The sequence below is a fragment of the Pungitius pungitius genome, chromosome 15 (assembly GCF_949316345.1).
Source record: "Pungitius pungitius chromosome 15, fPunPun2.1, whole genome shotgun sequence".
Taxonomy (NCBI): domain Eukaryota; kingdom Metazoa; phylum Chordata; class Actinopteri; order Perciformes; family Gasterosteidae; genus Pungitius; species Pungitius pungitius.
The window spans coordinates 3,621,794-3,724,917 of NC_084914.1; the positions used below are offsets into that span (position 1 = coordinate 3,621,794).

Here is a 103,124-nt window from a genome sequence, read left to right on the forward strand (position 1 = left end):
CGTGAAAGTGCCGGCGGAGAACATCAGTGAGTCACCTGACGGGGCCGCCATCCGGGACGCCGGCGGTTGGTTTTTTTGGTGCCTGGCAGTGAGGCTGTTTTCAAACTCTTTTAGGGCTTATTTTCTAGTAAACATGATTTCAGCAACATGGCTCATTATTTAACTCACATTTGTGCAATGAAGTGCCCCGTTTCCACTCACACCTTCGCTGTTGCCATGGTTATCGTCTCCTACTCACCCTTTTTTGTCTTATACCTCATTGGTTTTTAATCTTTTTCTTGCATAGGAAAGTCACTTCATTGAGTGCGTGCTGCAATATGAACTGTACAGACCTCCGGGCCCCAGGGGGGGCCGGGGGGGGGGGACAGAAACAAAGGACCCGTCTGAATGGCATTGTTCCATTCACGCCGCACTCCATCTCTCCCCTCGGCGCCGGCCCCATTAGGCGGCAGTTAGCTGAGCTGATAAGGAGCGGTCGCTGTGTCTCTACCGCTGATTAATACATTGTGTTGCACAACGTATATTTGGCCCTTAATCACTGCATTCAGGCCTCTTTCATGAGCTCGTCGACATTACAGCAGGAAAAAAAAAAAACCCCAAAAAAAAACATTAACATCAATACGACGAAAAAACAGCCTCCTGCGAAGCAGTTGGACCAAAGATGGCTGCTCCTAATTAGCAGCTTGTCGGTGGCAAAAAGGAAGCCTCCAGGTACGTAGCGAGGGACCAGAGAGACAGAGAGACCGTTACCAGGCGATGGGGGGGGGGGACAATTCCTCATCTCCGGCTGTCCGAAGCCATCTATGTGAGGAAGCCAGGCCGTTTCTGATACGTGTGTCCTCCTGACCCTTCAGTAATTTCACACATCAAAAGGAGCCGGCGTACCGGGGGGGGGGGGGGGGGGGGGAGCTGCTGGATTCCGAGGATTTTTTAGAGATTTGCTCGTCGAGCTCAGAGTTAGCCCACAGGGGATGGAAAAAGTTAAAGTAAAAGCTCAATAATATTCTTGATCTTGTGAATATTTGAGGCTCATGCCGCAGTGGGCTGCATCCCCCCCCCCCCCTCGTTCGCCCCTGTTGATGTTTTTCCTGTTGCTTTGAGGCTTTCGCAATGCCAAGAGCTTAGTGATGTGTGTGTGTTTTTTTTTAAAGTGAATTATACTGTACAGGGTCTTGCAATAAGATTAGATGCTGTTACTGGTACAATGGACCTGGAGTCAGAGCTCCCTCATACACCATGTGATGCTTTTTGCCTCGGTGTAATGCATCTCTCTCTCTCTCTCTCTCTCTCTCTCTCTCTCTCTCTCTCTCTCTCAGTGCTGGATGTGTACGTGTTGAGCACCGACGGTCAGGTGCAGGACTTCAGGTTTCCTCAGACCAGCAGGGGCGGAGCTTCTCTTCAGCTGTCCTCCAACACGGTCAAAGTCAACAGCAAAAATGGTGAGAAAGATGCAGCTGCCTCCGACACACGTGATGGTGTTTAATTTTCATGCTTTTCTTTTTCTTTTATGTTTCTGAAATTGTTTCAGGCGCACATCTGGGGATGTGAAAAAAAGAAAAAAAAGTCCAGTCATTTTCCCACCAAAATTTGCGCAATGATGCAGATTTCTCAAATACAAGCAGACCGGTCTGCCTAGTGACAAAAAACCAGAAGTAACGTGGACACTAAATATATCTGTTACTTATTCTCACCAGAGTTGATGATTGTTGGAACAGTGGAAAGAGCCACGATGGAGTGATTTCCTGAAGCCCAGCAATGAGTCATCATTCAGGCACTTCCCAATTCCCTCGGCCATAAGTCACCGGGTTCTGTGAAAAGGCTTTTTGGATCCCGATGCTGGGCCTGTGGATAACAGAAGGCCAAGAGATTGTTACGTTTTGTGCTACGATATAAAAGCTGTCAGTAAACCCTGCTCTCAGGAAATCCGCAGCTTTTACCCTCTTGCTAACAAGTGGCTTAATGAGACTGCATGTGTGCTCATGAGGCCACGTTAAGATAAATCCAAAACAATAAATCCAAGGCCCGGCTAGCAGAGATGTCTGTTATGATTTATGCATAAAATATAACAGATTATATAACTCAATTGGTCACCGAGAGAAGAAAAAAAGTCAAAACAGGCTTGTTGCCCCCCCCCCCCCCCCAATTCCTCCACTTGTCAGTGTTTCATGGACAGGGAGGCAGCAATGAGACCCTTAAAAATGTGCTCATGCCAAAGTTAAAGAGTAACATCGACCTTTGCATCTCAAGGGAGGGGGTCGGTGTTGCTCCTAAAATGTCAAACTATTCCTTTAAGGTCACACAATGAATGAATAAATCTCTTTTCACCGGAGAGACCATGTGTAATTCTTGTTTTTTTTGTTTCCAGGTGTTGCCAAGCTGGTTTTTGTGCTCTACAAACACCTGGGTCAGTTCCTCAGCACCGAGAACGCCACACTGAGGGGCGACCCGGGCGGACGCAACCTCTCCCTAACCGTCAACTCCCACGTCCTGTCGGCCTCCATCACCAAGGAGTCCAGCCGCGTGTTCGTGACCGACCCCGTCGTCTTCACCCTGGAGCACCTGGACGTAAGCGCCGCCAGTCCGCAACTCAGCGCGTTCTCGCCCGCTCGCCTCTCAGCGCACGGGTTCCAGTCATCCTTCCCCCCTCCCTCCCCCCCTCTCTCTCTCCGTGTTTTGTGGTTACTTTAGAAGGAGCACTACTACAATCCGAACTGTTCCTTCTGGAACTACTCGGAGCGCAGCATGATGGGATACTGGTCCACTCAGGGCTGCAAGCTGCTGGAAACCAACAGGAGCCACACCACGTGCTCCTGCAGTCACCTGACCAACTTCGCCATCCTCATGGCCCACCGGGGAAACGTGGTGAGCGGATGGATTTGACAGATGTTTTTGCAGGAGCGGCGTTTCAGCGGAGATTATTAGATTATTGCGGGAGGCGGTGAAGGGGGGGGGCGGGGAAGGGGGGCTGTCACTGAGATTGCGGATCAGGGTAAGAAGTGCGTTACCATTATCGGAGGTAATTGTGTTTTACCTATGGCCCGTGTCTAATGTTCCTCCATGTGTATGTCCCTGTGAATCATGGGAAACAGCCTGACCCCCCCCCCCCCCCCCCCACCTTTTGAAGTGGTGTGGGATCCGTTTGGCTCGCGAAATGCAATTACAATCCAATTACACGATAAATGGCATGTGTAGCGGGGACCTGTAGCCAGTAATACATGTGCAGGATAAGTTTGTGGTGTGTTTAATAGCACGTCCCGTTTCATGAGCCCTGTCCCTGTCATCTGCCTCCACCTAAACCTCAACCACAGCTGGAAAACCAGAGCCACCCCCCCGCCCACCCCCCCGCCTCCCACCAAACTGCCCGCACGTCGCCTCAACTCCTGCCCATAATGAAATGACTAATATCACGGGAGGAATCGCCCCACTTTCGGGCCATCGTGATATTTTGCGTGGTCAAAGCCCGCTGATTTCACGTTTTTGCCCGGTTCCCTTCCTGAAAGGCCGCCACGTGGTCGACATGGGCCGCTGGGAGGGGGAGGGAGGGGCACGTGTCATCGGGTACGATCAGGTCAAAGGACTGGGTCTCTTTAGGCGGATCTGGGTCACTAATGATTGACTTTTTAGAAAAACATTTACTATTTTTACCACCGTAACAGAACTTTTGGAAGATATCAAAATGTGCTTCCATTGAGAGAACCATCCTTTCCGTGGCGTGAATAAGGGACATTTTGACAACGTGCATAACCCAGTTTGGTCTCCTTTGCAGGGCGAGGGCGGCGTCCACGAGCTCCTTCTCACCATCATCACGCGGATGGGCATCGCGGTTTCCCTCGTCTGCCTCGCCATCAGCCTCTTCACCTTCTGCTTCTTCAGGGGTCTGCAGAGCGACCGCAACACCATCCACAAAAACCTCTGCCTCAACCTCTTCGTCGGCGAGCTCGTCTACCTCGTGGGCATCAACATGACGGAGCCCAAGGTACCCTGGGAACTGTGCGTCAGAGGGTTGTGACGGGGTGCACTAGCTGGTGAATGGGGTCACCTGCCGCCATTGACCTCTTAGACACGGGCCTTTCTCTGTTGATGGCCTACAAAGGGGCTGAAATACTAGAAAAAGAAGGTGGTATTAAAACACTGCGTATATGTATGGCGAGTGATATTAGCGCCTTTATTTTACAGTTAAGCATTGGCGATATGAAGGTCACTCAAAGGCTACGCTGTCCCCTCAAACCGAGCGAAACTAGCGAGGTTGGCTTTGCTTTGTGCTTAATGTCCCCCCCCCCCTGCGCGATTGTGTGTCTTCCCGTCAGCTGGTGTGCTCCATCATCGCCGGCGTCCTCCACTTCTGCCTCCTGGCGGCGTTCGCCTGGATGTGTCTGGAGGGCGTGCAGCTGTACCTCATGCTGGTCGAGGTGTTCGAGAGCGAGTTCTCCCGCAGGAAGTACTACTACGCCTCCGGGTACCTCATCCCGGCCGCGGTGGTGGGCATCTCGGCCGCCATCGACTACCGAAGCTACGGCACGCAGCGGGCGTAAGTGTGACACCCTTCTGTTGACACCCCCCACCCCCCCGCCCCCCCCCACCCGATCGTCGCGCTAATGATGGCGCCGATGACAAAGAGCCGTCCACCTCTGCGCCCCCTTAGTGAAGGCGCACCCTGACACCGCTGTGACAGGGTGCGCCTTCCAGGAGCTCTGCAGCTTTAATGAATCTTTTTACTCTTTGCCTCGTGGATAATTGCCGCCCCTTGTCAGTTAAAGGTTCGCGCTCTCCTCCGAAGGGTCTTCATCCGAGCAGCACGCTTGGTGATTTGTTACACTCCGAACCTCTTGATCTAGGGAGCCTGAGCAAATGCTTCTCTTATTCCTCCGAACCTCACGTTTTCCTGCTGCAGCTCCTCGTGGCACGGCTCCACGGCGCCGATCGATGGGACACGACTTTGTTTTGGCAAAAAAGATGATTTAATGAACTGAACGCCATCTTTTTTTTTCTTCCCCACTGCAGATGCTGGCTGAGGGTAGATAACCATTTCATCTGGAGCTTCATCGGACCTGTGACGTTCATAATTGTGGTAAGTAGCAATGTTGTGCGCACGTTTCCTTTCAAAGAAGATCCTCCGAAAGCAGTTTAAATGGATTTTCCCTTCCTCTCCGTACTGGCAGCCTTTTAACTCTGCTTTTCTCAGATCAATTTGCATGAAAGTAAAGTGGTCCCATTATACCTGACACGAGGACATCGGCGCCCATTCGGCTATGAAATCCTCCGGAATCAGAACCGGGCGCGCAGCAGCAAACTCAAAGCTGTTTGGTCTCTGTACATCTAGGGAACGCTCGCCTCCCGCAATCAGCACGAGGAATCGTTTCAGGCGTGAAGGTCATCCGCTGGGTGGGAAAACAAGGGTAATGCTGGGGGGGGGGTTGAAAATGGAAGTAATGAATGGGTGCGCCAGACAACCATTATTACAGCTCACAGCCCTGCTGAGGATCATGACACGTCCACACACATTTAATCTGTCCATAGGCTCCTATGGTAACACACATTTAATCTGTCCATAGACTCCTATGGTAACACACATTTAATCTGTCCATGGGCTCCTATGGTAAAACACATTTAATCTGTCCATGGGCTCCTATGGTAAAACACATTTAATCTGTCCATAGGCTCCTATGGTAAAACACATTTAATCTGTCCATGGGCTCCTATGGTAACACATATTTAATCTGTCCATAGGCTCCTATGGTAACACATATTTAATCTGTCCATAGGCTCCTATGGTAACACACATGTAATCTGTCCATAGGCTCCTATGGTAACACATATGTAATCTGTCCATAGGCTCCTATGGTAACACACATGTAATCTGTCCATAGGCTCCTATGGTAAAACACATTTAATCTGTCCATAGGCTCCTATGGTAAAACACATTTAATTTGTCCATAGGCTCCTATGGTAACCCACATTTAATCTGTCCATGGGCTCCTATGGTAACACATATTTAATCTGTCCATAGGCTCCTATGGTAACACATATTTAATCTGTCCATAGGCTCCTATGGTAACACACATGTAATCTGTCCATAGGCTCCTATGGTAAAACACATTTAATCTGTCCATAGGCTCCTATGGTAACACACATGTAATCTGTCCATAGGCTCCTATGGTAACACACATGTAATCTGTCCATAGGCTCCTATGGTAAAACACATTTAATCTGTCCATAGGCTCCTATGGTAAAACACATTTAATTTGTCCATAGGCTCCTATGGTAACACATATTTAATCTGTCCATAGGCTCCTATGGTAACACACATGTAATCTGTCCATAGGCTCCTATGGTAAAACACATTTAATCTGTCCATAGGCTCCTATGGTAAAACACATTTAATTTGTCCATAGGCTCCTATGGTAACCCACATTTAATCTGTCCATGGGCTCCTATGGTAACACATATTTAATCTGTCCATAGGCTCCTATGGTAACACATATTTAATCTGTCCATAGGCTCCTATGGTAACACACATGTAATCTGTCCATAGGCTCCTATGGTAAAACACATTTAATCTGTCCATAGGCTCCTATGGTAACACACATGTAATCTGTCCATAGGCTCCTATGGTAAAACACATTTAATCTGTCCATAGGCTCCTATGGTAAAACACATTTAATTTGTCCATAGGCTCCTATGGTAACACATATTTAATCTGTCCATAGGCTCCTATGGTAACACACATGTAATCTGTCCATAGGCTCCTATGGTAAAACACATTTAATCTGTCCATAGGCTCCTATGGTAAAACACATTTAATTTGTCCATAGGCTCCTATGGAAACCCACATTTAATCTGTCCATGGGCTCCTATGGTAAAACACATTTAATTTGTCCATAGGCTCCTATGGTAACCCACATTTAATCTGTCCATGGGCTCCTATGTAAACGCGTATGTAAATTCGTCCATAGGCTGTAGGTCACAGGAGCTGATGCAGCAGTTCTCCAGTTTCTTTTGCCGTTTTTTGGCAGAAGTGAAAGACCTGAATATTGTAGAGGACGGCCCCCTGGGGACTGAGCGCGGGGGGGGAGGGGGGGGGGGGGGGGTTGCATATGTAGTTTGTCTCAGCTTTCTGCAGAGTGCCTCCCCGTCTGTCCGTTGGTCCTCGGATGTGTGTCATGGCCGCCGTGTTAAATGCATCTGCAGCCTCTCACGCGGACACAAGTCGGCCCTCTGTGGCCGAGAGACCAAAGTCGGCATTACTCTCTAAGCTGTGATCTGAAAGCCTCTTTCTGTCTCCTCAGCCCCTCCTTTTCCCCTGATGTTGTTGCTTTCCATCTGCTTTCCACTCAGATGTCGCCCAGTCTCGGAACGCGTTCACACGTTGTGATGCTGCACTTCATTTTCTGCCCATTTTGGAGTGAAAAACTGAAAATGTTTGATAAACAGAAGCCGCGTCGAGATCACAACTTAAAGAGTTCCTCGGACCAAGTCGCTTCTCATTTTCTGGCATTTGATGAGGTTTTGCTCCTTTGGTGTCGACTGTAACGTGGAACTGTGCACGCAGCTTACGGTGAAGGCCCGGGCGGCGTGGAGGAGGAGTCGACCTCTCGGCTTCTTTTCCACTTTGTACTTAAGCTCCACTTGATGTGCAGAGGAAATATTTTAGAGTTTGTACTCCACTGCGAGTTTTTTAAAAGGACAGATGGGGAGCGTGTAGATGATCATTTGTTACTGATTAATAAAGCTTGATTAGGGGAGTTCAGTCGATTAATCAATGCCTGACAAATCAATTGAAAATTGTTACAATAGTAGTGCTTCCTGGTTGATGATCAATTATCATTATAAAAGTTTGAGCGTCTTTTGTTGGAAAAAAAAAAAAGAAACATCTTTGTAATTGGGGATTCTCAGAAGCTTCTGAATTTTTACAAAACAATCGCGATCACCCAATAAATCCATACTGAAAGAGAATTAATAATTCATTCATTCTTCTATTACTTTATGTACATCTTTGTGATTAAATGTAGTATTTTCCTCGGCTCAGAGGATCCGGGTTCTTCCTCCTTAAGGCGCGCGGCATGTTGATCCTGACACGCGTGTGTTTTGACAGGTCAACGTCATCTTCCTGGTGGTCACCATGTGCAAGATGGTGAAGCACTCCACCTCCATGAAACCCGACTCGTCCAGGCTGGGGGGCATCAGGTGAGGGGCGTCAATCTGCTGCGTGTGTGTGTGTGTGTGTGCGTGCATTCACTGCTTCTGCTTCCCCCTGCGTAATTTTCAAAAGCCACATTGGACAAACACACTGATTTGATTCCCTTTCCCCCCCCCTTTGAACCCGACTGAAACGATCGTTTTCTGCTCGTCTCGAGTTCATTTTCGTGACTTCACTGTTTTGCGCCGCGCAGGTTTAAATTGCCTCCTTTTATTCCTCCGTGACTGCGTTTCCGACCCCCCCCCCCCCCCCCCGCTGTCCGCCGGCATAGTTTACGGGCTTCTTTTGGGAGACGTGTTCCACCACATGTCACATACGTTAAAAGATGGTGGGGAAAAAAAATTGTGGGGAGGAAAAAAGGGAAAAAAAGAAGACCCTCCACCGTCTTTTTTCCGCTCAATAAAAAAGGTCCCTGTCCGATTCGGCGCCGGGTTTTTCTCGAGCCACGAAGCGTTTGAGGGGCGGGACGACGTGTGCTGTGTGGGGGCCGGGTGGGATTTACAAAAAAATATGAATGGGGCATTTAAATGAGTTTTTCAGGTTTGCTTTTTTGGAACATTTCTATGTCAAAAGTTTAAAAAAACGTGAAACTATGACAAATGTGTTTTGTTGTTTAAATGAGATGGATGACGTCATCGCCGCTCTTCCTCTCTGTGCCGCAGGTCGTGGGTGTCGGGGGCCTTCGCCCTCCTCTGCCTGTCGGGCCTCACGTGGACCTTCGGCTTGTTCTTCCTAGGCGAGTCGTCCGTGGTGACGGCTTACCTCTTCACCATCTTCAACACCCTGCAGGGCATGTTCATCTTCATCTTCCACTGCCTCCTGCAGAAGAAGGTAGCGCGTCATGTCATGTTTCACAAAAATGACCTTTGGCTCAGGAAAAACTTTTAAACAGCAAATTGATAAATTAAGGAAATCTGTATTCCAGCGTTAAAGAAAATCCCAGCTAATCTTGTTTTTTGCAACACTTGCACATTCCCGCCTGTTATCAGACGTTGTTGTCGTCGTCGTCCCAGTCGGCATTTACCCGTCTGTCGGCCGGGTGGCATTTGACAAAGATCAGAGATCCGCATCCCCCACCCCCGCCCGTAGGAGGGGGTGAGGTAGGGTCCGGGGGGGGGGGGGGGGGGGGGTCGTGTTTCTCTGCCCGGTCCCTCCTGATCTTCTCTTCCTCCGCAGGTCCGCAAAGAGTACAGCAAATGCTTCCGCCAGTCGCAGTGCTGCGGCACCGTGCCGCCCGAGGGGCCGCACGGCGCCGCCAAGACAGCCACGTCCCGGTCCACGGCGCGCTACTCGTCTGCCACGCAGGTACCTTTTTATTTTTGTTCTTTAAATAGTGAGTGAGGCGAGTTTTGAACTGCAGAAGGAATCCCGTTAAAAGAGCAGAACAACCCGTTGTTCATTCTCAGTTGATCCCACACACAAAATGTGATGTAAATACTCACGAGAGCAACAATTAAGTAACAATTTGCATCTGAAAATTGTCCCGGATAAATGTTCCATTTAGTACAGCTAAAGGCTTTTATTGGTATTTAAGGTACGTCCTCGGGAACAAACGGCCTTCAGCCTGAGACTCACAGCTGGAGAAGGTGGACCACACTGTTGATTCTGGGCTGGACAATAGTAAACGTATAATAAATCATCCTCATCCTTTAGTAAGAGATTCGTAATACATAGTTTAAACCTTTCAGTAGAGCGATGTCTATATATTAATATCTATATAGGTATGTAGTCACATTTCAGGCATCATTTTACAGACTGCTACTATTATATGTTATATTGCATTGTACACACTCTCCAGTGGTCTCTGATGTCTTGCATTGAGACCCCATGAGATCTATATGTTTTTTGGGGGAATTCGTAAGCCGACCTTTCAAATTAAAAGCTGTGAGATCCTCGGTGTGTCCATGTTTGGATTCGGATGGATCAACAGCTGATCCATGGCCGCCTTCTTCCTCCTCCTCCTCCTCCTCCTCCTCCTCCTCCTCCCAGAGCCGCATACGGCGGATGTGGAACGACACGGTGAGGAAGCAGTCGGAGTCCTCCTTCATCTCGGGAGACATCAACAGCACCTCCACACTCAACCAGGGTAAGCCTCCTCATCCTCCTCCTCTTCTTCCGCGCTTCAGTGGATGCCGCTCCGGGGGGGGGGGGGGGGGGGCTCTCCTCCTCGTCCTGAGCAGTGAGAAGGTTCCCAGCGTTTCTCCTGCACCCCCCCCGGGCCGGGGCGGGATGGAGGCGGAGGCCCGTGAGGTCACCGGCGGTTTCGGGAGCGACCCCCACCCCCCCCCCCATCATCTTTGACTGCAGACTGAGGCGTTTTTTTTATTTTTTTTTAATGTTTTTTTTATTTAAAAAGACACGCCAGCGCAAAGTTTCTCAGGGATCCATCTAAATGAGCGAGGGCTGTTATTACATTGTTGAGGATTTACACAGGCGGGCCCGGGATGATGGGGGTCCTGTATTATTCATGGCAGGCCACTCAGACATGTTATGTCTCGTGTCCCCGGCTGGATGAGTTTGTTTAGAAGGGTTCGTTTCACGCGTAAACACGGCAGTCGATTGTGTCTTTTGGGTCAACGCGCGTCGCGATAACGCTGTTTTGTCGGCCCCCCGTCAGCTGACTGTTTGGATAAAGTTTTGCGTCCGTAATCGAAGGCAGGCGGTCCGAAGGTCGTGAATATTTTGCGGGGGGTCGGATGCTGCACAGCGAACGTCAGTGTTTGTTTTTCGTGGACGGATGCTCAGACCGAAAAAAAAAAAAGCTCAGTTCCTCCAACGCTGTTTTCCTCAACTGGTTTCTCCTTTTTGTGCCTCTCTCTCTCTCTGTGTGTGTCTCTGTTGTTTCAGGGATGACTGGCAACTACCTCCTGACTAACCCTCTCCTCCGAACCCACGACACTAACCCTTATAACAACCTTCTGGCAGAAACGGTGGTGTGCAACACCCCCTCTCCTCCGGCCTTTCACTCCCCAGGTGCACATCCACCCTCTGCTTCTATTCCTACATTGATTTGTGTGTGTGTGTTTGTTTGTGTGCGTGTGTGTGTGTGTGTGTTGAAAGGCAAAAGTTTGACAGCTTAAAAATACACTCACTGGCTGCCTGGGGGGGGTGAGTAAGAATCGAGAGACGGTCGATGCCACTGGCCCGTAGCCAGTTAGCGTAGCTTAGCTTAGCACTAACACTGGGAACCAGGGGATACGGCGGCGTGTCTAAAGGTCACAAAATCAGTCCAACACCTGCACCTGGTCAACACACGGCCTCTCGTCTGCTCAATGTGCGCCACGTCAAGCGTTTCTTTGGCTGCGGTCAGTTGCTAGGCAACAAATGAAAAGCCGGCCGGAGCCCTTTTCGACCACCTCCAAATAGCAAATGATCACTTTTACCACTGAAAATCATCAATCAAGAGATTGAATGAGTACCGGGGGGGGGGGGGGGGTGTCCCGGCTAGGCGTCCCGGCTAGGCGTCCCTACCTGTTTCCAGTCTTTGTGCTAAGCTAACTGGCGGCGGTTAAAAAAAAAAAAACACAAGTGAGCGTGGCACTAATCACGTGGCTCAAACCACGAGAATCCTGAAGAAATGGGGAATAATCCCTCCACCTTCCCGTAGTTTTTAAGAGCAGAAGGAGACGGGGGGATTCCTCTCTGTTGGATATCCGCTTCTGTGGGGTCCTTTTCTGCATCAACACAACATGAATGCACGTTGTTTACAACAACATGTTTACATTGTTCCCCCGGCTTTACCTTCAATTAGATCCTCATGAATCAAGTCGGTGTTGATGGTGACCTAGTTCCCCAGCAGAAGAAAACCCAGTCAAAGAAGGAAAAAGAACCGAGCTGGTGACGCAATGCGGGCAGAATCACAGCCCTCAGATATTCCCCAGCATTTGATGATAAAAGAGAATATACAAAAAACAGCAGCATGGCAAAAAAAAAAAAATATATATATATATATATGTGAGCGTACGAGCTGCAGCCATCGCAGAGTGTTGTGTTCTCGCAGCACAACGAGAGCGCGTCACACTCGCCGGTAATTAAGCGAGGTCTTGACTCTCTGCTCCTTCTGCAAACATCTCCTCCGATGCAGAAATGTGTGAAACTGAAAGTGTGTGCGACGCGCTAACACATCGGCACAGATACAAAGTGGCGAGGGTTCCATTTTCACCACATTTTGGAAATGTCAGCGTAAATGAAGGCCCCCCCCCGCGCCCCGCCGCCCTGGGACAAACCGCTGCTCAAAATGTGTAGGGGGGGGGGGGGGGGGGTTGCGAAAGACCAAAGACGTGGAAGGTGGTTTAAGGACAAACCTGTGCAGCTGGAGCCGTCGCACTCAGATGAGCGCGTCCTCCCGTTATAAGTGCATTAATGCGAAGTGGCGCTGTGCAGATGTGGAATGGGTGGGGGGGGGGGGGGGGGGCGCGGGGGGGTAGAGAACATCTCGGGTGAATCTGTGCTGGAACGCTTCCCAGAGTGCAGCTGCTGTCCACTCGGATTCTGCTCACATCTCCTCTCGACGCTACCTGCCTGCAACAAGGAACCACTGCATGCGCATAAACACATCCAAATTTGGAAGGCGGGTTTATTTAGAGAGGTGTCTAATAATCTTCCAACCGCCCCCCCCCAACCCCCCCCCTGTTTGCCCTCTGCTCTGTTCACGCTTTTTTTTTAGTTTTTAGAAATGCTTTGATGTTGTTTCAGCGCTTTCTCTCTTCTCTTTCTTCAGAATTCTTCTTTTCTGACACATTCTTTTGAAACCAAAGACTAAAGATTCCCCCCCCCCCAATCCCCCCTCCACCCTCTTACCATCCCGCCCCCCCGCCACACACACACACACCCATTCACTTACAGGCTCACATTGTACCCAATAAAGTAAATCCTCGTATCAAAAAACAAGCCCCACTTCACTGTCGTCCTGCTACTGAAAACGTCAGGCTGCACCAAATACTCCACTGTGTGTGTGTGTGTGTGTGTGTGTGAGTGTGTGCGTGTGTGTCTGTGTGTGTGTGTGTGTGTGTGTGTGTGTGAGTGTGTGTGTGTGTGTGTGTGTGTGTGTGTGCGTGTGAGTGAAATGTTGCACATGTGCACAAAGAGAGGCTGATTGTAAGGCGCTCCCGTGCTTGCTGCTGAACCCTTTTTCGCCTGCCGAGTCCAGGATTCAGTTGTCCTTGATCTGTCCTCCTCTCTAACTGTTGAAACGCACCATTCCGCTGCCCCCCCACTCCCCCCCCCCCCCCCCCTTCCCTATCCGCCAACCACCACGCGTCACATGCGCCAAATTCTAGTCATCAGCAAGGACACGAGAGTCGGGCGGACTGAATCCAGGCTGGATGTTTGAAGCTTTCCACTTTGCTCTTATTTCTGTGATTTGATTGTTTTTTAGTTTGTTTTTTTCTGCTGCAAATTGAAAAGAAGCATCTGTTTTACTTTTTTTTTTTTTTTTTTTTTTGCACATCAGCTGTTCTTAGGCCAGATAGCCTGAGCAGACACACTTGATGTGAGTGTTGGCGAAGTGAGTCGTTGCACCGTGCCTGCCTGTCGTGGTGTGTTGGGGACAGGGGGGGGGGGCTGTGCTCAGAGGTGGCTGGCCATCTGTGTTTGACGTTACTCTGTTGCCTTGCCTTCTTTGTAACAGGTGGAATGCTTTATTGGTTGTTAATGCACCAACGCTTGCTCACCAGCTTGCATCCATTGCTTTATTTTACTCCCATCCTCCGCCGTGTTGTTTGCTGCCTGTAAGCTCGCCGCTGTGTGCCGTGTTCTCGTATTGTTCAGGATGACCCGATTGGCTTTGATGATTTTTAGCCCCGATGGGGGACGGACAGAGAGGTCGGAGAGATGATTGGCTTCTCCTTTTTTTGAATTTTCAACGTTTCTTAACATTTTTGCACTGAATTAAAATCGACCCAGAGATCAAAGCGCACAACAGTGCCGAGTCCTGAGCAGTATCGAGGTGTGTGTGTGTGTGTGTGAGGCTCCTCAAAGCGACAGACGCGCAATCCACCACATCTCACGCGCTCTTTTCGCCTTCTGTTGCAGGACAGCACTCACTGAGCAACAGCAGGGACCTCAGCGCCATGGACACCCTCCCCCTCAACGGCAACTTCAACAACAGCTACTCCCTGCGGGACGACAACTACGAGAGCGCGGCCGTCCGGGCCCCGTCCGACCTGGGGGGCCTCCACCTGGACGACGTCGCCTTTGAGAAGATGATCATATCCGAGATCGTCCACAACAACCTGCGGCCCCGCGGGGCCCCCAGGGGCCGCGACCACCCGAGGGAGCAGGAGAGAGCCCCGCCTCCGCAGACCAGACTGACAGTGGGCCGGGGGGGCGGCGGCGGCGGCTGCGGGGGCGGGAGCGGCAGCGAGGACGACGCCATCGTGGCGGACCACGAGGCCGCGTCCCCCCGGCGAGGAAGCGGACGAGGGGGCCACGCCACCCTGGAGCTGCTCCTGCACCCCCACCACAAGGAGGCGCTGGAGGCCCCCCTGCTGCCCCAGAGGACTCACTCCCTGCTCTACAGCGCCCAGAAGGCCCCCCGGCGCCTGGAGGGCCCGGGCGGCCCCGGCCCCCAGCACGTCACCGCGGCGGAGGACGCGGGCTCCAAGTCGCCCGGCAACAACAACAACAACAGAGACTCCCTTTACACGAGCATGCCCAACCTGAGAGACTCGCCCTCGGCTTCGCCGTACCCCCCCGACGACGAGGACGAGGAAGAGGAGGGGGTGGAGGAGGAGGAGGAAGAGGAGGAGGAGGAGGAGCAGCAGCTCACCTCCTCCTCGCCTCGGAGCGAGAGCAAGGACGCGTACCACAAAAGCATGCCCGAGCTGGGCGACGGGCCGCCGCCGGCGCCGCTCTCCTACTACCACATCAACCGGGGCGCCAGCGCCGGCTGCATCCTGCCGCCCAGCGGCGAGGGCTGCGCGCAGGAAGGGGCGGAGCCCGCCGACGGACAAATGCAGCTCATCACCAGCCTCTGAGCCGCCCGCACACCCCCCCCCCAAAATCTCGGGCGTAGAGCGAGTCCGGCTCCGCACGCACTCCCCCACCCCTCCCGCCCTCTTCCTGTTAGGACAGGAAGTGAAATGTTGTCGGGGGGGGGGGGGGGGGGGCGGGGAAATGAACGAAGACACAACCTTATTTTTTTTTTTTTTTTTGCACACGGATCAAACGCGCAAAAAAACGCACCCATCCGCGGGCGGGACGAAAGTGGACCGCGAGAGCTCTGCAGAGGACAGAGACGCAGAGAGTACGGGACGCAGAGTCCAGGCTTTTCTGTTGCACCGTCGAAAAATAAAAATAAATAAATAAATAAATACTTCAAGCAAAGAACTTTGTAACTCGGGACGTTTTCTCGGGGTCAGAACCAGGGTCTTTTTAGTCAGAGTAGGAGTAGCGCGGCGGCCGCGTCAAGTCGGGACTGTAAAGTTAAGAAACCACTAATTCAGACTCAGGCCTTATATTTTCTCTATTGCACATTTAACTGTTGTCAAAGTAACAGCTAAAGAAAATATATTTTGCTGTACCACTAGTGTAAGAATGAAAAAAACAAACAAAAACAAAAAACGGCAACCATTCAGTAGTTACGCCCCGTCGATGTAATGACGAGGTTCATCAAAATGGAAATGTGCTTTTTTTTCCTCTCACACTTGACTCGTTGTGTTATGTTTGAATATGAAAACAACAACAACAACAAAATAAGGTTTGGAGCGATCCATATGAATTCATGCTCACGTCTCTGCTTGTGAAGTGCTTTTTGCTTTCATGAATGATGAGTTTTTTTGCCAGTCGTATATATTTGTTGGGCCATGCACAGATTTGGAGTAAAACAAAATAAAGTTATTTTGCTTTGAAAGAAAAGGTTTGAGGACTTATGTTCCCGCCGATGCAACATATTTTCATCCTGTGACTTTAATTAATTTATTAAGTGACCTATTCAGAAATCAAAGGAAAAAAGAACATGGTTGGAAAGTGTGAAACGTTGTTGCAGCACTGATTTGGTTTGTTTTATTTCTTTTGTAAGTCCATCATCATCAGCTGATATTTAATTCAACTCCTGTTTGATATCAAATAAATGTGAAATTTTTTTCTTGTTCTCAGAAGTTTCTTCTCTTTATTTGTGTGTTTTTTTTTTTTTTTAAACACTGCCTTATATTTGTTACCGATAAGAAATCCCAAGGGACCAGAACTAATAATACGTGCTGCAGGGAAGAGTCCTGAAGGCTGCAGATAGAGAACCGCTTTTAACGTTTTGTAGTTTGGCCAAATATGCAAGTGACTGATCCGAGTCCCGGGAGTTCAAAAAAGTTCAAACATCCGTTTTATTATTAACCCAAGTTTCCGTACAACTTCACCAACGCGATATTTAAAAGCCGTCAAAGTCGCTCACTCACTCGAGTGACAAGAGAGAGAGAATAAAAAAAAAAAAAGCGGCTTCATCACTGCTGCCAAACTTTAAATGTCGCTTTATCGTCGTTTAAGCCTCGGGGCCGTCGCATTTTAAGAGAACTGTCGATATGACAGACGGTGCTAAAAATAATGTTTGTTTTTGTCTTTTCTTGATGAGACTTTAACCTTTTATAAGAAAGTCAAGTATTCTCCTCTGCTGACGGATGAACTCGTGGCATCAATAAGTTTTCACACCATTTGTTGGCAAGTCAAAAACTCTTAATATAAATTCAGTTTGACCCCCCAACCACAGGGGGGGTGGCGTGTGTTTGCAGATGTAAAAGCCGAGGAGTGACACCTGTAAACCGAGCGTGACGGCTCCCAGTTAAAGAACATTCATCCGTTGTCAATCACCACTATAGTAAATTAATTATGATAAGTTTTCACTTCGAAAAGTCGTGACAGCTGGCTCAAGCACTTTTTCCGGGCGTGGAACCCGCGTCCCGTTGGCCGCCGGGTGGGCGAGAACGCACCCGGGGCCGGAATTACGCCCGTTTTACAGAGATTTGCCGTAATCGCTTCTGATCGATGTCTGAACCGCTGCTCGGGCGCTGCGACGCGCTGGAGTCCCACCGAGGGCTTTAACACACACGCGCGCACACACACACACACACACACACACACACACACACACACACTGCACATTGAGCCGCTGCATTGTCCAGGTGGTGCACTTTATTAGTTGGAGCAAGGTCCCCGGTTGCTGTCAAGAGACTCGACTGGACTCAAGAGCCCCCCCCCCCCCCCCGCCTGTTTGTTTGTTTGAACATCGGCCTCTCGGTTTACACGCCGCCGTCCAAAGGAGACGGAACACCGGCCCCCCACGTAAGACTTGGCCCCCGCTCGGATATGAATCAGGTTCAACGCAAAGTCTGTTGTCAGTGAGAGCTTCACTTCCACGAGAAGAATGAGCCATTTTTATTGCCGCGTATTATATTACACTCGGAGGAAATTGTTCCCCTGCGTCTGAGCCGCCCCACACAGCGTCGTGGGGGGCGGGGGGGGAGGTCGGGGGTCCTGCTCAGGGACGCGTGGAGCAGCCCACAGGTCGGGGTTGTGAGTGAATGTGCCGAGTTCCCCTTGTGAAGCGCGAGGATCGCTTTTTTTTTTTGGTGCATATATATTGGTTCATTACCACTAAGTCACCTGTGCTGTGTGCTAGCGCCCCCCCCCCCCCCCCACCACCACCACCTCCCACCCCCCCCTCTCCATTATCTTAAAGAACATTGGATTCTGGGATTGAACGAAATATAGATGGTCATTTCCTTCATCTTTACGTTTTTTTCTACCTTTGAAAATTAGGTAACGGTACGGAGAGGTGGTGAAATGCAGCAAAAGGCCACGGGACGGATTGGTGGGGGAGGGGGGGGGGGCACTGCAGTGGTTTTGAAGCGTTTCGTGGTCAGCGCCATTTTGTTTCTTTTTGCAACCGGAAGTGAAACGAGAGGGTGGAGCTGTGAAATGTTGCGATCAGGGAGTCTCACACGCGGACGCGATGTGGCCCCGCCCCCAATATGGCCCCGCCCCCCCCAATGTTATCCTCTACGTTCATTTTACTCCGAGTGGAACCATAATTTACTTTGAGGTGATCCGAGAAACTTTCATGCTGTGTTGATTTTGGCAGAATGCGAGTGTGTGTGAGTGTGTGAGTGTGTGTGAGTGTGTGTGAGTGTATGTCGGGGGGGGGGTGTTCATGAGCTCCAGTTCCTGAGCTTTTACTGCTGCAGGCGTCTGACAGTCTGCTGCGTTCTGGTTCTGGTCCTCCTGCGCCTCCCTTCCCTCCGGCCCGGGCCCCCAGCAGCAGGAGAAGCTCTGCTCATGCTAAAGAGGTGGGGTGGGGGGGGGGATCCAGGTAGGCTGTATGTTGGTGATGTAGAGGGTTCGGTTCAAAATCTCCTCACTGGGACTTTAATGAGCATCGTGCTTTACATTTTTATTGAGGTAATAAATAAGAGGAAGGTTTTCATATACAAGTCGACGCACTTTTTCCGAACTGTTCGGTTCCGGGCCCCTCCTCATCCGGGCGGGAGGAGTCAAGGCTGTAGGACCCTCCCCCCACCTTCTGCCGCCTGTGATCACCCGCTGACGTCACCACGCGGCGAGAGACGGAGATGAAAGAGCTTCGTCCACCAACTCGCCTCCAGTCCGTCCGTCCGCCGGCCTCCGCGAGGCGGCGCAGCGAGGTTCAGTCCGAGAAGACATCAGCGTGTTTGCGTTCGGGTCCGTTTGATGTCCCGGCCTCTGGAGATTTGGACATTATTTCATGTCCATCATCAAAAAGACATCAAACAAGATGCTGCTTTCAAAATCAGATCACAGAGTGTGTGTGTGTGTGTGTGTGTGCGCTGACTAAATGTAGCCCGTGTACTCATGTGTGTGTGTGCACTTGAGCTATATACATATTTTCCTATATGAATAATCCTGAACTTGATGAATATTGAGTTTACCCCCCCCCCCCCCCCCCCCCACTCCGAGTCCTGCTTAAACCAAGACATTATCGCCCATAATAAAGCGGCCCTCAGTGCTCGATGGGTGGAGATTTAGTGGTTTTCGGGGGCCCCAAACAAACGCCAAGAAGAAGAAGAAGAAGAAGAAGAAGAAGAAGAAGAAGGAGGAGGAGGCCACTCACTTAAACTATTACCCACAAATAGTAATGAATCATGATGGATCATAACTTAATAATTGTGTTTTTAGAGACAATTCTTTAGTTAATGTAGTACTGTGTATTTTCTTCCCCTCACAGCTTTTCCTATTTGCGAGTGCATAAGCAGCCTTTGGGGTACAATGAGCAGCACCATGTAATACTTCTCATATCTAAACATCGTAATAAATCTACAGTTGTTGGAGGCCCACAGGCTCTGCTTTTTAAACCATAAAGTAGTAAAGTAACCCTGGTGGTTTTTTCCTCTGAGCCAGAGGGCCCTTCACTGAGTTCAGAGTGACGTCACCATCAGGCCCGGCACCATCAGGCCCGTCACCATCAGGCCCGTCACCATCAGGCCCGGCACCATCAGGCCCGTCACCATCAGGCCCGGCACCATCAGGCCCGGCACCATCAGGCTGGTCTCAACGACGTTGGAGTAGAAGCAGACGTTCCTCGCTGTGGCGGGATACGTACGCGCGACCGAAGGAGCGCTCCATTTCTTTTCAGGGCTCCAGAAGATGATGAAGAACCTTCTGAATGGCGCCGAACGGACGTGAACGCGCTTCTCGGAGGGAAAAACCTCGCTGCGCCGCCCGGGAACACGATGGCGCGCTGTTTCGGATTTCTCCGATTGTTTTTTTCTTTCTCTAAATTTGTTGCATAATCTCTTTGTGCCATTAAAGTATTTATTCACGTGTGCTGTAAAATAAAAATAACAACGTTCTCCTTTTGCCGCCTGTAGTTGTTTGAATGCTCGTCGGCTCATCGCCGCCACCGGGGCCCCCGCCGCCGGGCCCCCACCCACCAAGTGTTGGCTTCCTCCTCGCCTCCAACAAAGAAGCCTATTATGAGAGATTAAGACTCCAGGCTTAAAATATGCTCAAGAGTCCTCTTTGAGTCCGGCTGACTGAGGCTTGATATCATTTTTTTTTTTTGCTGCCTGCGTGTGTGTGTGTGTGTGTGTGTGTGTGTGTGTGTGTGTGTGTGTGTGTGTGTGTGTGTGTGTGTGTGTGTGTGTGTGTGTGTGTGAGGAAATGCAGGAAACAGAAGTCGAGTGTTCCAGATGCCGAGGAGGGGAAAGTGGGAGAGACGGGTGGAGGTGGGGGGCCGGGGGGGTCGGGACGTCAGAACCGATTGGGAGCCGCTGCAGCAGTAAAGCTGTCGTAGCTCGTAGGGAACAAGCAGCAGGTGACCTCAGGGCTCCAGGTAGCAGCGTCACACCGCGCGGTTCTGTTGGGTCGTCCCTGTTAAAACAACAGCGACGCATCCCCCCCCCCCCCCCCCGGCCCCCCCACCCCCGAGGAAAACAAACATAACATACGACTGCTATTAAGCCAGAGGAATGTTTCCCTTATTTAAGGCAATTGCTCCCACAGTTCTGAGTCCATTCGAGACACAAAAAAAACAACAAAAAAAAAACCTGTAATGATTCGTAATTTCAAAGATACTCGGACTGCGAAGGGAGGAAAAGAAAAAAGCCGATGTGAGAATAAATCTCAGTCGAGCGTATCCAAGGCGGCTTCAATGAAACACATGTTGAACATAAAGAAGGATGGTTTTTTTTTTTTACTTTACGTCCCTTTTGATACGCAATTCACAAAGAGAGCGTTGTCAGCTCAAATAAATCCTTGGTGAAAAATAGAGATTAATCTCGCTTCCAGGCTGAAAGTTGTATACTTCAGAGTATAAATGTTTTATTCAGTGGTGTTTCAGAGTGATAATTATAACTCATTCCCACAGATGTTTTTCATTCATCTCTGAAACCATACGAGCCGTTATTTACACCAAAAAGAGTCACCATTTTGCAAACACATCTGCACCTATTTTACATTTCCAATTCATCCCATAAAAAAAAATGAAAAAAAAGAGAAAAATGGACCGAACGTGCGAAGGAGGCACCGCCTGCTAATGTGATTACTTTAAAAAAAAAAAAAAAAACGCTCTTTCGAATTTAAAATGCTAAACAGGATGCCGTGGTAGTCCGGTTGCTGAAGTGGGTTTTTCGGGTTTGGCTTTTATTGTGTCGGCAGCGTAAACTGCAGGCCGCCGTCTTTGACTAATGCTTCACTGAATGGGCTTTTATTCACAGCTAATTTACTTACACGTTTATATAATTACCCGCCCTGGATGTACCGAGGCTCGCGTGGGAGTGGGAGGGGGGGGGGGGGGTAACAGAGGTACAATTACAGTAGCGTGTGGAGATAATTCTGAAAGTTGGATAATTAATGTCACGCCAGAAAATAAAGTAATTCAGAAGGCCCCCCCCCCCCCCCCCCCCCGGGCGTCGCTTTCTTTGGGCCACCGTGAGAAATTGAAGCGACGTGTGTTAAGAAAGAGGAGAGTTGAGGGAAACTGTGATGAACTGAGCCCCTACAGCGGCTTCGACCACAGTCGCCATGATGACCTCTGCTACGGATTACGTACACAGAGTCCACATATTTCGTCAAAATATTTGTTTTAGGAGTTTGAGACGGACGCACGTTGCTCCAAAACCACCCACAGACACACAAAGAGACAAAAACTGGAGCAAAATGTAACTAAAATGTTTCATTGTGACATTTGTTTTGGGAAGTTTTTAATGCTATTTAGACAACGTGAAATAAGGTGTAAACAGTGTTTTTCGGACTTTTAACGACACTGAAGATGCTCCAGAAAGAAGCTCCTCAGCTGTTCTTCAAGATAAAAATTCATCTAAAAGCTTCTTGCAACTAATATCGATACTTTCATGTTGGAAAGGTGTTTAAAGACGTCCAACTTAGGCCTGATGTTGACCCTGAACGTTACCTACTGCTGCATTAGCTGACAAAAAGAAAACCGCTCATGGGAGAGTGTGTGTGTGTGTGTGTGTGTGTGTGCGTGCGGTGCCTCGTTATGTGGGGACGCTGCTCGGATGGAGACGCCAGGCTCCATCGCCCGACCCTCTTGATCTTTCAGAAGCTGTTCTGCAGGAGAATGGTAGTGGGGGGGGGGGGGGGTAGACTGTGAGCTGAAGCTCCGTGTTCTCCTGTGCGAGGAGAAGTTTACCCCCACACGTCCTTCGAGCTCACGCAGAGTACGGCGGCTCCATTCCGGGGCCCGAAATCATGGGTTTCTACATTTAAGAGGAAAAAAGCGGCACGTTGACTCCTTCGGTTTTTAAGCCGGTTACACGAAGAAGAAGAAGAAGAAGAAGAAGAAGACGAATCCTCGGTTTTTGGCAGAGGGAAAAGGGTGTTTTTCATTAAATGCATGAAGTGCTGTTTGCTTTCGATCAAGAAAGCGCTTGACTGGAGACTGCTTTAAACCCTTTAAGCTCCAGTCTCTTTTATGGCCTCTGCTCCGAAAAAGGCAGGAGAAAAAGTGTAATGACTCTGAAGTTACTTTGTCTGTTTGAACAATTCCTTTTTTTTGTCTGGATAAAGGGAATTTCCTGTGAGTGCTGTGATGTGAGACAAGCAGTCTATATCTTACTGTTGAAATATCAATATTACACACAAAAAAAGTTAGAATTTCGATATTAGATAAATGTCATAAACCTGCCCTATGAATCCCATTAAGCTTTAAAACGTAGGATAGCGTCACATGTCACTTGAGATTTCTGATTGGGTGAGAAAAACAGACAGCTTGAGCAGCCATGTGGCCTCACTGGCATCCAGTTCCGCCTGCTAACTAAATGCTAACAAGAGCTTTTGCAAAAAACGCAGATTAAATCCATAATTTCTGTGAAAAACAACAAAGGTAAGACACATTTAGGATTTTTTTGCTTCCATGACTTGATGGGTTTTCTACTGGAAGTTCAGCAGGGTTCGTCTGAGCAAAATGATACTTATATCACCGTAATCAGCGTGTTGTATGTGGTAGCCAATCATAATGTAGCATAAAGCATCATAACAATATGGCACCTTTGGTGAGTCGAGTCCAAAATTTCTGGACAAATCTGCACAGAATATGTTCTTGCTCTTACACCACCCACTAAAGTTGTGTTTGAAGTACTTTTAAGTAGTTTTACGGCTAATTGTAGCCAATATGTATGCTAAAAAAGAGGAGAAATAAGAGCCGCATTAACCTCCTCTAACACCTCCAATTCAAAATGAAGAACTTTCTCCCCAATTAAAAAAAAAACATGTAATCCACAAAACTGCCTGATGATGTTTTCTATTCCAACCCACAAGAACAATTAAATGCCTACGTTTTTTAAAATTGTTCAGGAATCTGATCAGGAATCAGTCTGGAATGTCCTTCGAGAACTAAACCTAATCTGTAAGCCTGTATTCTGCATGAAAACAGCCAAGGCCACAAGGCAACCAAAATGAATAAATAAAGGGCTACCCGGAGTCAACGCGAGTGGGAGGAGACGTGCAAACACAGACCTGGGATCCACGTTATCTCAGACGCTCGCACGGCGAAAAGACTCCTCAGTCGGTCAACGTCCTCAATTATTTAAAGGGTATTAGGCTTCTTTTAAAGAAAGAATAAATAAAGGATGAACGGTGTTTTTTGGAGAAAAAGCGGCATTGATTATCACGTTTTTTGTATTGCATTTTTAATTTACAACGCAAAATTAGTTTATTTATATTTGTGTACTAATGTATACAATAAGTATTCAGTTAAAATGTAAGGCACATTTTGCCTTTAGTTGTGGAGAAATACGGTAACAATCATTGGTTTTATGCCTTAAAAGTAGCCCATATCTGAGTGTTCTCTGAAAAAAGAAAATGAATGAAATGGTCCAACAGGGTTGTCCTTGACCCTCTCTTGATTTCCAAAAGGTATTTCTCGTTTTCCCGGTGACCTTTTTTGGGGGGGGGGGGGTAACTGTAGTTTAATGCACCGTTAAAAAGCTGCAGCTGGAAAAGTGAACAGGAATTTTTTTTTTTTTTGTAAATTTTTTTACGGCCTCACAAAGCCTCTAAAGGCGGAGCCCCGATCGGTCTGTGAGCACCTCACGCACAAGAGGAAGCAGATCCTCCAAATGCTCCACGTGATGCAAATCTCACTCCTTTCTTCAAGTCCACCATTGATTTCGAAAGCTTCTCCTGATGAATTAATCAAAAATCACGATGATTCAAACTGGGATTTGAGAGATAGAGTGGAGACGGAAACTCGGGGGGGGGGGGGGGGGGGGCGCCGCGGCTCGGGTTGCTCGCAGCGAGGGGGGGGGGGGGAGCTGGACGTTTTATTTTTTTGTTTCCACGAGGAGCAGCAAATCACGAAAGGAGATGTAACATGCGAGATCCATTCCATCCCAAAAGAGGACATGGATACATGGGGGGGGGAGTCGAGGGGGGGGGAGTCGCACCAGGTCGGGGCCGACCAAGAGAAACGAGGGCCGCTCCTCGGGCCTCGGGTTCGAGAGCGCCTCGAGAACCGCGGAGTCCGAGCCACCAGGAGGGAGACGAGTGGCGCTCCAGCTGCACAACGAGGGGGGGGGGCGGCGTCGACATCACAGCCGGGCCCTCGGGCGCCGTTGCCCCCTTTTGGGACAAATATTTCAGGTTCTCAACACGACGGAGCGGATTCCCGACACTATAAAGCACCGGGAGTCTTCGGGCTACGCCACAAAAAATACACATTTCTCACATGAACGTCGCTTCATACGTTGATATATTTTAACGCTGAAAGTCAGTTCAAACGAAATCCCCTGTTATTTTTATTTTGTAAATTAAGTATATTTTAGTTCTCTCCAATTCTCTAGGTGCATTCTTCCACTATTTTTCGGACAGGTTAAAGGCCTACATGATTGATTGATTGCAATATTCAGGTGATAAGTCATGTTAATAAGTTGCAGCACTGTCACAGACCTAAAATCCATCATTAAACCAACGGTTCCCTCTCGGGCCGCGCTGTCACATGTATGGCTCCGCCTGACCGCTCCACGCACACCTGGAACAGCCACTCAACACTCACTCACTCGCTCACTCACTCACGCACACTCGGGCTCACGTGTCCTGTTTGGACTTTGAAGCCCGGCGACCGTCACGTCCATCTTTTTTCGAAACACCGCCCAGGTGGGGGGGGGGGGGGGGGAGAAACCCGTCAGCCCTCCTCTCCGGACCTGTCCGTCACTGTCAGTCTGGATCATCTTTCCTCTCGCCCGCCTGGACTCCACTCGCTCAGTCTGGGCCCACCTCTCGTCGCTGCCCGGGGGGGGGGGGGTGCGATATTCCAAACAATCTACCCTCTGGCAGCGGGTGGCCCGTCTGGTGAAGGAACGGCTCTGATGGGTCCAGCGATGGATCTTTAACACCCCGCGAGCACGATCACGTGCATGAGCGAGCAGCCCGCCGGACCGGCAACCCCCCCCGACCCCCCCTGACCTTTGACGTGAGGGCGCTCCAATCCCGCGGCCCTGCAGGGGGGCGGGGAAGGTGGAGGCGTCTCCAAAGTGCTCGTACGCAGCCCCGGACGTCGCACCGGTCCTGCGGCTACGCTCCCCACCCCCCTCCCTCTACCCCCCCCCATTTCCCAGCACCACATGTGTGAATTCTATCGAAGCGGCCCGGGGTTTCCAGAGAAAGTCCGGGTCTTTCAAACCAACCGCGACAGGCGGTAGAACCCGGCTTCTCAACCTCCCACAGTGACGGGGGGGACAGTCGGGCGGCGCAGTGAGAGTGGGGATTGGAATTTAATTACAGCCTCAAAGCCCCTCCGAGTCCAATATGAGAGAGAGGGATGAGACATAAATCTACAGGGGGGGGGGGGGGCCTTTGTTTGTACGGCGGCTGCAACAGGAAAATCATTCAAGAGCCACCGCGGAGACGCGAACGTCTGTACGGCAGCGGTTCAAAGTGTGACGGATGAACAACTGGGCTTTTCAAAGTCCGACAGTCTCCTCCTCAACCGGGCTTTCTTTAATTAAAGTGTCCCTTCTGCTTCTATCGTGGAAAAACTGTGCTTTAATAACAGACTGTTAGTAGCGAAGACAAATGTAGAATTGATTACCCCAACGTCCCCTGTTGTACTTGACTGTATATCGGAAATTCTTTTAAAAATTTCTTTTTTTTTATTAAATCGACCTAAACAAGATGAGATTCTAACTGATTTGGAGCCGAAGGCCGCGAGGGATTTCACTCACTAAACTCTCTGCGTCTCGCATTCGTCTCTTTGGGAACCCGAGATTCATTGCAAATATCAATCAGTCTCTTTTTTTTTTTTCCCACATTTCTGACCGTAAACGCAACCCCCTACCCCCCCCCCCCCCCCCCCCCCCCCGCCCCCCCTCCCCCTCCACCCCTACCTAAGTGAAAGAACATGAACTCACTACTACAAAGCAACCTATGGCCTTGTGATTGGATTCAAAGCTGCTTTGGCCCGACACATCAAGGGAACCGTCCGGGCTGCGGATCGGCCGGACCCGAATCTGCAGAGTGAGTTAAGAGTCGCGGGCCTGCTCCCCCCCCAGTCCATTGTGCTTCATCCAGTGTGTGGCACATACAGCATGAAAGAATGGAGGGGGGCGGGGGGGTTCTTTTTCTCCTTTCACTACATTTGCAACAAGGATCCACGGAGGAAGTGTTGTTTTCAGGGCTCTGATAGGTGTGACCGCGGCGTAGCTCGCGGCGTCGCTCGGAGAGAGAGATGCAGAGAGATTGGGCCCGTGGCTACGTGAGAGGCTGGCGTGGGGGGGGATGTGCAGAAATCCAGATGTAGGTCACAGTCAAAAAAATTCCAAAAACCTGATGTTTTGGCCAACGGGGGGAGGCTGCGAGACCTTCTCCATGTAAAAAGAAAAAAAAAATCTCTTCCATAAAGAATCTGGAGACGTTTAAGCCGAGACAGCCATGAGAAGAAAGAGAAAACCTGCACGTCTTCTCCGGTTAGGCTTCGTTAAATCACTCCGGCTCTGCGAAAACAAAATATTGGCGGAGCGGTTTTGACAGGACGCCGTCGGGCGGCGTAGGAAAGTCGTCGTTCCTAAACGTGATTGTTTCTGGCGTCGATATCACGCCGGTGTACCTTTTTTCTCAAATTGACTGCGCTCCCCGTCTACAAATTGCCCGCGAAACGTGGCCGTCATTTTTAATTCTGACGTTTGACGAACGTCCCGACGGGGCCCCCGCGGCCTCGCGGCGTCACTCACTGGAGCTTTTGAAGAGCGGGGGGGGGGAGACCACGCGGAGGTTCCACGCAGCTACCACAGCATGTGGGAGTTATTTACGCTCGGACCAACAACAAAAAAAAAGAAAAGGGGGAATTCTTCAACCCCCCCCCCCCCCCCCCAAAACGATGCGGAGCGGCCTGCAAAGAATTTGCGGCGGGAAAATTGTTCGTCCCGCGGGTCCCACCTGTTTCACGTTTATTTGCGTAGCCGCAGCCGCGCAAGTGTCACCGTGCCGCCGTTTCAGCACCGGGTTCACCCCCCCCCCATAGTTGTATGCATTTTTCTGACATACATGACCTCTCTCTTTCTCTCTCTTTCGCAATCGCAACAAATGCGTCGACTGGCGTTCTTGTTTTCCCCGGGACCTTGTTATCCAGCAGATGTTTAATCCTCGCTTTAGAGGTTTTGGACACGTGGCGTTCTGTCCTGCGTCCGTGGGCGTGGCGCTCGTGAGAAACGCGGCTGGTGTTCCAAAGCGGAGGCGCTGCCACCTCCCAGCTTGACATTTTCCCTCCATAAAATCCAAGCGGAGGGACATCTGGACGTCAAACGTCGCTTCGAAAGAGCGAGGGCAACGCGGTGACGTATTCACCTACAAGTGAAGTAAGAAGTCAAGACAATACATTTTCCACTTCTATTATGAATCACTTGAGGTTTGGTTGATAAAAAGAAAAAGTCAGAAAAAGGGACGGACTTTGCTCCAGAGGGAGTTGAAACACATTTAAAGGATCACTGTGAAGCACTTTGTGTTATATCGAATTTTTTGGTAAAATGGCTAATTGAGAATTTGTAAGTTTTCAGTTGTTTACACTCTCAAAACCCCAAATTTATAGAGTTTTCCGTCATATCCTGTGCGGGAATGATTACTTAGATGATAAATCCATTATAAAAAAATTGTCAGTCAATTGTTTTATATAATTGAAACATTGTTAGAGCTTTGTTTAAAGATAACTAGTTTATAAAATGGAACCGGACTCGCATAATAAATGTTTACCTAAATAAATCAAATCAAATTCATCAATATTTCAAAAGACAAACACATTTGGTTCCACTTTTATTTTAATGTGGTGGCAGCAGAGTCAGAACCTGGGGAAGAAACTTTAAATAAATGAAATTAAAATAAATAATATAAAAAGAAGATAGCAGATGTTGTTTGTTGTGTTTGTTTTTAAGGCCCTTCGCGTATAGATTGATCCACTTTCGTCATCATCGTCATAAATAGTTTTGAGTTGATTCCGGTGCGTCTGCATAACGTTTCCCCTCCATGACGAGCTTCACGGCAGGTGGCGCACACATGACACGTGGCACATGACATGCCCAGTGGAAACGTCAACGTGACGGCTCGCATTTGCGGTTCGCATTTGGTTTGCCGCCGAGGTCGATGAACCTATCTGGAAACCGTTCGGGGGCCTCGCCAGCTTTGTGTCACTTCGGGCGTGTTCGCGATTAACGTCTTCCGCTCCGAGTACAGTCGGCCCGGCTCCCAGCGCCTTTCCGTGGTGTGGAATTATAATGACAGGACAGAGGATGGAACACCGCGGGGCAGAGGCTCAAAAAAAAGGTCTCGCTCACGGGTTCCCCCCGAAGAACTGTGTGTTTTACCAGAGAATGTTGGGATCTGATTTGTTTTAGCATCTTCTATACTATTGTAAAAAATAAACATATCATCAAAGTTTCATTTCTGTTAAAAATGCACCGGTTGTTATGAGCTTTAGCCACAACATACATATTCATGTCAGTTGGAAAGACAGCGATGCCATTGTTATACTTAACAATAAATAATTAAATCGTAGTTTAACAGGTTGGTTAAAATGGGTTTTTTGTAACCAAAAGCATTCTCTTCGTTATTTAATTACAACGTAGACCTAAGAAGACGAAGCCTGAGCACATTTCAACCTTTCTGTGACACTCATTAGCCTTAAAGTCTATGTTATCTATGAACTTCCCTGCGCTTTGTCGGGCAGAGTAGTTCAGAGCACATCTTGTTCTCGCCCATCTCCGGATATTATCAGGTAAAAAGTCTGCATATTAGTTCTCCTTTGTAGGGTGGAATGAGTTATTGTAGCTCCTGTGCTCTCAAAAGCAGAGGAACAGACACATCGAGCTTCTCTTGCCTTCATGCCTTGCCTAATTTGTTTGGAGCATAATCAAATAATGCATGGAGCGCAGTTGTCGTAACGCAAGGTGTCCTGCGGCGCGATGATGTTTCCCCCCGTCTGTTTGTTGTTGCGTAATCCATTCCGGGGACATCGAGGCCTCTGTGTTCTCCACCTGAGAGGCTCACGGCTGCTTCCCATCTCGGGTCAATTGCCACTTCGAGGTGGATCTGCGAGTTCTGCCACACAACAAAACGCATTAACGTGTCCTTTTTTTTCTTCTTCGAGTGCGGACACGGAGGAGCCTGTGAACTAATTAAATGAAGATGAATGCACAGAAAAGGGTCTTTGTGAGGGAAGCTGGCGACACGTGACCTGTCAGAATCTCTCAAAGTGGATTTCTGTAAAGTGGAAAGGCAATTAGACATTGCACATGTGACGTGGGATACGCATGTTTCACCCTGGTGCGAAATGATTAGCGGTCACTATTCAGACCTTTTCATGAGCAACCTCAGCAGCAGCATGCAATAGGCGGCGTGGTGTTAAACGCTGCGGGTAATGCAGGCGCTTTTAAAGGTGGGATTTTATTCAACCTCCTGTACTTAAAGCACTTAAAGTCTGTTTGCTCCAGAAACAGCAGAGGCCACAGCGAGATTACAATCAAGGAAACAGCACATTTCTTCTTGCTTTTTGTGAAACAATTCCCACTGTGTGTGCATGCGTGTGTGTGTGTGTGTGTGTGTGTGTGTGTGTGTGTGTGTGTGTGTGAGATAGAGCCGTGCAGATCATTTCTGGTACACGGGTCGAAATGGATCGTTGCCAACTGGCTCCAAAAAAGAAAAGAAGACTTTTTTTTCTTTGTTCCCGGTGAATGATTGCTGAGTGCGAGGCATTAGTTCTGCTGACTGGAGAGCCATAAATAATATTCCACTGCGGTGGGGATGTGCACGCGTGTGTGTGTGTGTGTGTGTGTGTGTTAGCATGACATCTGGGTTTTAATTCCTGGAGAAGGATCCCGCATCTGCATGATCGGACTAACGCAAGTCATCTGAAGAGAATACAGATGAGAGTCGGCCCCCTTCTCTTCTCCCGCAGCCTCCTCCCTGCACACTGCGGTGACCTTGGCTGATCAAACATCCCTCCTGCGCTTTGTATTGTGGGAAGAAAGCCTCCGGTTTGTGTCCACGCCGTTGGACGTACGCGTCACCCACCGAGGAGCAGGGCGGGCTGGCGAAGTGAAATACTCACATAGTGGTTCCCGCTAATTCTGCTAAAGGGGGGGAATTTATTATTGGATTGATGCGTGTGCACGTATGATTGAGGGGGGGGGTGTGTTTGCAGATCAATGCGCGTGGCCCCGCGGGATTTATTATCATCCACCCCCGTTTTAATGAGGTAGCGAGTTGATGGGACAACAAGATCACTGAGAGTAATGTCCCGCCGGGAGAGAGAGCGCAAAGACGCCACCAGATGGCTCACGCCGGGAACGACCGGAATACTGAGCAGGCCTCGCAGACAGAATGGTTTCCCTTGCATGGTTAGCTGGAGTGATTTCTGCCATGTTTACAGAAATAGACTTGAAACCCCCAATTAGGGAGATTGAGCCTCCCCCCTCTCCCCCAGTAGCACACTCAAGTCCACGCCACATTTTCAGGAAAACGTATCTCTGTTTCTATTCGGCAAGAATGACACAACTGCAATGGTGGACGGATATCTCTACTAGGATATCTCTACTAGGGTATCTCTACAAGGATATCTATACTGGGATATCTCTACAAGGATATCTCTACTAGGGTATCTCTACTAGGGTATCTCTACTAGGATATCTCTACTAGGGTATCTCTACAAGGATATCTCTACTAGGGTATCTCTACAAAGATATCTCTACTAGGGTATCTCTACTAGGATATCTCTACAAGGATATCTCTACGAGGGTATCTCTACTAGGGTATCTCTATGAGGATATCTCTACGAGGGTATCTCTACTAGGGTATCTCTACTAGGATATCTCTACAAGGATATCTCTACTAGGGTATCTCTACAAGGATATCTCTACTAGGGTATCTCTACAAGGATATCTCTACTAGGGTATCTCTACAAGGATATCTCTACTAGGGTATCTCTACTAGGATATCTCTACAAGGATATCTCTACGAGGGTATCTCTACTAGGGTATCTCTATGAGGATATCTCTACGAGGGTATCTCTACTAGGGTATCTCTACTAGGATATCTCTACAAGGATATCTCTACGAGGGTATCTCTACTAGGGTATCTCTATGAGGATATCTCTACGAGGGTATCTCTACTAGGGTATCTCTACTAGGGTATCTCTACGAAAGTATCTCTATGGGGATATCTCTATGAGGGTATCTCTACTAGGGTATCTCTACTGGGATATCTCTACTAGGGTATCTCTACGAGGAGGTACTGCAGGAAGGTTCTCATTTCACACAGATACTTTATATTCGGACCGATCCCTGCTTTAATTTCCTAGCAGATAGTCGACTCTTTGAAACCTTCACTTGCTGTCTGGTGACACTCGAAATGGTCTGTTTAATACCTGTTATACTGTCACTAGTCCTCCAGCTGCCTCAAGGCTTCTGTGAGATTGGAGGGGAACAAAGGGAATATCAATTAAGGCCGTAACTGAGCCGGCCCCTGGCATTCCACTGCTGGATTCGCCTCTGCTTCATGAGCCTTTCATCTGATTTCCGGGTCTGCTAACTCTTGGTTTTAATTACAGCGGCAGGCAGACAGACAGACAGACAGACCTGAGCTGCAACGAGACGCTGAACATAGGAAGCAGAGCAATCAGGAGAGTTTAACAAAAAAAAAAAAAAACGAGATGAGCTGAGAACACTCCCATATTCTGACTGAATGGGGAAGGATCAGAAAGCGCTGCTGGTAGCAGCGTGCCAGAGGCCGGATATTTAACGAGCTCATTCCCTCTCAGAGCCAAGACTCTCTCTCTCTCTTGTACAACCAGGCGCAGTTTAGAGCTATTTAAAAACTGTAATAATTTGAGTGATGTTTAAATCCGGACACTGTCACGTCTTATTAAAGTGGACACGGTGCACGAACTGCACGGCTGTCGTGGCCAAATATTTAGAGCAGAGGCAGCGGCGGTTTCATTGGGTTGGGTCATACAGCTCGCAGGGTGCCGGGCCGAAGCCAAGCTACTGAACAGGGGGGGGAACAGAACCAAAAAAAACAAAAAAGGTTTCACGGAGAGCAGAGGACGAACGGGTGAAGTGACTCGACATCATCGATACGATCCTCTTTCCACTTGGAAACAAACAACTCCACCCGCCGGTCGGCTCTGTCGCTTCGGGGTGCCAAAGGACTTCTGGTGGCACCATGACGACAAGAGGTCAAAAGGTCATTAAAGTCAGCAAAGTATTGCAATGAATCAGCCCCCCCCCCCGAACTGAAAGCTGAAAGTGCTTAGTGCAGGCAAAGGGACGTCTAATGGACGGACGAGACGTTCTAAAAAGTTCTTCTTCAAATTCCCTTTTCAAAGATTTGAACCTCGTTTCATATAGTTCATCTTTTTCTCCTTTGAAATGACTTGTGAAGAATTATTGAGCTGTTGGCGACGCTGTGCGGCGACGCAACTGAAACCGTCGAGGCTTTCGTGCGTACTTTGTGTAGAACTTCTGATTCGAAGCAGTGAGACAAACATTTTGAAAACATAATCACACTCAGTCCCCTGTAATTAAGTTGGTGGCTGGGAGCCGCGGCGACCCGCTGCTGCTAAATAATTATAATAACTCAATTACAGAAGACAAATTGCCCGACGGGGATTGATAAGGCGCAACGTGAGCTCTTCTTTTTGGTTTTTCCTTTGACATAAATGAGGCTCAACGTGTCCTACCAATGCGGCCCTTGAAGCACAGACTGCTAGTTACCTCGCTCGCATTTAGACTTTTTCCAGCTGCGTCGAGATTACTGTGAGGAGAGAACTTACCCTTAAAGTATAAACCTTTACAATATAGGGACTCTCTTAAGAGCTTGTTGATGGCCGGTAAAACCGAACCTAAAAAAATTACAAACGCCTGAATGAAAGAGAATGAAAGAGTTTAAGCTTGGTGTTGTCATGGTAACATATCAGCCAACCCGCGTCTACTCGTGAATGAAATCCACAAAGGTCAAAAGAGTTGCCTTCTAGCCTTTTAGCTTTGTCTTTGTACCCCTAAGCTACATTATTTTGTAGTTCAAGGGATGTGCCATTTAATTGTTTGTTATTTTCCGGTGGCGCGTGGGTTCGTACGGACGGGTCGATGAGAGCTCACAGAACCGGCATCAACTAAAAATGTCCCAGAAGCTGCGAGCCAGTTCATCAGATGCAACATTAACACAAAGCGGTAGCAGGTTCAAAGCAAATTTCACTTCGCTTCTTTAAAATGGAAAACATTTGGTACGCCGACTGCATTACAGCCGTTGACATTCCGGGCTTCCTGTCAGCTTCCACGCAGAAGCCTTCTGAGTGCATCGCCACGGCCGCCATTAACATAAGCCCCGACCACAGACGCGACCAGACGTCCGTTATGATGGATCACCTTTTCTCAGAGCAAGCCTCTGATGTCGATTTTTACATGCCACACGGATATGAACTGAAACCAGTCGCTGTCTGGGAGCAAGTAGAAATGCATTCATCAATCTGAAGAAAAGAAAAAAAAAACATGTGGGCGAGTCAGGGAGGGGTCAAAAGGTCAAAGGCTGAGAAGTCAAGGAGGCCATGACTTGTGCGATGTCGTCGGGGGGGAGAGGGTTTCCACGCGCTGCTTGTTAATCTGTGTGAGAAAGCGGGTTCGGAACTTTGACCTGGTACCAAACTATAGAGGGAAAGGTCTCCGGAGGGGGGGGGGGGGGGGGTGCGACCCTGGACGCGTTCTTTCTGAGATGGATTTTACTAGGTGTGTGTTTTAACCACACAGTCGGCTCCTTCGGCGCGCACCTTGTTTTCTCTTTATCAATCAGCCACTTAATCGATTGCGACGTTACCTTCCTTTCGGCGACAAATACACGTGAACTGCGTGAGAAGCTGTTTTTTTTTCGAGGAGGAGGATTTACTGAGCCCGACTTCAAAGGGCCTTTTGTGCATCCATCCCAAATTAGCTTTCTGCGCTACTGTCTGAGCACTTTGAGGCCGTCGTCTCTGTTGGTAGGAATACATTATCTCGTGCTGGGGAAATTACAGGCATTTATGTTGTAGTGCAGCACTGAGCCTGGCAGCACAAAAAAAAAAAAACAAGAAAGGTGGATTTTCACTGCATGAAGCCAATAAATAGGACCTGGTACAGTGAGTAGAAACAAGCCCCTATGGTTTTCAGATTAACAAACAATCCCAGGCAGACTGTCTGTACATATATACAGATATGTATAAAAAATATCTGATACTCCTCCATGTTCATGTCCATGTCTCATCCCGCTGTAAGTAGAAGTATATAAGATGATGGGTTAAAAAAAAAGGAAAGGTAGGAAGGTGCGTTCTCACAACTCATTTTTCATCTTTTCCGTCTCAAGGCTTCAACGTCTCACTTTTGAAGCCGTTTAGAAAATGTGCGTTGGACACAAAGTCTGACTTCAGCGCTTGGCAACGGGCCACTTGAGCTTGTTGTCCGGGATCCAATGCACACATTCAACAGAAACATAATCACTGGGAGATCTGTCGTGCATGTTGACGTACACTTGGAAGACCTGCAGTTTGTACACGACGTGCGTCGCCCGCATGCCGTCAAACCGCGAGCTGAAAATATCTGATCGGACTGCAGCTGACGACAATACAACTCGGTCCTTGGCGCTTAATTACATAAACACACGCATGATTAAAAGTTGTACCGCGGCTCTACGCCAGCTGTTTGAGGCAGGCTGACACAGCTGTATACATGTGTCTCTGCACACTAAATCAAATGTCCCATTGTGCTCATCTGGAGGGAATTAAGCTGTGGGAGAGAGGGGGCCCTCGAGGCTTTGATATACAGAGGAGGAAATGTCGGGTAATGTCCTGGAACCACATGCAACATCCTTGTATAGGAGCAGGGTGACTGATAAGGAGGAGACAAACCAGCTCATCCTCCCCCCCCCTCCCCCCCCCGCCCGCCTGCACTCCGGCGACCTTTCTTTCTGCAGCTCGCCAAACGTAGCTTTAATAAATCCCATTTAGCGGTGAAAGTCCTCACAGAGGCTGGTGCCCCACCCTGCATGCCGCATCTCCCGAAAAACACACACACACACACACACACACCGGATCACAGGCGTTTAAAATGACAGAAGTCGGGTTGCCATTGTGAGGCCGTCGTCGGTTTCTATCCCAGCAAAAGGAAGCGCATTCAGGGAGTCAGTGACAGCCAGAAGCTGGAGTGCTGCAAATGCCACCCACACCCCCCTCTATAAATTTAGTGGATGCGCTGTGGAGGAAGGCACTCAAAGCTCCAACCGCTGGAGACGAGTTGGTCCGTGGCCAACAGAGAGGAAATCTGAGGTTGCACTGAGCAGCTCCTGTGTGCATGTGAAGCAGGGCGGGTCTGAAATGCGGCCTCTCAGCGCGGCGGACCAATTAAGGACCAGCGTGTCATGCTGAGGTGACGGGGGGAAAAAGAATGGAAAACACATCGGAAAACGCCCTAATTGCGGCTTTTCATTCATTTATTAATTTGAGGGCATGAATCATTCCCTTTGAACGCCGATGTGGAGAGCATCTGCTCAGCCGGGATGAACGTGACAGGTTGTTTGTTTGGGAGGAAAGTAAAAAAAAGGAGAAAAGGAGAAAAAGGAGGACATGAAAGAGCGAAAGCAAATGAACATCACCTTCAATGACGCAAATATCTCTACTGCTTGTATTTTCTGCGAGAAACCACACAAATAACTAATGGATTGAGTGAAAAAGCTCTTGGACAACAACGAATACAAAAAAAAAACGTCAGATAAGGCACGACTCTGACAGCACGTCACGTGTTTGCTACACAGGGGACTGTTTGTGATTCTAAATCTCTTGATTCACACGGCAGGCATCCAGCAGACTTGCATCAGCCGAATCGCACCACAATTAACTCAGACTAATACATCAGATCGAGTCCTTGTGACTGTGGTCAGAGGGAAAACACCAGCGCGCACAGAACCGGCCCGAGCTGCCGTCACAGATTATGTAACAGAGATCTGCTGCCATCTTGTGGACAGATGTTGAACTACAGCTTCCACTTGAAAGCACCGCGTGGCCTTTGGAGACATGTCACTATATTTTAAGTAGTTTGTGGTTGTGTAAAGTAGACCCTTCATCTGTAAAAGCATATCTGTTAGGATCATTGTAGGTAGAATTATCAGTATAGCTGGCAAATAAATGTAGTGGAGTTAATGGATATCACTCACTCTGAGCTATAAATGAGTTTGGAATAAAATATTGATATGGTGGTTGAAGAGAGTACGTCAGTCGATTGGTTTTATGAGGTAGGATTCCAAAGCAAGTATGCTGCAGAAAAGTAGTTTTATTTTTACAGCGCTAAAAAAAACAATCCAGGTTGAAGTTTCTCAAACATGATGATTTCCCGCCGTTTCATACTGATTGTAAATGTATTATTATTGCCTGTAACATATTTCAATGCGATAAATAACTCTCTATGACAGCAGCACTATTACTAAGCCTGAAAAATGAAACCCCAACCATCAGAAACTTTATCAAAACACGACAGCTGGTGGAGTGTGTCGCTGAAGGAGGGACCCTCCCATCACACATGCTGACGATAATTAGACTCATGATATCTGCACAGGGCAGAACTCCACGCAACACGCAGTCACTGAAGCTCGTCATCCCATCTGTGCACGACTGTTGGTCTGGAAGAAATCTGCTTTGAGAGGCTTTACTTGAGTAACGGTGAAAATACAGTGGCACGCTGTAAAAGCACGCAATTAAATGTCCTACATTGAAGAATGTTTAATATTAATTTAGCCTACATTAGAAAGGTTTGATCAAATCATACAAACATTAAATTGCATACATTTTATTACAATAAAACACATCTGGAAGAATTCAGCCAAACAACTTTCTCATTCTGGTAGATTTATTTGTCAGATCACAGGTCAGCGCCGCAGATCAACTGAACTAACATCAAAAAACAACGTTACGTGCTTGTTGTTGGATACAGATGAAAAGATTTCTATTGGCCCTAAACTGGCGCCGAGGAGGATCATGGCCTCCCCGCCGCAACACAAGACCCAGTCACATACTGTAGAAGGTGTGCTCTGCTAACATTAAAGTGAACATAAGGAACAAAGTGTGAGTGCTGTGTGGTGCTTGGTGCGTCTCTAACTCTCATCCTTATCAGACCACTGTTTGCCTGGTTGGCACTTTCTGCTTTGCCCTTTGACCTTTCTGCTTTGCCCTCTGACCTTTCTGCTTTTCCCTATGACCTTGGACCCCTCAACCAGGACAAGACATGTGACTCCCTAAATGAGCACTAACAAAAAACGTTTTTGATTATCAAGTTGAAGGTTTGGTTGCTAGTAGCAACCACCACTGACAAAGCTGCCATGGCGCTACAGCATAACTGGAGTAATTATCTGATTCATCCACTCTCAAAATGCCCTTTTTAGAAAATGAAAACTGTTTTTAAATAACTTGGGACATTAAATGTGATTCCTCTGTGGTCAGACAGCCGCTAACCAAGTTAGCCAAATGCTAACATTAGCTGTCCAATGCTAATGCATTTGTAGCACATTTTATGATTAATAGCCTGTTGTTTAAGTTGCAGTAGAGGTAAAGTTATTTCTGTATTCCTATTTAAAGTGGGCCAAAGGCATTTGAGGTTGTATTTCTTTTGTTGAATTATTTATTGTTGTTTGGGAGTTTTGATGTCAAGATTAATACATTTTGTTATTATTTTTCTTCCGATGTCAAATAAACCATTTGAAGATATGTCATATTGAAAGATAGAACTGGAACGGAAGCCAAATCAGTAAGACTTCAGTCTAACTATTAGTCACATAACACTTGACACTTGATGATGAAGGTACTTCATTATTTATTTAGAAATTGCACACTTTTTGAGCAGTTGTTGGCAGTGAAAATCATCCTCATAGAATGCAAATAAAGATGAATAACAAAGAGCATGTACGTGTGAACTAAATGAAAATCTAAACATAAAAACGTGCAAGTTAACATGATATTGTTTTATTCGATACATGAACATCTGTCTCAAATGTAAAGAACCCTTTCATTAATTACTAAATGCAACATTTTTCTGATTATACCTCTGTGCTTTACTCAAGTAACATTAACACAAGACGTCTAATTGTAATGCAGTGTTTTTAAATGTTGTATTGTCAATTTGAATTGTTTTGTCTTTTGAAGTAAATGTTGGATTTTTTTGTGCTATAATAAAACATTCAGGTTCTCTTCTCTAAAAGTTCTGGCCTATTTTTTCTTTGAATTGTTCTAAATGTTTAAAATACCTTCTATATGAATACATACACCTATAAGGGTGTGATGATCAATGATTCAAAATAATCATATGTGCAGCTAATACAGTGGGAGTTTCTTTTCAAAGTTGTAATACTAAGGTAATCAAAAGGACATCTTACTATAAAGTTATATTATTCATTTAATTTTAGAGTTCTATTAAAACATTGTCTTTGTCGAGTACCTTTTGCTTATCAAATATAAACACATGAGCTGCAATTAATAAAAGTGAAAGAAATAAAGTTTCATAGGAACACTTAAAACGACATGTCAGCCAAATAGTGCACATGTTGGATCATAATGCACGTACGTAAATACAATTTTGAGGGACTTTACTTGAACATTTCCATAATCTGCTACTTTACACTTTTACATTTTAGAGGCAAATATAGTACTTTTTGCTCCATTGCTTTTAAATGAAAGCTTTAGTTACTACTGGCTTTGCAGATTATCAACTAGTGAAAGATGATGTATTATCATAGGTAATCTTCCCGTACATGCAAAAAAATTATCTCCATATTTACAATCTGCAATATTAACATGTAGCACTTATTATGATTCAAAAAGTATATTATATTCTAAAATGGGCCGTTTTGTCTAATTAATACTGGTACTTTTTGTACTTTTCTTTTTAACAATAAATAAAAAATAATTATTGTGAGGGTGCTTCTTTCACCAGTTCATAATTTCATGGGCCTCAGTCATATTATTATGAGTTATACAATATAATACATAACGTTAACATTCTTATATTTATCGTGAAGCTCCAACAGACCCCGCGGAGGCCCGGACGTCCCCGGGCCAGCAGCGACCTCCTCCCCGCACCGTGGGTGCAGCAGAGCGTCGACAGACAGTTGGAGGCGGGGAGCGTTAAGGAGGGAGGGGGGAGCGGGGGGGGGGCAGTGACCGCTAGCTTCACTTCAACCCGCGCAGACTTTACTGAACCAGCGAGAGCGGAAATCTTTACCCGGGGGGGGGGGGCTGTTTGTGTGTGTGTGTGGGAGGGCGACACGGAGGGAGAGTGAGGGGGAGGAGGAGGAGGAGGAGGAGGAGGAGGACGGGGAGGGGGGGGGGTCGCTTCGGGAGAGATACCGGACCTGTATTATTTCCTCACGTTTGAAAAAAAAAAAATCCCGATTGAACATTTAACATCGGTTCGAGTAGTTTTTACTAATTTTTGTAAAGAGCCTTTATTGTTTTTCTTCTTCAAGGAGCTCCGTTGGTAAAAAAAAAAAAAAAAAAAAAAAAGAACAAGAAGAAGAAGAAGAAAAAAAAAAAGAAAAGCACCAGCAGCTGTGGAGGAAGGTTAGCGAGCCTCCGCCATCTCTTCTCCCCTCCGCAGTCGGAGCGCCGAGTCTTCCGCGCCGCCGCCGCCGCCGCCGCCGCCGCCGCCGCCATGGGGAACGCAGCCACCGCCAAGAAGGGCAACGAGCTGGAGAGCGGTGAGTCCCGGGCCGCAGCTCCCGGCCTCCCCCGGTTCCGTCTGCCTCGGTTCTGTGTGTTGTTGTTGTTGTTGTTTTTTTTTTTTTTTTTGTCAGCCGTTGGAGACTCTCTTTAATAATCATTAAAAAAAAGAAGAAGAAGAAGAAAAAGAAACCTCTTCCGAAGTTAGGGGTTAGCTAGCAGCTTATAAACACTTTATAACCACACCGCGGTAACGACAACCCCCCCCCCCTGACCCCCCTCCCGCGCTGCTATCCGGCCACTCGCCGCTCCTAGCTCACGATTAATTATGGACGGGGGTGGGGGGGGGGGGGGGTTGCGGGCTTTTTTGGGGTACATTAAATGTACTAAAGATGCATAGCTAAATTAGCTAGCTGCACGAACCCCCCTCCCAAACCCGTTCGAATTGTCTTTTTCCTCGCCTTTAAAGGCGGGGGGTGAGGGGGGGGGCAGTCTGTTAAATGCTTGCGCAATGCTTTTCGATAACCCCCCCGCCCCCCCTATTGATGAGGCTCGCGCGTTAAAAGGTTGTTTGCATGCCAGCTAGCTTGCTAACTTATGCTATGAGGGGGGGGGGGTTAGCCCCCCATAAGGCCCCTGTCATGTCGTTGCCTCTTGTCCGTGGGGGCTGGCCGGGACCGCGCACACCCTCCTCTTTAGCCGTGGGTCCCTTCATCACCCCCTTCCCTATCATCATCGTCATCGTCATCACTGGCTTCATGTGAATCGGGATGTGGGTCTTGAAGAGAATCCGGCAAAAGACCGCAACCCACTCCCCCCCCCCCCACCCCCCATGAGTGATTGATTATAAAAAGACACATTTTTATTTATTTATCTATTTTAAATGAACGGCAGTGTGGGAGTCTTTTCGGCCTTCGCTGCCACATTTTTTATCCCTGGCTACGTAAACAAAGCGTTCCCTCCGTGCAGCACCCTGACCAAATATGGTGAAGAAATGACAAATGGCCTCTTTCCATTCATAAAAGTGGCCCAACTGCTGTCTTCCCATCGCTCGCACGCTCAGACCTGCTGCGATCGAATTGTGGCACTCGAGCCCCTTTTCTAATCTCGGGCGGGGGGGAGGGAGGGGGGGGGTGAAGGTTCACGTCTCGCTTTCAGCTCGTCACCGACCGGAGCAGCTTGTCACCGGACCTCCGTCAGAGGATAAAGGGGCATTACGGGCTTTGAAAGGTTTGACGTAACTCGGCCTAGGCCCTCGTGTTACTTTGCGCCTCTGTGTGTGTGTGTGTGTGTGTGTGTGTGTGTGTGCAGCGGGTCACGGGTGAGCCTCCCCGTGTGATAAATCACACATGTTTCCCCTCCACCTGGCCGTAAAGATAAGAGCTGCAGGTGCAAGTTTTTTTTTGTTGTTGCACCGCATTTGCGCAGAAACTTGGATGCATCCGCTGTCCTGTGTACGCCGCGGATCCCGTGCATTGACCCGCTGAGACGCGCGGGTCGGAAATCGGCCATGCGGTTCCGACCCCGGCTGGCCTTCCTTCAGCGTGGCCGCGATCCCCAGATACTGCAAACCGATACTGGACCTGTTTAAGCTGGGCCCTGAGCTGCAGATTTGTCTGGAGCGAAGCCACTCTGACCCGATAACCTGGTTACCCACGGCGCTGTATATTTAGACACAGGAGTACCTGTGCTTACTGCATGTAGCGCCCGTTTGCCAACGGGAGGGGGGGGGGGGGGGGGATTAAACAGCTGACACATATTTCCCTCAGAGGATTGGGTTTCACACAACCATCAAAGTAATGCTTGTATGGATTTTAAAAAGACCTCGTGTTTTTTATCTGTGACCGGTTGGCGAATATAAAGTCATTGTGGATTCCACTTTTTGGGGTAACTTTATTATCCTTATTTATTCATCTGCACATTATTTTATTGATTCATTAGATGTGTTTTATCTTGTAGAGTAAAACGCGGAGCTCGATGAAGGTTGAGGGCTTTGCGGAACGAGGAATGTTTGGATTCGACTTGTTCTCTTTGTTATCTGCCCAATCTGAGCCACGGCGTGACGCTCTGCTACACCGGTTCTTCGGTCGCTTCGGCGGTCGTTCCTTCTGTTTTCATTCCTTGTCGCCTTGTTGTCGCTCGCGCCCATGAACTCTACACTCCTCTCTGTCTTCTCCTCCGCGTCGTCCCATCCGTGCGTGGCGGATAGAGACGTTCGGTCCGGCCATCGGCCCCCTCCCGACCAACCCGACTAGATGTGCTTGCTTTTGCTCTGTGCTTTTTATAATAAGTCCTTTTTTTTTTGTTATCCACATTCTCTCAATCTGGATTTTCCATACATTGGTTTGTCTTTAATTACCATTATTTTAATGATGTGTTGAACAACCTTACCCCCCAAACCGTATCAAATGATGCTCAAGATGCTCAGATCAAAGCCCCCTGTAATTGTGAGTGTTGTGTAGTACGCTGCCCCCCCCCTCTGAGTGTCATGCATCACTAGCCTGCCTGTCCCTGACTGTCGTTCATTCATGTTGTTGTGTGTTTTATTATCTTCATGTGTCGCGTCCCCCTCGGTGTTTATCCACATGAGAGTTGCCCACCTTCTTCTCCATTAGTGTGCAGTTTGACTTCCGTTCCCCGCGACCCTTCCTCCCCCCCCCTTTCCAGTACGATGTAGCGTTTGGGCCCAAATGTGTTTGAATGAAAACCATCCAGCGGGGCAGACAGGAGCTGACTGTGTCTGCCTGTGCTCTTGTTTTTCAGTCAAAGAGTTTCTAGCCAAAGCCAAAGAAGATTTCCTGCGGAAGTGGGAATGCCCGCCACAGGTAAGGCACGGCGGAAAGCTCGACCTTTTTTCTCGTGCGGAGGGGGGGGGGTGTCGGCTGACGCGTCGCTTTCCTTTCTCTCGCAGGGCACGACGTGCCTCGACGACTTCGACCGGCTGAAGACGCTCGGCACCGGCTCGTTCGGGAGGGTCATGCTGGTGAAGCACAAAGCGACGGAGCAACACTTTGCCATGAAGATACTGGACAAGCAGAAGGTCAGCGGGCGCACGTGTGCACCCGTGGAAACGTTTCCAATCACTCCCAGCACTTGAAATGCAAACAGCGTCACGAGGCCCCAGGAACTGCGTCACATTAAAACTCTCACTGCACTGGGGGGGGGAGGGGGGGGACAGGAGTTAAATAAATACAAAGCTGAAGGCGACCTTGCCTCTCTGCGCAGCGCTGCCTAACTCGGTCGTTAGTGGGGTTTAGCCGACAAGGTCGTCTTATCTCTCTTTTCATCTTCCAGGTGGTGAAACTCAAGCAAATAGAACACACACTAAACGAGAAGAGGATATTACAGGCCGTGAGCTTCCCCTTTCTCGTCAGACTCGAGTATGCTTTTAAGGTACGGTGTTGCTTTTATTTGTCAGCGACTGAAAGGAATTTGTACACTTCGGAACCACGGGTGTAAAGTGTGCCTTTTTCCTGCGCTTTTTCTCAGGACACCTCCAATTTGTACATGGTGATGGAATATGTTCCAGGAGGAGAGATGTTCTCACACCTGAGACGAATCGGAAGGTTCAGGTGTGTTTTTGATCTGTTGCCGTTTCTCTGGTTTTATCCCCGGCTCCGCTGGTGTCTCTGTGACACTTGACCTCAATCTCCGGCGTGTGAGCGGTATGAATGTTGCTTGCTGGGGGAGGGGGGGGGGGAGGCCTCTTCTGTGTATGAATGCATGTGAACGGCTGAATGGCAGGGAGACTAGATGAGTGCTACGCAAGTACGGCCCACTTGGCCGCTTTTATTCCATCTCTGTGTCACAACATGCTTGGGTTAAATCCTCGAGACGTCTGCCGAGAAGTGACCCCCCCCCCACCCCCTCCTCTCCTCTCCAGTGAACCGCACGCAAGGTTTTACGCCGCCCAGATAGTGCTGACCTTCGAGTACCTGCACTCCCTAGATCTCATATACAGAGATCTGAAACCCGAGAACCTGCTCATTGACCACCAGGGCTACATCCAGGTGAGCTGCATCAACAGCAAATGAGCGCCCCCCCCCCCCCCCCCTCCCCGCGCGAGTCCGACACTTTGCCCCATGTGTGGCGTCTGTGCTCCTTCAAGGTGACGGACTTCGGCTTCGCCAAGCGGGTAAAAGGCCGGACCTGGACGTTGTGCGGGACGCCGGAGTACCTGGCGCCGGAGATCATCCTCAGCAAAGTACGCGGCTTTTCTTTCCAGTGTTTGACCGTCTCGCTGCTCCATGCTGTCTTTGTACTTTAAGTTTGTTCTGAATCCTAAACGATGTGTTCACAAGGATTCTATTCGTCAGTACCAGAAGTAACCGTCTCCGATCTTCTCAGGGCTACAACAAAGCGGTGGACTGGTGGGCGCTCGGGGTCCTCATCTACGAGATGGCCGCTGGTTACCCTCCGTTCTTTGCAGATCAGCCGATTCAGATCTACGAGAAGATCGTTTCGGGGAAGGTAGGCGGGCGTTTTTTCCCCGAAATTGGGGGTCACGTGCACACGACCCAGATTCCAGAGTGCGTTTTCTTCCTCTTTTCAGGTTCGATTCCCGTCGCACTTCAGCTCCGACCTGAAGGACCTGCTGAGGAACCTGCTGCAGGTGGATCTGACCAAACGCTACGGCAACCTGAAGAACGGCGTCAACGACATCAAGGGCCACAAATGGTTCGCCACGACAGACTGGATCGCCATCTACGAGAGAAAGGCGAGGCCTAACGCTGCCCATTACGTATTGATTCGTACACATCGACCAGTTCTAGTTCTTCTAGTTGTTGTTAAATTTCCAGTTCGGATGCTCTAACGGGATTATTTTATGCTATTTTGTTGGAAAGTTGTCTGCTCATCAATCAAAGTGTTTTTTTTTTTTTTTCCCACTTGGCTCCGCTGTTGTCAGCAAGCCATCGGCGCCAGATGCCGTTTTGCAGGATGACGTGATGACAATGATAATGGAGATCTTTGATTAATCAATTTCTCTCGTGCTCGAATGTCATCGACCTGTTTATTCTGTTTAACTTCCTCATTATACAATCGTAACACGCTTTTATGGACTTCGTAGTTGGATTTACCAGAATCAGGAGTCCTCTTTGGTCTTTTGTATTATTATTATTATTTTTGTTATTTTGCATCCTCCTTCAGGGAAAAAGAGTAGATTCTCCTCTTTAATGTTGCGGATTGATGATGTCAGGCTCTGGTCGTTTTATAATTAATTACACAGTATAGTTATTGACTTCCATTTTCATACATATTTCTTTTTTTCTTTACGTTGATCATTTCTATTATTGACAATCACTACTGAAAAAACCTAAACAGAAAAAAAATATTTTTAAATAAATGTTTAAATCTAAAACATTAATATTTTGAATAAAAAAAAAGTCCAAGCCATTTATTTACTGATTGATTGATCAGATCAACTGCACATTTATTGCAGGTTATTGCAGGTTTTTAATTTAAACGTTGCTTTAGGGGCGTTGAAGACGACACAAACTCGTCCCAGCTTTGTCTCCTTCGGTGTCCTTGTGTGTCTTTCCACCTTCGCGTCTGTCCTCTGAGATGTTTAGTAAATACTGCGCTGAGGGAGGCGGCCTGACGTCTTTGCAGAAACAGAACACCTGAGCGTGTTTGTGGCACGTCGCCCTTCAGCCCCACAGAATACCAACAGAAGTCAAAGATTCATCGTTGATAGACTTCAGTCTGAGAAACATACGATGTTTCCATGTCGTATTGTGGCCTCTCGGTGGAAACGGAGTCACAGCTTGTACAAAGTGGGGTCTTTTCGCGCGGTGACACCCGAAGGAGGGAAGGGCCGCCTGTCGAACGGCGATTTGGGGCCCGTGGGGCGAAAGTCACGGCGTGGCGTTGTTGTGTAAACAAGAGAAAGGTGTATTGTAGCATCATCGGTTGCCGGCAGCCATTTGACCTTCGTCACTTTCCCTTTGGCCGGGATGCTCCTGTGATGGTCGGTCACGTGTGAATGAATGTGTGAGCGATGCAAATCGAAACCCCACCTAATAAAGCGCGCTCGCGGTTTGTCGTTCCGCAGGTGGAGGCCCCGTTCATACCAAAGTGCAGAGGACCGGGGGACACCAGCAACTTCGACGACTACGAGGAGGAGGAAATCCGAGTCTCCGTAACGGAAAAATGCGGCAAGGAGTTTGCGGAGTTTTAGGACGCGGGGGGACATGGATACATCAGGGATACTAGGGGATCTTTGCACTCTTCTAAAGACTTGGGAATGGAGCAGAGACCATCGTTTTTTTCAGATCCACTACATAGTCCCGTCATTCCATGAGGCCGACACGAGGTTGCCGTGATCCTTGGTGTGCCGATAACCTCTCACTGTCACGTACACCTGCGCATTAAAGCAGACACAACACTTTCTTCTTTTTTCTTTTGTACCTACCACCCTTCTTCATTTTTTTTTTTTACTTTGAAGCAGTTAGTCTTGGATGTCGTTATGCCCTTTTTAAAATGTGATGGTTTTTCGATTCATGAGGAAAAACTGAGACTGCGTCCACACGTTGTGACCCACTTGTCCCGCGTTGACCCTGCTGTGGCTCGCGGGAGACTCCCCCCGAGGCGATCTGTTACAAGTCCACCTCGTGTCGCCCTTTGTGCGATTCTGGCCGGCTTTCGGCAGGGGGTTGGGCGGGTCGGGGGGGGAGGGGGGGGCAGCATTCGTGCGCGTTTGTCAGGTTTCCCGTTCAAAGGTATTTTGAACACTTTTGGAAGCGTGACAAATTAGAAAACATTTGGTGACTCAAGAAAAGAGGTCCTTTTCTTTTTCAAGTCCACAGAGAAGCATCCATCCACTGTGTTCTTGGTGTTCTGACCCAGGCACAGCAAGCAGACGCAGACAACAATGACAAACCTTGTTATTTGTAAAATGCAAATCCAGTGGTTTTGTTTGATCCTTTTTGGATCGGTCAGTTACATGTAAAGTTTGTCATTTTGTATGCAACTATTCTTTCGTCGCTTTGTCTAACATTAAAGTCATAATGTGCTTCTGCTTTTAAAGACCCCTTGTTATGAGTATGTGGAACAATGTGACCAGTAAATGCAAAAGAGTGAAGTGAAATCCTTTGTAGGATTTTTGTTGAGTGTAATGTTAAGTTGAGGAGGTTGGTGTAAAAGCCGCCACATTGTCAGTAAAGCCTTTTTTAAAGGTACATTATTTGTAATGTTTTAGATCAAAGCTGTTTTCAAATCTTAAGAAACAGGAATTTACTGTATTCTCCCCTTTACCCCAAAACCCTAAAACAGAATTCTTTGTTTCATTCTTAGCAAAGAATGTCGATTTGCAACTTATAGGTATGCATATTTGAAGGCTTGATTTCAAGGTACAATTTTTTCCGCACAATACACTGGCTAAAATAAAGACTGCTCCTTTGTATCACATGTAACCTTGTTATTGTTAAACTCTCATTACATCATACGTATATACATTGTTTCATTTATGTCTTTATTTATACACATTAGAGATGCTAATAAATTTTATTTTTAAAAGTGTTGAAGTTGTATGCATTGTGACTGTTGCGTAATTCTCACCACCCCACCGAATGTAACCACGTAGTGGTCCAGACTAGAGGATTACTGTGGTAAAGACAAAGGTTTTATTCATTCGATGCACAGTTGTTATCACAGTGTCTCATCCAGGGATTTGCATGAGACATTTTGTTCCAACACATCCATTTTTATATATTTCATAAGAAGAGGTTCACAATTCTACACCGGTAGGTGGGACAAACTGTATTTTAATAGCGCATGAATGGGTACATAAGCAATCATTATGAGAAAAACGTCATTCCTACATTATCCCGAACGCGTGCTATTTGCGCCTCCTCTCTTGCCGTAGTCCCTCCACGTGTGACGCACTGATGCAGCAACACGTGGTGTCCTCGCGCGCCGCCGCTCATTAACCGAGCGAAGTGGGGGGGGGGTTTATCTTATTTTCCGGAATCATGGCGGGCGTGGAGCTGCTGTCGGACCAGGGCTACCGCCTGGACGGCAGGAAAGCCACCGAGCTGCGGAAGCTTCAGGCCCGCATGGGTGTGTTCGCTCAGGCGGACGGCTCCGCGTACCTGGAGCAGGGAAACACCAAGGCTCTGGCCGTGGTCTACGGCCCGCACGAAGTGAGTGTCGTTAGCTCAGGAAGCGCCATCAACGGCAACGATTTGTTGTTTATCCCTAATTCATTCAATAAAATCAATGCATACTCTGAATATTTTCACGTAAATAGAAAAATACTTCGCCCCCGAAAGACCTTCGTGAACCGACGTTATCGGTAACACAAACACAGCTTTCTGTGGGAAGGTATGCTTTTATAAATGGGGGTGGGCTAATATAACAACAAAAAGAATTCCGGCTTAATACGTCAATAAAGCAAAGCTAATACTTCTCTGACAGTGTTAATACAATCTGAACATGATTGTCTTGTCATGGTGGATTATGACTCCTAACATACCTGTGTTTTACTGGCTTTATTATGGCAGCTGTTTAAGACTGCATTTCACTTAACAGGTGTTTTCCACAATGTGGAAAGTGAAATCAAAATCCCATCCCTATCCAACATTATAAACTACGGTGCAGTTCATTAAATCATTAATGTGGGCATCAAAGCTTTGGATAAAGTCTTAAGTCAATACGCTGTGATTGACTTAAATCTTAATATTGAAAACACTGACACAACTGGCACCCCCCCCCCCCCCTCCTCCTCCTCTAGGTACGAGGTTCACGCAGCCGGAGTCGCCACGAGCGAGCCCTGATCAACTGCCAGTACAGCATGGCCACCTTCAGCACGGCGGAGAGGAAGAGGAGGCCGCACGGCGACCGCAAGTCCACCGAGATGAGCCTCCACCTCAAGCAGACGTTTGAAGCCGCCGTGATGACGCAGCTCTACCCGCGCTCTCAAATAGACATCTACGTCAAGGTGAGCGGCGGCCAGGTGGACTCGATGATGTGTTGGGGGAGGGGCCCGGGGGCTTACGCTGTGTTGATGATGGTAATAATTCTGTCCAAACAGATTCTGCAGTCGGACGGCGGCAACTACAGCGTGTGCGTGAACGCCGCCACCCTGGCGGTGATCGACGCCGGCATCCCCATGCGGGACTACGTGTGCGCCTGCACCGTGGGGTTTGTGGACGAGACGCCCCTCGCCGACCTCTGCTACGCCGAGGAAGGCGGCGGCGTGAGCTCGCTGGCCTTGGCGCTGCTGCCCCGGGGCGGGCAGATCGCTCTGCTGCAGATGGACGCCAGACTACATCAGGATCACTTGGATCCGCTCATCGAGGCCGCCATGACGGCGTGCAAAGGTGTCAGCAAGTTGCTGGATGAGGTGGTGCGACGACATCTGCAGGAGGTTTCTGTGCTCTCTGGAGAGTGATGCTTGGAGGACCTCCAGACTGGGGTTTGGGTTGCAGAGCGGAGAAGTTATTGGACCGAATGGAAGGATGAGAGAATTCATTTGGAGTGATTTTTCTTTTCTTTTTTTTATATTTTCATGGTTATACCTTTGTACAGTATATGTGTGAAGCTAACAATAAATGTGTCAACCTTGCATAATTTGTGTTGCTTGCTCATTTGTGAGTGTTTGTATTAAGTTCAATCCTCAAACTTAATTAGTACAATCATAGAAAATCTATTATGACTAGTTATGACTAAAAATGATTGTTGGGTGTAAAATATGTTAAGAATACATTTTTGTAAGATCTTGGTAAGAAGTTTATTTTTGTTACTAGAAACCTGTGAAATACATGTTATTAGAAAAAAATAATTTAGGCTTTCATAAACAAAGAAACCAAACGTTTAAAGACTTTTGAATTATTCTGTTTCATTCTATTTCTCAACCGGAAATCAGTCCGCCGTATTAATGTTCCCGCAGGAACAAGGAAACTGAACTGAACAATCCTTCCTCCGCTGGTGGAGCGTCGAACTAGAAAGAGGTAACGTCACGTCTTTGTAATTGTGTGGAATATTGAATCAAAAATCTTCACGGTAACCGTTGATCATAACCACCTTTACAGGGGAGAAGTCGGGCGAAATATTGTACAATCTCTCGAAGCCGGCACAGCTAATTAGGCTAGCATTAGCACAGGTAGCTAACAGCAAGCTAGCTGTCAATAGATGCCTCGTAAATGTCCGTCAGTGAGATATTCCTGACTTACTCGCGTACGAGTATTGGGCTGTGAGATACATGTACGGCAAATGGTAAACGGCTCCTCGTGTAGCATTAGTATTGCAGCGTGTGTGTGTGTGTGTGTGTTGCCTTCAGGGTCCGGTGTGTCCAGGCGTTACGTCACAACACGACAACATGGGACTGCTGTCCGACCCAAACCGGCGGCGGGCTCTGATCGGCCTGCTAACCCGCCTCAATGCCCCCATCTGGTGAGATACGCGTCCCGCCGGGACCTCAAACGCACCAGTTGAATGCCGAACGCAAATGCAGGTGAATGCAACACCCAATGTGCACCTATACGCTTTTAACTGTACGATTTCTCCCTTCTTTTTAAATTTTTTAAATGGCAGTGTGGTGTGCTACATGGCGGGCGTGGCCTGGTTCATGGGGCTGGCGTTCGAGCCCTTCACCCTGCGCACGTACATGTCGGAGAACGCCATGGGCTCCACCATGGTGGAGGAGCGCTTCCCCGCCGGGGAGCGCGCGCTGGCCACCGGCAGAGAGTTTGCGGCCCACAAGAAGAAAACCGGGTGAGACACAAACGTGGATGTAAAAGTCGACCTCATGTCTGGGATTCGCTCAGCGTGACGTGGGAGCGTCTGCTGTCACACACACACACACACACCGTTACATCTGAACACGTGCGAGTCTTTCCACTGTTTGGTTTGACTTTAAAAGTGTCCTCTTTTGTCAAAATGAAGCCGGTGTGCAGGTTTAATGGCATTTTGCCCGTAGCCGTCTGAAGGTACCAGTTGCTTGTCTGCAGGGGGATGCCGGTGGACTGGCTGGTGAAGACCATGCAGTCTCGGGGGCTGGAGGTGTTCACCCAGAGGTTCTCTCGCAGGCTGCCTTTTCCTGACGAAGACAAAGAGAGATACGTGAGTCCGATCGCTTTTCTGCGTTCAACCGGGGTCCGACTTGTTATTCACCTGCATATTCCGTGGTTCCTCCTCTGGTCTCTCCGCCCCCCGCCCAGATGGTGAAAGGGACAAACGTTTACGGGATCCTTCGGGCCCCGAGAGCCCCGCGAACCGAAGCGCTGGTGCTGAGTGCCCCCTGCACCGCGGGCGACCACAACAACCAGGCCGTGGGGCTGCTACTCGGCTTGGCGCAGTATTTCAGGAGTGAGTGCGAAACCCGCCGCGTCCCCCCCCCCCCCCCCCCCCCCTAACCCCTCCACGCCTTTTTGAATGATCCCCGTTTTACTGACCGCGCGGTGTTGCTCAACAGATCAGGTCTACTGGGCCAAAGACATCATCTTCCTGGTGAACGAGCACGATCTGATCGGGATGCAGGCCTGGCTGGAGGGCTACCACCACACCAACACTACGGGTAATCCTCGCCATTCACCCTCCTCCCCACCCCCGCCCCGCTCAGCCCCCCTCTCACACAACACTGTGGCCGTGCATCTAGGTATGGACTGGTCCCCCCTTCAAGGCCGCGGGGGTTCGATCCAGGCGGCTCTGTCCCTGGAGCTCAGCAGTGACGTCGTGACCAGTTTGGACCTGGTCCTGGAGGGCCTCAACGGCCAGCTCCCCAACCTGGACTTGGCCAACCTCTTCTACGCCTTCTGTCAGAAGATCGGAGTCCTCTGCACCACCCAGGGCAAGGTGTGTGTGTGGCGGGGGGGGGGGGCATGATGATCTGCAGATGGTGGAGCGGCACCGTAAGACACCTCGTCGTTTTCTCCACAGCTGCAGAGGAACGACTGGGACAGCGTGTCGGGCTACAGCCACGCGGTCCAGACCATGATGCTGATGGCGATGAAGCAGGCCAGCGGGCGGCCCTGGGGGGATCACGGCCTTTTCCTGCGGTACCACATCGAGGCCGCCACCATCAAGGGCATCAACAGCTTCCGCCAGTACAAGACCGACGCCACCACCGTCGGGAGGTCAGAGCCAGTGTTGTTGTTTGCGGGTAGCGGTTGCCTTCATGGGGCGACACTGAATGTCCCACATGATGTCCCGCAGGCTCCTGGAGGGGATGTATCGCAAGCTGAATAACCTCCTGGAGCGCCTCCACCAGTCCTACTTCTTCTACCTCATGTCGTCCCTCTCGCACTTTGTCTCCATTGGCTACTACATGCCGGCCTTCGGCCTCCTCGGCGTCATCCTGCTGCTTCGTGTATCCTTTCCCGGGTTATTGGACCCGGTTCGATGTTGACGGCTGACGGTCCCGCGCAGCCTCTTTTTCTTTGTAGAACGTGTGGTTCTCGGCCCTTGACTGCGATGCAGGCCTTAGACCTGTGGGTTCAACTCGCGTCTCCACCTCCCAGAACAGAAGACGGAGTCGTCGACGCCGAGCAGGTTGGGGGAAAACGAGTCGAGACAAGCGGCCCCCGCGAATGAAGCCGCCCGCTCACCCCAAACTTTGATCGATGATGAATCTGCTTCCCTCTCAGATATCAAGCCCGGGAGTTCTGTCGGTGCTGACTCCCCTGGTGATCAGCCACCTGACCGGCGTGGCGCTCTACACCCTGCCCGTCCAGTTCCAGGAGATGGCGGTGGAGCACTTTCCGGTGTCCGAGACCGAGGCCGTGGTGCTGACGGCCATCGCCGTCTACACGGCGGGCCTGGCCCTGCCCCACAACACGCACAGGTAGCTCCTCCCACCCGGCGACGCTCGGGGTGGACGGGTCGCGTCTCCGTATGAGCCGCAGTGTTCCGGTTTCACACGTCCGTTGTGTGCCCCCCCCCTCCCCCCTCTGCTTGTCGAAGGCTCCTGACGGGTCAGGGCACGGAGCAGGGCTGGAAGGTGCTGAAGCTGGTCGCCGTGCTCTACCTGGCGGTGCTGCTGGGCTGCACCGCGCTCATCAACTTCTCCCTGGGCTTCATCCTGGCTCTCACCCTGGTGCCCGTGGCTGCCTTCGTCACGCCCGACGTGCCAAAGTAAGGACTCGGATCAGAGAAGGCTCTGTGCGGTCATGTGTTTGGTTAAATAACCTGTGTGTGTGTCTCTCTCTCTCCCCCCCCCACAGGGTTCTATCAGCCTTCATCCTGGTCGTCCTCAGTCCAGCCTGCACGCTGCTCTTTTCTGTCTTCTTCTTCCAAGAGTTGCAGGAAATGCCCGTGAGCTTCCTGGAGGGTTGGATGCTGTACCTGTCAGTCATCTCTCAGGGCATCCTGGACAACGCCCTCTACGGCTCCCTGGTTTACCCGCTCGTAGCCCTGCTCGTCTACCCCTGCTGGCTGCTTTTCTGGAACATCCTCTTCTGGAAGTGAGAGAGAGGACGTTTGGAGGCCTTCACAGGGAACAAAGCCCCCACCCCCCGTGGTTGATACACTGGGGTGAATGACAGTTGAATCCACTGGAGAGAAGATGAATATCTTCAGTTGCAGCGACTCACTTTTTCTGGACGTTTTGTTGGTATTTCGCTCTTAAAACGGGAAAAGAAATCTGGCTTTTTTTTTTTTTTACTGAATAACTCCCTCACAACTAAGTGGAGGAAAGGACGATCTTTTTAAAAACAGCTGTAAATGTCATGGTTTGATTACTTTTGGTAACATAAGTTGTACGACTGTCTTTTGTTTGCTTTATATTTGTTTTTTTCAGGCAGGGTGGTGTTGGATTGAAAATCAGTTTGATTACCCTGGTCTTTTTCTACTTGTTTTGATAACTTTCTGGTAATCTGTTATGTAATATTTATAAAGGCGAACCTGGGTATTGTATGAACAATAACACTGACGTTAGATCATGAGACATTTTATATCTGGGAAATAAACACTGTCGATGAATTAATGCATTTTAATAGACATTGGTTTTTCATTACGTTTATTCGGCTGATGAAAGCTTTTACAGCATTACTGAAAACAGGTCATTCCTTTGCTGTCACAGGAAATTGAATAAAACTAAAGCGACTGTTAATACACTTAACACAATGTTATAAAAAAATAAACGCACTTGACAGCCCTGTAAACGCAACACATTCTCCTTTTAAAACCACCAGGCTTTTGGCGGATGACACAAACACAGCAGGGTATTGCACAATGCTTCACCTTCCCTCCTAATTTCATAGTTGACAGAAGAAAAAAAAAAGTTTCCCTCAACTTAATCTCTTTCACCTAAAATAAATATTAGGCCATCTGGGATTTTTGCACACAAAACACCCTGTAAAATAAAGAGGTCCGGGCAAATTCGTGTGTGTGGGTGTGTGTGTCGTGTCCAAGCTGAAGCCTCCCGGTTCGAAGGACTCTCAGTGCACCCGACAGTCCTTATGGAAGCTTCTTCTTCAACCTCCACACTGTGTGTGTGTGTGTGTGTGAGACATGGCGGCGATGATGGGCAGTCAGCTGCTGCTGCTCGAAGCGGCCTCTCCTCGATCCTCTCGCCTTCCTCTCTCCTTGGGGACGGAATACAAAACATTTTTTTTTTTTTAAGATGTTTTCAGAGAGGAACAGCAGAGCCGTCGGTCGGTAAAGAGGCGACGTCGCTACCTGCTGGATGTGCGGCTCGGGTCTGTCTGTCGCACAGATTTCGCAGCCCGGGCGTGACGGCTTGTTGATGAAAGTGCACGAGGGACACGCCCACTCCGTCTGCTGAGAGGAGGAGAGTCAGCGATGGATGTATTAGCATAGCGTAGCTCGATTACAGTGCACTGCTGGTTTCCTGCAGGCTAACATACCTGTGTTTTACTGGCTTTATTGTTGTGATCATTCAGCTGCAGATTCTCAATATGGAGGACATCTTTTATGTCTCCTACTTTGTCGCTTCCACCACCTGCAGGTTGACAAAAACATTTATGAAATCATTGTTATAAAAATGACAACATTAAAGTCACTGTTCATATTGATAACATTGTAAGAAAGGACTGAATTAAAAAAAAAAACCTCGCAAAACTTTGCGTCTTTAAATCAGTTTTAGTCTGTAGACAATAATATCACATGATCAAATGGATGTGTGCACTTTGACCTCTTTAAATGTGAAGCAGGGTGGGGTGGGGGGGGGGGGGTTGTGTCCAACTCACCCTGGTTGTTGTTGGCGAGCCTCGAGGGCAGGGTGCTGTAGCCCCTCCAGTCCTGGGAGGTGGGGCCGTTGCCCGGCGGGAGCGGCGGGGCCAGCAGGGCGCTCTCCAGGTCCTGCTGGAACAGCTGGCGGGTGACGCGCGCCTGCCGGGCGGAGATCAGGTACAGGTACGCCGTGTCGCCGTCCTTCTGCACGCCGTAGGAGGCCAGCGACCTCGGCTCGGTGCACAGGCACTGGCCGATCACCCAGCGCTGCACGCGGGGATGGAAACCGTACTCGAGGAACACCTGGTGGAGCCGAGGGTAACGTAAAGGGAAGAAAACAAAAAAAAACACACTACTTCACCATGCTGGGCAGCGGGTCGAATGCTCCGAACCTGTTGCTTGAGCGCAGCCACGGTCATGAAGGGAAAGACCTTGACGGTGACGCAACAGGACGACGAAACGTCCTCCACGACCACGGACAAGCTGCAACGCAGACGCGACCCGTTAAAGGGACCAACAAACGCCCATCTGGAAGCGGGGACTCTGCTTCCCGCCCACAAACCTGAGGGCTCCCTCCGCGTAGTTCTTCTCGGACGGCTGGATGGTCAGCGCCGGTCTGTGGCGAGCCAGAGCGCCGGCGTGCTGCGAGGCGGCCCGGGCGTCGCCGGCCTCGATCGCCCTGGCGAGCTCCAAGCACAGCTCCTCTGATAAAAGACGGATTTTTTTTTTTTAAAGGGAAGCGCTCAAGAGGAAGCGGGAGAGCGGGGTATGTACCAACCGGTGAGCGGCAGGGAGGCGGAGCTCCACGGCTCCGGAGGCGCCGGTTCGTCGCGCGCGGCGTCCGGTTCACACGTGTTCATGTTGGCGACTGTCGGGGAAGGGGGGGGGGGGGGGGAAACGAGGCGATGAAAAGAAAACACGCTGAATGGAGACGTCAGGAGTTGATTCAACTGATAAAAGGCGTGATGGAAAGAAACGGTGTCACATTCAAACGTGTAATTCCTTTGTTTATGCAAAAGGCTGCATCTATGGTGCCAACAAGTGTGAAAGCTGGTTGCCTCATAATAAACAACCTCGATTGACTAAAATATTCTAAATTCTAAGTAAAACTTTACTAAATGAGAAATAGAAATGACTTAAATTAAGAGTACAACTATTGAACATGTTTTCCCAAAGACTACAACAAACCAAACACCAAGTAAGACGTGTGAGTAAATAAGTTCTGACCTGTTGAGTAAATGCATTCCATGCAAAAATCGTTACATTCGTACGCGAGCTTGATCGTGATAAAAGTGTATTTGATGCATTCGTCTCTTAACAGCAGACCTCTGTGTGCCTCCCTCAGCGATGACATCACCACCGTGGCCCACTCCTCGGCTTCGCGGTCGCAGCGGAAGTTGAAGCGGATGCAGTCGTGGGGCGGAGCGGCGAGGCGCATCTCGTGGCAGCGAGGGGACTTGACCTCGTACTGCACCGAGCGCAGGTCGAACTCCGCGATGAACTGCGGACGGAGAGCAAGAAAAAACGAATTACTTTGATAGTATTGAGTCAGCTAATCCAAAGATGACAGTTGTAATTGCCAAGGTGACTTTTGAAATACTTTCATCCAAGCGATAGCTAACTCAAAAAGCCATTCAATTTACCAGCAAATCAATACTAATCCCATTCACAAACTGTTCCTTCATTATCAAAATACACAGATTTGTTTCCCGTTTGTGGACTGATCCATGAATCGTCTGATGGTCGTAGCTTTAAAGCATCGAAGCAGCGTTGGACTATTGCAAATAAACCTTTTCTTTAGTATTTATATCCAGCATTAAATTAGTCCGACACTGAAACTACTTAAATCAGTCGAAATAGTAATATGCCATTCATATTTTACAACGATGACATCATTTCCTCCGTCTTTGGAGCACATGACCCTAATGATGTCACAACATTCGAACAGCTCCACGAAAGGCCTGGACGTGGTTCATGGTGTGATTTTAAACTGCACCTTCTCCACTCAGCTGACACCTCGTCACCACAATCACGACCAGCAGTTTGGTAAAGGACCACCTCGTAAAGAGGATGGAGCTGGTCTCCGTTCATCTTCTCTGCCCACGCGAACAACGCAAAGTCACGTGTTGGAGTAAGAATTTACGCCGATCATGTTGTGATTGTAATTAAACGGAATGTGTCGTGGTTATGGGAGGACTGGAAATGAAAGCGAAACTAAAAAGAGGAAAAAGAAAACATCTTCTACAAAACAATCCCTCATCATAGAACAGATCCCCGGGCTTCGTGGAGGAATGTTTTTGATGACGTGTTAATTAAATCAGTGGTGATTTTATCCCCCCAAAATCCGGGGGAACTGCTTGGACTTGCTCTGTAAAATGGCGTGTCCGGGCCTAGGTTATAAAAGGATGATTAAGGAAAGGTTCAGGTGTCAGCGGGTACCGACGGGACCCGCCCGGTACACAACACAGGTGTGTCTGCGCGCCTTCTTCTCACCACGCTGCGGTTCCCGCTCGTGTCTCGCAGCGCCAGTCGGAACTCTCCGGCGCGGCTCGGGTCCATGCCGAGCTGCAGGCGCAGAGCCTCGCCGCCGGCCCCGGGGAGGCACAGGGGCCGGATCCCGGAGTGGCACACCGACACCCGGACCGACATCAGCACGGTGCCGCAGCACGGCGTCGGGGCGCCGCCGCACGCAGCCTGCTGGGACGAGGCAGAGGGGACCGGGGTCGGGGGAGCCCAACCGCCGGAGCTGAGCGCCATGTCGCGGACGCCGAAGGCTCGGGTGAGGGAACGGGTCTGGGATCAAAAAAAAAGCCGCCCCCTCCCCGCCGCCCTGTGACCGCTGCCCCCCTCCCGCTGCTTCGGGTTCGGTTTACACGGTCCGCCGGTGTTGTCCGGACGGCAGGCTGTCGTTGTGTCCTCGCTCGGTGAATTCTTCCATGTCTTCCCCCGAGTCGAGTCGAGCGGAGGGAACGAAAAACAAAACAGGAAGTGTAGCTGTACGTCTGCTAATGGTGTCCGGAGAGAAACGTGGCCGCGAAGCATCCGGACACATTGAAGCACGTAAAATAAAACTCTGGAAAATATGATTTGGACGATTATTTCGATATCATTTATTTTTTATCTTTGAGTACGTTATTTTGATGGATACTTTTGACTACTACTAATGACTAAACTTTACTAATGCCAGCCAGAACCGCAACAGGTATCACAAGCCGAACCTGTTTCCACCTGTTTATTGCTATCGAGACAATGGACAACAAAACAAATAAGAAAAATTACATTTTCAATTCACAAATGTACAATTTAAATATACAATATAAAATAGAAGGCTATAGACTAGGAATATAGAATATTACAAATTAAAAAGTTAAAATTAAAGTGCTCTGCGAACAGATTACCATACTCTACACAATCTAATTCTAAAATGTATGACTAACGAGCTGTAGTTGATTTATAGATATATTGTGATCAGTATATTGTTCCAAATGTAATAAATGGTGGTCACGTATGGTCAGGATCAAGTTTCAACATATATAGAAAAAAATATAACTCAATGGCACGTTGAAACAAAAGGTCAGTGCCACTAAACTGTAAATGAGACACCAAGTGTCGCATATCTTCCATGTGTATCTTTAACTAGACAAAACACCTCCAGGCAAATAATTGAACTTTCAGCAAGTACAAAAAGACTAAGCTCAACCAGACAGTCACCCGTCGGAGAGAAGTGCAGAGTAACAATCGAAGATGTTTGCAATCCACGAGACCAGTCCGAATGTGAGGAACATGAAGCAGCTACAGTACGCCGTCTTAGCCAAACGAGCAAGCCGGATAAAGGAAGAGCTCAGACAGGTAAAGGAAAGAAAAAAAAGAGTTATTGATGTATTCACAATGTGGATTCTTGATCAGGTTGTCCAGCCCGTCTTGTGCTTGTGCTTCACCTGTCAGAGAGTGAGGAAGCCCTTTAAAGACCTGATAGAAGTCTACTGGGGCGACCCGCACAGAGGTGGCGTGAAGCCTCTGACATTTGTCCAACAGGTATTTCACTACAACCTTGTGTGCTGGTTAATGCCTTTTATATTTAGTCTCACTCTGATACCGTCATGTTTTGCAGGTTCTCGCGGCATGTGTTTACCCTCAGCTGGTGGACAGCGACAAGCTGCCAGTGGACGTGAGACAGAGGGCCGAGCTGCTGCTCAAGGGATGTGCAGGAGGGAGCGTGGGTAAGAGCAGTGTGTGTGTGTGTGTGTGTGTGTGTGTGTTTAATGGTATGTCGCCAAGAAGATAGATTTATTGGCACATGTAATATCGGTGATTTGCATTTTGTACAATGAGCCCACTGTCTGTAATTCTTTATTCTTCACTGACTCTTTGATGCTGAAAAATAAACAGATTTTAAAAAAAATCTTTAGCTGCAGCCCGTTAAGACATTGATGTGTAGGCTATACTGATTATTACTATGATTATTGAATAAACAGCTGTATGACACATTTAAACAAATACTGTAGAATCTATTAAAAAAACATAAAATATATGTAACAAAGACAACATACTCATATTTAAATAAATAGCAATACTAGTAACATTATGCTACAGTGTGACTACAGCTGTGCTACTTCCTCAGGTTCTTACACTGCTACACGGGGCATTCCACAGATAGTTCACACAATCTCTGAATTCATAACGAGACGAGACGGCGGCGCTCCGTGTGACCCGGAGAACATTTACATCAGCCCCGGCTCGCAGTGGAGCCTCATGGTAACGGCCCGTCGTCGAGGAGAAGCTCGAAACATTCCCCCCCCAGTGTCCCTCCCCTCCAGTTAACGTGAACCTCCCTTCCCGCGCGCTCGTCAGAACGTCCTCAAGGTCCTGGTGGACGCCGAGGCCTCGCCCAGAGCCGGCGTGCTGACCCCGAGGCCGTGCTACCTCACCTCCATCCAGTCCATGGTCGGGCTGGGCGCCGTCGCCGTGCCCTACGACCTGTGCGAGGAGCGGGGCTGGGAGCTGCGCGTGGAGGAGCTGCGCAGAGCGCTGGACTCCGCCAAAGGGGTCTGCAGGCCGGTGGCCGTGTACGTCATCAACCCCGGGAACCCCGCAGGTAGCGGCGCCGCGTTGGAAGGGAGCGCGTTTGGGTTCGGAGGGTTTCGTGAGTCACGCGGCTGTTTTTTAATGCTTTTTCAGGTCACGTTCAAAGCAGGAAGTCGATGCGGGAGGTGATCCGGTTTGTTTCCGAGAAGAGGCTCTTCCTGCTGGCCGATGAGGTGGGCTTCTCGATCCAGGAAAAAAATAATAATTAAAATGCATCAACGCAAAACAACACGTGGAAGTAAAGGCGTGTCGTTCCCGCGCAGGTCTATCAGGACTGCGTTTATGGAGAACACAGCGAGTTTGTCTCCTACAAGAGGGTCCTGACGGAGATGGGACCTCCTCTCTCCGACACAGTGGAGCTGGCGTCCTTCCACTCAGCATCCAAAGGCTTCATGGGAGAGTACGTTCATCCCGATGAGGAGCTGGGGGGGTCCTCACAAAACACAATTTATGACAAAGGCCGAGTTTTAATTTGCAAAAGTGATTTCTACTAGACAAGTCCTTAAAAGGACACATGTCCCTCATCATAGCAACACATCTTATTCTGGGTTGAGTTTTTACAAATGTGTTTTTGGTGCTTTGAGCATCACAGGCCGACATCTTCGTGACCAGCCACAGGAAAAAAGCACTACGGCATTTTTTTAGATCTCTTCAAAGTGGAAACTTGAACATCTGCATTCAGCTGGTGCACATGGAGATGTCACCATGATCTCCAGAACTACCGCTAGCAGCCGGACTTGTCTCTCTGGCACCAGGTGTGGTCTGCGTGGAGGATACGTGGAGCTGGTGAACCTGGACCCCGCTGTCATGAAACACATCTACAAACTGTTCTCAGCAGACAGCTGTGCCCCCGTGTTGGGTCAGTTTGCTCTGGATCTGTTGGCGAAGCCTCCACAACCAGGAGACCCCTCGTACCCGCTTTACAAAGAGGTGAGAGGGTAGGTACCCTTTGGACGCGAGACGATACTCCAGCACTTCTATTTACTGGCCTTTTCCTTCCCGCAGGAGACGCAGCGCATCAGGAGCACGCTGGTCCGCAACGCGAAGCAAGTCTTCGAGGTCGTCAACGGTCTGCCGGGTTTGTGCTGCCAGCCGGTGGAAGGAGGAGCATTCGCCTTCCCCAGGCTGCACCTCCCACCTAAAGCCATCCAGAGGGCCGAGGTGTCCGAGCGCTCTCACACAGAACCACGCGCCCCGTGCAAAAACTAAAAAAAAACGACCCATGTAGACATTTTATTTGACACTCTCGTTTATTATAGGAAATGGGCATGCAGCCCGATGTGTTCTACTGTACCCGACTACTGGAGGAGGCCGGTGTGCTCGTCAGACCTGGTTGTGAATATGAACCGAAGGAAGGCACCTACCACTTCAGGTGCCTCATATGAACCAAGCATTGTTAATTCTGGAGGATTCCCTGCTGTGCAAAACCTTTAAACCTACTTTCCTTCAACAGATGTTGCATTATGGTCCCGGAGGACGTTATGGAAGAACTACTGAGGCGCCTGACCAGCTTCCACACACAGTTTATGACAGAATTCTCTTAAAAAAGGTTAATGAGCAACGACGTCCTAAAATGCAATGTGTAATCCCTCTCAACCATCTATTTACTTTTGTTGCTAAGCATCATGGGAGAACATTTGGCCGACGTTGGGGTTGTAAGCAGTTATTTTAATCCCTTTAAACAATAAAAGAGATCTGATAACTTTCTCATTGTGTCGCAAATATTTATTGCAATAAATATGACAATTTATTTCAATGAGCATTAGTCAATGATTTGAGTGTTTCAAGCAAAATTAAACTTTGCTTTTCAGAAAGCATATATATATAGTTAACCACAGTCCAAAATACAAACCAATGGATTTCCTTCCCCTCAATACGAGTTCATCATTTACCTCGATGTTTCTAGTGATCGAGTCAAGCATTGACCGAGTAGACAAACGATCTCTGACGACATCCAATCAACACCCGGCGCCCTCAGTCCACCTCGCTGTCGCTGCCGTGGCTCTGAGCCAGCGGGTTCGAGTCCGTGTTGTTGAGCAGCTCCACCAGTAAGGAGATGAGCTTTCCGTCCTGAGAGGAGTTGGCGATGGCGTTGCCGGGGTTGCTGAGGTTGCGATACAGCATGGTCTGGATGGAGGTGCGCAGCTCCCACACCAGCTCCCAGGTGTCAACGGACAACTCGCAGCGCATCAGAGAGCGCCCGGGAAAGGACACCTCCACTCGGTCGCCCCTCACTGGGACAAGGGGGGAGAGAGTGAGAGAGAGAGAGAGAGAGAGAGAGAGAGAAGGATTCATGAGAGGAGCATTCACTGCAAATCTAAGCGGGTGATCATATTAATAAAGGGTTTAGTGTGCATCTATTAGCAGTAATACAGAAATAATAAGCATGTTTTCTTCAGTGTTGAATCAACTGCAGAACAAATCTGTGCTTTTGGGACTTTTGGGGGGGTAAAAAAAACAGGATATTTTAAATGGACAAACATCATGCAGAGTAATGAGCGTCTTGCGTCCACGTCCTACCCGTCTCTGTGATGTCACAGTCGGTGAGCAGCAGCAGAGCGAGGGGATGCACGGTCGACGAGTCTCTGACAAAAACGTTTCCGTTGGACTGGATGGCGCTGAAAAAGGTCAACCAGCGACTCGGCAGCTCTTCTTTCCCCCTGCGAAGCAGGAAGGACGCCGATGAGCTCACATCCGCAAGGACACAACGTTACAATTAAAGATGGCGGCTGAATTCTGGAGCCTTTTCAGACCTGTTCACTGAGGCGCGGTGGAGCATCACCGGCCCATTGACTGTGCGGAATCCAATGCTGTTGGGCCGGAAGCGTCCCCCTTTGGACACAATGCCTTTCTTCACCTGAGGCAAAGAAATAAGAAAGAGAAAGTCGTTTTTTTATTCCACGTGATGACGAAACCTCTAATGTAGGTTTAAAAGAGACGCAGCAAATAGTGGATCTAACTTGTTTTTAAACTATGTTTGCAATTTAGAACCGATATTAGCGAAGACCATTAAAAAAAAGAAAAAACATCCTGCCATCCCAACAGCATGCCTGCGTTCGGAGCTCACAGTTTTGGGCTTTGATGGAGCACGGCAGTAAAAACAAGGACTCACCTGAATGAGGTTGGGATAGAGTCCAGCCAGCAGCACAGCTTTGAGCAGCTCCTCCTGGTTGCTGTGCTCGTTGTAGAGAGAATTGGGACGCTGGCCCTCGCTGGCACGAGACACCAGCTTGGCTTCGTGCAGGTTCTCGCTGAACTGAGAGATGAGACCTGCGGAGGAGCGGCACGAGGACAAAAATGAAGTGGAGAGGGAGGCGATTTTGGAATGCGGGCGGCGTACGGGGACGAGGGCGCGCCGTACCGTTGATGAACCGAAGGCTGAACCTGGACAGAGAGTGTTTGTACAGATACGTGTCCCTGTCCTCCCTGTCCCCGTCGTGCTGAAGTCTCCTCCAGCCCAACACCGCTCGGATAAACACCAAGAAGTCGCTGTAGCTGTTGTCGCTCAGGTCCTCCTTCACCTGCACGGACGGAAGCCAGAAGACTCAACGGTTACTGCACATCCCGACGTCATCAGACGCGCTCTTTTGAAACCACGGCCGCGTTGGTAAAACATCTCGCCTTGCTGATCAGGCCTCGGTTCTGGAGGCTGTTGTGAAAGGGGTCTCTGGTCAGACAGGCCGCCACGGACAGCATGGGCAGAACACATCTGAACATGGCGCTCAGGACCAGCACTTTGGCCAGTCGGGGGTCACAGGACATGCAGGAGACACGCTCCCCTAACGGCGTCAGGGTCTCGGTCTTGTCCAGGACTCCTGCAGAGAACAGAGTTTAGATAAATACACACACACACACACACACACTTGTTAAAATGGGGGGGGGGGGGGGGGGGGGGGAGTCACTCACCGATGTCCTGTAGGTTTCGGACAGCGTCTCTCACGGCTTCTTGCTCTGGACTGTCCAACACTTGGGACAAGAAATCCACAGCCTGCACACAGGTAAACGACACCTTTCAATAGGTCAAATATATATATATTTTTGTAAAAGACAAAAAGGCCATTGTCTCCGTTTCAGTACCTTGCAGTTGGGGCTGTGGATTTTGGCTTGCAACACTAAACTCTCCAGCGGCGTGCGCAGGATCTCCGGGATGGGGAAGGCAGTCATGGCCTCCAGCTGCTCGCGAGGGAACAGGTGGTAGGACCGTCCCGGCTGACATCGCCCCGCTCTCCCTTTCCTCTGAGTCACGTTAGAATGAGACACCCAAACCGTGTCCAGACAGGAGACCTGAATGAAAAGCAGAAGATAGAACCCATCATTCTCCGGATGTACAACAAACGGCTGCAGACGTGGGGAGGTAACGAACCTTAGTCCGGGGGTCATAATTGTGTTCCTTGTGAGTTCCTGCATCCACCACATGGACGATGTCGTCAATGGTGATGGACGTCTCGGCGATGTTAGTGGCGAGGACGATCTTCCTCTGGCCCACCTGGGGGCGCTGGAACACCGCCTGCTGGTCTGCGACTGATAAACTAGAGTGCACTAAAATGAAAAGATTAAAAAGGGTCAGATTAGAAATATCAATCTTCATTCTTGGGAGGACAAAAAAAACGGTTGTCTTAAATCTGTCGGAAACTCTCTTACGTGGTAAAATCATCTGTGTGCCGGAGGAAAAGTGGCGCTTCTCCTCCAGCTTCTCTTGAACGGCTCTGATGTCCTGCCATCCGGGGAGGAAACACAACACCGCACCTGGCGCACAAAGAAGAGGATTGAAAAATGTTATATGCATATTGTTCATATCATTTTTTGCAGGATTCTAGTGCTTTGTAGTTGGCAACTATTGTCCAAGTGGTTGTCTGAGTGTGTGTTATCCGAGTTACCTGGCTCTCCACATTTGTCAATGTGCTCGATTACATCAGCTACTAGATCCACATCCGGCGCAAAGTCCTCTTTTCCTCCCTTGAAACGAATACAAAATGAGACACAACAAGGAGCAGAGACACTTAAAATACTCCACAGACTCCAGTCTCACCCGCTTGTCCGTCTGCGCTCTCCTTTGGGCCGCCGGCGTGCGTCCCATCTCCGTCAGCACGTCCTCCAGGTAAATGTCCCTCACCGGGTGCATGAATCCGGGCACCTTAACAATCGGGCAGCCCCCAAAGTACTCGGACAGCCTCTGCTTGTCCCCCGTAGCGCTCATGAGCACCACTCGCAGGTCGGGGTTCTCCTTTATGCTGGAGCGCAGCAGAGCCAGCAGCAGGTCCGTGTTGACGTCCCTCTCGTGAACCTCGTCCACCACCACGTGGCTGATTCCCTTCAGCGACGGGTTCGACTGCAGCTTCCTCAGCAGGACGCCCACCGTGAGGAAGAGCAAGGCCCCCCCGCTGTGCTCCGGTGGTCGGCTCTCGAGTCTCACCTGCGCGTTGTGTTGTGAAGAACTTCAACTTTTAGTATCCAACCTGCTCCTTCCAAAAGGTTCTAGCCAATTGCAGAACATTGCAGAACATTACACAATCAAACTTGGATCTACCTGATATCCCACAGAGCTTTTCAGTGCTGGTCCCATCTCCTGAGCGACGCGATGGGCCACCGACACGGCGCTGATCCGACGAGGCTGCGTCACCAGGACGTTGCACCTGGCGCCCTCGCCGCCTCGCACGCACTCCTCCAGCAGGAAGCGGGGGATCCGCGTGGTCTTCCCGCAGCCCGTCTCGCCGGCGATCACGACCACCCGGGACGACTGCACCTCGGAGACGACGCGCCGCCGGTGGGCGTCGACCGGGAGCTCCACGCTCAGCCCGGGGCCCGCCCTCTCCCACTCGTCCCGCAGGTGGGCGCTGAGCCGCCGAGCCTCGCCGTCGGACAGAGGTCTGTACGGCCGGCCCGTGATGGCGTCCGTCGTGTCCTCTTCCTCCTCCTCCTGGTCCTCCTCGTTCTGCTGGTTTACAGCCTGCTGTCCTCTCGCCTCTTCTTCCTCCCAAAGCTTCTGCACTTCTGTTGCCACTGGGTACTTTTATGAAAGAAGAGGCATTCTTTTTTTACATTAAATCCAACATTAACGGTGCAGCTTCTATAGCAGGCTTCCTTTGAGCTTCTCAAACCGGACTCCAGGGTATTGTTGACGTTTAGCCACACCGGCATGAGGATGACATTATTCTTCATCAATTAAAGCACATTTAAAGGTTGAGACACAGGACTGACCTGTGCGAGGTATTCCCTCATGTGTTCCTCCAGGTATTGAGGGACTTCCAGGGGCAGGGGGCGTCTCTCTCGCTCGCCGGCCTCTCTCACCTTCTCTCGGTGGTACTTGGCGTGAGTCAGCGGGTTGTTGTCTTTATCCAGCAGCTCCAGCTCCTGGACCAGGGGACACGATGCAGGTCTTTAACAAGGTTCTAAACTTGTAGGTGAAGATACAGGTTGATTGTTGTCCCCCCCCCCCCAAATTAACGGTCCTCACCTTCAGTTTCATGCAGGCAAGAGCTGCAGCCGCCCGCTCCGCTGTCTGTCGGTTTCTCGCTGTGGTGGAGAACTTCATCTCCTCTGGCCAGTGCAGCGTCAGCTCACACTTCTTCACCTTTCCTCCTGCCGTTTTGAACTGAATGACCTCCTATCAGTGGTGGAGAGTTACAGACGCTTTAGAAAACACAGAGTTGAGAGCGCCGCTCTCTTTTTGTGCAAAGGACGAGAGCCACCAACCCTGATTCTGTGCGTCGACGTGGCAACCTGGACGACCCGGGTGAGGAGCGATTTAGGTTGTGGAAACAAGGAAAGAGCTTCGGCGGTGGCGGTGCGGTCTTCATTGGGGGCCTGCCACTGTTCCCGGTCATCCGCTTTAGGCACAAAGTCGCCTTCTGCACCTGTCTCTTCCTCGTTATCGTAAAGTTGTGATTGGATCCCTCTTCCCCTGCCGGCTAATTTCTTTGGGAGCTGATTGTTTCGACCAATGACGCCCATTTCCTGTGCAGAGAGAGAAAGAGAGAGAAAGAGAGAGCGAGAGGGAGGTCAAATACCACTACCACCTGTCAAGACTAATGTAACCATGGCAACGGTGGCAACGCACTTTCAGCTTGGAACAAGCAGCGGCCGCAGCGAACCGTTCTGCGTCGACCTTCTTGGAGGCGAACCCTTCCTCCTCGATCCTGCAGGGCCACTGCACCGTGACGGTGGCTTTCTACAGACACAAAAAAAAGGTCACGGCACTAAAAGCTCAGACAATCAGCTGCGACGTGTGCACGCGCGAAGCTGTGGATTTCTGACCTTGACTCCTGCCGTTTCCTCGCAGCTGTACTGGATGAGCTGGGACAGGTCGCTGACTCCCAGTGAACGGGAGATGGTGGAATTCAGGAGGTTTTTAGGATCCGGAAACTCCTTCATGAGGAGGTCCGGGCTCACGTTATCTGAGAAGATAACAACAACAACAACAACAAAAAATAAAAGGTCACACACAAGCGAAGTCAACGAAATCGTTTTCGCCATCTTAGGTGAAAGGCAACTACGCAGCGATGAGGCGGTGTCGCGCTTTGAAGCCCTGATGGATGTCCTTGAGCTTCATCCCCGGCGCGAGCTGTCACCGGTTACCTAACCCGGGCTAACCGCTCACCTCTTCGGGTCTGGAAGTCCGACGGTGCGCTCTCCTGGAGGCTCCGAGGCTTGGTCCTGTACCACCGCACGGCTCCGCTCCAGCTGGACGCTGTTTCGGCCGCTCTGTGCGCACATTTGTGGACGTTACACAGCGCTCTGAGCCGCACGAGCAGAACGCCGGGTAGCGCCATCTTGAAAACTACGGTTGGTAAACTTCGGACGCGAAGAAGAAAGAACGGCCACGCGCACAGCGCCCCCTGCGGTGAGGTGCGGCAATGCCTGTCCTCACTTATTTCTTTTATAAGGTAACACGGATTATTTGTCCACCTCTTCAGTGGTGAAATTATGCTTTTTTAAAGATGTAATCAATACATAGATTTTAGTCCTTAAAATGCAAAAAAAGCAAACCCCCTTAAGTTGTCTTAATTGAGTTAAAAATAGCCCAAAAGCTAAACCAAAAGGCTTCAACCATCATTTACAAAGCCAAAGAAATGTACATTTATTTCCAATGCGGTTATAATAGGTTACGTAGTTTGATCTGCCTGTTGGTACACTGCCGGTTTAGCCAGCTGGATATCGTGAGGAAAACTCCCAGGCTGTTTTTGTCTGGACATAAATAGCTCTGCATGATAAAACCAGTTAGTTTGGACGATTGAGAGATGGAAGTCACGCTCGTCCTCCTCGTGGTTGTTACAGCCGGTGAGTTCACATTTAACGCACTCATTCACTGTTAGGGATAAATAAATGCGTGGTTGTATTCCGTCTGTGCCTCCCTGTCTCGCAGTGTCTGGCTGTGGCGTTCCCGCCTATCAGCCCAACACCAGCCGCGTGGTGGAAGGCGAGGAGGCCCGTCCCTACAGCTGGCCGTGGCAGGTGTCTCTGGAGTCTTTCTTCCCCACTTGTGGAGGAACTCTCGTTGCTCCTAACTGGGTCTTGACTGCTGCTCACTGCATCACGTGAGGAAAAATCCATTTACATCCCTTAAAAAACGTACAAACACACTTTTAAGAACTTTTTTTTTACCTTTCTCCAATCCAGATTCCACACCTACAGGGTCGTCCTTGCAGAGCACAACATGGACAAAGAGGAGGGACCGGAACAGTTCATTATGGTGGACAAAATGTTCATCCATCCCAAATGGAACGACGACTGTGTGTCCTGTGGGTAGGTCATCTTCGCTTCTCAACATCAAAACGCCAGTCATCCGGATCTGTGGGTTCATATTAACGTCTACTTAGGAAACCGAGCCGAAAAAGTGTCCTACGAACAGCAGCTGAGTAAATAGAAGTGTCCTTTAACTCTTGGAAGTAAGGTCCTTGTGATAAGCCTGAGTCAATATGTAGTAAGTCCATTAGAGATGCTTATAAACATGTATTTTATAAGACTTCATAAGCGGTAATGTTAAGACTTTAATTGTTGAAACATTTATAAGCACAAAATAAATTAAAGAATGTTATTAAAAGGCTTTTTCATTTCATTGTAATTGTTTATATTAGCATCAAAACAGTTATTGACTGTGTTTTGCTGCTATTAAGCTTGATAAATCTTTTATGATGCATTTATAAACTGCTTATTGCAGTTAAAGGATCTAAAGCAGGAGCAACGACTTGTTGTTAATGAATAAGTTACTATGCACTTATTAATAGTTAAGCTTTTTAGTTATGCATCTCTTAACAATAAACACATTTGTGAGGTTACTGTTGACCTGTATAGTCTTAATAACACCTTATAATGTCAATAAGCATCTTCTGAGGACTCGTGAGGCGCTCACAATGTGTTCACTGCTCATTGCAAAGCGCAATAAAAGGTGCTGCCGCGCTTCACTCTTTGCGCCGCAGGAACGACGTCGCGCTGCTCAAACTGGAGAAAAAGGCCGTCGTCAACGACAAAGTGGAGCCGGCCTGCCTGCCTCGGCGCGACGCCGCTCTCGCCCACAACCAGCCCTGCTACGTCACAGGCTGGGGTCGACTCTACTGTGAGACACCCCCCCCCCCCCTCACCCCCTCACACTGCTGAATTCTAAATGCTGGGTTGTTAACACGCTGTCGTCGTCCCCCCCGTAGCCGGGGGCCCCCGTGCGGCTGCGCTGCAGCAGGCCCTCCTCCCCGTGGTGGATCACGCCACCTGCAGTCACAGCGACTGGTGGGGGGCCTCGGCGAAGACCACCATGGTCTGCGCGGGAGGAGGGAGCAAGTCGGCGTGCCACGTGAGGAACGACCCCGTGCGCTCTTTTTGGTTGGGAAACCCGACCCCCCCCGATCTGCTTGTGTGGTGTTGCAGGGCGACTCCGGAGGCCCCCTGAGCTGCCGGGGCGGAGACGGGAGGTGGTACGTGGAAGGCGTGACCAGCTTTGTGGACGGACGGGGCTGCAACACCGCCCGGAGGCCCACGGTCTTCACCCGAGTGGCCTCTTTCATCCCCTGGATCAGTGAGGTGAGGGAATAGACGCACCGATGTGTGCGCTTTGTGAAACGTGCTCATGTGTTCTTCTTCTGTTGTTCTTCAGACTATGGCCCAAAACTGAAGAGGTTTCCGAAAACCAAAGAAGTGATTGGACAATAAACTGCATGATGTCAACTCGACACTTCATTGGTCTTGTATTTCTAAATATTTACAGATTTTAGCGTTGATGACATAAAAAAATGTATTAGATATAGAATAGAAACACAAAGGCTGCATATCTTCACATTATTTTACTTATTTTATTGGATCAAAGACTTTTACTTACACTTAAATGGTTAACTATGCGAATTATAATGTATTAAAAGACATCCACATCAAAACTCCAAACTCTTTTGAACAGGAATTAGCTTTAAAAAAAAAAAAAAGATGTCACGACGAAATGTTTTCGGTCAGCAGCATCGTTTAATAAATCTGTGACAGCCGGCCGAGTCACGACGGCGTCCAGGTGAAGAAGTCGGTTCCCTGCAGCTCCTCAGGTAAGTACTGCTGCTCCACGGCGTCGCTGAAGGCCGGGTTGTATTTGTAGCCTTTGGCGTAGCCCAGCTGCTTCATCAGCCCGGTGGGGGCGTTGCGAAGGTGCAGGGGGACCGAAGGCAGCGGCCCCCTGTGGTTCCTCAGACAGGCCTTCACGTTGCCGTAGGCCTTGTAGACGCCCACCGACTTGGGTGCTCGCGCCAGATAGACGGCGCACTGAGCCAGAATCACCTGGAGAGACAGCGGGGGGGGGGGGGGGACGCAAAAAACGTCAGGTTCGGCAGTTCACCCGAAATCCATCGGCGGCGGGTCGGGCGAAGCCTACCTCGCATTCGGGCATCCCGATGAAGTGACAGGCTTGAAAGGCCGACACGGCCTGAGGGAGAGCGGCGGGGTCCGCCATTCCTGAGAGAGAGAGAGAGAGAGAGAGAGAGAGACGAAACTGGGCATTATCTCACTCTTTTTCTGTCCTTTCTTAATGTAGTACAAGCTTTCAATTATCCCATGTGGTGTCATGTGGCAGGATGATTTAAGTAAGCAGAAGTTGGTATTAGAGGAACTAGAACCCATTGCTTAATAAAAGAGTGTTAGAGAGAATGATGTGACGCACCCACGTCCTCGCTGGCGAAGCGGACGAGCCTGCGAGCCACGTAGAGCGGATCCTCGCCGCCCTCCAGCATGCGGCCCAGCCAGTAGAGGGACGCGTTCTCGTGGGAGCCCCTCATGGACTTATGCAACGCAGAGATGCAGTTGTAATGCTCTTCGCCTTTGAGTAACACACACACGCAGGTTATTAGTAACCTTGGGGACAGCTGATGCGTAACGTAAGTGTGAAATCCTAATATATAATGTTATTGAATAAATAAAGTAAGTTCGCGTTGGCTTACCAGCTCTATCGTAGAGAATGTGTGACCTCTGGAGACCTTCCTTCACGTGCTCCTCCGTCACCAGTATTTCCCGAGAGGCGTCTGCTCCTGATTGGCCGAGCCGGCTCGAGGTCACCTGAGCCTGAACGGCCAGCTGCAGCCCGTTGAGTCCCGCCCTCGCGTCACCGTCACACAGGTGGGCGATGGTGTCCAGAGCCTTTTCTTCAATTAGAATCTTTGGGCTAAGAAAAAAAAATAATATACAGATGCATCATTACCAATAAACAACATGGAATTAATTTATCGTGGGGCCGCACTTATTATTTATGTTGTACTAGCATCACTTTTAGCCGTTTATGTGCCTAATTAACAGCTCAGTGTTTTGTATAATGTATTTTACAGTGGTGTAATATGGGTTACCATGGTGATACATCTCAAATTAAAGTGACGTTTATTAACTGAAGGTTGCTTCTGGCCCAGATACAAGTACTATTAAACTATTTTATTATGATCGTCGCACTCACTCGTGTGCGTCCGATTGCTCTCGTTGCCGAGGGTTTGCCGGTTCTCGCCCCAGGACTCCGATCCCCAGCCTGGCCACGGCGCGTTCCAGGATGGAGCCCATCGCCTCCACCGAGAGCTTCTCCAGAACCAGCACCCTGCACCTGCTCAGCAGGGCGGCATTCACCTGGAAGGAGGGGTTCTCCGTGGTCGCCCCGATCAGGGTCACCGTCCCGCATTCCACGTGAGGAAGGAAGGTGTCCTGCGGATACGCGAGGGAAGTGTGTGGGGGGGGGGGGGAGCCCAAAGCAAACATGGGAGGAGAAGCTCAGAGACTGAGAAGAAAGAATCAGCTTCATATCACATCTTTAAAGCACATATTTCGGGGGGGTGTGCTGCACCTGTTGGGATTTGTTGAAGCGGTGGATTTCATCTATGAACATGATGGTCTTCCTCTTGCACAGTCGCAGCTCGTTGTGCGCCTGTTTGATCACCTCTCGGACGTCGCTGGTGGAGGCGCTGGTGGCCGACAGAGTGACGAATCGAGCCGTGCCCTTCTTCTTGCTGCCGCTGGCGATTATGTGAGCCAGAGTGGTCTGAAAGAATAACAGAAGAACACAAGTGATATGATTAAAAACACACACAAAACCCTTCTATCTAAACATGGCATCATTCGTCTCGAGATTCTGAGAAATTCCTTATTATTTTTATTCCTGCCTCTTTTCTCAATTTTACATCGTGAAAGGTCAGTGATAATAATCTTCAGCATTTGTCTATTTAGAGAAAGTTGTTCATCAGTAAAATTATCTTCAGATGAGGGGATGATGAAAATAAGTTGTAATTTAATGTCCTTAACCTTACAAGCCAGTTTATTATTATTACACGACAGACTCCAACAGGTGTTTGGCTTATGGTTTCCTGTGATGTGACGTCAGAACCGGTGGATGCTTCACCTTTCCGCACCCCGGGGGTCCCCAGAGGATCAGGGAGGGTATTTCCTGGGAGTCCAGCAGAGATCGGAGGAGCGTCTGCGGACCCACGACTTTATTCTGACCGAAGTATTCCTCCAGCGTGCTCGGTCTCAGACTCTGCGCCAGGGGCTTGTTTGACGTCATCAGCGTCCGGGGAGACGACTCTCCTTGTGATGCCTTCACGGCCTGTCCGTTAGATCCAGAGGACTGGCTCTGCACGTCCTCTGTACCTTCTCGTCGTGGCTCTTCCTCGCCCGATAAATTACGTTTGAGTCCCTTGTTGGCAGCAGAGGCAGCCGGTTGTTTACTCGACAACGACACATTTCGTTCACCGGGACCGGACGCTTTACTCTTGCTCGTCTTAAACATAGAAAACACCAGAGAGGACGGCGGAGCAGCCACGGAGGACGAACCGGACCCGGCGCCGTTGTCACCGGGCGGTTCGACCTTCGAGCCGAGCCGACACTTCTTGGACGGCGGCTCGCTTTTGTCTGTGAGACACACGTCGAGGTGTCCGTTGATAGTGTCGGACGCGAAGTCTTTTAAACAGACGGGACATTGCACCGCGTCCGGTGCGGATTCCATCCCGTTCGCCATGTTGATTCCCGCGAAACTTTTGACCCCTGTGGTCACGTGACCCAATACACGTTTATATGATTTTTTTTAAACCACCGTAAATAAATGTTTGTTTTTTTGCCTAAACCTCGCGCTCAGACGTGATTTTCCTTTACGAGCTGAATTCAATGTTTATCCAGAGAGTTATGTTTGGTTTAGTTTTAGTTATGTTTACATCCTCACCCGACGATCCGACACCAAGGCACTTCCGGTCTAGTTTATGTTTTCGACCAAAACGAGAGGGTAAATAAAGTAGATATTGTGAAATTTTAGTATTTTTGGTTTCGTTCAAACCTTTACGTTAGTCAGTTGAATTTACGTGGCAAATTGTAGGTGAATTTATCAGTTTTTCCAATCGGTTTGAGGAAAAAATTGTATTTTACCACACTCTAAAGTACATGAACGCAGCAGGTCTCGTGTTTCGGCTGTGGAACGAGTGAATCCTCTGATCGGCATATTTACCTGCAGATACATTTGACTTGTGAAACATAAATTATCTTTTAAATTAGAATGCATTATTGCAAATCAAAGCACCCAATAATATATCAAGTAGACACTAATGTCAACCAGCTTAATTAATACATTAGGAATTAATTAAGTATTTAATTAATTAATTTAATAAATATGGCCCCTTCTACATAAAGACTGCCTTCTTATGCCAGTAACTTCTGCAGGACTTTTATTGCATTTTAACATTGTTTTTCAACCTCTGAGGTTTTGCCACGTTTGTCTAGTAAAGATGATAAAGAAACCATGAAATATAATCACTTTAAAGCAGTTAAAGTCATGTAAGACATCCATCGGACATAAGTGCTTGTAAAAAATAATATTACGACCAGCTTTTTCTTCACTAATTAATTTAGTTGAGACAAAGAAGTTCTGCAAAAGAACATTATTTCTTCAAAAACACAAAATGTTCAAGTATCACAATGGTTTTTCACTACTCGTGTCCCACGGCGACTTTGATTAACGCATTTTGTTGTTCTCTGTGGTTGACGATGTCGACGTCGGGGGAAGCGCCATCGTCCTCATTCGGGTACGTCGACGCGTCCACCAGAGACGGGAGGCTCCGACCTCGCAGGATCCCTTGGCCCCTCTGCAGAAGAAGGTCGAGGCCTTCGCCCAGAGAGCCCTTCAGGGGTAAATACAGCCCCCCCCCTAAAGAAGAGTCTGCAGGACGGTGAATCTCCAGATCATCGGCACTCGCCCTGCAACCGCGACACTGTTTTTACTGTACTGCGCAGAAGCCGCCAACAAACTGAATGAACCAAAACGAAAGTAACCAACCTCATGTCAAAGGCCGAGCCCCTGAAGGCCGGTTTGAGGGTCTCGGCCGCCGTCGACACAGTGTAGGGGACGGAGAAATGTCTCTGCGCCCAGTGCTTGTCCTTCTCGACGGGAGCCAGGTTCTGGTACATGTCGTCTACGGCCAGCATCGACACCTACGGAGGGAGAGAGAGAAGGTGAGCCCTCTGCGCTTTGTTGAAAAGGGGTGCCGCAGAGACGCCGCCAGGGGGGGACGGACCTGAATGTTCCTGTCAATCAGCTGGTTGGTTTCAAAGTCGTCGTCGTCCTCGCCGAACGGATTGATGATCAGCTCCCCCACCTGCGGAGCGGAAAGCCACACGCGCCGTGAGACGGCACATCGGGGGAAACCTGTCACCTGTTCTCCAGCAGAGGGGGCGGCGCGATGTTTTTCGTCTCACTTTCAGCCAGCCGGCGTAGAAGAAGAACTGCAGCAGGGTGAACACGGGGACGTACATGTCCATCTTGTGGTCCTTGTACCCCTTCTCGGGGTTCAGAAATTGTCGGCCGATCACACAGAATCCAAAGAAGGAGTAAACCGCCAAAGTAACTACCTGCACGGAGTGTGAGGGAAACACAGGGAGTGATCAACTGTAGTGGAAGAAGTACTCGGGCTGGCAATGCCGGTATGGCAATTTATTATGTTTATACGCTCTTTGATCCGATTGTTACTGACTTAATCTGCTCTAGAAGATCCCACATCATAAGGTCGATATTCAAACTAAGTAACTAGCTGTGTACAGATCATATTAAAGCATTATGCAGCAGAAAAGGTACCTTAAAGTCAGTTTTGTAAAGAATTTGATCAAATGTATTTAAAATCCAATCTGAAGACAAAGAAGAAGTGTGAGTTTTGCTGAGATGCTACCTGAGTGTAGACCAGCGGGATGCTTATCCAGTCATAGTGGAACAAAAGGCTGCACTTGCCTCTGTACTTATTCAGCTCCTGTGGGTTATGAATACACATCATGCCCTTTGTAGTTGAACACATCATCCCTCATTCATACATGAGAAAGCGTGAAAAAACACCAAACAAAAACCCCCACGTCCATCAGCAGCCTCAAAGCGACGTCGTCCCTCACTCGCCCCTCCTCCCTCGCTGCGGCCGCCAGGTTGGAGAACCAGGTCAACGGCACCCAGTACTTGTTGAAATCAGAGTGGAGCGACTCGAACTTCTTCAGCTCGCGCGTGGTCATGAACCCTGCGGAGAGCAATCGAAACGTCTGCGCGGTTCAAAGCTCTCCCCCCCGAAACCTCTATAGTCATCCCAAACACGCACACCGGGTGTCTGAAAAGACACCAAAGGCCCGAAAGCGGCCCCCTACTGTGCCTCTGTCCCTCACCGGCCTCCACCACGTGCTCCAGGGTCGGGAAGCGCTTGCGGACCCGCGTGCTGACGGAGCGCAGGATGAGCACCGAGGACAGGTTGGCGTATCTCATGAGCGTCCGGCGCAGCAGGCGGCCCCTCTCGTCCGCCCCGTGCACGTTGCCGCACACCGCCATCATCAGGTTGTCGGGCAGCGGGAAGCTGCTGTACTGACCCCACCACCGGTTGAAGGCCAGGGTCACGTAGAAACCTGGGATGGGACACAACACGTGAAGGAGGTCGGAGGGGTGGTGGGGGGGAGGTGGGGGGGGGTCATGTTTCGGGTCGGATGGGTTCTCACCCAGCACAAACAGGACCGGGATGAAGCTGGTGTTGGTGAACTGGTCGCAGTAGAGGGCGATCCGCTCGAACAGGTCCTGCTGCTTCGGCGAGAGGAGGAACCTGAGGGGAACGCGTCAGAAAATGTTCTTCTTGCACCCGGTGGAGCCACAGAGGTGAGAGAGAGAGAGAGAGAGAGAGTTTACCTGTAAAACAGACTGAAAAACAGGTAAACGGCACAGAAGGCCAGGAGGTCCTTGTAGAGCAGCCTGTAGATGCTTCCCTTCCACCTGAACAGGAGCTTGGAGAAGCCCCCGAATCGAGCATCGGCCACTTCGAGGGTGTAAGAAACCGTCATTTCCCGTTTTATTTTTTTTTCTCCCAGCAGCCGAGAATTCCTGTTAAAAAATAATTAAGAATGTTTGACACACGTGAACCACGATGCAAACATGTTATCACGAGCATTTAAAAAGCACGACGATGCGTCCCGCCTGTGCGTGTGTCACCTGGCGCTGCTCTCCTGGGAAGAGACGTCCTTCCTCTGGCTCTCAATTTAAACGTCTCCGCTGTGCCGCCGTAAATGAGCGTTTTAGATTTATCACCTGGGAACCTGAGGCTGTGCAGAGACACACCTGCGATGACCAGCGAGGTGAGCTGAAAAAAGGATGTTGTGAACTTCATTAGGGATAGAATATTCTCATAAATAGTCACATTTTGATTAAATGTATTTGTTTGGTATTGTCATTGACTTCAACAACAGTACAAAAAAACAGATGCAGAATTAAGACAATAACAATTGTTTTTACACATTTTGTCAAAAGTGATATTACAAATACTCTCCTTTTGAACAAATGATGCTTTACGCACACGCAAATACACACAAATAAATCAGCCCACACTGAAGGAAGTTGTAAAGTCTCACTAAAAGGTTCACAGGGAATGTGAAAGATAAATATCAAACAGACTATTGAGACAGTTGTTTTAGGGCAATAGTAGTTCAGAGGTCATAATAAAATAATTACAGCTGGTTTTACAGACTGGTTTCTAAGAACAACATTTCATTTCTTTGAATCAACAAACGGTAACTTTCCTTTTTGAAGGATAGAATAAGATCAAAAGGGTCATCGATTTAATCCATTTATATTCCACACTGTTATTTTATCAAAATGGTTTCCCCCTTTTGAGCTATTTTTTCTTGTTTTAGTCTTCCTTGTTGTCTTTATCATTCATCTAATTAGTTGTTACTTTTTAAAAATGCTTTGGACGTGTTTTATGTTATCATCTGGTGCTGTAGTTATCTTCTGGTGCTGTGGTATGGGTGAATAAACCAGCATTGTTAACATTTTATGTCCATCAAGAAAGAAGTCACTGTGTTCTCATCACGTCGTCGACTGCTCCGCTCTCTCGTTTGTTTTTCACATCAATTCCGCAGCGTGCTGTAAATATGAGACGTTTAATCCTCTGACTCTGTTTGCTCTCCCCTGATTTATGACCTCATCCATCCTCCATCATCACTGTGGACTTCCTGATTCCTGAGACCCGCCTGTACCACATGGCTTAATAGATCAATGCCTTCGTCACAATAAAAGCATCATGGGGGGGGGGGGGGGGGGTGTTTTGGGTGGCTGATTGGGGGTAGTTTCTTTTCCCCTCGCTAGGTGGCGCTGTTGCTGCGATGTGGCCAGAGGCCTCAATGTCTGTCGTTATCTCATAGACACACAGACCCAAATTTACTGGAGCAGCACGACGCTCGAATGAACCGGGTGTCGTGTGACAGACGAGGAATGCGTTTTATGCATTTCATTCATTAAGCATGAAGGGAGAAAAGCAGACGTGACATGGCCAAATAATTCGGTCTAAAAATGTCAAAATGAGCTGTATCGCTATATAAAAACACGCTTGATAAGTTCTGTTCTGTAACATTCTCACCAAAGACCCAGATTGTATCTAATTGAACAAAAATGAGCCTTACTGCCTTTATTGACTACAATGAAATAAGCAACCTGTTGGTTAGAGGCGATGGAGAAACAAATGTTTTTTTTATTGAAGCATATTCAATCGCCCTTCACCAACAACGTAATGCAAAATTATTTGCGTAACGGTATTTAAAATGTATAGAATAGAGTAACTTATTCTTCTCCCACACAAACCCACAGTGTGCTATTCTCTGACATTATGGCCTGTATGTTTTAACCGAGGAACAGAATGGGAGCAGTTTAGGCAAATTAAAGCAACATAGCGTAAGAATGTGCATGTGAGAGCAAACCTCTCCCCTCTCCGTCTGCCGGACGGGGTTTTTTTTTCAACCTGGTCAGGAAACGCGTCAATTCACATCACCGAGTAAATAGAGATGGTTGCCAGGGGCTACCACTGCGGTTGCTCAGCAACGCATACAAATACTCCGATGATTCACACTTCAGCAATGACAAATATCTAGTGTTATCTCTTAAAAAATCCATGACAACAGTACTTGTACTTAGATCGGAATAGACGCACTTCCTGTTAAGTCATTCAAAATTGGCACTATTTTACCTCCCATTTTAGCGATTGAAGGAGGCTCCAACTTCATTTTTATGACTCACGACACTATTTGCCATCTGCATTTAGTCAATGCATACAAATTAAAGATTTTTAAAAACTTTCTATTTTTTGTGTTGACAGTAGTCCGTCAAAGTGTTGCGTAATCACATTGGATGATAAAGTAAAATAAAAAATCTAAAGAAATCTGAAGTGCACTTTTTCATCACACGAACGTGTAGTTCGAGGGGGGGGGGGCGGGGGGGGACTTGTGCTGCACTCTGCACAGGGTGTGTTAGGCTGCATGAGGAGGAGGAAGAGGAGGAGGAGGAGGAAGAGGAGCAGGAGGGTTGAGACAGATGTGAATAACGGTCCCAACAGAGTTGAAGCCTAATTTGGTTTGGTGGGCGTGGAGGAGCTGCTCTGAAGCTCTGCTCGAGTGAAAGGAGACGAGGATTCCACAGCCACGACCCTCCGCAGCTGGACGTCCCGACGACACGAGGAAGGTAAGCCCACTTTGGATCAAACTCCATCATAGCTTTGTACTCACCTCGACTATTATTACTATTAGTATTATTATTAAATCAGATGAAGATGCTGTGAGCTTAAAAGACCTCGTTCGGCTGCGACTTGTTGCGTCTGGCTTCCCTCAATGAGAAAGTGATGCACCGGAGGACGCAGTGGGTTTATTTGTGTGCACGTTTGAAGAAATGTCTGTTACTATCAAAATAAGTTTGCAAATGTTCAATAACAAAAGGAGAATAATTTTTTTTTTAGATTGAAATAAAATATTTTCATGGCGAGAGACTTTCAGTGTTTTTTAAACCTCATAATAAGTCTTCTTTCTTTGAAATACCCGATTTTACAAGATGTCCTGAAAGTTTAATATTCGTATGGGTCGCCGTTTGTAAATTGTCGCACCTTCTAAAATCCTGCTCAGTTTCCTACATTTAGCATCATATGAAAAAAAGATATAAAAACAGTATTCATATGTCACCTTTTTAAACATTTAGAGATAAATAACGCTTCCAAGGATAATGTTTGGCATTAACACAAAGCTGTTAAATAATCTAAAGGTTTCACCTTAATGTAAATGTGAATTCAACTGAATTGAATTGTCGTGCTTTTTTTCATATGATAATGCCAAATGTACCGAAACTGAGCAGGATTTTAGAATGTGCGGTATTTTACATATATTTGTGTGTGTGAGGGGTTGGGTGGGAGGGGGGGAAGCAGGGTGTGGCACCCACCATCACTTCCAATGAATGAACCTCTGAAAGGCGCCCAACACTCGGCTCAAATGCTGTGGAGACATTTACTAGATCTTAATTGATTAAGTTTCTCACCAGCCAACTCCCCCTTTCCTTCATTTAAATGCAGAAATGTATCCATTTCAGAAAAAGAGACACAACCCAAAATGAGGAGATATGTCTCGTCTGGTGATGACGTTTCTCCACGCCGAAAAGAGAGATTTTTTTTTATTTTTTAGAAAAGTTCAAATGTTAAGGTACAACCCCCCCCCCCCAGACGCTAACATACTGATATGCATCTACAACACACGCACTGCCAACACACAGCTCGCCTTGTGCTTCCACCAACAGGTCTCCCGTAAGTGGATTATGTGTGAAATCGAGTTAGTGATGTTGCGTCACAACAACCAAACAAGCAGCGCGCATGACTCCTGAGACAAACTTGTTTCCTGAACATCTGTGTGTGTGTGTGTGTGTGTGTGTGTGTGCACACTCCCCTGCTGTCTGTATGAAAAGTGACTGTGTCAAGGAGCACGATGCAGTCAGATCCTGTTTGCTGTCCTCGTGCCTGATGTGGGAACTTGTTCTCTTCCATTTGGGGGAAGCGGTGCATGTGAAAGGACGCTTTTTCACACTCCCCTCTGCCATTTTCCCCCTGACTTCATTCCACGAGCAGCGCAGTAATGGCGGCGGGAGTGGCTGGATTGATTTTTCCGTTGTGACTCTTCCCTCTGTGTTTATTTTGAGTGGTTTACACGATGCATAATTGGTGCCCTATTGAGCCCGGTGGGAGAGAGAGAGAGAGAGAGAGATAAAACAACTGGTGGAAAAGGGAGGAAAAATTGAGAGAGAGAGAGAGAGGGGAAAGGAAACATCTTGGCAAATGTGACAAAGTTAGCAGTTGTTCAGCACATCTGGAATACATCAGCTGGTAGGAAAATCTTACAAGAAATAGGAGGAGGAGGTAGCAGGGGAGGGGAGGGAAGGAGAGGGAGGGAGGGAGGGGGGAGGCAGAAACAGAGGTGTGGTGAAAGCAAAGGGGCCCGGTCGGTGACTCACGTCTCTGCTGCTCCACTCCATCACTGTGTGTAGACTGTCCCTCGGTGGCCTGACACACAGGGCTTTCCCCGCGCCCCCCTCCCTCCCTCTTTTCACTCTCCTGCCCCCCCCCCCTCCCCCGCTTCACCCTCCCCTCCCTCTCGGCCTCAAATGAGTCATCCTGCAGGAGTTTCAGGGGTTTCTTTTTCCATCCGTCTTTCCTTTTTGCAATTTCTTTTCTGTTCATACACCACACACCACACCCCCCCCCCTCTCTATTTAATGTAAATAGGCCTTTATCCTTGTTTATAACTGTGTTTCGCTGTAGTCTGGGAGAAGGGAATGCACAGCTTGTGGAGCCAAGTTGGTGATGGGTTTCAGGGGGGAGGAGGAGGGACAGAGAAACAGGATTTATGGCTAAAAATGGTACTTCTTTGAGAGCGCTTTGAAGCAGGAAACACAAAATCTTTGCTATTAGTCTTGAGTTCTTGTCCAACGATAACAGTCGCAATGCCTCACAATCAAAGAGCAGCAGCTCCTTTACATTATGCACCAACGCTGGGTTAGAAATCCATCGTAGTCCGTACTGATCACAGTAATGGCATTAAATCAGTCAGATGCACGCCGAGTTGCAGTTTGAGTCATTCGGCAGAGAGTCGATTCAAAAGTGTTGTTTCCTTGTGAGTTGTACAATTGTACATTTACTGTTTGACAAAACAACTAATTTAAATGAAGTAACTATGAACTATTTAACGCAGAAATAGCCAACTGACACATCCCGCTGCAGCCAAAACCTTTTCCAGGCCAGAAGGAAGACTTGAACTTGAGAAAATGTTCCTCAGTCCTACAGATGAGACGTGAAGTTCACCATCAATAAATCACTCCCCAGCTCCGTCCATCAAGCCTCTGGTGGGACCGGCAGTGGTTTTTCTGACTCCGTGACTCTTTTCCACTGGTGCTAATGTCAAGTTACCATTATCATTCCATTGTCTCCTGTGGCCACGGTGACTGCTTCACCAAGGAAAGGAAATAACCAACTGAAGACAGACTCGACCAGCCAGTTGAGGGAAGGAGGGAAGGAAGGAAGGAAGGAAGGAAGGAAGGAAGGAAGGAAGGAAGGAAGTTTGTCCACACTTAAAATAAAAACAACAAACCAGTTAAGGTTACGGAATAATCCCTCGCCAAAAGTGTGAATTCTGTTGTCTTAATAGGTTCTGAAACTTGAAGTCTAATTCTCTTAATCAAATGACATATTATCCTAAATGAACCTCACACATGAAGTTAAATAAATAGATCAATTTAGTTTAATACAAAAAAAAAATCAGAAATATCTTTCCAACCGAGCCCGACCCTCTATAGAAAGCCCAAAAAAAGGAAAATGACCCAAACTGCTTTTAGTCTGGCACGTAACTCTATTCCTCTTTTTAAGAGCAGATTTTCCAGTAAAGACTCCAGAACGTAGAAACCCAGCAGCACTGGATTCAGGAGCCTTGTTTTTTTTGTTCAGATTTCAGATAGCTGAGGTCCCTGGGAGGGAGCCGGGGTGGAACGGGTGGGGGGGGAGGCATGTTTAGAGCACACGATGACGGATAGTAGGGGGGGTCGGTGGAGGTTGCGGCGCCGCTCCCGCCAGAGAACATGAGCGCAAAGGAATGCGAGAGCGCAACCGTCTGCTCCCGGCTCAGAAACGCTGTTGTATGCAGGGGCAGAAAATAAGTAACGGGGATTAAAAAAGAGGGGAAATGCAGAGCAGAGCGTGAAATGAGCAGCGTGTGACCAACATTCAATTGTAGTTCATGTACATCATCTAAAGGTCATGACAAAATCTTGCTAACAGTCCTTTTTTTCTTCTTCTTACAGTTTTCTCCGTGTGGCTGATTTTATAAATCCCAGGAAGCGCCTCGTACCCCGCAGGAATCGTTCGATCTTCCCACATCTCCTAATAAATCATCATGGCGATAGTCCTCAACTCCAGCCCCATCCTATGGGCGAGGGTGGCCGCCATGATCTTCTCCTGCGTGGCCTTCTCCTTGGCCGTGCACGGAGGCAGACTCGTTGGCGGAGCCGGAGACTGGTGCATCTTCTGCTGGGCCTTCAGCTTCGCCGGGACTCTGCTCGTCATCCTGGTGGAGGTCTTCGGCCTCCAGGCCAGAGCTCCCGTTTCCTGGAAGAACTTCCCGATCACCTTCGCCTGCTACGCCGCCCTGCTGTGCCTGTCGGCCTCCATCATCTTCCCCCTCTACTTCCTCAAGGGTTCCACGGGCTACGGTGACATGGGCACCTACCGCATCGTGTCGACCGTCTTCTCCTGCCTGGCCACCATCGCCTACATGACCGAGGTGAGCATCAGCAAGGCGCGTCCGGGCGAGGTGGCCGGCTACATGGCCACGGCCCCCGGCCTGCTGAAAGTCTGCGAGACCTTCGTGGCCTGCGTCATCTTCGTCTTCGTCAGCGACCCCGTGGTGTACGACCGCAACCACGCGCTCAAGTTCTGCATGTCCGTGTACTGCATCTGCTTCATCCTGTCGGCGGTCGTCATCCTGCTCTGCATCGGCGAGTGCACCGGCTGCCTGCCCTTCCCCTTTGCGCGCTTCCTCTCCGGCTACGCCCTGCTGGCCGTGGCCCTCTACCTGTCGGCGACCATCGTCTGGCCCATCTTCAACTTCGACCCCAAGCACGGCGGGTCGAAAAATCGGCCGAGCCACTGCAACTCCGACATGGGCCTGTGCGGCTGGGACAAGCTCATGGCGGTGGCTGTGCTCACGGGGGTCAACTTCGTCCTTTACCTGGCCGACCTGATCTACTCCTCCCGCCTGGTGTTTGTCAGCGCTTGAAGGGAAGAAGAAAGGGTGTAAGGCCAGCAGTGTGCTTCAGATAAAAAAAACCGAATCTGGCTGGATCTCAGAGGGCTGTCGAACAGCGGTCAAATTTTGGTGGTGCTATGAAATGCTTTTGTAATCTCTGCAACGCCGGTCTTGTTAAGGGTCATGGGTCACGATGGCAGCTGATATAGTTTACCGTATGGTTGTAATTTAGAAATTAGCATATTTGAAGTATTTGATTTTTTCACAATTGCACTGGTACAACACAAAAGTACCCGAAGTACCAGGGACACAAGCTCTTGCGTAATGGCAGAGTCATGAACCACTGGAGACAATGTTATCAGCGGGTCTTTTCTAAGATGTTGACATTGGTAATCTAATCAAACAGTTTTTGGGAGGTTTTTTGGCCCGATCCTCACAGTTTTGCCTCTGCAAACCTGCCAAATTACCTTTTGTGTAAAGCATACTGCTTTGGACCTTAGCGGGAGAGAGAAGAGGGAGAGGTTGAGGTCGATCTGTAAGGACAAGTGAAGGAATAACAAAGATATTGGCGGCTTATCATGTATTTTTTTTTAAATGTGTTCAATAATGTTATAAAAAAACTGCTGATCAGTATTTCCGTTTTTAATCAATAAAGGACAAAGTGTAGAACAGATAATGAGCTGTTAAGAGCTATTGGAGAAATGATTGGAATGCCATAATTATGGAAATGCAAGACTTTCAAGAAAGTTTTGTTTATTTTTTTGATAATTTCATTCATGCAATTGACTGTCTTATCTCCTCAACAGTATCAAGAGCGGCTGATCAGATGGTTTTCTTTATGTCATTTTTAATGTCACATTTACATGATGAGCAAGAATCGTTTAAACATTGTTAAGATGATGCTGGCTAGCTTTTTGCTCCTGTTATGATGTATATGTATAGCTGTATCTGCAAGCTACAATTACTGGGAAGAATATATATATATATATATATGTGAAAAGAACATAAGAATGTGGAATTAAAAAAAAACAAGAGAAGTATGTTTAAAGTGCACTTAAAATTGGTATTTCCCTTGTGTGTTTAAATGTCTCACTTGTTAACACCAAACTCACGCCACTAAATGTGTTGTCAATTGGCTCCTTTGGTTTTTTACTGCTGTATTAACAACTCAGAGAAAGAGACCACAATATGGGGGTGGTGTTAGTATTATATTCGTTTTTATATTCCCCTTTTCATGTTTTGACCGTGCGTACCACATCAGTGTTGTATGAAAATAATTCAGTATGTCAATAAAACCACATGTTAAATATGTCTGTGTGATTGGCTGTATTGTTTCAAGTTAAAGGAGCAGTATGTAACGTTCTCTAAAATGTAACTATATATAAATAATACTATAAAAATGTAATATTTAAATGTTGTTTCTGCAGTACACATTAGAGCCACATGTGGGAGTCTCAATGTTCATACTTCTGATAATTGTGGCCTTTTAACATTTAACACAATTTAACAGATGGATAAAACTAATAACTACGAAACTCGCAATTTCTTTTGTTTGACCCCATTTAAAAAGGGATACAGAAAAAAAAAAACACCACTTTGTCAAAAAGTGTGCGCTACATAGCACTGGGCGCTAACAACAAGCTAGTTGTGTGATACTCGGCACTAACAATCCCAGGTGATCTTTAATTGTCTCACCTATGTAAAAACTTTCAAAATAGCCGTAAACAGAATTGAGGTTCATAAAATAGAGCTGATTGTTTGAACTGAAAGTAAACCGAGTGTAAATCAGCATCTGCCCCACTGCACACTATTTATACCTCCCTGTTTATCTTATCCCTCAACACACCTTCTACTTTCTCCACCTCCTCCGTCCACAGATCCTTTCGGCTCTCTGCGGGCTCTAGGGCTCCGGCGTTTTCCCCCCCGAGGCCCCGAACCGCCGGGAGGATTGACGGCTTGGGACCGCCGCCGCCGCTGCCAAGGGGAGGAGTGCAACCCCGTAAACATTTGGGTCTGCTCTAAGTCAACGGGCAGGAAATGGGGACACAATGACATGACGCAAGGGTTTATTTTACCAAGGGAAGGGTTTTTCCCTCCGGCCTGTGCACATGGCTACTGAAACAGGTCCGGGTACCCGGATCAGGATGCAGCAACATTCCTAAACTGTTGGGACCTGGTACATATGCAGTTATATATTCAGTAGTACTGTCAGTTAAACGTTTTATTAATGACGTTAACACAAACCCATTTTAACAACGTCAATTTTCTTATCGCAAGATTAATTTTTTCTTAGAAAAAATGGGTGGATGTCTGAAAATGTCAACAGGCTTGTCTGTTTGAGTATCTGAAAGCAAAGAAGTTGTAGGCTAACTTTTTATTGGTAACTGTTTCGGTTCATTGTTTATGAAATAAGAGGCCTGACTGCTTTGTTCACAGCAAACTTGGAAAAAAACGAGAACATTAAGCCATGGTTTAACTGCACTACAGGCTGAGTCCTTGTTTACCTGAAATTTGCACTTTATAATTTTATTTTGTACCGCCCTATTTGGCAATGTTGTTTTTCAGTCAAATAAAACATTTGCATAAAGCAAGCCAATCCACTTTTCCATGTTGATAAGAGCATTAAAATGAAGAAAACATTATGCAAAAAAAAATGAAGGGACATTTAGAATAGAGAAAAATTGTGATTAGTTGTGATTCATTTTGAGTTAACAATGACATAAGTGCGGTTAATCGTGAGTAAATATTTGAATATTTGAAATATTTAGAAAAGGTATTTATATATTCATGAAATCTTTCATATCTTACAAAATATTGTCTTTAATATGTCATGTGGAAAGTGAGAACATAGCAAATGAGGTTGAGGATTAAATACATTTTATATTTTACTGTAACTTTTACCGTGATTAAGTTGATATTTTTTCCAGATGTCCCACATAATGTTTTGTTTAATCAATATATATCTGTTACAATACACTAAACATCACTGCTGTCTTCAGTTTTGTTATTCTATTGCTTTTGTAATGTATTTCTATCTCGTATTTAAAACCTTTTGAGGTGTGACATTTGAATATTAAGAAATAAAAACTTGAATTAATTCACTCACACAGTTACATTTAATGTGTCTGGATACTCATGTTTGAAATAAGAAAGCCCAATGTTATAATCCTCCTTATTTAAATAGATCTTAAATGTTGTTCTGTAATTTATGTATATTATTAAGAATATTATTGGTGCTGGGCTGAAAATGGGGTAAGAACGTCCAACTTTTCTCTTCACTTTGTTTCTCGTCTATCTCAATATAAAGTTTTATTTCTCATGCACCAGTCTAGTCTTCCAGAGAGCTTTGCTACTGTTATAAACAGCAAAAAAGGTCCTGTGGGCAGTGGCTTTCCTCCTTAACTAACCTAATTAATTCTTGGCCTTCCTCCCACTTTGTCCCATAAAAAGACAAAGAGAGTAAGTCATCAGCACTACAATAGCTCGATACAATCCTCAAATGAAAGAGTCCACAGAAAGAAGCCTGTTTCGAATGCAGCGGCTTGTTTACAGACTCAAAGCGCATGTGTTGTTCGCAACAATACCACGAGACAAGTGTGCAACGGCGCGCACGCTGGAATGAAAGCATGTGAGTCGTCAGCGTAGGCACACAGATGGAGTGAGAGCTGGAAAAGGGACGCCGTTGCTTCAGGCTCATCTTCCCACGGACACTTCCCTCTCTCCGAGCCACGGGAGGCTCAGTGACACACAGCTCCACGAGCGGTTTGTTCCTGAATATGCTCGTTTTGTTTCAACACTCAGTGCGCTGACCTCGCGTTGACCCTGGTCTGTGTTGTAGAAAGGAGTTCATGACATCCTGTGGTTTTAAAGGAAGATTTCCTTTCTGCAGTGAAGGCCCGTTTATTTGTTTAGGGGCCAAACCGTCTGTGAAACAACAAGGTGTAGTTCCATGTGTGGGACTATTTCTTGTCACTTTACAACTTAACTCCTGGTAAACAATTAGTCACCAACATGGCTAGTGCTAATTTCCCTAGTTGTAAGAACATAATATTCCGACATCTCACGTAGCCTCTCAAAGCCTCACATAGCCTCACGTAGCCTCACTTAGCCTCACGTAGCTTCACTTAGCCTCATGTGGCCTCACGTAGCCTCAGTTTCCCGTAACCTCACATAGCCTTACTTAGCCGCACATAGGTTCTTGTAGACTCTCGTAGCCTCACGTATACTCACGTGTCCTCTTGTAGCCTCATGTAGCCTCAGCTTCTCGTAGCCTCTCATAGCCTCACGTAGCCTCACGTAGCCTCAGCTCCTTGTAGTTTCTCGTAGCCTCACTTAGCCTCAGCTTCTCGTAGCCTCTCATAGCCTCACGTAGCCTCACGTAGCCTCACGTAGCCTCAGCTTCTCGTAGCCTCACATAGCCTCACTAAACCTCATGTAGCCTCTAACATTACAGATGACGCTTAGTAAATGTCATATAGCCTATCAAACAAAATGCAATTCACCTGACTTTAATAATGTATTTAAACGGATAAGCCTAGCTTTGAGGATATACAGTATGTGCACTGCTAATTATAGAGCCAGTAGCATTGGCGTTAAAATTAGAATTATAAGCATTATCAGTATGAGTCAGTAGCAGCATTAGCACTGGTACTGTGGCTTTATAAATGTCGGTATTGTTATGTTAAAACTGTGTGTAGAGTAGTGTGTCAAGCAGGCAGCTGCTCTGTGTGATTACGCATTCCTCAGTGGACCTACAGTTAGTGGTCCTGTGGTTAAAAATCCTATAGTTAGCATGTCTTTTAGGAGTCCTGCTTTCCTGTGCTGTGTTTAGACATTGGCTCTGTTTTTCCATAGGCTCTTCATGATCTAATGCAGTCATGTCCTTTGAGGGTCCACAAGCTTTTTCATGGACCTGTTTGTGTCAGTCAGACAGACTCTGGGAGCTCCATGTTCGATGTTTGAAATTCTACCTCCCCCTGCTGACAATCTGAGTGACATGAAGACATAGAACTAGTTCCTAAAAGTATTAATGCAAAGAGGTAAAATATAAGAAATATTTAGGATTTATGTCTTTCTTTTTCCTCAAGATTATTTGTATGAAGGTATGCAAAATAACTCGAAGCCGCCTTGTCCAGGAAACACTTCCCCATCGGCCATTCAGCAGCTGGGAAGGTCAGGGTGACCTTGCTGGTCTGTCCATCGTCTGGAAAACGTGGTTTTAAACATTACAGAAACCGGGTAAAAAAAAACCTCATGGATGGCGATTGTTACAGAATTCATGACTAAAATGAAATCTTGAAACAACCGAGGCATCACCAAACTTCACGTTGCTCACGTGTATTATTTCTACAGAAGCGAATTGTATCGTCAGTGGACTGTACATAGGTAAAGGCAAAGGCTTTTTAACACCAAGTAGTTGTGCCAACATTTTCTAATAAACAAGTCATTTAATTATTTCAGCAACATTTTCCTCCCTTCTATCATTTGTTACCAATTTTTACTCTGAACATTTTTTGTGTAACGTCCTGAGCTTGCAGCAAGAGAGAGAAAAAGACAAGAGCCCAAAAAGCGAATGTCCAGAATGAATTACGGCTTCAGATTCCATCAGTGAGTTCTTCTCAGAAGAGGTGCCATGTCCTATCTCTTACTATTGTGGCCTTTTCTGTCTGAAGCTCCCAGCATGCCCATCTATGGCTGCACCGAAACGTTTAGACTCATAAAACTGTCAAGGAAAAACATATAATGCTACTTTAGGGCCCCTTTTTGTAATTTGCTGCATTTTTACTGCCTTGGCTGTTTTGCAAAGATTAAACACCTTTTGTCCGTCTTCCTTGTAGCAACGGTACTTTAGTTAAGAAAGTACACAGAGCAACAAAAAAAAAAGATGCATAGATTGAGTGATATCTCAAGAGCTGCTGATTTATGGACTGTTGTGGCGTCCCTGAAAACTCTCCTCCGATCCCCCGGGTCTCACTGGTCTTCAGGTCTAACCTGCTTCGCTTCAAAAGGATTTTACAAACAGTTCCTCATACAAACCTTTCAAACAGCTTTAGCAGTCGCAGATTGGTCACGTCGTCCTTCCATGGAGGTCAAACTAACTTTTGCCTCCAAATTTTTACACCGGGCGCTGTCTCAAGTTGATTTAGGTTAAGCCTTTGCCACTTTTAGTTACTTTCTCTTCTCCTACGTCATTTGATTTAACTACTTCCCCCATAAATCTGGCAATGCAGAAAAACTAAATCTGAAATCATTGCCGCTATTTGCCACAGGGTCCTAAATCCTGTCGATTTCCACCACGTAAAACATTTCTTCTGAGCAGAGAAACTACTGCAGAATGAAGTTTCGGCTGGTGAAATGTTAAAATAGAAATAAATAAACCCCCTCCGCCATATTTAAATAGTTAGGGGGGATTGGAGAAAATACAATGTCTTCCAAAATATCTCATTAAGCCGTTTAGTTTTCCGAGGTGTCTGAGACTTTTTCCTTTAGTCTCTTTTTTCTGGATTCACCCTTGTGAGCCTCGATTATTTTTTTCGTCTTTCGCAAGAAAAACACACACGACGCAACAAACCTTTGAACTTTCTTGTATAATTTATATGTTGAAAACATCAGTTTCCCTTTATAAAACCACATAAAACAGTCATGACCTGTGGGCATTTCTAGAGACAGTCTCCTGGCCATCGGAACCGCTCTGCCAATATCACATGTAACTGGAGCAATGGATCTTAATACCAAAGTGCATAACAGATTTGAATGATGCTGATCATATCCCACCAGCTGCTCCGAGCTCAGTTTGGCTGATTGTCCATCCGCGAGACCGACTGGAAAGACTGGATGTCTTCCCCGATGTACTCCGTCACTGTGGAGAGAGAAGAGAATAAAATCACTTGTGCGCCTCATGAACAGCTCGCTCGGGGAATCGAAGGTAATCAACGTGTATTCGTCAACCTGTAAACAAGAAACAAAGAATGCGTCGTCTCAAAACAAACGTGTCGCCTCCTAACCTAAACCTCTGGGCTGGAGCAACGCACACGTTCACGGAATTAAGAGGAAACGCCACTTTGGCCTCAAAAACAGCTGTTTAAAAGAATGAATCCGTCCATAGATCACGCCCATAACAACATTTATTTAAGGTCTGTGATGCAGCCTTCTTCGTCCCCTCGACATCTGCACGCGTTCAAATAGAGACAAATGCGTCCAGCTCACCTTCTTCAAATGTGATGTGGTGCATGGAAGAGCTGGCGAACTGCAGGGGGCAGTCCTGGATCTTGGCATCCCTGTCTCCCCCGTGTTCCATCCCGAGCACCCTTCCCTGGGGGTCCCAGCCCTCGTAGTGGGGGTAGGGTGCCGGGTACATGTCCTGATAAGGGCTGTGGTTGGAGGGCGGTGAGGGACACGCATCCTGAGGATAAGCAGAGTACTGGGGGTAAGGGGAGGTGGGCATGGGAGGCAGAGGGGAGGTTGAGATGGGGCTGCCGGCAGGAAACGGGCTGAGAGAGGAGGAGTGGGAGGGAGAGGGCGAGGAGGAAAGGTATGGGGAGTCCAGCCAAGGGGAAGGGGAGGGGGAGGGAGGCTGCGGGCCGCGCGGGTACAAGGGGGGAAGGAGCTCGGTGAAGCCCAGCTCCAGGTTCTCGAAGCTGGGCTGACGTTCGGAGAGCGCCGCCCTGGGCTCCTCCGCGGCGCCGTCGGCTTTGGAGCAGTACTCCTCGTGGAAGCCCACGGCGGGGCAGGGAGGGGAGTAGGCGGAGGGGTAGGGGGGCAGGCGGAAGCCCAGGCCTCGCTCGTCGGCCATGGGGTCGCTTCTCACGGGGAAGCCCCCCTCCAGACCGGGTCGACCCCCCACTGGGCACGCAGGCCCGCCGTCCAGAGGTGGCGGGGCGGGGCGGGACAGCAGCGGGTCCTCCTCCTTGAACATGACTGTGAGGAGAAACTGTTCAGTTAGCGGCTGGAAATGATGCACTCAATGTTTGAACTCTGTACGATACAGAATGTCTTTATTTTGCTGCTTTTTAAAAAAATAAAGTCATTTACTGAAAGTAAAATACGTAAATGGGAAATATTTATACAATAGTCACAACAGTAATCTGATTTGTTCCCTTCATGAACTTGGAGAGATAGAATATCTAAATATGAAAACATAATACCTGCTATTAACACACTGAATATGATATGGACACTCACTGGGGAGGTACTTGAAGCAGTGGGTGCTGCTCCTTTTCCTCTTCCCGTTGGACACGTAAAGACTAACCGACGTGGGCCGAGTGACGGACAGGTCGCTGTAGGCGGGGACCCTCACGCACAACAAGCTCTTCGAAGAAAGACCCAGGGTTTAATGTATTGACCCACACTGCTGGAACAGCGGATGGGGCTTCTAGCAATGCGGCATCCATGACATACATTTCACATTCACTTTTTTAAAAAGCAGTGCCAATGGAAACAATAATCCATCATTAATAAATAGGTAAAAATGATGTTGTTTCCTTCATCTCCTCATTTATTCTGAAGTGAAGAGGTGGCCACACAGACTATTCCAGCAGCTTTATTTGCAACTTCTCAAAGCTCAGTGATTAAAAAAGCTCTTGTCGTTGCACAGAGTTCGTTCAGATTTTTGCAAAATTACCTCATTGCTGCTGTCACGGTCAACATGAGCCTCCTCCTCCCACTGCAGTTTACCATCTAAAAGATGAGACACGAGGGATAATTAAGTGTAACCTGGATACGCACACAAACACAAGGACACACTGTCAGTTTAACGAGCGTAATCTGCTCTGACCGCACCGCACCGCACCATGGGTGCTGTTCGTATAACAGGTCGGTTCGGCTCATAAACTCGTCTCCGCTGATAAAAACTAGACGTAGAGCTTTACTTCAACCGAGAACATGGGAAGGTGGAGCCAGGCACAAGATTTCTAAAGGAGCTGCTTGTTTTTAAACATAAAGAAAAGCACAGAATGATCTACTTCCTGGTGACTCCACTCTCTATGTCTTCACAGAATAGAGAAAGACGAGTTCTCCCCCTCCTGTGGACCTTTACCTGTGCCTCTCTCCATGAAAAGGACCCGGGAGATTGCCAGGAAGTTGGAGCCGCTCAGCAGAAGCTCCTCTCCCCCCTCCACGGAGCAGGAGGTGAGGCTGACGGACTCGATGACGGGCAGCTCCTGGGCCGAGCGCTGGGCTGAGGGGGGGGGGGGGGGGGGGGAGAATCGAGTTGAAAACCAAACCGCCTCGCGCGCGCTCCCCGCTTATGCGGCCGCGCCCGCGCTGCGTCTACTCACAGCACTCGATGGCCAGGGAGGCCGCCTGCAGAGCCAGGACTCGACCCGGCGGGGCGGCGGGGGGCGCCAGGGGGAGGTGGGCCCGGAACACCAGGCGCACGCGAGTGTTCTTCCTCCCGACGTCCGTCTCCCCTTTCCTCAGCTCGATGTCCGAGTTCCTCAGCTTCAGGATGCCGGCGCAGTCGATGCTGAAAACCCCCAAAAAAAGTTGTTTTCCTTCAGCCACAGACTCCAGTTTCTCCCTGGGAGCCGGAGAGACGAGAGGGCGCAGGAAAAACTCACAGCGCCGTCATGTTGTTCTCGGGGCTGAGCGGGATGTCGAGCACTTTGGTCCCCGCCTGGACGCTCTCGTGACTGGCGGTGCCCACCATCTTCCCCGTCACCCTGAGGGAAAAGACCACACGGCTGTGATAGCGACGGATGGTACGCTGTTGAAATTCCTGCACTGACAGGTTGTGCGATTTTTCAAAGCCCGCAGCTGTAAGGTGGTAAATATACAGAACAGCCATGTGGCTTCAACGTCAATGCATTCATTGAGGTTTGGATTTTTTTACAGTTCGGTACCTGTGTATCTGATAGAAAGGGTGTGGCCTGATCGACCGGTCGTCAGCTGTTCCAACGAAGACTTGGAGGGAGAGCGGCTTCCTCTCCGTGTATCCACACAGCTGTACAGAGAAAGCAAACTGTGACCAGATTCGACGGCAGGGAGCCACAACACCGTGTCCCGAGACTGAAAACGCAACATCCCAACTAAAGTTCTACTTCGGCTCCGACAGAAATGACATTCCATAAAAGTGCAATCAGCGCAGCTAAATCACCTGCCACTGGGCATTTATCATTCTTATTCAAACCACTGGGCCTTTCAGTCTGGGCGTCACCTTGACCACCGGGTGTCCCGTTGGCGTGGCCTTGACGGCTCCTCTGCTGCCCTCCGTCTCGTAGTGGGCCCTGTGGTGCGGCCGCGGCTGCATCTCGATGCGCAGCTCGTACTGGTCGTACTGGGGCGGCAGCGGCCAGTCGAGTGGCGGCAGGGCGTTGGACCTGCGGGGGCGGGTTGGACGGAACGGGGTTAACGGCGATTTCCTTTTCTCACGGGTGTTCTGGTGTGCGTGCGTGCGTGCGTCGCGCGTCTTTGCCTGAACAGAGGGCTGTGGGCGCTGGCGCGGGTCCGGCCCCAGGCGAGGGCGGGCGGCACAGAGAGGTAGTCCATTCCCAGCAAAGGGGGATCTCTCCTGGGCTGCAGGGCGTCTGGCGGCGGCGGGCAGGGCGAGCCGTGGCCTGGAGCCGGCTCCTGATCCACCTCCCTGGACGACAACTGGGGAGCCAGCGGGTTTCTCCGTCAGGGACGGGCTGAGACACTTTTGACAAGACACGAAAAAAAAAAACGAGCCAGCATCCCTTACCTGCTCCAACGACGTCTTCCTCGTCTTCTGCGGGATGCTGAGCTCGCAGCTGCTGGGCGGAGCCTGCGACTGAGGGGCGGAGTCTCTACCCTCGAGGTTACATCCCTGCAGCTCTTCCGAGTAGCTGCCCCTCCGTGAAGTGCAGGGGGAGGCCAGGGGAGAGTTTCTGCGTTTTTTACCCCCGGGAGAAGTGGGCCTCGAGGACGGCGAGAGCCCGAAGCTGACGGCGGCCTCGTTGAGCTCCTCCTCCTCCACCAGCAGGGAGTCACAGCTGGAGGCCGGGCTGAGCCAGCCGCGGGAGGAAGGGCTGGAGCCGGGGCTGGGGCTCGGGCTGAGGGAGCCGGGGCATCTCTCGCGGTAGGTGAAAGGGTCCAGGAGGGGAAGGTAGAGGCGCTCTCGGTCCCACCCACCGCCGCCACCCATGTCCCAGTAGCTGGAGATGGTTGGTGCCAGGTCGTCTTCTGGGGAGATGGTGGTTATCTGGATGCTGGGACATTCGACCACACGAGACTCTGAAACCTGGAGGAAGGATGAGGGCGAGGAAGAGATATTTAATTTACTCAGGTAATATAAAAATGTAATCAGTTAGTTAATCTGTTAATACGCCCAATATTTTAACACATTTTATTATGATCAGGTGTTTGGATTGGCCGTCTGCAAGGTAGGAAATCCACCTGAAAACCCTTTAATATGATTTTTGGGGTTTTTGTCTCACCTGTACAGAGCGTGCCGGCAGGCTCTCATAGGTCCCACTGAAGTCCCTGGCAGCGGCCCTGCGTGGAGGCGGGGAATGCATCCCGGCACGCTGATTGGCCGACGGGGGCGGGCTCGGGGCGCCGATTGAGTGGTGGTTGTCTGTAACTGATGGGAAGAATAATCAGACTGAGGGCGCAGAAAACACAAGAAACGCTGGCACCGGGGTTACAATTTAGAGAATGAAGTGGCAAACATCACAAGTTGGGAGCACAGCGTGAAAACACTCACAGCATGATCGAAAAGAAAAGAAAGCCGGCCTAATCGCTACAACAACACCGATTAGGAAATGCAGGCAATGAAGAGTTTACAGGAAGTTCATGTTAACGATGTACACCTTTACTTCCACGTGGCAGCAATTCAATGGCTGGTGGTTTCTTTTATTCTGACACGCTTCCTTTATCATGATATATTGTAGCTTTTCGGGTCATGTGACCTCCCGTTAATCATTTTTCGGCCCGGTCCGTGCTAGTCCTTTACATCTTTTGTGAGAAAGACTCATTAGATCCAAATACTGTGAACAGAATTTGTGGTGGGAAGATATTCTCTGTTTGTTTTATCATCAACTTCATCTTGATATACTTCTTACTTCATCTTGATCGATAACATGTGTAAGAAGTATGCAACTGGTTGATGTGTGCACACTCAAGGTCTTTTAATGTGAAGCAGTAGTTTGGCTATTAGTTGAATATGTGTGTTTGTTTGTTTTCCTGCTGAGAGCGAGATCTCTCCAGAGTCAAGAGATGCTTAGCTTAGCATACCGCTAAAACTGGAAATCAGAAATTTACAATTATTCCACAGAAAATTGTAAATCTCCTCAGGAATATTAAAAGTTCACACAGATATATGGAATCAATTTAATGAGGACATTTTTTTAAACTCCACTTTGAGGGTAGAAACTATTTCAATACTTTTCTTTCCAAGTCTCATAGTCACAATGAGCCCAGTAAAGACTGAAGTGGGAATTGTAACCAAAACATTTGGCTCTATTTACTGGGGGGGACTATCTGCCAAACAGTCAGCATAAAACCCCTGAAGACAACAGCCCTCGCCACAACATGCGTGCTGTGGTCGGCCTCCAGTCGGAGCCAAACAGTAGTTACTGTGTAATGAGCGAGGCTTCAACTGGTCGTCGTTGAGCCGCAGTGGCGACGGGGCCCTGCAGGCAAAGTTTGGGCAACGCAACTGCCAGCAAATTACGACTCGGGGTGAAAAATCTCTTCAAATGTTTCCTGGCAACGGACAATATTTCCAAGTGGTTAAAGCTGCAGACTTCTCTTTTTACATGAAACGATGATTCAGATGTTTGTGTGCAGACCAACAGGAAGGTTTACGAGCCACAAAAATGTACCTTAACACAATAAAGCTAATCTGAAATAATATTTTAATTCATGTCCCGGGTTGAACCTTTCACAAAGAGGGAAACGAGAGCCTCTCAAGAGGTTCGGCCGTACGATTATCAGCACAACAAAGCAAAACGAGGGAACTTTTGCCACACTGGAGACAAAAAACAGTCGTTTTTCAGACTTTTGTTGCTTTTTGTTGTCTCTTCGGGGGTCTAATAAGCAGTAAACAAAAACTAATTGAGTTCAGACCAGCAGAAGAGTTTCTCAATTCCAAACGTACATCACAGTTATCGTGAAAAGCCTCATCTTAAAGGTGCAGTGCGCAGAATTTGGGCGACGCCTAGTGGTGGGCTGGCAGATTGCAACCAACTGAATTCTCTCTTGTGTGCCAAACGTTTAGAAGAATCTAAAAAGAACTGCCCTGTGTAAGGTCAGTGTTAGGTTTGTAATGTTCCTTCAATTATATCCCATTTAATGTAAAGTAAAATGTCTTATGGCCGAGGGTTCGTAAGATGAATCTGAGGGGTCATGAAACATAATTAAAAAAGAGGAGAAAAGACACATCGATGCTTTCAGACTTCTCTCTAATCATTATCATTGCTTTTTTAAACAATCTGACTTCTCCCTATAACTATCAACTTCCCAGCAAACTGTTGCCTCATGTTACCTCAAATGTAGGTTCCATGCAGTACATATCTCAAATCTGAGAAGTGGAAATGTACTCAGACTTCCCTATTTGAAGTATCACTAATGAACGTGGGATTAGTTACGCCTAAAGGGTTCAATGTTTCAGGGGGGTGGGGTGACATTTGTCGAGCGATGACCAGAGGTGGCGAGTTGACTTTGCTATGTTGAATACCTGTCTTTGCTTCCACAGACATGGCGAGCTTTTAGATGATTAGATTAGATTCAACTTTATTGTCATTGCACAATAAAGTTGTGGGCTGAGCTGAGCACATGCATCCGAACACCAGCTGGTGACACAGCAATGCTCTGAAGATTTTAACTCTGTCACCGAAATGAACTTCCCTTTGACCTGCAGGTCACTTCCAGGCCTCGGGTTGCGGTAACACTACAGAATGCCAGTATGGGCGGGAATTTAATAGGAGGGTGGATGCGAGGATACAAGGTGTGTGTGTGTGTGTCTGCAGTGAAAAATGAGGGAGATGGAGGTCGAGGAGGGAGGTGTGTGTGTGTGGTGCTTGTTCAGTACACAGAGGTTGAGGTTTCTATCCCAGATGGCAGCTGTTAACTTTACTCACACGCACAGCTGATTAGAAACACATTGAGTCTGGGGCTGCACGCACGCACGAGCAGCGATACAGCCGGATATGCACACAACACAACACACAAAGCAAACACACAACAACAATATACTCTCGCTCGCATGCTTACACGTAGAGGCACGCACACGTTTCCCATGCAAGGTCAAACGCACACGGAGCACATTTAGGATGACGGCCCTCCTTACTGTACATGCAACATGCAGCGCCAAACACACACACACACGCGCGCGCGCACACACACGCACAAGTTCCCATGCACCAGGCCGCAGAGACCTCCTCTATCTATCGTGTCCCTTTCCTTCAGTACAGTAAATCGTCCGGTAAGGGGCTCTAACCAGGGCCGCTGCTGCCGGAGGGCTCCAGGCGCCGCAGCGCGCACTCGCTCTCCTCCCCGGGAACGGAGCTCTGCGGCTCGGCCGTGCGCGCCGGGGATGGCCGGTGGCCTTGGCGTTGCGGCGGGTCCTCCTCGAACACCAACTTGAACTCGAACTCTCCCTCCTCCCAGCCCGAGCCCGGCGCGGCCCCCATCGACGAGGGGACCGGCTCGAGGGTGCGGGGAGAGCGGCTTTAACGTCCTGCGTGCGCCTAAAAAAAGAACGAAAAAAAAAGTTTCCCGGAGATCTTCTCAAAACTTCAACAAAATCTTTCTCCTATGTGCGTGCCAGTGCGCAAAGAGCCATCCCCTCGAAAACGTTTGGATGTAAGTTTGGAAACTTTCCCCAGCTGTTTCCACACGGTGAGGGCTGCTTCTCTTTCGAGTATTTTGTCCCTACGTTTTCAGCCTGGATGCCTTTCGGTCCAAATCAGATTGGATATCTCACAATCTTTTCCGGAACGCATCTCCCACAGAGACCCGGGTCTTTCATTCTAGCTCCATCGCCATCCCTGTGGTTTCTTCCTGCTCCGCTCAAGACGGAGAGAAGAAGAAAAAAAGCTTATCAAATATTTTTGTCGTCCTTTACCCTTAATTGCCTTTGGGTGGGTTTCCCAGCTCCAGTTGGTCCGTTACTCATTCCCCATAGGACCATGTGGCTGTCAGTCATGAATCCCCCCCATACCCCCCCCCCCTCGACCAAACTCCAGCCTCCCTCCTCTCCCCCTTCCTCACTCACTCACTCCCGAGGGTCCTCTTCTACTCAAACTCTCTTCACATTCTCTTTAATAAACCAACACACAAATACGGCGTCTCTTCACAACCTCCTCCTCATGAGCATCTTCCACTAATCACCCCCCCCCCCCCCCCCCCCGCCTCCAAAACTAAAATTGGGATTATCTCGACATCATCTGGAAAAATACTATAATTTCCTCACATTTGACCCCAAAAACGATATGATAGTTGTTCAGATCCTGAGCAGGACTCACGGCAGCCGTCATGGTGTCAGTTAGTGGACATGAGGACATGAGAGGGCCCATTTCCTGTGGCGAGGAACAAGACAACCCTCCCCCCCTCCCCCTTTCCCTGTCTGTCACTCTTCCTTCTCCTCCCCCTTTCCTCCTCTTTTTTTTATTCCTACTTTTACCCCTATCCCCGCCGACTCCTCCTCGTCCCTCCTCCCTCTCTTCTCCCCTCCTTCGCCTCCCTCTCTCCCCCCCGAAAGATCTGTTTCTCATTATCCTCTGTAGTCTGCTCTCTGTCTGAGTCAGGAGACGAAAAACTTGGATAAACACTCACTCTCTCTCCCTGTCTCCCTCCTCTTCCTCCTCCTCCTCCTCCGCCTCCGCCTCCTCCCCACGATCCCTCGCTCCCCTCCTCCCCCCCCCCCCCATCTGATTTCTCACAATCATGCCGTACAACAGGGGGCTCTTGGGGTTGCGTGGGCCGGGCCTTCGGTCGCGACCTTTAAGATGCTGAGGGCTTGTTTGGAGAGAGGAAAGAGAGCTACGAGCAGAGTTGATGCGGGATAACTCCTGGGCCCCCGTCGAATCCCTGAGGGGAGCCATTGGGAATGATAACAGTATTAGGAAGTGTACATTTCACCAGAAGCAGAAGTGAATCCAAAAGGGAGTTCAACATTTCGTTGGAGTCAGGAATCAGGAAACGTTTATTGCCATAATATGTTAGACATACATGGAAATTGTCTTGGCGGTTGGTGCATGACGGAAGACAGTACAACAATGACAACGTAGTGCAGCAATAAGATAAAAATAAAATAAAAGTATGATAAAATATATGCTATGGGTTAGTACACTAAAGCTATGGGTTAGTAAGTAAGAAGAGATTAAGATAAAATTAGAAATAACAATAAAGATAAAGTGCACCAGCTAAACAAAGTGACAAGTGAAAGTGACAAAGTGAATGAACATGGGAGTGAGAGTCAGTCAGGGGGGGGGCCCAGCTCTGTTGATGAGCCCGACTGCTGAAGGGAAGAAACTGTTTGTGTGACGGGAGGTCTTGGTCCTGATGGACCTCAGCCTCCTGCCGGATGGAAGGGGCACAAACAGTTCATGTCCGGGGTGGGAGGGGTCGGGCTACAATCTTTCTGGCCCGCTTCAAAGTCCTGGAAGCGAACAAGTCCTGGAGAGACGGCAGATTGCAGCCAATCACCCTCTCAGCAGAGCGGACGACACGCTGCAGCCTGCCCTTGTCCTTGGCTGTGGCTGCAGCGTACCACACGGTGATGGAGGAGCAGAGGATGGACTCCATGATGGCCGTGTAGACGTGCAACATCATCGTCTGTGGCAGGTTGAATTTCTTCAGAACATTCTCTGCTGAGCCTTTTTGGGGATGGAGCTGATGTTCAGCTCCCACTTGAGGTCCTGGGTGATGATGGAGCCCAGGAAACAGAAGGAGTCCAACAGTGGTGACGGGGGAGTCACACAAGGTGAGGGGGGAAGGTGGGGCTGCGTTCTTCCTGAAGTCCACGACCATCTCCACTGTCTTCAGGGCGTTGAGCTCCAGGTTGTTCTGGCTGCACCGCGTCACCAGGTGGTCAGACTCCCTCCTGTACGCGGACTCGTCCCCACCAGAGATCAGTCCAATGAGGGTGGTGTCATCAGCAAACCTCAGGAGCTTGACGGACTGGTGACTGGAGGTGCAGCTGTTGGTGTACAGGGAGAAGAGCAGAGGGGAAAGAACGCGGCCTTGGGGGGAACCGGTGCTGATGGACCGAGAGGCAGAGACGTGTTTCCCCAGCTTCACGTGCTGTGCGTCCTGTCGGACAGGAAGTCAGTGATCCACTTGGTCTTGAGCGGTTTCTAATTGTGCCGCTGTAGTCACGGATGGTGATGATGCAACCCGTGTCCTCAACGGTGAGAGAGCTGAAATGTGACCATGAAGTGCCTTAAAAATGTTTTATTTACCCTTCTGGTGGCAAAAAGTGAAATCAAATGGTATGAAAGTGTGCCGTAGGGCGGCCTACCCGGGCAGCGCTGTCCAGTCAGGTAGCTTCAGTGTTTTTGTCTTATAATTATAGGCCTTTGGGAAATTGAATTTTCTTATTTGCTTATCTTTTATTTCGCACCACCTTCTCGTGTCACTTCTTGTTGCAAAACAAACCCCAAGATGGCAATAGTCTGAATGCAGAACTTAGAGCAAAAAAACCTCAGACCACAAAACCATTGGGTGACATCACGGTATGTCCACTTCTTGTATTGCAGTCTATGGTCCACTCATTGTCTTCTCTATTCTAAAATAGTCTTGAGCTTTGTAAGATCTGACCACACGCTCCAAAGGGGGAGGGGGTGAGGGGGGGGGGGGGGGGGCAGCATTTCCCCTCTCTCCCTCCGTCCACACGACCTAAAGTTGCAAACTTATGTCCTACACAAAAAAAATCCCCGTCTTCACGGGAAACAACTCAATTGCCTTTAGACAAAGAGCCGTTGTAGTCTCGTTGGGGAGGAGATGGAGAACGTGGCTGAAGGAAGAGATCGTCGTTGGGGTTGACGCAACTGTGGAGGTGCCTTCACTGAAGCACTGGACCAGCGGCCTCCTGGCTGAAAGATCACTGTTGGACCCTCTGCCTCCCTCCATTTCTAAGGACTTTATCCTTGGTGGATACACAACAAAATAACTTCCAGGGACACCAAGTCATTCTGGTATTCCTACGAACGCTGGATGAGGACTGGGGCCTCACTGGGGCTCTGGGGTCAACCTGTGCCTTGAAGGCATTACTGATAACGTTTAGACCACAACACCTGGTGAGATCTTGCGCATTGCGCCTCAAAAGCGACGCCGTTTGCCCAAAGCGGTGAAAACAATAGTTTTTTATCGTCCTTGTTGAGTTTTTTTTTTTCGAGATCGAGCGGCAAAGAATACCAAGCCGACTGTCTGTACGCACACGAGAGCCTCCGTATAAGTGGAACGTTTTTTTTTTTTTTTCCAAGGGGGGGGGGTGGTGGTAAATTGTTTAAAGGAGCGCTGGAAGGAGATGGATGAGTGCTGCGCACGGGAGGAACTGCTGAGTGTCAACTTCATGGGAGGAAAGGAGGAGCCCTGGGGGAAGGATTTCTGTCCATGTGTTGCCATCATGTGGAGAAAGACAAAACTTTCCCTTTGTAA

The 103,124-nt window shown here is 48.6% G+C and overlaps 12 protein-coding genes across 15 annotated transcripts; 7 read left to right on the forward strand and 5 right to left on the reverse strand.

The window, feature by feature from the left end:
- Nucleotides 1-4: 4 nt before the first annotated feature.
- On the forward strand, nucleotides 5-15,259 carry LOC119205161 (adhesion G protein-coupled receptor L2-like; the record flags this gene model as incomplete). The annotated part of the gene is made up of 13 exons (XM_062557845.1): nucleotides 5-26; nucleotides 1,317-1,439; nucleotides 2,366-2,565; nucleotides 2,689-2,862; nucleotides 3,767-3,976; nucleotides 4,308-4,528; nucleotides 5,002-5,068; nucleotides 8,093-8,184; nucleotides 8,860-9,028; nucleotides 9,374-9,502; nucleotides 10,187-10,283; nucleotides 11,045-11,170; nucleotides 14,231-15,259. Coding segments are annotated over 13 exons (2,574 nt in total), but the record flags the coding sequence as incomplete, so codon positions are not given.
- A 24,731-nt stretch (nucleotides 15,260-39,990) lies between these two features.
- On the forward strand, nucleotides 39,991-47,840 carry prkacbb (protein kinase, cAMP-dependent, catalytic, beta b). Its single transcript, XM_037457598.2, has 10 exons — nucleotides 39,991-40,360; nucleotides 43,086-43,147; nucleotides 43,234-43,362; nucleotides 43,617-43,715; nucleotides 43,812-43,894; nucleotides 44,206-44,332; nucleotides 44,431-44,526; nucleotides 44,670-44,792; nucleotides 44,875-45,039; nucleotides 46,375-47,840. Exons 1-10 carry the CDS (start codon nucleotides 40,315-40,317, stop codon nucleotides 46,498-46,500), a joined length of 1,056 nt encoding a protein of 351 aa, XP_037313495.1. The 5' UTR covers nucleotides 39,991-40,314; the 3' UTR covers nucleotides 46,501-47,840.
- A 417-nt stretch (nucleotides 47,841-48,257) lies between these two features.
- On the forward strand, nucleotides 48,258-49,887 carry exosc4 (exosome component 4). Its single transcript, XM_037457703.2, has 3 exons — nucleotides 48,258-48,463; nucleotides 49,054-49,260; nucleotides 49,354-49,887. The coding sequence occupies exons 1-3, from the start codon at nucleotides 48,293-48,295 to the stop codon at nucleotides 49,711-49,713; spliced, it is 738 nt and encodes a 245-aa protein (XP_037313600.1). The 5' UTR covers nucleotides 48,258-48,292; the 3' UTR covers nucleotides 49,714-49,887.
- A 307-nt stretch (nucleotides 49,888-50,194) lies between these two features.
- gpaa1 (glycosylphosphatidylinositol anchor attachment 1) lies at nucleotides 50,195-54,247 on the forward strand. Its single transcript, XM_037457458.2, has 13 exons — nucleotides 50,195-50,272; nucleotides 50,602-50,714; nucleotides 50,856-51,035; nucleotides 51,272-51,383; nucleotides 51,482-51,629; nucleotides 51,736-51,837; nucleotides 51,919-52,115; nucleotides 52,200-52,396; nucleotides 52,476-52,629; nucleotides 52,740-52,811; nucleotides 52,907-53,103; nucleotides 53,223-53,393; nucleotides 53,483-54,247. The coding sequence occupies exons 2-13, from the start codon at nucleotides 50,641-50,643 to the stop codon at nucleotides 53,724-53,726; spliced, it is 1,848 nt and encodes a 615-aa protein (XP_037313355.2). The 5' UTR covers nucleotides 50,195-50,272; nucleotides 50,602-50,640; the 3' UTR covers nucleotides 53,727-54,247.
- On the reverse strand, nucleotides 54,235-58,259 carry LOC119206528 (ranBP-type and C3HC4-type zinc finger-containing protein 1-like). Of its 2 annotated transcripts, none has more exons than XM_037457549.2 (9): nucleotides 57,945-58,259; nucleotides 56,778-56,952; nucleotides 56,230-56,319; nucleotides 56,014-56,155; nucleotides 55,844-55,934; nucleotides 55,469-55,754; nucleotides 55,127-55,221; nucleotides 54,939-55,037; nucleotides 54,235-54,844 (listed from the first exon to the last, which is right to left on the reverse strand). In XM_037457549.2, the coding sequence occupies exons 1-9, from the start codon at nucleotides 58,206-58,208 to the stop codon at nucleotides 54,791-54,793; spliced, it is 1,296 nt and encodes a 431-aa protein (XP_037313446.2). In that variant the 5' UTR covers nucleotides 58,209-58,259; the 3' UTR covers nucleotides 54,235-54,790. The 2 variants fall into 2 exon arrangements, with proteins under 2 accessions (XP_037313446.2, XP_037313440.2); XM_037457543.2 differs by having other exon boundaries at nucleotides 54,939-55,040.
- Nucleotides 58,260-58,559: 300 nt separating this feature from the next.
- Nucleotides 58,560-62,229, forward strand: LOC119205966 (alanine aminotransferase 1-like). 2 transcript variants are annotated; one of them, XM_037457465.2, is made up of 11 exons: nucleotides 58,560-59,300; nucleotides 59,397-59,486; nucleotides 59,563-59,671; nucleotides 60,073-60,206; nucleotides 60,303-60,546; nucleotides 60,630-60,709; nucleotides 60,800-60,936; nucleotides 61,292-61,466; nucleotides 61,542-61,697; nucleotides 61,796-61,908; nucleotides 61,990-62,229. In XM_037457465.2, the coding sequence occupies exons 1-11, from the start codon at nucleotides 59,196-59,198 to the stop codon at nucleotides 62,078-62,080; spliced, it is 1,434 nt and encodes a 477-aa protein (XP_037313362.2). In that variant the 5' UTR covers nucleotides 58,560-59,195; the 3' UTR covers nucleotides 62,081-62,229. The 2 variants fall into 2 exon arrangements, with proteins under 2 accessions (XP_037313362.2, XP_037313361.2); XM_037457464.2 differs by having other exon boundaries at nucleotides 58,560-59,486.
- On the reverse strand, nucleotides 62,230-68,357 carry dhx30 (DEAH (Asp-Glu-Ala-His) box helicase 30). The gene is made up of 19 exons (XM_037457401.2): nucleotides 68,134-68,357; nucleotides 67,791-67,930; nucleotides 67,594-67,704; nucleotides 67,230-67,490; nucleotides 66,991-67,140; nucleotides 66,735-66,887; nucleotides 66,064-66,543; nucleotides 65,566-65,949; nucleotides 65,414-65,492; nucleotides 65,178-65,282; nucleotides 64,900-65,075; nucleotides 64,614-64,820; nucleotides 64,443-64,524; nucleotides 64,158-64,351; nucleotides 63,898-64,057; nucleotides 63,649-63,806; nucleotides 63,290-63,393; nucleotides 63,057-63,196; nucleotides 62,230-62,770 (listed from the first exon to the last, which is right to left on the reverse strand). Exons 1-19 carry the CDS (start codon nucleotides 68,303-68,305, stop codon nucleotides 62,511-62,513), a joined length of 3,516 nt encoding a protein of 1,171 aa, XP_037313298.2. The 5' UTR covers nucleotides 68,306-68,357; the 3' UTR covers nucleotides 62,230-62,510.
- Nucleotides 68,358-68,717: 360 nt separating this feature from the next.
- Nucleotides 68,718-70,702, forward strand: LOC119207352 (chymotrypsin-like elastase family member 3B). 2 transcript variants are annotated; one of them, XM_037457698.2, is made up of 7 exons: nucleotides 68,718-68,813; nucleotides 68,899-69,070; nucleotides 69,153-69,278; nucleotides 69,953-70,089; nucleotides 70,178-70,320; nucleotides 70,395-70,547; nucleotides 70,621-70,702. In XM_037457698.2, the coding sequence occupies exons 1-7, from the start codon at nucleotides 68,774-68,776 to the stop codon at nucleotides 70,636-70,638; spliced, it is 789 nt and encodes a 262-aa protein (XP_037313595.2). In that variant the 5' UTR covers nucleotides 68,718-68,773; the 3' UTR covers nucleotides 70,639-70,702. The 2 variants fall into 2 exon arrangements, with proteins under 2 accessions (XP_037313595.2, XP_037313596.2); XM_037457699.2 differs by having other exon boundaries at nucleotides 69,168-69,278.
- Nucleotides 70,703-70,925: 223 nt separating this feature from the next.
- wrnip1 (WRN helicase interacting protein 1) lies at nucleotides 70,926-73,991 on the reverse strand. The gene is made up of 7 exons (XM_037457467.2): nucleotides 73,372-73,991; nucleotides 72,820-73,014; nucleotides 72,442-72,680; nucleotides 71,939-72,159; nucleotides 71,662-71,817; nucleotides 71,377-71,456; nucleotides 70,926-71,282 (listed from the first exon to the last, which is right to left on the reverse strand). Exons 1-7 carry the CDS (start codon nucleotides 73,984-73,986, stop codon nucleotides 71,007-71,009), a joined length of 1,782 nt encoding a protein of 593 aa, XP_037313364.2. The 5' UTR covers nucleotides 73,987-73,991; the 3' UTR covers nucleotides 70,926-71,006.
- Nucleotides 73,992-74,641: 650 nt separating this feature from the next.
- LOC119206397 (bestrophin-4) lies at nucleotides 74,642-77,867 on the reverse strand. Its single transcript, XM_037457515.2, has 10 exons — nucleotides 77,461-77,867; nucleotides 77,161-77,352; nucleotides 76,977-77,077; nucleotides 76,653-76,886; nucleotides 76,356-76,510; nucleotides 76,178-76,255; nucleotides 75,711-75,863; nucleotides 75,530-75,610; nucleotides 75,292-75,446; nucleotides 74,642-75,212 (listed from the first exon to the last, which is right to left on the reverse strand). Exons 2-10 carry the CDS (start codon nucleotides 77,310-77,312, stop codon nucleotides 74,945-74,947), a joined length of 1,377 nt encoding a protein of 458 aa, XP_037313412.2. The 5' UTR covers nucleotides 77,313-77,352; nucleotides 77,461-77,867; the 3' UTR covers nucleotides 74,642-74,944.
- A 1,927-nt stretch (nucleotides 77,868-79,794) lies between these two features.
- Nucleotides 79,795-85,874, forward strand: myadmb (myeloid associated differentiation marker b). The gene is made up of 2 exons (XM_037457681.2): nucleotides 79,795-79,977; nucleotides 83,620-85,874. Exon 2 carries the CDS (start codon nucleotides 83,712-83,714, stop codon nucleotides 84,591-84,593), a length of 882 nt encoding a protein of 293 aa, XP_037313578.2. The 5' UTR covers nucleotides 79,795-79,977; nucleotides 83,620-83,711; the 3' UTR covers nucleotides 84,594-85,874.
- Nucleotides 85,875-91,141: 5,267 nt separating this feature from the next.
- On the reverse strand, nucleotides 91,142-99,609 carry nfatc4 (nuclear factor of activated T cells 4). Its single transcript, XM_037457411.2, has 13 exons — nucleotides 98,962-99,609; nucleotides 95,957-96,102; nucleotides 95,242-95,760; nucleotides 94,975-95,153; nucleotides 94,717-94,879; nucleotides 94,403-94,503; nucleotides 94,121-94,222; nucleotides 93,839-94,026; nucleotides 93,598-93,738; nucleotides 93,184-93,239; nucleotides 92,745-92,871; nucleotides 91,770-92,480; nucleotides 91,142-91,422 (listed from the first exon to the last, which is right to left on the reverse strand). Exons 1-13 carry the CDS (start codon nucleotides 99,152-99,154, stop codon nucleotides 91,352-91,354), a joined length of 2,697 nt encoding a protein of 898 aa, XP_037313308.2. The 5' UTR covers nucleotides 99,155-99,609; the 3' UTR covers nucleotides 91,142-91,351.
- Between the last annotated feature and the right edge of the window lie 3,515 nt (nucleotides 99,610-103,124).

Excerpts from the sequence above, each read along its gene's own strand:
- prkacbb (XM_037457598.2), top strand. The coding sequence starts at position 40,315 with ATGGGGAACGCAGCCACCGCCAAGAAGGGCAACGAGCTGGAGAGCG. Across the intron at positions 43,716-43,811 it reads GACTCGAGTATGCTTTTAAG|GACACCTCCAATTTGTACAT; the intron begins GTACGGTGTTGC and ends GCTTTTTCTCAG. Across the intron at positions 44,333-44,430 it reads ACCACCAGGGCTACATCCAG|GTGACGGACTTCGGCTTCGC; the intron begins GTGAGCTGCATC and ends TGCTCCTTCAAG.
- exosc4 (XM_037457703.2), top strand. The coding sequence starts at position 48,293 with ATGGCGGGCGTGGAGCTGCTGTCGGACCAGGGCTACCGCCTGGACGGC. Across the intron at positions 48,464-49,053 it reads TGGTCTACGGCCCGCACGAA|GTACGAGGTTCACGCAGCCG; the intron begins GTGAGTGTCGTT and ends CTCCTCCTCTAG. Across the intron at positions 49,261-49,353 it reads AAATAGACATCTACGTCAAG|ATTCTGCAGTCGGACGGCGG; the intron begins GTGAGCGGCGGC and ends CTGTCCAAACAG.
- gpaa1 (XM_037457458.2), top strand. The coding sequence starts at position 50,641 with ATGGGACTGCTGTCCGACCCAAACCGGCGGCGGGCTCTGATCGGCCTG. Across the intron at positions 51,384-51,481 it reads ACGAAGACAAAGAGAGATAC|ATGGTGAAAGGGACAAACGT; the intron begins GTGAGTCCGATC and ends CCCCCCGCCCAG. Across the intron at positions 52,812-52,906 it reads GAGTCGTCGACGCCGAGCAG|ATATCAAGCCCGGGAGTTCT; the intron begins GTTGGGGGAAAA and ends CTTCCCTCTCAG.
- LOC119206528 (XM_037457543.2), bottom strand. The coding sequence starts at position 58,208 with ATGGCGCTCAGCTCCGGCGGTTGGGCTCCCCCGACCCCGGTCCCCTCT. Across the intron at positions 55,935-56,013 it reads TACGCGGAGGGAGCCCTCAG|CTTGTCCGTGGTCGTGGAGG; the intron begins GTTTGTGGGCGG and ends TCTGCGTTGCAG. Across the intron at positions 54,845-54,938 it reads CCGAGCCGCACATCCAGCAG|GAGAGAGGAAGGCGAGAGGA; the intron begins GTAGCGACGTCG and ends TCCGTCCCCAAG.
- LOC119205966 (XM_037457464.2), top strand. The coding sequence starts at position 59,196 with ATGTTTGCAATCCACGAGACCAGTCCGAATGTGAGGAACATGAAGCAG. Across the intron at positions 60,710-60,799 it reads TCTTCCTGCTGGCCGATGAG|GTCTATCAGGACTGCGTTTA; the intron begins GTGGGCTTCTCG and ends GTTCCCGCGCAG. Across the intron at positions 61,467-61,541 it reads CGTACCCGCTTTACAAAGAG|GAGACGCAGCGCATCAGGAG; the intron begins GTGAGAGGGTAG and ends TCCTTCCCGCAG.
- dhx30 (XM_037457401.2), bottom strand. The coding sequence starts at position 68,305 with ATGGCGCTACCCGGCGTTCTGCTCGTGCGGCTCAGAGCGCTGTGTAAC. Across the intron at positions 66,888-66,990 it reads TTGCCTGCATGAAACTGAAG|GAGCTGGAGCTGCTGGATAA; the intron begins GTGAGGACCGTT and ends CCCCTGGTCCAG. Across the intron at positions 62,771-63,056 it reads CTGTGACATCACAGAGACGG|TGAGGGGCGACCGAGTGGAG; the intron begins GTAGGACGTGGA and ends CCCTTGTCCCAG.
- LOC119207352 (XM_037457698.2), top strand. The coding sequence starts at position 68,774 with ATGGAAGTCACGCTCGTCCTCCTCGTGGTTGTTACAGCCG. Across the intron at positions 69,279-69,952 it reads GACGACTGTGTGTCCTGTGG|GAACGACGTCGCGCTGCTCA; the intron begins GTAGGTCATCTT and ends TTTGCGCCGCAG. Across the intron at positions 70,090-70,177 it reads AGGCTGGGGTCGACTCTACT|CCGGGGGCCCCCGTGCGGCT; the intron begins GTGAGACACCCC and ends TCCCCCCCGTAG.
- wrnip1 (XM_037457467.2), bottom strand. The coding sequence starts at position 73,986 with ATGGCGAACGGGATGGAATCCGCACCGGACGCGGTGCAATGTCCCGTC. Across the intron at positions 72,681-72,819 it reads GCTTCAACAAATCCCAACAG|GACACCTTCCTTCCTCACGT; the intron begins GTGCAGCACACC and ends GCGTATCCGCAG. Across the intron at positions 71,283-71,376 it reads TCGGGATGCCCGAATGCGAG|GTGATTCTGGCTCAGTGCGC; the intron begins GTAGGCTTCGCC and ends CTGTCTCTCCAG.
- LOC119206397 (XM_037457515.2), bottom strand. The coding sequence starts at position 77,312 with ATGACGGTTTCTTACACCCTCGAAGTGGCCGATGCTCGATTCGGGGGC. Across the intron at positions 77,078-77,160 it reads TTTTTCAGTCTGTTTTACAG|GTTCCTCCTCTCGCCGAAGC; the intron begins GTAAACTCTCTC and ends CGTTCCCCTCAG. Across the intron at positions 75,611-75,710 it reads TCTACGCCGGCTGGCTGAAA|GTGGGGGAGCTGATCATCAA; the intron begins GTGAGACGAAAA and ends TCCGCTCCGCAG.
- myadmb (XM_037457681.2), top strand. The coding sequence starts at position 83,712 with ATGGCGATAGTCCTCAACTCCAGCCCCATCCTATGGGCGAGGGTGGCC.
- nfatc4 (XM_037457411.2), bottom strand. The coding sequence starts at position 99,154 with ATGGGGGCCGCGCCGGGCTCGGGCTGGGAGGAGGGAGAGTTCGAGTTC. Across the intron at positions 94,880-94,974 it reads GCCCACAGCCCTCTGTTCAG|GTCCAACGCCCTGCCGCCAC; the intron begins GCAAAGACGCGC and ends CCGCCCCCGCAG. Across the intron at positions 94,027-94,120 it reads GAGAACAACATGACGGCGCT|CATCGACTGCGCCGGCATCC; the intron begins GTGAGTTTTTCC and ends GGGGGTTTTCAG.